This window comes from Python bivittatus, unplaced genomic scaffold (assembly GCF_059951505.1).
Source record: "Python bivittatus isolate LINGU-HERP-01145 unplaced genomic scaffold, Pbiv_v1 ctg000980_np1212, whole genome shotgun sequence".
In the NCBI taxonomy this organism is placed as follows: domain Eukaryota; kingdom Metazoa; phylum Chordata; class Lepidosauria; order Squamata; family Pythonidae; genus Python; species Python bivittatus.
In genome coordinates this window covers 39,112,429-39,256,607 of record NW_028277125.1, presented here as the reverse complement: position 1 = coordinate 39,256,607, position 144,179 = coordinate 39,112,429, and the positions used below count along the sequence as shown (strand labels likewise).

The window sequence follows — 144,179 nt, the reverse complement described above, 5'->3', positions numbered from 1 at the left end:
GGTGGCAATCCAGGGGCTGCACTTTGCCAGCAAATCACACTGCAGAAGCTGTTCCTAGTCATTCTCAGAAGCCTGGGATGGATGGGTCAAAATGAGTTTCCTTTGCCTGGATTCACAGAGAAAGCAGACTATCTTTGGTTCTTTGACTGAACATTACAAAAAAGTGGCTAAATTCAAATGGCTTTAAGTTGTTCAAAAGTAGCTTCTTTCAGAATGATTATAATAAAATTAAGTTATGTCCTAAATATTTAAGAAGATGCCCAGGACCAGACTGGCATATAAGATGTTCTGATATAGCATACTTTATTCTATATTTAGATTGCATTCTCAAAGCTTCCTCCCTTTTCAACTAATATTAAACTGGTATTTGACAAAATGCATTTCCCCAAAAATACACTAATAATCCTCCATGGGATGAATAACTGTGTTTAGCTCTGTATAAAAAGGACAGAACAGTTTGGAAAACAAGCAAGGAATGGCTCAGGGTAGAAAGCAGAGAGAGAGAGAGATGCTGCTCCCTTAAGACTAACATCTTAGCATTCTCAGCACAGTTGGCCCCCCAGTGCGTCCACCAGAGTTGACAATAGTTTGTAATATTTGTCAGGTTCTTTGATTTTGTGATCTTAACATTTTTTTACCTATCCATAAATAACTCTGCCCTAAATAAGTGAAAAGAAAAGAATACATAATGTAAAACCCCCCACTATTTACAGTATTTAATTACAATAATTATTCCTGTCCTTTTTAATTTTTTAAAACATTATTTTTAATCATTTTTTTAAAAGGGGGGAGAGGAGAAGAGCGAATAAGTTCTTTTAGGAACCAGAAGTTGACATTATAACATTATGCCAAGAAACATCTAATTGAATAACTAAAGCAGCATACACATTTTTAATACTGTAATTTTTGAACAAACCAGTGATCAATCAGTGACAAAATAGAATAAGGACCAGAATGAGAAATGTTATTGCATTATTATTCTCTTTTCTTGACACAATCTTTTATTGTGTTATTCATGGTACTGTACTAATTTAGCAATCGACATCTTGTGCAAAGTGTGGAACGTGCAATTTCATGAAATACACTTGTTCTTGTGGGAAAAAAATGGAAATATAAATCATGAAAATATATAGAAACATTCAGAGGAGCCACTGCTATGTATTGGGAAAGATGGCTAGTATTACCCATAAATACTAAATACATTAAACAGAGGCAAATATGCATACATCCTACACATACATAGTATTTACTAGGCCATGCCAGCTGTCATTTTCTCCACTTAGTAAAGTTTATAATTCCTCTGATAACTGAATGTTGTGAATTTCCCAACTTTCAGAATATTCACTGAAACCTTCTCTTTATGAACTCCAGTTTTGCTGCATTAGATGGGCTAGGTGAAACTGGTTCTAGGTTCTGTGTATGGTTTGCTGATCAAAATATGATGGATTAGTTCTTCTACCTGCAAACATCACAAATAGACAAGCATTTTGAGTCTAGTACTGAGGGCCACATGGTAGAATGTTGTTAGAGTGCATATTTACTACAGCACACTGTAAAATGATTGTGGTTGAGTTTCAAGGAGATGTGGTTTGTGCAGCAGACATCTGACAGCAGGTAGAAAAGTCGTACCTTGAAAAGGGGAAGAGGAATGATTTTGAGGTATTCAGAAACCATCGAGTGACCCAGTTATGAGACCACCTATGATCCCAGTGTAACCAAAAGCTAATTAGCATAGTACAATGCACACCTCTAAGGTGGAAATCTTAGAAAACATAGAACATGCTAAGCTTATTATGGGATGTTAGTATGTAACATGGAATCAAGTGCGTCTGCACAATAATGTAACCAATCATGTTTTTTTACATGCCTACTTCCCTATTTCTGAAAAGTATAAAGATGTAAAACTTTGCTCAAGGTTCCTCTCCTTAGAGAGGCAGGACTCTTTCCGCTGAAGCACTTCAGTAAAAAGAATAAAAGGATTCCCCGACTTGGTGTGTTGATTGGACCTTGTGTGCCGGGTAGACGAACCTGCCACTCCTTTGTGGCCAACAGAACTCCCCTGTATCTCCTATCCATGTACTGTCTCACAAAGGTGAGTGTATTAAGGTCAGGATATAATCTGACAGTCCACTGTACAGTTTAATCATCTGGAACCAGTTGAAGACTTTAGGCTAAAGATTGCACACCAATACTGAATATTATCCACTGGTAACAACCAACCTTTAATTTAAACTTAAAACTTAGAATGAGCACATAATCCACAGAATGAAGTATGAACTAAAAAGCTGCAAACAGGACTGAGTCCAACCTGTCACTTTCCACTGTTCCCACAAGCACTACTTGGCCAAACAAGAATCTGGTGCATTGACTATCCTTTGAAAGAACAGAAGGAGAGCTTTTCATCCCTTTATGGTGATAGAAGGCAAATTAACTTGCATTCTCAGCAAGGCTGCAAGGGTACTTGGTAGAAAATTCAGGATGGTTCTTATGCATCTTTTGCGTACTGCTTTCAAATTGTCCAATTTTCTGTTCCTTATATTTTGACCTCATAGAGCAATTGAGGAACAACTTTCCAATTAAAAATCCTTCTTTGCTGGGTGCACAAGGCAGTCCACCTTTGAAAAACAGGATTGTTAAGGCTGCCTCTGTCCCCAACTGCAAAGCCCCTGCCTAAGCTATTCATGCTCTGCTGCCTGCCTCTCTCCCCCCCCACACCCTGTTTCCCCCCCCCCGCCCAGATCTTTCACCTTCTCTATTTTTCTCTCTTGACCTCCCTGACAGCAGCAACTGTAACCAACACTCAGAGGGGTCCATGCTTGGCCTGGGAGTGGCAGTGATGGAGTACTCTTGGGGCTGGTGTTCTCTAGCAAGTGTGGAAGTAAGGGGAGAAAGGAGCAGGGAAGGCAGTGGGAGAAGAGAGGCAGGCAGCAGACAAAGGATCCCCTTCCCTAACTGCCATCCCATATCAAGGCACCAACCTCATCAATCCTGTTCCTGAAGTACAGTAAGAGGATAACTGTGGCAGTAGTAGCTGTCACGTGGACAAACTTTCCTTCCATCTTGAGGATGGAAGGAAAGAACACTGACATGTGCAGAGATTTCCCGTATGAGACATTAAGAAACTCAGCTAGCAATGATAAAATTTTTTAATGCTGCAATTGTTTTAATGCTGCAATTGTTTTGTTCATTTTTTGTTTTACTAATTTAAGAACTTGTGTAATTCACCTTGTAGCTTAATTAGCACCAGTGCAGCCAATTGCAAGGTTAATGAATAAACCCCCTCAATCTCTGAATCTTTAGAGGGATTTATGTGTTTATTTGTATAGTCACACCAGTATTGTGTACTGTAACAGTTAAAGTGTTGGACTTGGTGGAAAAACCAAGATTCAAGCTTGCTGTCAGCCACGGCAAGTTACTGGGTCAGTCACACTCTCAACTCATCCTATTTCAAAGGTTTCTGTGGTGCTGATAAAAAATGGAAATTCCTATGTATGCTGTTTAGACTGATGGAGGAAAGTGGGATATACATTAGAGACATATATTAGACGTTGCCCCCACCCCCGGAAGTCCTGCTGTGCAGCCTCATCATGGCAAGGTGTATGTGTGTTCCTGCAAGGGATAAGCAAAGAGTGTTGGGAGTGTATGCCAAGAGTATATACTCCCAGCAGAATCACCCAAGGCATGAAGGTCATCCCAGTTGCCCAGCTAAGGCAAGCAGGCACCTATACTGGATAGCAGCGATATAGGAAGATGTTGGAGGTAGATTATCATTTTAGTTACAGTGGCAAAGGCGTCAATTCATACTATGTGGGAGAAGGCAATGGTAAACCACTCCTGTATTTTTACCAAGAAAACCACATAGATAGAAAATATAAAATGATTGACAATGTGGTGCCGGATGATGGGCCCCTCAGGTTGGATGGCACTAAACATGTTATTGAGGAAGAGCTGAGGATCTTTTGGAGTACTAAGGGTGCTTATGACATGGCTAGATTAAAGCCTTTGGGACGTATACTTGCTGATGTTGCCATACAGGAAAAGAAAATCCAAAGCTACAAAGAGAATTACTTGGAACGTGGAATGTAGGAATGTGGAACATAAGAAACATGAACCCAGGAAGGCTCAACAATGAAAGATGAAATGACTACAAATTGACAACTTAGGCATCAGCAAATTGAGATGGACTGGGATTGGACACTTTCAGTCAGAAGATCACACCTTTTATTACTTAGGACATGAAAAACAAAGAAGAAATGGTGTTGCTTTTGTAGTTAGGAAGGGTATAGCAAGAACAGTACTTGGCTACAATGCAATCAGTGACCAAATAATATTGATTAGACTTTGCGGACAACCCTTTAATATGATGATCATTCAAGTTTATGCTCCAACCACTGATGCAGAAGAAGAGGAGGTTGATGACTTCTATGATCAACTACAATTCAAATTCGACAGAACATGCAAGCAAGATGCGCTGCTTGTGATTGGTGACCGGAATGCCAAACCTGGAGACATGAAAGAGGAAAATGTAGTTGGACTGTATGTCTTAGGAAACCAAAATGGAGCATGAGACTGACTTATCAATTTGTGCCACTCCAAAGATTTCTTCATAGCTAACACTGTCTTCAAACAACCAAAGCAATGCCTCTGTACATGGACATCATCAGATGGAGTATATAGAAATCAAGCTGACTATCTTATTGCTAAAAGGAGGTGGATGAGCTCAATTATAGCAGCAAAGACATGGCCAGGTGCTGACTGTGGAACAGATCACAAACTGTTCATGTGCAAGCTCCAAGTTAAGGTAAAGAAGAAGAAGAAAGCCAGTCAGTTTCCACAATATGATCTTGAACATATACCCACCATTTTCAAGAACATCAGGAATCGCTTCGAAGTCATGAATCTCATTGATAGAGAACCAGAGGAACTGTGGAATGGACTTAAAGAAGTTGTTAAGGATGAATGTGAAAAAAGACTGCCAAAAATGAAGGAAGAGAAGAAAGCAAACTGGATGTCAGAACAAACTCTGGGAATTGCCGAGAAGAGAAGAGAAGCTAAAGCCAAGAAAGACAAAAATCTCAGAAACGAATTTAACAAAGTTTCAGAAAGCTATTAGAAGAGACAAGAAGCAGTATTACAACATCTGTAACGACACTGAGGATGGAAACAAACATGGAAAAACAAGGAAAGTCTATCAAAAGATCTCTGAACTCAGAAGGAGGTTCCAACCTCAAACTGGTATTCTAAAGGATGCCAATGGACAGATAGTAACCAATTCAAAGGAGATGAAAGGTGGAATGAGTATAGTGAAACACTATATGGTAGAGATGTCAACATCCACAATATCTTGGAAGATATTCCTTACTTATAAGCACCTCTAGTACTAGAAGAGGAAGTTGGATCAGTGCTTCAGTCATTACCAAGTCAGAAAGCTACAGGAACTGATGGAATACCCACTGAAATATGGCAAGCAACAGAAGAAAAATCAGTCAAGTTTCTAACTAAGCTATGCCAGCAAATCTGGAGGATGACACAGAGGCCAACCAATTGGAAGAGGTCAATCTACATTCCAATACCACAAAAAAAAAGTGTGCAAACTATCATACAATATCTTTAATTTCACATGCTAGCAAAATAATGCTTAGGATTATCCAATGCAAATTAGAGCCGTACATAAAAAAAGAGATGCCAGATGTTCAGGCTGGCTTTAGAAAAGGCCAAGGAACACCAGACATTATTGCCAATGCATGTTGGATAATTGAAAAAGCCAAAGAATACCCAAAAGAAGTCAATATGTGTTTCATTGATTAAAGAAAAGCCTTTGTGTTGATCATGTCAAGCTACAGAATGTGCTAAAAAAAATGGGAATCTTGGAACATCTCATTGTCCTCATGAGAAACTTATATGCAGATCAGGAAGCCACAGCCTGGACAGAACATGGTGAAACAGACTGGCTCCCAGTTGGCAAAGGGCTGCAACAAGGCTACATACTCTCCCCTTATTTATTCACCTATATGTGGAATGTATATTAAGGGAAGCTGGACTGAAAAAGATGAGTGTGGTTTTAACATTGGAGGAAGAAATATCAATAACCTGCACTAGGCTGACACTACCCTGATAGCTGAACATGGAAAGGATCTGCAAGCCCTAGTACTAAAAGTCAAAGAGCATGTTGAAAAAGTGGGGCTAAAATTAAATATAAAGAAGACCAAATTAATGACAACTGGTAGAACAACCAACCTTAGAACTGACAATGAAGATATCAAAGTGGTGGATAGCTTCTGCCTTTTAGGATCAACCATCAATGGTAAAGGAACAAGCAGTCAAGAAATATGCTGTAGACTAGCACTTGGTAGAGCAGCCATGAAGGTCTTGGAAAAGATACTCAAATGCCATGATATGTTTACATCTACAAAGATCAGAATCATGCAAGCCATGGTATTCCCTGGGACACTCTATGGAAGTGAAAGTTGGACTCTGAAGAGCAGGATAGGAAGAGTATTGACACTTTTGAACTCTGGTGTTAGAGAAGACTCTTACAAAACACTGTGTTGAAAAGTACTCCTACAGAATTCTCCTCCTAAGAATACTATGGACAGCCAACGGATTATCAGATAAATCAACCCAGAGTTCTCACTCGAAGCACAAATGACCAGGCTCAAATTATCCTACTTTGGACACATTATGCAAAGACCCAGATCTCTGGAAAAGGCTCTAATGCTGGGAAAGGTGGAAGGAAAGAGAAGAAGAGGACGACCAGCAGCAAGGTGGATGGAGTCAATTACAGAGGCAAGGGGTGCACTATTGGGAGACATGAAAAAACAGGTTAGGGATAGATCGTCTTGGAGAAAATCTATGTGGTCATTAGGAGTCAAAAACGACGTGATGGCACATCATCCATCCATCACTTAGATGTTGGGCAGTTTACCCATGTCGTTCCTCAAAGACATCTACTTACCTTATTTATGCATGAAGCTTAACATTTTTTGTTAATTATGCTTCTACCAATCCATAGTAACTGCTGCATGCAGACTGTCACTATTTGCTTGCCCCAGGCTACGACACAGGCGTGTTAAGAAGATAAAGCACCAAGGGGTGAAACCAGGTATGCTAATTTTTAATACAGGGAGAAAAGGTTGAGCAGAAATACGGGAAAAAAGCAAGCATTCAAGTAATGAAAACCTGAGATCTATCCACAAACGTCGATCAGCCCTCTCCGAAGGACAGGAGACAAACATAGTTAACGAACAGGGGTACAATGATTGTGAGAAACAAGCAATCTTCTGCCCAGGTAAGATGGGAAGCTGTGACGTGTAACACTTCAGTGGAAGGGCACTCCGTGAAGCAGCGAGCAACGCCGCGACTGCGACAGAAAGCAAACTCCCCCGCCTGCCCGCTTCCGCCCCCGGGCCCGCTACAACTGACTTCGCCCCTGCAGTCGTTGCTGAGGCTTGTGCGCCGTCGTTAAGAGGCGTGGCGACGGCGAGGGGGCGGGAGAAGACAGTTAGGTTCCGCCTCTCTTTGCCAGCTTGTGAGCTCCGCTGGGAATGGGATGGAGGTGATGGCGCCTGCGCCTGGAGCCGTCCTGGGAAACGCGTCGGAAGTTCCCACGCCAGCTTTTGCTAAGAGGCCCGAGAAGCCCGATGGTCGTGCCGAGACCATGAAATTGACCCGTAAAGCGGTTTTGTCTCGAGCGAAGGCTACGAGCCTCGGAGGGGTCCGGAAGCTGAATTGCTGGTGAGGAGGGCAACCGGTGGCCTTTTATATTAACTGCAGTTCCCGGCATTCCTCGCGATTGGCCGTGGCGGCTGGGGTGCTGATCGCTGTAGTTCAGTGAAGGTTTGGAGAGCTGCTGCTCCTCGCTTTCCTTTGCTCCGTTTTCTTCGTAATGAGGACCAACGGGTTGAGATTTTCCACCAAGAGGCCTAGTGGTGGAAAAAGCGTGCCTTGCAGAATTATTATAAAGGATTTGGCTAGCAAAATGTGAATTTCTGAAAGTTCATCTTGATAGTAGCATTAGTTACAGACCGTCTTCTGATTTCTAAATCCAGAGTTGCTGAAAAGCGAAAGAATGTATTCAGTCCCAGTCACGTTGAAAGCCACTATATAAATATTGATTACTAGTAACTGAAATGGTTGTTACATTCCAATTCAATATCTTTATTTTCTGTTTTGCAGAATTAAAAATGACATTTCATTATCTGGTCAGTCAGTAATTTTTTCATCCTCTTTTATACATTTAAGTACATGGCCTATTTTCCTCCTCCACTTCCCTTTCCATTCATCAGTTGACCAAGCATGCAGTATAAAAGGGATGGTAAAACTTGACTTTTGTCTGAATATCCAGGATGAAGCTATGGCCAAAAAAATGACTTTGGGCTCCTAAATCCCTTTCAAAACAAGCAGAGTCACAACATTATCCTGAAGTCATCTGGACTTGTCTAACATGTTGTACATGGAACTGTCTTAAATCTATTCAGAACTTAACCAAATACAGCCTGATTAACGTATGCTATTGTGTGCCTAGACCATCGCTCAGCTGTTCCTTTTGAGTTCCATGATTGCAGATTTGATGCTCAAACAAAAAGCTTTTAGTGTTGTGGATTGAAGCTACTTGAAGCATTACTTTCTTCCTAATTACCTTCCTGATTCCTGCAGTCTGTTTATAAGAATTTTCTGGCTCCTCGTTGATCTGGTTTTTTACATTTTTTTTCATACTTTTCTTTTTTGGTAATAGATGGCATATTCTTATAGTCTTATTACTATATCTTTCTGTATTTTTCTTCTTTCCCTCTTTTTTCTTACAATAGCAGTCCCTTCCCTTCCTTCCAAAAATATTGTTCTAAAGTTATCTAGAAATATCCTACACTCATCCCTCCCTCCCACCCTTCTGTTTTGTTTTCTTCTATCTGAAATACCTTACATTCCAAATTGTGCTGTATTGGCTTGTTACTGAAAACCCTTGGCATCCCCTTTTCTGTACCACATTTAAAATGCAGGACTTTTACTGTATCTTTCTGTATACGGAGAAAGTCCTGGGAACTGTTTTTTTAATAGCCTTCCACCTTATAATATGAATACTATCAATGGTATCAGTGGTTACTACTGCTCACCATTAGTTTGCTTAATCAAAGCTCTGTGGTCTATAGATCCTATTACTATTTAACCCCAGAAATTTGGGCTTCCCCTTGAAATATTGGGGCTGGGGAAATAGCTCTCTCCTATTATCATGCCCAGATTTGTTGGCCTAGCTACAGTGTGGTTACACATAGTTTGACTTGCACATAAATAGGAAGTCTTTCACAGAGTTGGGAATTTCAGAGGCTTTCCAATTGCATGGAGTAGCATCTGTGCACATACAAGCATAGGTATATTGCGGAGATGTTGACAAAATGTATAAAGCAGGTCATGAGTAGGCCACGCTGCCTTTCACACTAAAGCATAAACGGCATTTGTAGAGGGCTTCAATTGCTCTGTCATTTATAGCTCTCCTTTTCTTAGTGTGAATATTGCTTTAGTTAATATACTATTTTATATATGCCTGTTAAATATGTTTTTCTTTCTTTAGGGGAAGCCGTATCGCGGATGTAAGTACCATTCCTAATTTTCTAATATGTAAGAAATGGAAATAATTACTACAGTATTGGTTCTTTCTCATAGACTCTTCCCAGCAGGGGATCATGAGTGGTTCTTAGCTGTTCCCTGACTTGAGTGAAACCAAAAGATACTAAATCCAGGGAAGAAGCAAAAACTCATCAGTTGGTACTTTGCTTCTTTCTCACTGGAAAAGTAGATATTAGAGGGCTGAGGAGCTGGCAGTAGTGTAATTCTGAGCCTCCTTTAGTTACAAGTACCTCATGCTGAAGCTGCCAATGAGAAGAGATCAAAGGATTGACTCATCAATTGGAGGTTTTATGTCATTGTGATTTGCCTTGCCTGATTTTGACAGAGTTGCAATGGACTCAGTTGCACTGTATATCTGCACTGCCATTGAGGAAGGGACAAGTGGTAATACATATGCTTTGTTTGCAGGAAGTTCAAGCCCTAGCATTTCAAGGTAAAAGGATGTCTGCTATTATATTCTAGGGAATACTGTTGCCTGAAATTCTGAAAAACAGCATCCAGTAATAGTGTAGGTAACTTTGAAATAGAAAAACCTGTTGATTCAGCTGACTTCTGTAGTTCTGTCAATCTGCCAAATAGTTGGATTCAGTACATTTTGGCTTCAATCTACATAAAAGAATGTTGTAATACAGTACTTCTGTTATGGATGCTTAAATACAGTATTTATCAATAGGCTTATTAGCTCAATCGATTAATTACATAACTTGTTCCTTCTCCCTGCAAGACTGAAGTTTTGCTAATATTTTGTCTGTTTTTTCTTTTTAATCACCTAGATAACAATCTGCCGTGAGCTTCCCAATGTTGAGGTGATCACATTCAGGTGTGTGTTAGAGCAATGGCTGCCTAATAAAAACCCAAGGGAAACCAGTGGTCTTTCTTTCAGCATGGAACCTGAACATAAATCCTTACCAGCTCTTGAGCATTCAGGCAATGTGCCTCTCAAATCACTGTGTTCTTATGTTTCATTTTTAAGCTCTAGTTTTTAGTACATTTATAACTTCTTTACCAGTATCAATACATGGCTGTTCAGTAAGAACTGGTGCAGCAATATTATTTCATTATTGGATCATACATAGACAGTCTCTCTTTTTCTAATTATTTATTTTTTTAAATAGTAACAGAAAAAGAAAACAATGCAAAGTTAATTACAATGCAAATACATATATTCTCAAAGAAAAAAAACTGCATAAAAAGTGCTTTAAAAAGAAAGTTAAAAAAACACAACAGGAAAAAAGGAAACAAAGTATAATATATCGTTATAACAGTTAAGTATATATAGAATTGTAATTGTTATCTAATGTAAATATTATTCAAGTACATATATATTTATTTCTAATACACTTATATAATATCATTCTTTTTTAACCTACTGTATTTTGTATAAATGAGTTCCATTTTTCATTATACTTGTTCATACAAAGTTTGTGCCTATAGGCAATCCACTCATAGGTGCAGCCAGGTCTTCCATCCATTGAGTGAATGGGGCCATACATTTATCTTTCCAATGCTGCAATATCAGTCTTTTGGCCATAGTAAGGGCACAGAGAATCTATTTATGTTGCCCAGTTGTCAAATTCCATGTAATAGGTATGTAATTCAAGAGATTATCCTCTTAAAATTTTAGCTTTTGTCACACAGTCACATTTATATAATCTACTACGTTGTCCCAAAACTTAGTAAGTATAGGACATTGTAAAAACACGTGTTTTAAAGAAGCATGAACTCCAACAGAATGCTGTTTTAGATAGTCCTTTTCTATACAGATGTAATGGAGTCCAATAAATTCTAAACATCATTTTTTGTTATATAGGTCATAGTTTAAGGTCCATTGACACTCTTGCTATGGAAGTTAAGACACTCTCCCATTGTTTAGGCAATATAGGAACCTCTAATTCTTTATTCCATTCATTTCTTATCATCTGCATATCAAATTGATTTATTGATAACAAATTTCTATAAAAACTGATAGGTTTTTTAGTTTTAAAGGATTTAAAAAGTTGTTCTAGTATCTCAGGTGTCTCAGAAGCTGAAAATACTGCTAGTCCAAACAATGTTGTTAACAAATGTTATAGCTGTAAATATTGTCATTGGGTTACATCTGATAGATGATATTTATCTCTTAACACAGAGTATGTTAAACATTCATCTTCATTGTTTATCAGTTGGTCCAAAGTTAATATCCCTGCTTCCATCCAATTTTTCCATATCACCATCTTTTTCCCAGTTTTTAAAGTTGGGTTTCCCCATGAAGTCAATTTAGCATGTGAAAAAGGGTCAAATCTTCTGTTGGGCATTACATTCCATAACTTTCTAATTGATATCTCATTAAAGGCATTTAATCTCATGTTCAATCTCAACTGGAAGGTCCTTTCACAAAGAAAGGAGCTTTCTGAAAAAATCCTCCATAAATTCAGCCAGGTTTGAATTGACTTGGAGGGTTCTCAGTGCCAATCACACGTAAATTTTTCTTGCACAGTTACAACTCTAAGTATGTAATTTGTTTATCCAAAATATTATTACTAGCTTGAGTAATAGTGCTGTGAGCACCTAGCCAGTCTTCAGAGGAAGCCATTTTCTCTTGCAACTGCCTTAAATCATTTTTAAGCTCTGCCAGATCTTAAAAATGTACCTGAGCCTGATCTCTTTTAACAAGTTAGTGGGAGAATCCTCCTTCACCATCTTCCCTGGTTTGGCAGATAGTGGTACAGCTGAAATTAAGCTAGCTGTTGATTGTTTGGGTCTAGTTGCCATATCAATAGCTCATTAAAAGCAAAATAATATGTAATAAAAAGTTTTATTTATGGGATGATCAAAGTTTTTGTCCACACAGTCAGAAGTTTGAAAACACTTTAATCAGGAGAGAGGTGAGAGACATGCACTCATAGCACCATTCCAAACTGGAAGTATGCAGTCTCATATTTCTGCATTATGTGCCTAACCTACCCCTTCAGGTATACCCTCTTTTCTATGCTTTAAATTATTATTTTTATTTAATAACACCAGATCAGAAGGAAGGAAATTGCAGATCTTCATTCCTTATTTCATTAACCGTATAAATTAGCAATCCATTACTCAAATCATTCTTGAAGACCCTATCCATTTATCTATTCACCTATTTGTTGTCTGTTTGTGTATGTATCATTTCAGGGATTTATTTTTGTTCCTCTTGATCTCTCTCTACCTCACGTCATAAATGCACATTATCATAGCTTTGTGCTCTGCATCCCAGCCTTATCTTCTTTTACCTTCTCTTTATTCAGTGCATCTTTGTTTCTGGTCCTAGCTCTACTTCTAAGTTCAGCAGCAACAGCACACAAGGCTTATACTCTTTTAGAAACTAAGTAATTTTGAATATCGGTGGGCAGTCTGATGATGTAATCTGATTTCAAAATCTTGAAAACATAATGAACAATGTAAATGTAATGATCTGATTATTTCTCTTTCTCCTCTTATTTTTCATGGGTTCTTTCAGATTTCAAATGTTCTACAGAACGATAAGAAAGGCCTACAAATATTTGTGTATCCAGGTGGCTTAGGATTTTTATGTTGCACAGAGAGTTGTAGTTGTTAATGCTGCCTTTGGTTTCCACCTTATTTGTTTTCTTCTCTAGTGCAAATAACATCTCCAGTCTGGAACCTATTAACCAGTGCCAGAAGCTAACTGAGCTTTATCTCAGGAGAAACTGTATTTCAAGCCTCCATGAGCTGTTCCACTTGAAAAAACTGCCCTACCTGAGAATCCTCTGGATGTCTGAGAATCCCTGCTGTGGCTCTGACCTCCATCACTACAGAATGACAGTGCTGCGTAATCTTCCTAGTCTCCACAAGCTTGACAATAAAAGTGTGTATAGCAGCAAATTCCTTGGTGGGGTGTGTGAGAAGCTTAGGAAGAATTGTGTAGCAGAATGAGAGAGCATTTTGAATTAATACTTATTTGAACTGATGAGGGGGAGGGTATTAATTTATTGTTTCATATGAAAACAACTCCTTGCCAGGAACAAGCGCACAAAAGCTCAGCATTGTTGGCTTTTACATATTATGTAGTTATCCCTTTAGTATACTGGTGGGCAACCTATGAGCAGTCTGCAGCCCTCATCAGCATTCCATTTGTGGCCCTCAGAGAAGACGAGGCTGAATTTTTTCAGTCTTTTCTTTGGGGGGTTTTGGAGGACAAAATGAGCTCCATGGGGCTCACATTATTTAGAGCTCAAAAGAGAGTTAATTACATATGTTGGGTTACAGTTAGCTTCAGTTAGCTTATAGTTAAGGCAATGCTATTCCTGCCTTGTGTTAAGAAATTAATATCTGTTGTCAAAAATGCACATTTAAACTTCAGAAAGTTCAGAAAAGGTGGCAGCAAATTCTAGCGGCTGATCCTTCCCCTCTTCTCTAGTATTTTATAAGATTAAGGACCTGCTTATGAACAGAAAACGTATTTTTTACTAAGTATATTCTTAGTTTAATATATTAGTTTCAAATATGAGAAAAGCAGTTATTAAATTCCTGTGATCTTATTAATTCACAGAATTAGCTGTATTGGAAGAATGGTACATAGCCACATCTTTTAAAATCAAAGGAGCCTTTCATATTATATTAATACATATATCAAATATAATATATAGGACTATACCAAAAGTACTGTAGGCTTGGATTTTAATATGGTGAATCTGCTTAGCACATTTTATTTTTACTTTTTAAAAAATGTTATTGCTGTAAAGCTGCTCAGAATCTTCTGGGAAGGAATGGGTTATAAGCATCGTAAGAATAAATAAGTAATACTGCTCCCTCTTTGGCTTTTGTTTGACGTGTATAGTGGTGACAGAGGAAGAACTGTCACATGCACTATTAGAAGGAGAAGAGATAACAACACCCCCAGTTAAAACAGATGTAGACAGCTGCTGCCAATACTCTAACACTGAGTCCAGCACGACAGAATCTACAACAGAAAATGAACTTGTGAACTTCAGCCTTGAGGAGACAAAGTGAGGCGAGCTCTGTTGTTTGTTGTTAGCATTTATTTTTTGGATTTAATTTATGTGGAATGTTTGGTGCAACCCGGTTCAGTCTTACCTGGAGAAAAATTGATTCCTCACTTGTGTAAATCAATAAATCACCATATGAGAAGGGATTCCTTGATTTTTAAGTATGCAGAAACATTACATTTTAGCTTTTTATGCAGCATCTAGGTGTCCCTCTTCAAATATAGTACTTTGCAAGGTGCTATGTTTATAGAACTCTGCATTAATTCATCCTTTTGCTTACGTTCCTCTTCTTGTGCAGTAAAATCCGTGAGCAGCTTGGTATGAAGCCTGTTGTTCCGAGAGAGAAATTTTCACCCCCAGAAGTAGGTGGTAACCGGAAAAAATGGGTGAGCATAAGAGTCTTCCCCACCCCAAAAATCCATAGTTCTGTATATTTTTGGATCATATGATGTGTTGCCTTGCACTGAACAGTGGTACAAAACCCAGGTAATAATCAGCTCAGCTCTGCTGGGTTGGAATAGTGAAAGACCCTTACAGAAGCTGTTTTTATAGGCAGCCCAAGTTGGAGAGACAAAAAGCATTTATTAGCCTTTGTATTCCATCCATATAGGTGGGGGTTGGGGGGGCAACTCTTTGCTGTTGTGAGGAAGTTATTGGCTGGCTGGGATTTCCAAGTTCATTGTGAATGCTGTGTAGCTAGTTGGTCCTAGTAATTTTAGAAAAAAGGGAGCAGAGCAGATCAAAATTCAACAGTTCTCAAAAGTAAGTGATGTTTACTAATTCTTTCACTTTAATCCTATTTTATAATCATCACCACCACCACCATGAAACCACAACATCTGCCTATCCCAGGTCCTTGGGAAGGACTTGATGGGATAAAAATGCCAAATCCAGTCTAAACATCTGGCTGACTGTGCAACTAACCATAATAAATATATGTACAAATGCTTTATCTTACAGTGATGCCCTGTGGTTCAGGTTGATTGTATGCTGTAATTTTGAAATGTTAACATTACACTGGATTGACAAATCAGGTGCTGCTTCATAATAATCTATGATGTCTGGCATGTTTACTTTACCTTTTTATTATCAGTTATGTGAGCTGCAGTGAACAGATCGTCCTGAAAAATAGCCTATGAATCTGTCAATGTTCTTATTAAAAGCAAAGTTACCAATGAATATAGCTTTCATTGTGCCAAGTATTTTTCTTTTGGACAGAATGAATCCAGCAAAAAGCTTCAAAAATAGTAGGTGCAAAGAATAGATGTCTTCTAAATAGGTCTTTAGAAAACTCTTGTGCCTAGGACCTCCCCACCCCCACCCCCCACCCCCCCACCCCAAATACCTGGGACATACAAGGACAGTGCAGTGCAGTGCTGGATTAGACTGAACATCTGCCCCTAATATAACTCTTCCTTCCACCATACCAGGCAGATAGTACAAAAGCAGACTTCATAGAGATAATGTTGTAATTCTCCTCCAAACTGTTAATTAGAAACCCTTTGTCTCTAAACGAGATGATGATGATGATGATGATGATGATGATGATATTTAATATAAACGCCCACTCCAGTGGACTTTGAACCTAGTTTTTCTAACATTGTACAATTGATAAATCTGTCTTCTATGTAATTCAGTTCTGTTCATAGAATAATCTGCTTAAATATGTGAGAACAGATTGGAGGAAAACATTGAGGTAGTAATGATAAGAGCACTAGGCTGTTTATGCAGAGTGAATAATTCTATGATTTGCTCTGATTTTGATTTTTGTCTCCTGGATCAACAGAACAATATCCTCAGTGCCATCATGCTGCTCCTAGAAGAGCTGGATTCAGAGGGTTTAGAAGTCCTCCATCAAACGGTTGGAAACAAACTCCAAGCCTTGCAGAAGAAGGAACTCCATGAGGACCGATAGCACATCCTAGGCAACTATTTGTGGATCAGCAGAATTCATTTCACTAGCCTTCTAGCATCCTTTGTGTGCTGTTGGGCTTCCCATGAGAATGTATGATTGTGTCCAGAAAAAACAAGCACATCCTGTGTTTCATGTGCTAGAAGCATGTTCTACAATAATTTTTCATCTACAATTTGTGTGCCTACATTTATGCAACTAGTACCCCACCTTCCACAAAGGCTGGCAGCAGAGATGGCAAACAAGCATGTATAGAGCTACAGACAGTACTTGTCATTTGGAAAAGGATGTATTTCACCTCTTGTTACTGCCTTCCAGCTAGAAGAATCATGCCTATACTCATGGCTTTGTCAGACTAAGCTTGTGATACATCTGACTTGGTGAGCATGGTGGCCTTCCCTAATATCCCAATACTGGAGCAAGACTAAGCTTCATGTCTCCATCTTCTCTTTCTACATTTAATAGTGTTTGATAATCCTGTCCTCAAAGCCAGAATTTCATAAAACATTAAAACTAAAAAAGAAAAATCACTGAATGTTTAAATTAAAAGCTTGAGGAAGTCATAATTCTTCCTCTACTAAGTAACTTGAACTTGATGAAAAAATTGTCACTTGCAGTAAATTTTGAATTACAATTCCATATTATAACTCTGAATGTTTCCCTCTGTCCATGCAGCCTTCTAGAAAAATAAATGTTATTCGAGGGGAGGGTATAACATCAGTGTGATTCTGTAAGGAACCAGCATTAGTCTCTGCTGTACTGAACAAAATCCACTTCAGTATAATCTGAGATAGTGGGTCCTCCAGCCTCTCTAGTCTGTCAAGCTGCGTCTAGTGCAGGAGCTTCACTATGCTGTGAAATAGGTAGAATTTTCCTTCCATAAGATGAAGATCCTTTGACTAATGGCTGTGGTTGCAAATTGTGTGCTTTTTTGTTGATTCTTTATAGAACACTGACCCAGATCTGTGTTTATCTCTGTATGGATAGGACTATCTGGCCCTTACTAACTTGGTTAGCAGCAAGTTCCACTTGTAACTTGGGATTTTTTGCTTCTGTTGATCAACATTTCTGGGGTGATGTTACCATACAAATGAAAATAAAATAAACCCCCGTTTTCAATCCTCTAAAAATGTCTTTCTATGAGCTAGGGTGGTGGAAAAATTGGGGCCTACACTGTTATATTGTCCAGCTCCACCTATTTGATTAATAATGTCGACAAAATCATATGTAAGCTAAATGACTCAGTGATGTATAGAAAAATACAATGTTCTTGTAACACTTAAATCTTGATTTTTCAGGAATGCTTCTGGTGTTTCAATCCTTGGTACTTAATTGGCCATCAGTATTTTATGTATGCAAAAAGTGGTTAAGTCAAGTCCTCTGGTTTTGCCATGATTCCAAATGGTATGTGTCCTTTCTAGCAGATGTTTTAAAAACAGTACTTCCTTCCCGTGATTAGGGCTTCAGGGTAAATACTTGCATGACATGAATTCTTATCCCCAACCATTACAGCTGTGCATCACTTTGTTCTGGAAGCATTATCTTCATCCAAGTTTACATAGGAATCAAGATTTTTGCTCGAACTATGGTAAACAACTATGGTTTATCAAAAGAATAGTAGCAATTCAGAGGATGTTGAAAGGATAGTATTTGTAAAGTTTTAAATAAAAAGGCACCAGCTATATTTGAATAGTTTCCTTATAGATAGCAAGGAATCGCTTAGGGGGAAAAACTGGGCAGATACCAACCAGTTACATTTTTCTCAGAAAAGCTGAATTACTTTCTTTTGAGAACTGGGCTATAAGGGGAATCCAGCATATATTCTTGTAAAAATGGGTTACATTGCATTATCTACTATAGAATATTCTACTGTCACAGTTATGAAGGAAGTGTGAACACCAAAGGTGTTATCTTACTATATTTTTGCTGGTGAAACTTAAATATCTTCACAAAAGTATTATACTACAGTGAAAAAAGCCTAATAAAGTCAAACACAAAAGATTGAAAGAAGGAAAAAAAAGTGAAATATGCCACATATCAATAAAACAAATAGCTTAATCACAAAGTATCAAAATATGTGCAGTATTTTAAATAAACTGAGTAGGAGTGAGGAACCAGATCTTGTAAGCATAATTTTTCTTGTGATTGAAATCCACCAGTCAGGAAGCGGATAATGGTGTCTTTATAATGTTGACTATCTTGTTAGATTTTTTTTCTCTCCTCTGGTCTGGTTGTCTTAATCTTAATATTCATAAATGCTTGTGTACTACCTTAGAATTTTTTTGCCTTGACACAGTTGAATTTGATTATTTTTAATTATTCCTTCTCGTGAATATCTAATTGGCTCTCCTAAAGTTTTATATTCTGGAAAAATTCACTTAAGGTTTAAAAAATCAGCAAAAGCTTCAACCTATCCTGTACTGGAATACCATCAACTCACAGAAGTTTTTGCAAGTGACACTTAAGAACATATTTTTAATATTGAGAAATATTACTTGTGAATAGCCTCAATGTTTCATTTTTATAGAAGAGGGTGAGTTCAGAATCCTAACTCAGATTTCTGAAGGTTTTTCATTTGAGAGAGATTCTGTATGAATTAAAGCACCGGCTTAAAGAAAATTGGATTATTTCTTTGCAGCCCTATGAACTTTATGTGAACTGTAGGGGGAAGGATCATTGCTATTAAAAAGCACAGGTGCTGTTAAGAATCTGATCTTTCTCCTGGACACTTTTCTTAACCTAACAAAACATGGCATTTACAGATAAAGGGTGCCAACCCTCCCTTCATTTTCTTCAAATGTATATTCCAGAATTAGAGCTTAATTTTCAAGCCTTCTGAACTGGATTGTGGATGGCAGAACCACACTTATATTTTTGTTCAACCTACTGACAGCATGATGCTAAAGTTTCGTGCTATTAGTATGTTATTCTAAGGTTAATGAGTATATGCTACTATTATACTTCCCCCTCCCCCTATTCCTTTTTACCCAGGAATGAATGAAATCCAGATCTGAAGCAACCATGACATTAATTTCAAATTTCCACATATCAAAATCGGTGCTGAGTTTGGACTACAGGATAAGCCTATGTTCCCTCTTGAGCTGATTAAAGAAACACACACGAGGGGAGTGAGGGTAAGGTGATATCACATATACACCTCTTAATTCTCAACAGTGACTTGTGTACATGCAGCTGGTCTGTTAGAACAGCTGTTGGAGCAGGGGCAGCAGTAGTAAAAGTTTTTGAGTACAGAATGACTCGTGTCTAAACAGATATATGTCATTTCCAAAAAGACATTGTCTTGATACACACCTACTAGAGGATAATCATTAAATAGGTGCTAGTGTGACATACAGTGGGGCAAAAAAGTATTTAGTCAGCCACCAATTGTGCAAGTTCTCCCACTTAAAAAGATGAGAGAGGCCTGTAATTTTCATCATAGGTATACCTCAACTATGAGAGACAAAATGGGGGAAAAAATCCAGAAAATCACATTGTCTGATTTTTAAAGAATTTATTTGCAAATCATGATGGAAAATAAGTATTTGGTCAATATCAAAAGTTCATCTCAATACTTTGTTATATATCCTTTGTTGGCAATGACAGAGGTCAAACGTTTTCTGTAAGTCTTCACAAGGTTTTCACACACTGTTGTTGGTATTTTGGCCCATTCCTCCATGCAGATCTCTAGAGCAGTGATGTTTTGGGGCTGTTGCTGGACAACACGGACTTTCAACTCCCTCCAAAGGTTTTCCATGGGGTTGAGATCTGGAGACTGGCTAGGCCACTCCAGGACCTTGAAATGCTTCTTACGAAGCCACTCCTTCGTTGCCCGGGTGTGTTTGGGATCATTGTCATGCTGAAAGACCCAGCCACGTTTCATCTTCAATGCCCTTGCTGATGGAAGGAGGTGTTCACTCAAAATCTCACGATACATGGCCCCATTCATTCTTTCCTTTACACGGATCAGTCCTGGTCCCTTTGCAGAAAAACAGCCCCAAAGCATGATGTTTCCACCCCCATGCTTCACAGTAGGTATGGTGTTCTTTGGATGCAACTCAGCATTCTCTCTCCTCCAAACACGACGAGTTGAGTTTAGACCAAAACGTTCTACTTTGGTTTCATCTGACCATATGACATTCTCCCAATCCTCTTCTGGATCATCCAAATGCTCTCTAGCAAACTTCAGACGGGCCCGGACATGTACTGGCTTAAGCAGGGGGACACATCTGGCACTGCAGGATTTGAGTCCCTGGCAGCGTAGTGTGTTACTGATGGTAGCCTTTGTTACTTTGGTCCCAGCTCTCTGCAGGTCACTCACTAGGTCCCCCGTGTGGTTCTGGGATTTTTGCTCACCGTTCTTGTGATCATTTTGACCCCACGGGGTGAGATCTTGCATGGAGCCCCAGATCAAGGGAGATTATCAGTGGTCTTATATGTCTTCCATTTTCTAATTATTGCTCCCACAGTTGATTTCTTCACACCAAGCTGCTTGCCTATTGCAGATTCAGTCTTCCCAGCCTGGTGCAGGTCTACAATTTTGTTTCTGGTGTCCTTCAACAGCTCTTTGGTCTTGGCCATAGTGGAGTTTGGAGTGTGACTGTTTGAGGTTGTGGACAGGTGTCTTTTATACTGATAACAAGGTCAAACAGGTGCCATTACTACAGGTAACGAGTGGAGGACAGAGGAGCCTCTTAAAGAAGTAGTTACAGGTCTGTGAGAGCCAGACATCTTGCTTGTTTGTAGGTGACCAAATACTTATTTTCCACCATGATTTGCAAATAAATTCTTTAAAAATCAGACAATGTGATTTTCTGGATTTTTTTTCTCATTTTGTCTCTCATAGTTGAGGTATACCTATGATGAAAATTACAGGCCTCTCTCATCTTTTTAAGTGGGAGAACTTGCACAATTGGTGGCTGACTAAATACTTTTTTGCCCCACTGTATTTAGATTGAAATATAAGATGGGAAAGACCAGGGTCTACACTGCTACTCAGACAGGTACTCCAGTGGGTGAACATAGCCCAGGTGTTATCTTTTGGGCTAAAACTTAGCTTGACATACTTTGTAGAAGTGTTGTGAAGATAAATATGAGAAAAGGCTATGTTGGGGAAATAGCATGATGAAATGTAATAGGAGCAGGGGATGAGACAGAAATAGTGATAGTTTTAGATAACATTGAAAGTCAGGTGGTTCAAGATCATGAGAGGTCTGTATACCTGACGTCGTAAAGCTTTAACAGAGCTGTTATATCTTGCAAACTGCTTTCTTGTAAAGCTAAGGGCATTACCTGCCAATGTGCTTAATCTAATATAGAAAGAATTCTGGTAAATTTATGGGGTGTTTTGCTGTGTTTATCGCAGCACATTCTTTCCCTGAACTACTTATTCTTACACAAGCTCAGCAAAGAAATCTACCCTAAATCATATGGCTATCTGCCTAGCACAGAAATCTCTTGAATTGTGCAATGATTTCTTTTTCTAATTAAATAGAAATTATGGTATACAAGTTCCTAAACTGCCTTCATGAATGCATGCCTGGATGAACAGATAATTTTTTCACAATCAAGCAGGGATGGTACTTGTGGAGACAACCAATGAAAACCCTCAAAGTAGCTTCCACAGAATGCAACTGTCTCAGTGCTTCAAGGAGGGGTCCTTCACTAACACCAACGTGCTTTGTCAAGGTTCCTTTTGAATTCTTTTCATGCGCTATTAGATATAAATCTCGTCTGCTGCCCAAGACAGAGAAATTGTGTAGTTTGATAACTTTCGACATCATAAACTCCACTCTCAACATAGTGAGAAAACTGCTTCAACACCAACTTGCCCAATAACTTTGCTGTAATCTTTATAGAACTTCTCATTCTGCTCTATTCTTTATATCCAGGTCCTGAGATGTGCATTATAGTCTAAAGTGTATTCTTTCTCTCTTTCTCTACACACACACACACACACACACACACACATCTACCACCATTTAATTCTAAATCTCTTATAATTTCTTAATTCTCCATGAAACAGAAAGTATTCCAGTTAACTATCAGGAATGTCATGGGGATTAGCACCTCTCTTATTGGGTTAAGGGTGATTTGAGATGCAGGAGGTGATGCGTTAGAATCCCTTACATGCCATTTTCATAATAGCACAGGTCACAGCATGTGCATCTCTTGCATTTTCAGCCTGAAGGCTTAGATTGCAGGTAATGGAAAAGACCAATTCTTAAGATAATGGAAAACTGCAGACAATTTCCAATTAAAAAAAAAATCAAATAATTGAATTTTGCACAGAGGCAGCATCTTAAGTTCTAATATCTCTTGCCTCAGATTTCTTAGTATGAAAACTTATAATTAAACACTATCCTGCCTTCTGTCTTTTATGCAACACTACTTAGCAAGGATATTCTCAGTGGACAATCTGGAATGCATGGGGCTGGAACTCGTTAACATATCACTTCTTGCAGATCAGAGGCAAGAATCAAATCAAAAACACAATTTTAGCATATACAGGGTTGGTTCAGTGGATTTTTTAATCTCTCTACAGGACAGAAAGCAATGCCACAGACAAACAGGCAATATAGGGCACTGAATTCACAGAAATGCATCAGAAGAGTATAGATGCAACAGTCAAGAGCTGTGCCACCATCACAGCACCAGCCAGGGATATTGAATTAAACACACCGGCCAGATAGAATGAAGGGGATTCCAAGGAAAGTGACGACATACCAGCAACTCCCATTGAGTACTCAGACACACTGCCCTTTCCTTGTTGGCATGAACTACCTCAAGTGAAGGAGGGATTGGCAGAGAGAAGATCTTTCCTACTGTTGGCTGCTACATTACAAGTAAGATACTTCTGCCAAGTGGGACCTTTGCTGCGTGTCAATAGTGATGGCAACAGGAATTCTTGGCTGTTTTAGAGAATTTTCTGCAGTTTTAGAGCATTTTCCCAATGTGACATTTTGGGAAACTGTTTCTCCAAATTATAGGAAGCCCCTTTCTGAAAACTTGCATTCTTCATGGCACCAGGCCAATAAGAATCTAAAACTAGCACATTGTCCATGGGGCAGTCAGTACACAATTCTTCTACATAGTGTAGGATTTTTTTAAAAAACCCTGTGAAATAGGAATACATTCTGTCTGGCATTAGCCTGCACTCGCCCTCTACTTCATGGGGCAGCAAAGAGGCTTGAGAAGGAATTGGTGAACCCTGTTGACGCTCTTCAATGGGCAGGGAAGAATGTAAGATCCTGTTGGGGGCATGGAGTAATTCTGCAACAACAGGCAGGCTGTCCTCTGGCCACACTCTTGCAGACTCACAGTGGCATCAGTTTTGCACTCAAAAGACATGATCAGGCCAGAGAGGGAGAGAACTATAGAGAATTGATCAGAGACAAAGCTAAGAGAAGACTGTAGCTAGAATCCCTTCTCGATGCTGAGTGTGCGCCGGGTGACATGCTCCATCTTCCCAGACACATATTCAGTCAGACTGATCTGGTAGTGGGCCAGCATCTTCAGCATAAGACGTAGGTTCAGCCACCACTGCTCCTTAGGAAGCCTGTGCCTACAGAAAAAAACCCAAACTCTGGATGAATGCCAGTCTGGCATATGTGATGTAACAACAAAGCAGCTCTGAATATATGCATGCCATGTCTCTCTTACAGACATTCCCAGGATATTTAAATCTTGGGGCACCGCTTCCAGGGAGATCTGTGCACTCCCTACCTCTCAAGAGAAAAGTAGATATGTAATAGTCAAGAAGCACCACAGCTCACTTTTGGATTCAATATATGTAGTAAGCTTATGAGAGGGTCTCCAAAAGGGATGATTAAATGTAATGTCTACATCAGCAGACAGAAAGGAAATCCAGATGATTGACCAATGCATGAACAGAGTGTCTGACATCATTCTGTATGCCATAATTTCCAGCATATCAGTGTTGCATGCCTTCCTTAGAACTTGGGTGATACTCTACCACCAAGACACTTACTCAAAATCGGTGACTTTTTTGAGCTCTGTCACTGGACTAAAGGATACAGTCTTCCTCCGTAGGCCAATGACACAAGCAGATTCTGCAGAATTGGCAAATACACGGCCTACAGAAACAGAGTGTCTTTACTTGTAATGCCAGAAAATTATCTCATCACACAAATGCTTTGGTATTACATGAGGCTATCTGGATATGTTATTCTGGATATTGCAACAACTACAAATGACCGAATGCTTCCTAAACCATTGTACTGAGAAATTCCAAGGAAAATGATTATATAATTTACCCACTGAATATAGACAAATGCTGAAAAACTAGCTTCCTGATAATCATTCTGATAGGAATAATTAATCAATAGCCTTGTTTGAAAGCAAGTCCTTCCACAAAATAATTTTCAAGGAGATTAGCACTATACAATATAGAAGTGATGGACAGAGATAGGCAGCATGGACAAAGCAGGGAACTGTAAATTCTGAAGTAACTGCAGGGAATTTGCCTGCAAATTGCCTGTTGGGATAGGGCATACTCTCTGATGTAGCAGAAGGGACTAATAGAGCAGCAAGGAGTTAAAAAATGAAAAACAATACTTGCTACTATGCACAGTTTATATGGCAAAGATTTGGATGTAGTTCAAGACCACTTCATTAAAGAAAATGGTAAGTAGTAGAGATCAAGATTTGATTACGTTCCTCTTTCCCTTAAGTGGAAGAAAGTGGGCAGGCTGCTGCCGAAAGTCTCTCTTAGCAAGTGGAAGACTGAGAGACAGAGCAGTCTCAGAGTAGTTGCCTCATAATATAATAGCAACATATCCCCTACAACTAACCATTCGATCGTTCTCCTTTAGTACCCTGTTACTCCTCTAATTAGAAACAAAAACTGAGAAGCAGGCAGTTGGGAGCATTGCTTAATACAGTGGTTTCACCTCCTTCTGCCAACATCTACTGAGCATCTTCTCGTTACAGGATGCAGCAGTGTCAACAACTTTCTATCATAGAAATAATAATTATGACATACCCTTGCGGTAAACTTCCTTCAACTTCTCTGACATCCACAGAACAGCTTTCACACCCAGCTTGGTGCCATAGTTGCGGTCAAAGGGGGTTGGAGCACCTCCCTAGAGATATAAAATTGAAAGTAGAGCCAAAAGACTAGCCATGCCAATCCTGTTGTAAGAGAAGCTGGCTGATGTATAGTTGGCTGGGACCATTCAACTCAGAAGTCATTTTGCAGGTATGTTCTGCAAAAGTGAGAAATGGTTAAAAGCAGCAAGGTGTAGACAGGTGTAAGATGGAAAATTATTGAGCCCTCAATTAAGGAAGCTGCTACCAAATAGGCATTTTCTTGATGACAACAGACACTAATTGTTGATAAATTCTGGTGGGACTGGGATGAGGGGAGTATGACTCTCCTGGTCCTGCTCAATCTCACAGCAGCTTTCGGTACCATTAATCATGGTGTCCTTTTGGACTGCCTATGAAGGCCTGGGATGGGGGTTACTGTTTTTCAGTGGTTCTCTTCCTTCTTGAGTGGATGGTTCCACTTGATGGTGGTGGATGGAGTGAGAGGTGTTTGATAATTATGGTTTATATTGTATTTTAAACCTCATCACATAATTAGCAGGGTATTCCTCTCAGATTCATTTTTCACTGGAACGGCACATAAGCAAAACTTTTTATCATGTCATTATTCCCTCCACTACAAGTTTTAATCAGCTAGCCTATGCCTCCTCAAAGTGCTGATGCAGTCTTGTGGCCTTCATCTTTACATACCTGTTGGAGATGGCCTAAAACATTGATCCTGCAATCAAATATTCCTTTTCCCTCTGAGGAGTATAGGTTATACAGGAACTCAGTGGTGTAATGTTCATGGCACTTCTCATTGCTAAAAAAAAAAAAGAAAAAACCAGAAAGAAAAAAGTATTGCGTAATATTTTATTACACAAATATCTGTAAGCAAGCATGACTATATCTTCTGAAGAAAAGGCAACACAGAAAAAAATTGTCTGGAAAATAATTAAAGATGTTACTACTGAATACTAAAGTTCTCTGTGGCTGAGTTTAGGGTATGTTTGGCTCTCTCCACATGAATCTTTCTGCCTTTTTAATTCATAAGAAAGATCCCTTGCACAGGGTTCCCCCTTCCCAAAACAAAAAGAAAATGCAGGGCTTTTTGACTGGTTTGGTAATAGTGCTGAATCCATGGAACATGAAACAGCATTAGTCATTCTTAACTTTCTGAAGACAAGAAACTTATTTCATTGCTTGTTTTGTATTTTTTATTAATTGCTGTATGCTGCATTTTTACTGTTTTTTCAGGATACACATTTAACATGTATTATATTGCAATGTTTTTAATGCTCGGATATGTGCGAATGTGAGGGAAGACAAGGCAAAGGCTTTGGAAAGAACCATTTACAAACCAAAAATATGAAAATTGATCATTACTAAATTTTTACCCCATCATGCATGTACAGGGAACTGAGGAGGAACTGATTAATGGCCTCCTCCAATTTGATGTTCTTTAGCTATACTGGTCTGTAAATAGAACCACCTCTACCATGCATATGATAGGAATTTTAATCCAACACATTTTCAGGGTATCAGGATAGGAGTGATTACAGGTAGTCCTCATTCAGCAATCACAATTGGGACCAGCACTCTGTTGTTAAGTGAAGCAGTCGCTAAGTGGAAAATCACATGACCGCCACTGTGCTTACGATTTTACTTCAGCTTTCCTTTTTCGCCACTCCCCTGCCCTTTGGAATGCTCACCCTGGTGCTAGAATAATTAGCAAGAAAGGAATTAATGTTCGCATTTACATTTATTGGAGAGGAAGGGATGCAAGAGAGTAAGCAGGCACACAATGGGAAATACACTGGCTGTTTGCCGAGCACGCTTGTGGCTCTGCACCACCACATTCCTTTTTATGTGTATTCCCCATTGTATGCCTGCTTACTCTCTTGTCATCCCTTCCTTTCCAATCTCTCTGCTCTATAAAGGGGGGGGGAGAAAAAACAGGTCAGGCATAGGACGTCTACTGACTGTAATGGCAATCACGTGACTGAGAGACGCTGCAAAGGTCATAAATGCAGGCATTGGTCACAAAGTTATTTTTTCAGCACCGTTGTAACTTTGAACAGTCACTGAATGAGGCAATTGGTAAGCAAGGTCTACCTGTAACGTACATCGTACAGTATAATTTAAGTGATAGTAAAACAAACACTGAACATTGATTATGAAGTAAGCAAACTACCTGGCTTTGCACTTTATTTATTTATTAAATTTATATGCTGCCCATCTCCCCCAGAGGGTGACTCTGGGTGGCTCACAATTAAAATAAAACCCAAAAACAGTTGAAAATATAAATACCCACATTAATTTAGTTAAAAAGTTGAACTACATAAAAAGACCATATACACTTGAGAAATCTTCAACTCTCTTTTTCTCTACAGCCCATTAGACACCCACAGATCAAAGTCAATCTCACAGATTTGAAAATTATTAATTTCCCTTCAATATTTCAGAGGTTGCAATGACTTCTTTTCTGTTGAATCACCATTCAGCTACACTGCACTCAGTTCCTTCAAAGAACTCCTGACTTACAACACGTTAAAAAAGGTTCAAAGTTCACACTCTTTCAGTGTCATGTTGCAATAGGGATATGCATGTTCTTTTACAATTATAACATGTCCTTGTTAAAATATTTCTATGACTTACCGGAGTACCAGACCTCTCTGAATGTCTGTTTTCATTTTGTCAGTCAAATGTTCAACATTCGCCTGGCAAGATAAAAAATACAATATTTTTATTGGACCAATTTTTGCTGATAATAGTAAAAGCAGTTATTTAGACAAAAGAAGGAGGAAATGACATTTCTGAGCTACACAGAACCAGATTAGATTAAAAAAATAATAAATGCTTTGTCCACATTGGATACAATGAATAGTTATCAGTGCAAAAACTATCTGACAAGTCCAGATCAGCCAGAAAGGTTAAAGTGAGAAATTTAAGAAACTCAGATCCTGTTTGTACCTTTGTTCTGAGAACCCAGGAGCATCACCTCTCATGTATCACTAAGAACATCAGCTACTATGACAACTATGGAATTCCTAAATAAATACATTTAGATCCAGTGTTTTCAGTCCCAGGCTTACATGGCGCAAGTTCAGAACAAATGATGAAATAATCAAAGTGGGAAAAGCACTGACCATTGGATCATATCTTGTTTTTCTATACACTTATTATCTCTAATCACACATTTATCACAAAAACAATATGGTTACACCCCTATATAACTGTCATCTGGAATATAAGATACCTCATAGACTTAAATAATATAAATTCCATGATTTTTAATAATAAATTTTAATGGGGGTGAGTGCAAGCTTTTTCATTTGCTATGTTGGCACTAGATTAATATGTTCATGTATGTGTCAACTAGGGGTAGACACAACCGTTTAACTTTGATGGTCAGTTCAGGGAGGAGTATTAATGAACTAGAAAAGGAATTTAAGAAATCTGTTTTTTTTCCTTCTCACAGAATGCAATCAGCAGTGTACAGATGGCATCCATGTCATGAAAGGAGACTGGTGCTATGATCTGGATTCAGTGTACATATATCTAAATACATACAATTCATACAGTATAGTTGGTAATATTTTGCAGTTGGGGGCTGCACTGTATTATTAATTACAGAATTATTTTTCCCCCCAACTTTTCAATCTCCAAGATCCACTGAAGGCATGGTGGTGACACAGGGATATCACCAGATTGGGGAGAGTTGAGATTTTTTTTACCCCTTTTTCCTTTTTTTTTTTTTTTAGCAGTGAGAGTGGTTTAAATAGGTGCAAAACAGGTACATTAAGTCTTGCACAATATCTGTATCACCAGTTTTCCTATATTGGGAAAATACACTATACTGCCAAACATGTACAGCTGAGGGTCAAGAATTGTATAGTGGGAGTCACAAAATGGGGAGGGAGGGAGGCAGGGAAGGAGGGGGGGAGGGAGGGGCATATATAGTTCATGGGCAGCCCAGCCTGCCATATGATATTCTATATTAGCACATAATGTTATCTACACAATATACAGAAACAACATTTCCATGCATTTTCAGCTAAGCACAGTTTCTTTACCAGCACACCTTTAAGTCATGAATGGTGAAAGGGTCTTCATAGATGTAAGCAGCATCTGCTCCCACTGCAATTCCAGTTACTGTTGACAAGTAGCCACAATAACCCCCCATAGTCTCCACAATGAAGACACGCCGTTTGGTGCCTGAGGCAGACTGTTTGATGCGGTCACAGCTCTAAAATGGCAAGAAATGAAGGGGAAAAATTACATGTCCAGATATTGGAAGGCATTAAACAGTGGCTGTGATTATAAGCTGCCAAGTCATGCAACTGCACTGATACACAATTGCTTAAGGAGAGCAATCCTGGCTTGGATCACAGCACAAAAACTCAGCAGAAACTGAGATAGATGACGTTGGTTATCATCACTACCCCCAGCAAACGTGGGAGGAAATCACATTTTGACATCACCAGTTATGCTTCCAATTCTTAAAGATCACCACATTTAGTGTAAGTAGAAAATGGGCAAAAATCATAGAAAGTATCTCCTTTGAAGACCATTTAGATATGAAGTACACCGGAAAATTTTGCAGAAACCAACTTATTTGGAATGGTGAATACATTAAATGTAGTGAAGTGCTCCGAGATAATCTCTTCAAAGAGGCAGAATGAGTAACCAAATGGGAGTTGAAATAATTGTAGAGTGATATACAGTCAGGTCCAGAAATATTGGGACATCGACACAATTCTAACATCTTTGGCTCTATACACCACCACAATGGATTTGGAATGAAACAAACACAATGTGCCTTAACTGCAGACTGTCAGCTTTAATTTGAGGGTATGTACATCCAACTCAGGTGAACGGTGTAGGAATTACAACAGTTTGCATACGTGCCTCCCACTTGGTAAGGGACCAAAAGTAATGGGACAATTGGCTTCTCAGCTGTTCCATGGCCAGGTGTATGATATCCCCTCAGTACCCCAATTACAATGTGCAGATAAAAGGCCCAGAGTTCATTTCAAGTGTGCTATTTGCATGTGGAATCGGTTGCTGTCAACTCTCAAGATGAGATCCAAAGAGCTGTCACTATCAGTGAAGCAAGCCATCATTAGGCTGAAGAAACAAAACAAACCCATCAGAGAGATAGCAAGAACATTAGGCGTGGCCAAAACAACTGTTTGGAACATTCTCAAAAAGAAGGAACGCACCGGTGAGCTCAGCAACACCAAAAGACCCGGGAGACAACGGAAAACAACTGTGGTGGATGACCGAAGAATTCGTTCCCTGGTGAAGAAAACACCCTTCACAACAGTTGGCCAGATCAAGAACACTCTCCAGGAGGTAGGTGTATGTGTGTCCAAGTCAACAATCAAAAGAAGACTTCACCAGAGTGAATACAGAGGGTTCACCACAAGATGTAAACCATTGGTGAGCCTCAAAAACAGGAAGGCCAGATTAGAGTTTGCAAAACGACATCTAAAAAAGCCTTCACAGTTCTGGAACAACATCCTATGGACAGATGAGACCAAGATCAACTTGTACCAGAGTGATGGGAAGAGAAGAGTATGGAGAAGGAAAGGAACTGCTCATGATCCTAAGCATACCACCTCATCAGTGAAGCATGGTGATGGTAGTGTTATGGCGTGGGCATGTATGGCTGCCAATGGAACTGGTTCTCTTGTATTTATTGATGATGTGACTGCTGACAAAAGCAGCAGGATGAATTCTGCAGTGTTTCGGGCAATATTATCTGCTCACATTCAGCCAAATGCTGCAGCTCTCATTGGACGGCGCTTCACAGTACAAATGGACAATGACCCAAAGCATACTGCAAAAGCAACCAAAGAGTTTTTGAAGGGACAGAAGTGGAATGTTATGCAATGGCCAAGTCAGTCACCTGACCTGAATCCCATTGAGCATGCATTTCACTTGCTGAAGACAAAACTGAAGAGAAAATGCCCCAAGAACAAGCAGGAACTGAAGACAGTTGCAGTAGAGGCCTGGCAGAGCATCACCAGGGATGAAACCCAGCGTCTGGTGATGTCTATGCGTTCCAGACTTCAGGCTGTGATTGACTGCAATGGATTTGCAACCAAGTATTAAAAAGGGAAAGTTTGATGTATGATTATTATTCTGTCCCATTACTTTTGGTCCCTTACCAAGTGGGAGGCACATATGCAAACTGTTGTAATTCCTACACCGTTCACCTGAGTTGGATGTACATAGCCTCAAATTAAAGCTGACAGTCTGCAGTTAAGGCACATTGTGTTTGTTTCATTCCAAATCCATTGTGGTGGTGTATAGAGCCAAAGATGTTAGAATTGTGTCGATGTCCCAATATTTCTGGACCTGACTGTATATAGAGGCAAAAATTATTGACTTCACATGTGTTTAAATCTGTTAAACAATTAGATAAATCTATGTTAAACAATTAGATGAATCTATGGTAGATAAAGAAATCTTGGGTTATGGTGTATAATTCAATGAAAACTTAGAGTCTGAAGTCAATGACAGCAAAAAGGCTTCTTGTTAGAAATTATTTAATAAAAATAGCTACTACCAGAGTGCTTCTATATAAACATTTGAAAATATATATACTGTTTTGGTCATTTCATTACAAAATGAAGTTAGCATACATACATATAACAGCAATCAAAATTATAAATGCCAACTATGGGTACCCAGGAAGTGTGCCTTCTCTACAGTAGTGCCTGCCCTCTGGAATGAGGTTCCCCCTGAGATCCAGATGGCCCCACCCTGCTGGTGTTTCAGAGGGGCAGGGGTGGCTATCATCAACATGCATGCCAGACTATCAAACACCTCCTTGAGAGCAACCTACCCTCATACCTCCTCTACCTAAGTTCCAGGGTATCTGGGTATGGCTATTTCCAGAGATGAAAGAATCCTAGCTGGGCAGGTAGTTTTAATTCCACTACTTGTTCTTGAATGGAGAGGTGCCTCATACCTCTGGAATTTGGAGGAGGCAGAAAAGGAAATTCCTCTTTATCAGGAATAAGATTTTAAATGAATAGCACGAGTTTTCTCCTGTTTACCAAGTTATCAGACCCAAGTAGTTTTGTGGTGTGCAGTACTAGAATATAAACTCAACACTAGGATAATCAAGAAAAGAAAGGTTGCTATTTTAATAAAAGCAACAAAGCAAGGATTTGAAAGAATAGGTTAACTGCCATAAATTACATGAGGCAGAGCTTTGAAGATCAAAGCCTAGCACCCAGTATTCTGCAAAGAGTTTGAGCAGAGAAAAAGACAGAGAAAATCAGAGCAGATATAACGTTATAAAAAACTGAGTGAGCAGCACTGAAGAATCCATTGTATAACTAAAGAAATCTTTCTTGCCAGCTTATCTTACTAGTTTCAGTTCTCCCAGGCCTTTTGGACATTGGGCCTGAATTCTTTGGCCCAGTGTGTGCAATTTGTTTTCTTAAGGTACCTGGTTCTCTCACAGGCACCCAGCCAATACTTATTAGGAGAAAGAAACACTTAACTTCCTCTGCTCTTGAATCCACTGTTTCCTCCCCCCATCACTGGAAGAGACAGTGGCTGTGAGTCAAGGACACTTAAAAGTCTCCCAGATAGCCATTAGGCCACTCATAATTAAGAATCCAGTTTCTTGATCATTGCTGTTCAAAATTTTTAAAAAATGATAAAGTGGTTGGAAAAAAAGAATTTCATTAGTTTAATCTTTTTCCTTTTCTCATAATACAGTTGGGATTACTGAATGAAATTAATTGCAGAAAGACATATAACAGAAGTACTTTCCTTTCATAATAAATAACTAACCTACATTATTCACTGTCATAAAATAGGACAATAGTCCTTAATTTAATTGGCTTTAAATAGGAATTACAGAAACATGCCAGTCAGGCATTTTATAACACTTTTACTACTTCAAGTTTTTTTTTTAAGTTCCTGTTATTTGCACTGGCTGTTTTGTTTATTGCTGTTTTGCCTTTTTTCTGGAGATCAACTAGAAATTATTAATAAATGCTAGCTATTACAATTAGTAAACAGTTGATTATCCAAAGACAGGGAGATGAAACATCTGTGAGTGGGAATACCCCAAATAATTATACCTTGAATTGTGCAGGAGGCTGGCAGAGAACTGGGTTTCCTGAGAATAGTATAACTAGCTCATACACTTTTAGGAAAATGCCTGAAAATATGCAGTATCTGTGGAAAACTCATAATCAAATGATGCCTGGATAGGATATCTACAGCTCAGATTTATGATACTTTATGTTCTCAGTATTACTCCATGTTCCTCCTTTTTTTCTCCAAATTCCCAACTTATGGAAAAGGAATGCACTGATGTAAGGAAGTTTGCACAACTCCTCTGCCAATCTACCCTAATTCCCTGGAACCTAAAGTTGCAATATCTCCAGCTCACCTCCATGGCAGCATTGACAGCTGTATCAGATCCTAGGCTGAAATCAGTGCCAGGAACATTGTTACTGATGGTAGCTGGTATCACACACATGATGATACAAAGTTCATCATACTGCCCACGGGCCTCCACCAACTGTAACACTCCTTCATATGCCTGCAAAAGGGAGAACAAATTGTAAGTATAAGCCACAACAGTGAACCTAAGCACTGGAGTGCAAGGACTGTAGGGGAAAGACAACTGACTTTGAATGAACCTGTTTTGAACTCTGGGCTTGTACTATGCAGAGGTAAATTTGATACTCTGCTAGGATTACAGTTGTAGTTGTACAAGTAGGATTACAGTATTACAACAAAAAGCATGATACAAAAAAAAAAAAAGAGAGAGAGATGCAGACTAGTATGAAGACTGTATAAAACATAAGAAGTTGCCTTATACCATCAAGACCACAGAATTATTTATCTCAATACTGCCTATATTGTGTACTGAGTGTACTGTCTTCTACTGTCTTCATCTAGTTATCAGGAAATCCACTGCTTGTTTTCTGTTGCCATTAATCACTCTGTTGGCAGGTATCTGGTGGTAGAACCCCATTGCCATTAGCAATCCACAAAAGGTCACTGGGAGGTAAAAGGAAGGCCCATTCCTTACCCTTTCTTCTAAGTAATCCTGCCCAGTATCTGCTGGAAGAAAAAGGGAGGAAAAAGTATGACTGATGTGTGTATAAGTGCATATGAGAAGTGGTGCATATGAAGTGTGAATGGGTATATTGGCAGCTGACTCAGCAATCTACATCTATCTACTGTCTATACCAGTGTTTCTCAACCTTGGCAACTTGAAGATCCACACATCTTCAAGCTGCCCAGGCTGAGAAACACTAGTCTATATTGACTGGCAGAATTCTAGCCTTTCCTGGAAACCAATGAGTGTAGCTCAGCTGCTGTGCATGAAAAAGTACATACTCTACCATACAGCTGTAGACAAAAGAGGGATTGTAGAATAATGTTCTCATCAATGTTCATTTAATTCCAGGCTTGCGTTTATCAATACACTGTACTAACACTGCAAACATGTCTGTTCAGAAAAGCCTTTCAGAAAAGTGGATGGGGTGGGGTGGAAAGAGACAGTCTTCATTTAATACTGAAATGGCTCAACTAGTTTCTCCACACCTCAAAGCCTCCAATGACCAGTAGGGCCTGGATGTTAAATTTCCGAACATTTTCAGCAATCTTTTCCATGCATGTCTTTGGAAGAGTTCTGGCAAAACAAGAACAAACACAAGTTTTAAACAAAGTTCTCTCCCAGTAGCTGTCTCTTTTATTTATAACCTTGTTTGATAGACGTATGACTGTTTCCACACCATGAGGAAAAAAGAGGTGTTTAATCTATGAGGGAAACAGAGCTTCTACTGGTTTACAAGCAGTCTCTAGATAATAGTACAGATCAAATATATCATATGCACCAATGGCTAGCCTTTGAAACATCATGTTCTCTGCTAAGGGAGTAGTGGTAGACTTTCACAAGATTGCATGTGCAAGCCACTTTGTCACAATGTACTCTGTATATTGTTTCCTATGGAATGAATGGCTGCATGACCCACAGTGGATACTGTAAGAGAAAATATGTTTAGGAAACCCACTTGCTCCTACTTCAGCTCAGATAGCAAGTGTAATGGATACTCCAGGTATAGTTACAAAGTTTGAAAGAAACTCAAATGTTCAAATAAACAAGAGCTTAAGGAAAGAGAAATGTAGCCAGCTAGTTCATACAAGAGAGTGACTAACTCTCATCCCTCTGTGCAGGATCATCAATCCACCCAGTGAGGACGGTTACTCCAGACATTTCTTATTACTGTTGCTTAAGATGGCATTGTACAAATTAAGCAAAGTCTGTATAGAAAGGGAGAAAAATATAACATGCACACTTCTTGTTGTATTTCTGCAATACAGGTAGTCCCCGAGTTAAGAACGCCTGGTTTACGGACGACCCATAGTTAAGAATGGAGCCTACTGTAGCAAAATTTGAGTTAAATACACAATGATTTGAGTTAAATACACAATGGTTTGAGTTAATTACACAATACTACTTATACAGTATTATACAATAAAACTGTTCTGGCTTACATACAGATTTGACTTAAGGACAGACCTTGGGGACAGAACTTGTTCTTAAACTGGGGACTACCTGTATACATTGTTAATTCAGCAATATACATTTCTGCAAATACTGTAGATAAAGCAACAGCATAAAGTGGATGATCTGCTAAGGCAGGAGTGCAGAAAGTCTGCCCAATGAGCCACAAATAGTCTTCTAGGATCCCTTTTCTGCACCCCCCATTCCCCACAGTGATCAGGGTCAAAAAATCCAACTAGCTTTGGGGGTGAATAAGGGGATTAATTGGTGTATTAAACCTTGCAGAAGTTTAAAACATCCTTTTATCCCTTAAAAACACTACCCTACATAAGGTCCCTTTGGGGTCCTGTCCTGCATACTTTTGGAATGTAGCCCTTGACACATTATGCAGAGCATAGGACAGTCCTTGGGTCACTTTTGTGATAACGCAAGATCAGTAGCATAGTTCTGACTGTGAACTGCCCGCTAGGTACAGGTGAGGGATGACTGGATTCCACAGGGATTCTTAATGGGTGAAACAGCCCAAACTTGAGCCTACAGCAGGTGTTTGTGTTTTACACTTATCAGTCAAAACAAACTCCTTCTGCAGACAATATGATTGGTATATTATGCCTATCAGAACTGGTGGATTACAGTTCAAACCTGAAGCTTTTGTTCTAGATCCAAGTCTTGCTGGGTAAGAGAATCCATCATTTCTAGAATTTCAGTTAACTCTTCTGGAAGATTTGGCAGCTTTAACATTTGACATTTCATAACTAGAATATCAATATTTATGGGTTAAATTTGTTCTGAAAGGGACAAGAAACAGACAATGACTAAAGAACACAAGAAGTTGGAGATTCCTTCTAAGTGTAACAAGGAAGACTTGTTAGTGGATAAAGAGAATCCACTGTAGTTGTTTGTTATATATAAATAGCAGGGAGACAGAGAGACATGAATAAGAAAGGACCCTACATATAACACAGCATATAAAGGTTGTCTAAAAATATTTTCACATACTCCAAGGCCATCTATTTCAGACAGTTGAAAAATAAGACAAAACAAAACTTAAAACTGCTGTTGCAAGGTAGTGATCATTACAACTGAAGAACAAAACAGTAAGAATATGCAAATGGAAAAGCTATGTTTTGAGATGCTTCCCAGCTGCTAAGCACAGATTTATGGAAGTAATTGATGGACTGGGATTTTTCTCCACAAGACAGCGCATGAAAAACAAACTACTGAAATAATTAAATTCTGCAGCAGAAAGGCAGATGCAAGATAAGTTTCTTAATTACAAGAATAGTTCAAAAATAAAATAAATAGCAATAGATTATTTATGGCTTTCATGGAGGTAGGAAAAGGTCATATATCTTGTTATAGGTCAAGGGTGGACTAGATCATCTACATATTCTCTACCTTTATGAAGAGTTTCAACTAGACCCCAAATTCTTTTTGTGCTCAATCTATAGTTTCTTCTAAGTTCTTATTGGCTTTGAAACCACTAACCGTTTGGTCCCCAACATGGATCCTCCACGGCCCAACCAGCCTGCAACATCATGCCAACCCAGCTCTCTGATCTGCAAGAGGAAATAATTAGGCCTGTTGTGATTTGTTCCATCAACCTCAAATAAATCAACTAACACACCAGTTTTTCTGCCATTCAAACCAGTGGCACATCAATATTTTATTGCATGAGAATTATTAGTACCAATACTTGAATCCCCTTCAATCTGAAATTTTAAAACTCTAAATGACGCATAAAAAATTCATAAAGTTCCAAAGGAATATTGATGTTTAGTTGTTCTAATGTAACATAAAGAAGAGATCCAGGAGAAGGGGCAGCCTTTCATCTAATCAGAACAAGACTTACCTGCCCTTTGCTCAAGCCTTCAAAGCCATCATTCACCACATACATTGTGTGACCCTGGCAAATCCCAACACGAACAGCTGATCGGACTGCTGCATTCATGCCTGCTGCTGGGGCTCCTACATTCAGAATGGCAATACTGAAATTGCTCTGGTGGAAAGGAAAAGACAATTAGCAAGCCATGCAGAATTTGAAGACGTTAAAGCTGTGGATGAACTTTTAAGAGGGATTACATTAAGGGGAAAGTGGGTGCGTGAGGAGTCTTAAATAAAAACTGGTTATCTTTCTCAACACCCCTCCGAGTCTTTTCAGGATTGAAGCAGGATTTAGAACAAGCAAGGTTGTCTCAGGTATACCTTCTTCTCCCCTTTTCCTACAAAATCCTTTAAAAATGATAAAAAGGTCATTATAGTTGCAGTTGTCAGTTCTCTGCCTAAATATTAACTAGAGGAGAGTACTACCAAGGCTGTTCCAATCAGTGCCTTTAATTCACAAAGCAGTTATTTTAACCTTTTTCCACACAAATTAAACATTTTCTGAAATAAATAAAAACAATGCAAAGCTTCAGTCACCATCAATTTTGGGTCTATACACAGAACATAAATGTTGCATTTCTATCTACATTTAGGCATACCTAAGTGTCAGTAACACATATACCATTTATACATGATTGTGGAGCATTACCACCATTCCTCTTATCTCCAAACACAAGCACTCAGATAATTCACTGTCTCTTCTTTCCTCACCTTTTTCTGAGCTGGTTTCTGGTGCGCAAGTAGCTTATAAATGTTCCAGTTGTTTTCAAAGCTTCTGTAATATAATTTTACAATTGTACTTGTTACCATTTAGGTCTTGTATCTTTTTTTTTCTTTTTAAATTACTAATTTATTTGTTAAAATATGTAAAGAACAGAATCAATAGCTACATAAAAAGAAAGAGACACAGTGGATAGAGAATAAAACATCAATAAATAAATAGGGTTTACAACTATACAATTTAAGATTCATTATTTCATTAATGAATTAATTAAATTTATAGAACTAGGTCCACTGTATCATCTTCAAAAATAACTAAATATCACTATAAAGCCCTAAACATATTAATATTGATATCACTACTATCTGTCATTGTTCCAAAAACAGATGCATAATCATGTAAAGGGAAAGAAAAGGAAAAAAATTGAAAAATAAAAATAAAATTAAAAAAAGAGAAAAATCAGTGAAAACATCAAGAAACTACATAGTTCTAAATTGTCTCCCACTGTACCTGACTGATTATTGCATCAAAATATTTATAAATACAGTGGTACCTCGGTTCATGAACTTAATTCGTTCCGCGACTCTAGTCGCGACCCGAATTGGTCGCAACCCGAATCAAATTTTCCCATAAGGTTCAATGTAAATGCGGTTAATCCGTTCTGACCCCTACGAATTTGGTCGCCAACCGATTTTGGTTGCGACCCGAATCAAATTTTCCCATAAGGTTCAATGTCATTACGGTTAATCTGTTCTGAACCATATGTATTTTTTTTTTAAAACCACAAAAATATGACACAAAGTACAGTACGAAGAGAGAGAACGCTAACCTTGCTTGACACGACTTCTGGCGTGGAGGACAGGAAGGCGTGTGGGGAGGTGGTTATTGCTTGGAGGGAAGCCATGAACATGTGTCACAGCAGGGAAAATGGCCACGGATCCTGTTCGTCACCCGATCCGGCGTTCGCGAACGGAAGCAAAACTTTGCGAACGGTGCTGTTCGTGACCCGAACTGGTCGTGAACAGAAGCGTTCGTGACCCGAGGTACCACTGTACTGAAATTGTTCTAATTACTGTCCTTTTATCAATTCTTTCCCCTTTAAAACTGTACTCATGGTGTCTGAGTTTGCCCTATTGTGTGATACATGATATATAGGGGGCCATTCTTGCTTAAATTTAATCAAACTTCTGTTCTGGATATACACTTTTAACTTTGCCATTGCTGTGTATTCCCCAAGTTTGGTTTCCAATCAGATACTGCTGGCAAAGTGCCTCTTTCAGTTGTTGTATCTCATAATCTACCCTTTACCAACCCATGGCTATTTGGTCACACTAGCTGGAAATTCTGAAATACATGATCCGAAGACATCTAAAAGGTACCAGGTTTCAGAAGACCACCAAGCAGCTGTCCAAATCCAAACAGTGAGAAAGTATCTCTTTTTATCCCCTTACATTCAGACTCAGGAATGCTTTTAAATTATGGTAGATGATAACATCTGATGAACAGCAGTGGTATGTATGTGGTGTGCAAAGGAGTCCATATAAAAATCATGAAATATTTATCATGATGTCATGATGTAAGCTGCACCCTATTTGTGTTATGTGGGATATGTGTGTGTGTATACTGTATGTGTACGTGGACAGGATCCTGGGGACTGTGAAGGCCACCACTTGCCATCTTGACCCATGCCCCTCTTGGCTGGTGAAAGCAGCTCGCGAGGTGACATGTGGTTGGATCCAGGCAATGGTTACTACATCCTTGCAGGAGGGAGTGTTTCCAGCTGCTTTTAAGGAGGTATTGGTGCACCCCCTCCTCAAGAAACCCTCCCTGGATCCTACTGTGCTGGACAATTTTCATCCAGTCTCCCACCTCCCCTTTTTGGGGAAGGTGGTTGAGAAAGGTGGCATCACAGCTCCAAAGGGTCCTGGAGGAAACAGATTATCTGGATCCCTTCCAGTCAGGTTTCAGGCCCGGATATGGAATGGAAATGGCATTGGTCACACTTATGGATGACCTCCGGTGGGAACAGGATGGTGGAAGTGCGACCATCCTTGCTCTCCTCGATCTCTCAGCGGCTTTCGATACTGTCGACCACGGTATCTTGTTGGGACGGCTCAGGGAACTGGGGGTGGGTGGCACGGTCTTGTGCTGGTTCACCTCCTTTCTCCAGGGCCGATCCCAATTGGTGGTGATAGGGAGCGAGAGGTCCCATCCTCGGCCCCTCCTTTGTGGGGTGCCGCAGGGTTCGGTTCTCTCTCCGCTCCTTTTCAACATCTACACGAAACCACTGGGCGAGATCATCTGTCATCATGGGGTGATGTATCATCAGTATGCTGATGATACGCAGCTATACATCTCCATCCCTGGTGAAGTAAGTGATGCTGTGGCCACCCTTTCGCGGTGTCTGGAGGCTGTAAGGGTCTGGATGGGGAGCAACAGGCTTCGACTGAACCCTGGTAAGACGGAGTGGCTGTGGGTTAATGGCTCCTCTGTATCTGGGATTTTGTCATCTTTGGTGCTGGATGGGGTGGCACTGCCCCAGACAGACCCAGTACGTAATCTGGGGGTCCTCCTAGACTCACGGCTCCTGCTTGAAGAGCAGGCATCAGCCGTGGCAAGGAGGGCCTTTGCACAACTTTGGGTTGTGCATCAGTTATGCCCTTTCCTGGATCGGGATGCCCTTCGAACAGTCACTCACGCCCTTGTTGTCTCCCAGATAGACTACTGCAATGTGCTCTACGTGGGGCTACCCTTGAAGAGTATCCGGAAGCTATAGCTGGTCCAGAATGCAGCCGTGCGGGCTACTGTTGGTGCCCCAAGGAGGGCCCATATAACACCTCTGCTCCGCGAGCTGCATTGGGTGCCAGTTTGCTTCCAGGTCCAATTCAAGGTGTTGGTTATCACCTTTAAAGCCCTACATGGCATGGGACCAGGTTATCTAAGGGACCGCCTCTCCCCTATGAATTCAACCTGTCCCACCTGATCACACAGAGAGGGCATGCTTCAGACCCCCTCAGTGAAAGAACTTCGACTGGTGGGGTCCAGAAGGCGGGCCTTCTCTGCGGTAGCCCCTGTTCTTTGGAACATCCTGCCCCCGGAGGTGCGTTTATCCCCCACACTCCTGGCCTTCCGTAAGGCTTTGAAGACTTGGTTCTGCCATCTGGCCTGGGGTAGGGTAAGAATTCCTCAACCATGGGGATGGCTAGCCCCATAGAGGCCTCGTCCTTCAGCCTCAGGTTTTCATCCCCTTGGTCTCTCCTTCTTCTTTTTAGTTATGTTAATTTAATTTAAGGTTTTATGTGTTTATATATTTTATGTTCTAATGTTTATTGTGAATCGCCCAGAGTTCCCCCATTGGGGGGAGATGGGCGGTTGAAAAATTTAATAAATAAATAAATAAATAAAATAATTTCTATGCATTTCAGCTTTTCCTTAGAAATCAAAAGTGCAGGCTAATGGAAACTTTTCACATTTTTCGTGATTGAATTCTCCACCACATTGCTGAAGAAAATCCTTAATCTTTTAAGACTATATTTACACACAGAAACATTATCCATATTCTCAGGAAAAAGGCTCTAATTATTTCTCCTCAGACTCCCTGGCTAGCAAGATCATTTTAAGAATACGGAAACAATTACTAATTTGTTTTATTCAGTTTGCAATGTGTCATTTCCTTAATAAGCTATATCATGTTTTAAAATAGTCTAGCTGATAATCATCTCAATTTTCAGTCTGTTTTAATTGCTTTAAAGATTTCTTATTGGAGACAGGAAATAGCATCAGCTTGAAGTTCTTTTCTTAGACGTCAAAGATTTACTTGAAAGACTGACGATACTATGTCAAATCATTCAATTTCCAGTGTTTAGTGTCTGACACTCCTTAAATAGCTAAAATAATTCTACCCTCACACAAGAAAACTATGTCATTAAACTCTGGAAATGCCCACTATTTTCAGAAATATAAAAACTATTTAGGGAAAAAAACAGTAGAGGGGAAAGGTTCCACCAAATAGTCAGTTGGAACTGAGCATGTTCAAGGCTATGGAGTGTGGGCTGGGTATGCCTATCCAGGAGGAGAAAGAGAAGAGCAATATAGAATATATTCTGGCCATAACACTGAACAAGAGGATTCTATAGTGCAACTACGTGAGTAACTTCTTTCCAGTTTCAGTGTGGCATCCATGAATACCAATGTGCCAACACACCACTTCCTTTGATGTACACTCTGCTCTAGACCTCAGCTTATTTCTTTTTTAAAAGATTTTTATCTTGAAAAATAGAAACAAAAGCAAAGTGGCAGGTCAAGTGTAATCCATATTTCCAAGAATATTTAACGTTTCTGTGTTAAAAATAAATAAAAAAGACAAGGGGTTGCAACCCAGTGCTTTTGTTTGTCTGGGGGTACAGAGAGGCGGGAGGCAGACACAGATATATGCCGGGATGGTAGACAATATTCTGGAATGCTAGAAAGCCGGTTAGGGTTAGGATTGGCAAATGGATGTTTTGTGACTGGCCAGACCATATAGGTTTTTGTGAAAGCGCCCATAATATGTTCTAAAAACTCCTGTTCTGCCTAAAATGTTTAGGGATCCCTTCTATAACATTATATGCCTATTGAGAAATCCAGTGACTGAGCACTTTTCTCCCATAGCCAAAGCAAAACAGGTTTGAAGTAGAAAGGAAACTGAATTTTCTGGTATAACTGTGAAATTTCTTCTAGCCAATTAAAAAAAAAAGAAGAATATTGGTCAATAGATTAAATGTCTAATATTTCAATATGTTTAGCAATATCACTATTTAATTGGTAATATCACTATTTAAATATCACTATTTATTATCAAGTCAGGTTCAGCTAGAAAAGAGAATACAGAAATAATAACATCAGTCCAGGACAGATCCATGCACAGAGATTTCCTCCAGCTGTAGATAATGTGGGGAGTGTAAGGGAGATGCTGAATATTTATATGACTGGGGGGCGATTTTGAGTCAGTCTTGGCTCTTGGTGACTGCATGGACTTGTTTTCTTGGTAACATCTTTGGAAGTGATTTGCTGTTACCTTCTTCCTAGCCCTGAGAGAAAGTGACTGGTCCAAAGCCACTCAGCTGGCTTTTGTGCCTAATGCAGAGTTTGGGTTTCTCTGTTCCTAGTCCAGCACTTTAACCATTAGGTGTTAGAGTGCTTTAATGAACAGAGAAGACCAGGGAGCTTCTACAGTGTGAAGATCTGCAGCATCTTGAAGATGTTTTGCCTTCTCTTTTTTCATTCACATTGAAGAACCTCTACAAGTAGATAAAAGAAATTCAATCTCCTCTCAGATTCAGAGATAGCTCTCACCTGCCTCTGAGCTGGATAGATTCATCAAACCTTTTCTCATCCATAGCCTTCTGGACATCTTTGGTCTACAGAGATAAAGAATCACAGGGAGGTTCTTACAGACATAAGTCACAAAAGAAATTGGGTAATACAGTGGGGCAAAAAAGTATTTAGTCAGCCACCAATTGTGCAAGTTCTCCCACTTAAAAAGATGAGAGAGGCCTGTAATTTTCATCATAGGTATACCTCAACTATGAGAGACAAAATGGGGGAAAAAATCCAGAAAATCACATTGTCTGATTTTTAAAGAATTTATTTGCAAATCATGGTGGAAAATAAGTATTTGGTCACCTACAAACAAGCAAGATGTCTGGCTCTCACAGACCTGTAACTACTTCTTTAAGAGGCTCCTCTGTCCTCCACTTGTTACCTGTAGTAATGGCACCTGTTTGACCTTGTTATCAGTATAAAAGACACCTGTCCACAACCTCAAACAGTTACACTTCAAACTCCATTATGGCCAAGACCAAAGAGCTGTTGAAGGACACCAGAAACAAAATTGTAGATCTGCACCAGGCTGGGAAGACTGAATCTGCAATAGGCAAGCAGCTTGGTGTGAAGAAATCAACTGTGGGAGCAATAATTAGAAAATGGAAGACATACAAGACCACTGATAATCTCCCTTGATCTGGGGCTCCATGTAAGATCTCACCCTGTGGGGTCAAAATGATCACAAGAATGGTGAGCAAAAATCCCAGAACCACACAGGGGGACCTAGTGAATGACCTGCAGAGAGCTGGGACCAAAGTAACAAAGGCTACCATCAGTAACACACTATGCCACCAGGGACTCAAATCCTGCAGTGCCAGATGTGTCCCCCTGCTTAAGCCAGTACATGTCTGGGCCCGTCTGAAGTTTGCTAGAGAGCATTTGGATGATCCAGAAGAGGATTGGAAGAATGTCATATGGTCAGATGAAACCAAAGTAGAACGTTTTGGTCTAAACTCAACTTGTCGTGTTTGGAGGAGAGAGAATGCTGAGTTGCATCCAAAGAACACCATACCTACTGTGAAGCATGGGGGTGGAAACATCATGCTTTGGGGCTGTTTTTCTGCAAAGGGACCAGGACAACTGATCCGTGTAAAGGAAAGAATGAATGGGGCCATGTATCGTGAGATTTTGAGTGAACACCTCCTTCCATCAGCAAGGGCATTGAAGATGAAACATGGCTGGGTCTTTCAGCATGACAATGATCCCAAACACACCGCCCGGGCAACAAAGGAGTGGCTTCGTAAGAAGCATTTCAAGGTCCTGGAGTGGCCTAGCCAGTCTCCAGATCTCAACCCCATGGAAAACCTTTGGAAGGAGTTGAAAGTCCGTGTTGCCCAGCGACAGCCCCAAAACATCACTGCTCTAGAGGAGATCTGCATGGAGGAATGGGCCAAAATACCAGCAACAGTGTGTGAAAACCTTGTGAAGACTTACAGAAAACGTTTGACCTCTGTCATTGCCAACAAAGGATATATAACAAAGTATTGAGATGAACTTTTGATATTGACCAAATACTTATTTTCCACCATGATTTGCAAATAAATTCTTTAAAAATCAGACAATGTGATTTTCTGGATTTTTTCCCCCATTTTGTCTCTCATAGTTGAGGTATACCTATGATGAAAATTGCAGGCCTCTCTCATCTTTTTAAGTGGGAGAACTTGCACAATTGGTGGCTGACTAAATACTTTTTTGCCCCACTGTATCAAGTATACAGTGAGATTGATTATCTGTTTGTTCCAATTCAAGAACCACCAAGTTAAGCCCACTCAGAATACATTACCATTTCAGAAAAACATACAAAGAACAAGAAAAATAGTTTGTGGATTGGCAGGAACACATGGAAAAAATTATTTCCTTTAAAATGAGGGATGGGGAAACTTTAGACCAGTGTTTTTCAACCTTGGCAAGTTTACGATATGTGCACTTCAACTTTCAGAATTCCTGGCTGAAGAATTCTGGGAGTTGAAATCCACACATCTTAAATTTGCCAAGGTTGAAAAACACTGCTTTAGACCCTCCAGATTTGGCTGAATTACAACTCTCAAATTCTCCCCCACTGGACATGCTGGGATAAGCTGCTGGGAATTCAGGGTCACAAATTCTTCATCCCTACTTTAAAGGAAGCCCAAACTGGGCCAAAAAGAGAGGCACCCTCCTTCCTGGAACAAAATCAGGAATGATTCATAAGATATGACTCTGTACTCAAATCTCTAAAACACTACACCCAAATACCACAATTTGAATGACTGTGACAAGTTATGCAAATAAGGCAGGCCTGCAAGATATTTTCATACATACTTTAAGAAACATTGTTTTGTTATTTCTTTAAATTAATTTGATTTTGCAGAAACCAAAACAAAAATTACTGGAGTTCACAAAAAATCTCTTTATACTAATTATTTGATCTTATAAAGAGATAAAGATAGGACAGGAATCAGTAACCTTGACCTAGACTTCAGTGCTATCGTCAGATCATACTCCAAGGCCTGTCTTTCCCCATTCGCTCCCACCTTGTGGATGCTGTATTACTGATCCACAGGCTAGGGCTTGGGAGAAGCAGTTATCTGTGATATCAGTTCTTTATCTCCTAGTCCCTTTTTTCTATGTTTCCAATAAAAGCAATCAATTTGTTTTCAATTTTCTTTTTGTAACTTTTTCTCAAGTGAAAGCTGAGCTTTTGGGTATTGCATCTTAGATACATATTCCAACTACATCTGCAGAATTGCCACATATATGTCCGAAGTAGCTAAGACTGCCTTCTCTAACCTGGAGATTTTCAAATATACAGAGATTTGATTTCCCAGAATTCCAATCAGCACTGCTAGGAATTTTGTGAGTTCTGTATACAGGTAGTCCTTGATTTACGACCGTTTAGCGACTGTTCAAAGTTATGATGGTACCAGTCCTCACACTTATGTCTGTGGCAGCATCCCTGCAGTCAGGTGGTCAAAATTCAGGCCCTTGGCAACTGGCATGTATTTATGATGATTGCAGCATCCCGGGGTCAAGTGATCACCATTTGTGACCTTCCCAGCCAGCTTCCAACAAGCAAAGTCAATGGGGAACCACGTGATTCACTTAATGACTGTGTGATTTGCTTAATGACCACAGCAAAAAAGTTTGTAAAACTGGGGGCAGACATGTGATACTTCTCTTAATGACCATATTGCTTAACGATTAATCTTCCAGTCCTTATTGTGGTCATAAGTCAAGGACTACCTGTAGATTTGGAGAGCATTAGGATGTCAGCATCACCAGTGTCAATTGTCAACTTCCCTATCTCCTCCATTTATTTTTCTGTCTCTCTCGCCCCCCCCCCCAAATAAAAACAAAGCCACAGCATTCTATCCTGAACATATTTGGCTTCTGTATTTCTGTGAAATACTCACCACTTGCACGCATTCCATTAGGGGTAGGCGCACTGACTGGTTCCCAGAGAGACTCACCACACAGGCTGGAGTATCTGGTGTTGCTTCCAGTAATGCCATTACTGCTTCCATGCCCATTTTGCTGCTCTAGGAGACACAAGTACATTTTCTGTAAGCAAGTTGGCTCACTATTGATTACTGAAGTTAAGCTGTGAGCCAGAGTTTCTCAGTACAGAAATGTTGGTTATGTCAACATACAACAACCACTCAGTTTCAAGGCTGAGAAATGTAGGGGGGAAAAATTCTATTAAAACATGGGGGTGGAGGTGGGAGAAAGAAGTGCTGCAATTAAATTATGATGGGCATAAAAAGGAATTGCACTGTCATGTTGACAGATGGCAATCAACTGTTTTATGGCTTCTTTCTAATATGTAGCAAAGGTTCTACTCTAGCCATGCTATGATACATGTCTCAAGGCTAGAATCATCCTCAGTGGTCTGTGATGGTTTCTAGATTTTGAGGTGAAGAGCTTGTACCACCAGAAAAACCTGTTCACTATAGAAAAGCCTGGTTCATGATCAGGTGGCAAAACACATGGAAAAGCAATGGAGGAAACTTCATATTGTTGCCCCTGATATATCCAATTGAGTCCTGCATAACAGGGAGTGGGCAACAGCCCCAAGATCAAAGGCAGCTGCTAGATTGTGGGGTTGTGAAGCATGCAAGGACAGAAGCTCCATTTCTAATGGAGGAAAAGGCGGTAGTCTTTGGGTGGGAGGCTGTGGAGAATTTGAGTTTGGTATGAAAGCTTCATTGAAGGGCATTCTGAGTTGTGATGGGTAGGCAAGTGATATCTTAAGAACTTGTCTGTTACAGATTTGCTCCTGAGAAAGACAACCATAGTTAGACAAATAGTCATGGTACTTCAATAAAAGCCAAGAAGAAAATGAGGCTGAAGCATGGAACATATTGTTTTTGGCATCACAATACTGGAGGCTGCACTGGACAACATGTAGGGAGTAGACTGGGACTTCAGAAAGCTTGTTGACATGCCCAGTTCTGAAAGAGCAAAGGCTAATGAAAGGACATAGAAGCTAGGCAAATTGGGGGAAGGAAAATAGTCACGTGAGACTGGAGAGGGGAGCCAGATCACAGCAGATAATTTGCACAAATTTCTCCCTCTGAAATCAAGTCTTAAGCCTAAGGAAGACCCAAAGGAGACTAAAGGGTCCAAACTGGTGATTCCAGCAATGATGGTATTGTTGGAATTGAAAATGAAGGAAAGTGGTAGAATTAAATACCCACAAATATAGAGGCTTGAATGGGAGCGGGGGGACAGTGTCATCAGAGGCCCTTTATCCCTTTCCCCTTTCTGTCCTAATTGGGCCTGGGTAGAACAGGTCTTTTAGCAGATACAGGCTGTTCTTGTATGATTTTCCTGATGCCAGTGTTAAAACTACAAAGTCCTGGGGATTCTCAGCAAGCGAAAGGGATCTTACTTGAATGTCTTCAAGACAGGGTGTGATAGGTGCCAGCAACTAGTGAAACATGGTAGGATTAAGACAGAAGCTATGACAGCTTCAGAATTTGATGTCCTAAGAACTTGTTTCCCCAAAATGGCTCACTGCCTAGAAGAGCAATTAAACTTAGACTGTTCTGTAAAAATACCCAGCTGTGCTTAGAAGCATCTACTGCATGGCCTTGCCCAAGTCCCAAAAGGCAAAGATTATGTCCATTTGCTACCAAAATGCTGGCACTTGTAGAATGGGGCCTTCAAAAGCCTTATGTCCAAGGCCAGAAGGTATATGAATGGGATTGATATGCATCCTACATAGGCAAATGAACAAAAGGTAAATTAAAGTTAAATACAAATTAAAGAGAAAAAAAGTGACAAAGTACACATACTAGAAGTAACAATGAGGTCTGTGCATGAACATGCTATTTCTGTGGTAGTCGGAAGCAAGCCAGAGGTTGTGCAGCAGCTGCATCTAACTGTGCATGCTATGCACAGGGCAGGGCTCCTGCTAATAAATTTGATAAATTATAGAACATCCTGAAAGAGCTCTGTGCAGGCATATAGCTCATGAATCACCAAAGTCACCATAAAGAACAGACTCATAATAGGGCCTTGTGGGAAAAAAACCAGCCTTCAAAGTCTCCTCTGCAGTCAAACACAAATTCTTCCAACTGTCACACATTATGAGGCAGGTAATGTCTATGGTACACAGTAATTATCTCCTGCTCGGTTAGGTTCTGCAGTAATATCTGGTGCCTGTTTCACAACAGTTGTTCTCTAAACTATTTTCACCCTCACCGACACGCTGCTTCACAGCCACGGAACAAGCCCTTCCCAGAGAAAAGAGAGATATGAGACGGTTAGACAGCTAGCCTGGAATGTGACATCCAACTGAAGAAGAGAAATTAGCTTTACCCTGAATATCTGAACTTGATAGTATCAGGGTAGAACTGTCTTTACTTCAGGACAATGCTTTTTCTTGGCATAAGATCAATAGGCAAGGATGCCTAGGAGGGCACTGCCAAATTATTTCAGAAACTGGGTAAGAACTCCTCCCATCCTGTAGCACTAAACAAACCTGCAGGCTGCAAAATAAGATCTGGAAACACCAAACTATTCAACTGCTCTTTTTAAAATAGGAATTGTATTATTCCAAAAGGAGGAAACCATGGAGGAACAACACAAAAGGTTAACCTCAGGAGTCAAACTTCCTGACCTAGAGGTTCTCAAGCTGTGATACATGACCCCTTGGGAGGCTGTGAACAGATGTGAGGGGGGTTGCAAATTTGGGGGGACTTGAATAGGCAAATACAGTGTGAGGCCATTATTTAGTCATATTGTGAAAAGGTCACACTTACCAAGACACGATCAAACGCAGATGGGGTTCCACCACGCTGCACATGACCAAGCACAGTCACACGAGTGTCAAAGCCAAGACGTTTCACAACCAGCTGATTAAAAAGAGGGAAGGAAAGGATGATACATTTTATATCCTTGCATCCCTACCAACACAATGCCCTTCCCCCTAAGAAAGTCAGAGACTGCTGCAGATCAAAAGTTTCTACAAAAGAATCTATATTAAAGCTGCCCAAGTTTCTCAGGATAGATCCAAAGGCTGAAAAAAATCCAAGAAACACAGTAATCTATGCAAATATTTCTAGAATTAGAAGAACCTACAACAATGCTTTTCCCCCTAAATTTTATTTTCAATATCTGGTTCTAACTTATTTATTTGTATCTTACCTCCTTCACATAGTTAGAAGTGATGGATTTCCCATTCCTGTCTATGGCACCTTCAGCAATTATGATTATATTCAGTCGGGATCCTCTGCTTCGGGCCTGTCCAGATAAAAACATAAAAAAGCCTAACAATTGATGGACTGGGCCCGGGCAAGAGACTCCAAGGCAAGAGATGTTCACAATCCTAATATTAACACTCTGGGTTTTTAATCACACAGAAATGTAGTCCCTGCATATAGAGAAAAATGGAGACAAAGCTGACCACAGTTGAGTGGTCCTGAATTTCTTATACCATAAACCTCAAATCTCTCTTGTCCTCCTTTCAACAATTTTATTTCTCTGTTGGTCAGCTTTTGTTACCAGTAGTGGGGTGCGCAGTATTCAAATCCAAGCCAGTAAGTATGCCTCTACCCAGGCAAATTCCCAATCTGTCAGCTGCTCCTTAAAGAAGTTACACTTTTTTTTAAGGGTGCACTGTAAGCCATATTAACCTAGGAAATACATATTTGAGTTAAGGAAGCATTAAAAACACCTAACATTCTGGAGAAATCTGGAATTCTGGGGAACACTGGAAGGTTCTGTTCCTCCTTCAAATCATGCCATACTTTTTCTGGACCATGCCATTGCAGGGACAGTTCAGCAGCTTCCAGATATAATTTGGAGAATATTTATTTTCTGACCTCTTCTATTAGAAGCAATTCCTATAAGGACATTCCTAACATTTTCAGTAGTACATTTCATTTCTCTGCAACATACTCTGGATTTGCTGAAGATGCTTTATTAAAGCTTAAAATCACCTATAAAGCTAGAAACAAATATCATACTATTCAATTAAACTTACTTGCTGATAACTATGTATAGGATTGAGAATCATTCTGGCCATAATAAATGAAACCATGAAGTATAGTGTATAATTTCTAGAAGGTAGCACAGCAGTAGGGAGAATCAGACAAAATAGACACACTTTTTGAAAATGACTACAACTTTATTGATTACAGCTACAAAAGGCAGGCATAGGCATAAGCCTAGATATGTACTTCAGCTAAACTTCTTGCTAGACAACAACCTACCAGTCCACTAGAACCAGACAGTTGTGTGCTCCAACCCAATATAAGTGGATCACACACATGCTTTACCCTTCCACTTGAGGATAGGACTAGCCCACAAACCCTAAGCTAGGCTGGAGCTTTGAGATCCCACATCCAAGTCTAGTGTAGATGACACAGGGAATGGCCTTGAAGGACAAGTTCACATGTTCAAGAGGTGTTCTGGCTCCAGAACAGGCTTGTTACTTCTGGAAAATATTGGATCAGCCCTAGAATGGCATGATATCAGAGGGGGAACAGAATGTTCCAGAGCACTTCAGAACATTCCATTCTCAAATCTATGAGTTTTGCACATTCCTATAAATATCCATTTTTTAAAAAGTAAACTAGGGTGGATATTTCCTACTGTTTCTCAGCATACCTTTGCCTTTTTTGAAAATATGCCCAATTTTTTACAACTGTGTCTTGTTTTTATTTCTTAAAGAATCTCTCTGGGTCTCATGGGGGTGGGGTGGGGGTGGGGGTGGGGGTGTCTACAGGTACTTTTAGACATAATGCTAAACACTGATACTTTGTAATATGACAGCACCCAATTTTTATATAAAAACAATAATTCATCTTTTTTTAAAGCCAGGTTAGATAGGTTGCATAATGGACACTTATGATGGTATCTGTAGGCAGACTCAATTCCTCAAGCTCCATCTATCGTGATCTAGGTTTATGTAGTTGAACATCAGACATTACTAGTTCTTACCTCACCAAGCCGTTCACACATAAAATCCTCCCAGCCATCCTCAGGGGGTGACTCAGGAATGAAAAGCCAGTCAGCCCCAGAAGCCAGTGCTGAAACTAATGCTAGGTATCTGGAAAAGGAGAAGAGTGTCATCTTGTGAATGGCAGCTCTGATGTCTATCAAAGTGAAAGAATTGGTCCTGAAGATCGAATGAATGGAGGTGGGGGGAATTCATAAAGCACATAGCTTTTTTTTTAGATTAGCTCTCCCCAGCTAGGAAATTGTTGATTCTTTTCTCAGTTCAACAAACAAAAGCACAACTCTTACCCACAGTGCCTGCCCATCACTTCCAGCACAAATGTTCTCTGGTGACTGCAAAACAAAATTAGAGAGCAAGAGCTATCACCCAGTGCTATCTTGGATGAAGATATGAGTGCCTTACACTGATGAGTCGCTTTCATAATACAAAGAGAAGGGAAAAGGAAGAGAGGACATTAAACAAAATAAAGCCCTCAAATTACAGAGAATAGGTAAGCAGCTTCATTAAATCTAGTCACGCCTAGGTAAAAGGCTGCTGTTGTAGGACATGAAGTTAACTGTAGATTGTCTCAAGCAAGCCTTATATATAGTGCATGTGAAGAAAAGATGTAAGAAATCTTGTGTTCACCTCTGGGCAGTTGTAGTGATGGCATCAATCACCTCCATGATGCGGTGCAAGGCAGAGTCAGTGCCAATGGTCATATCAGTGCCACAGAAGTCATTGTCAATGGAGCCCACGAGGCCCACAATATTTAAATGACGGTATGTCTGAGATACTTCTTCAGTGATCTTTCCTGGAGGGAAAATGAATGAGAGGTTGGGAGTCTTAAGAATATCTCAAATGAACTATTTCCAAACACATTTAGACAGAGTTTATCCTACAGCAAACTACAGGTGAGTTATTTTAACTAGAATCAGGTAATTGTTAATTGTGTGTGTGTGTGTGTGTGTGTGTGTGTTCATTCTAAAACCAGGATTTTCTTCTATTGTATCTTAAACAGTATTCTGGTAAATTGTACACTATGTTTCTTGCCTTCTATAGCTTAGCTGCAGAATTATTTTTAAATGCATAAAATAATTAGAAAAGAAACAGGACAGATATGCCGTATGTATCATGAAAGCACTGATTTCACTAAGCATGTGTTTCATTGGAACTGAAGGCCGATTTTCTTTCTTTTAATTTCATTTCTATGATGTGTATCATGGTACAAAAGTACAAAGAGGGGTGCAATTATCTATAAAAAAAGATTCAGATAAAGATGCAAGGCTCTTAAAAGTGAGGAACTTTTACAAAAGTAATCATAAAATCATAGGACTGGAAGGGATATTGGAGATCACCTGGCCAGTGTTGGAATCCAAAACTACAACATTCCTGACAGATTGTAAAGGAATTTAGAGCTGACTTTGGGAAAAGCCTGAACAAGGGGCTAAGGAGGATAGGAAGGAACAAGCTATTAAGGAGGGACTTGAAGAAATGATTATGCAGTTTAGAGATTGGAGCAAGAGTGGGACAGAAACTCAGAATAATCCTGCCTTGATGCTGTTTAGTACAGAAGGGCTTTCTGAGTGGCTTTCACGATTCTATTATTTTACCCTACAACAATAGCATTTCTAGAATGTTTCTTGACTTGGCCTACCTTGAAGGGCTAACATAGCTGGTCTTCTAGCCTGCTTAAATATCCCCAGGGAAGGAGAATCCACCATTTCCTGACACAGTCTGTTCTATTGTTCAACAGCTACTACCATAGAAATGTTTTCCCTATGTCCAACTGAAATCTTATTTCTTATAATTGAAGCCTACAGTTTCTTTCCCTGTTATAGAACAATTCTGAAAAATTCTGCCAGTCTTCTTCATGACAGCCCTCCAGATAATACAATGTCTCCCCACACACTTTTCCAAATTAAGCATATTTAACGTGTCCCACCATTCATCATTTCTTTTTCCTTCTAGGTCCCTTGTCATCTTGGTTATTCTTCTCTGAGGATGTCCACTTAAAATTTAAAATATTGTGCCCAGGACTCAGAGCACTCTGACCAAAGCAGAACAGAGAAGAACAATGACTTTTCTTGATCTTGAGTCTAGAAATATGTTGATGCAGCTTAGGCTTGCCTATGTGTTTTTTGTACTTGTTGGCTCTCATTCAGCTTATGATCCAAGGCATCCAGATCCTTTTTTTTTTTTTTTTTTTGCATGTGCTGCTGTCCAGTATGATCTTCCCCAAGCCTGCAATCCTAAACTCATGCCTCTGATTTTTCCCACTCAAATAGAAGACTTTGCATTGTCCCCGTTGAAGGTAAACTAAGAATAGGAAGAGGAGACTGTGGAAATTAAATATTAAATACATAAAACTCTTCCAAAATTTTTTTTTATTGGTACAGTTCTCAAAACACATATTGTACCAAGACAATAAAAACAAGTGCTGCTGTTGTTATTGATATGTGATGTGGCTGCATGTATGACAGATAGGTAATAGATTTCCTAGCAACATTATTAATGATCCTCTTCAAGTTACTGAACTTTTCCTTCTTTTGCTTACTATAAATTCTTCCAACCAATTTTTATTCAGATTATATTCTATCTTGAATAGTTGTCTTTTCCTAGCAAATGTTTTCAGCAGCTACTGAATACGCTCAATCCTCATGGTGGGGAAGATTATGTGCATGCATGCGTATATGTATGGGGGTGGAGGGGTTGATGCAAACTTTCATGCTCTCTGGCTTGAAAGAAGCAATATAAGTTGAATAAATAAATATGTTGATACCACCTTCCATCCAGGCATTGTTTGGTTCCAGTCTGTTGGTTCTCAACATCCAAATTCACTTTTAGAGAGAATAACATGAAACATAGGTAACAGTCTGGCACTGATATCAGGATGTGAGAGCAAGTTTGCACCTACCTGCTTTGACTAGCTCCTCCAAAAGACCACCCCACTCTGTGCGGAAGATATTTGCACCAGTCAGGCTGCCATCCCCTCCAATGACACACAGGTTGGTGATGCCATGCTGTACCAGGTTGTAGGCAGCCCGGAGGCGGCCCTCCCGTGTGGTGAAAGCTTTGCAGCGGGCACTGCCAATGACGGTGCCACCCTATAAACAGAAAGGAAAGCCTAATTATAAATAAAAAAATTGGATGATTCCAGAAATTAATAGGAAAAAAATGTTCTTTGAAAGTGTATGAGTTCCAATGGGAAACCAAAATAGGCAGTTTCTAAAAGGGGACACAGGAGAAATAAAAAAGCTTTGTAGGTCTAGATTTAAACAGACCTAGGCTGGTATATGCTCTTGCTTCAGAAGGCACAAACCATGAAGTTATAAGAAGAATACATACATTTTCTCATTTTTATATTTTCTAGATTGTGAAGCATCAATTGTCAGGAGTGGTAAAAATGTGCAATCACTCACAAGGTACTATTTTGACAAGCTAACAATACATTGAGAGCTGACTGGAAAATATGCTAAATTCTCAAGGAAGTTATTTGTTTCTCTGTTAGATCTCAAGCAGATGGCTTTCAGAATGTTAACAGGAAATTCTAAAGATTACTCCAGTAATATGTACCACTGAGCAATGTCAGCCTTGGTAGTCTTGAACAATGAAACTAGAAACTGAGAGTTTATGTTAACATTTGACCTTTTCTGTTCTGCCCATCAGAGGCATTTCTTAATTAACCCAATTTTTTGTTATTCTGCAAAAGAACTTCTTAGCAGGTTCTGCTGCTGCCTGGTATTGTGAACATGACTGTAGAAAAACCATCTTCTGAACATCTGTCCCTTCAGCACAGGAAAAGGACAACTGCTTTGAGGGTTAGCATAATAAATCTACACCCACTGATTTAAAGTTTTGGACTAGTAACACAAATAAGGGCCAAAATCACAAAAATTATGGATTTAAGTTGTTACAATACTGGTAATCTGAAGAGAAATATGCTGAGAAGGTCGGGAGTGGAGGAGCATGCTGCTAGAAAGGTTATTGTTTTTTAAATTGGACTGCTGTCAAAACCAGTTAAAGGGGTGCAAAGCAATCCAGGAAACTGGCACAACTGTTATATGGGCTCCTTTAGATAACATTTTGGAATAATCTATATTGCACATAAAAGAAAACACGGCATAGATATGCCAGCCTTGCTCAAGCCTGTATTTATTAGTAGCAGAAGCTGCATCAACAGCAGACAAAAAAGAAACCATCCTACAGAGACATGCAACAGCAGAATGTTACCTGACAGAAAGGAAACACACCAGTCAAACTGGGAAAGGCTCTAAGAATAAGGGAAAAAACAACACTTTTGTAAGTGAGCTGACTGGGTCTACTTCAGAGATGTTCTGACAGTCAGGTCCATCTAAGAAACAATTCCAGCATAATGCAACCCTTACCTCCTATGGTAGTAGTTAATACTTTTTTTTAATAAAAAGAGCAATCCCACGATGTTCATCAAAGACAAACCTTTCCATTTTTCAATGATGGAACACAAATTTAGGACTAAGTCACCAGGACAGCAATTTCTAAACTGATCTTCTTTAAAAGTATTGAGACTGCAATTCCAAGAATTCCCAGTGATCCTGGCTGAATGCCAGTGTAACTGGAAGCTGCTGTCCCAAGATATCTGGAGGGTTCGAGATGGATTCGGGAAAGTTGAACTAGGACAAAGACACTGATTTGGTTACCAGGGTGAGGATGGGGACATGGGTCATTAACCTGTACTGTTTAAACACCTATGTTGTGTGTGGCGGGGGGGGGGGGGCGGTCTAATAAAAAAAACTATAAGACCTATTATAAAACTTCCTTGGCTGAATTTGAAAAAAAAGTGAAAAGCCAATGCAGCAGTAGCTCACAAAATTGAGGAATTGCATCATACAACAATTTACAGTACATAAGCAATCATTTCTTATCATTTAGGGTTGTTTGAAAGGATAGATGAAGAATATTATTATCCTCTCTACCTAATATTATTGCTCTTGCTATGCAACAAGCCAAATCCTTCACAAAAGTGGGGCAAAAGAGAAATCATAAAGAGGAAAATAAAAAAATAAACATGCAAGAGAGTCAGAAGGATCACACAGACTGCTCTGAAAGCTGGACGAGGAGGAGCTATGTATCACATCTGCTCAGGAGATCTGGATTGGTGGGATATATCAGGTAGGAAAGACCTGAAACCAACTAACTAGGACATTTATCTGACTGGATTCCTTCCTTCCATCTCAAAGGAAGACACTGCTAATCTCCTTAGGAAAATTTTCTACATAAACTGCAGCAAAGTTTACATGAAGAATTTCATTCAGGAAGGAGCCCTGCTAGACTCAGTTCATTACCAGGATCTTCCCAGATAGCAAGGCTGGAAAAGCTCTCTACCTGAGTTCTTGAAGAACTTCTATTAGCTTGGACAGACATTACTAGTCTAGAATGATTTTATTCAATAGCCATGGTCACATATAACAATAACTTAAGGATCCTAACTTAATAAGGTATAATAAGAACAGGTGGCATATCAGTGTCTGAAGTCCCTTTACTCCTTAGTCTTTTTGTCTGAAAGAATAAACAGATGACAAAGTGAGATAGTTTTCTGTTATATCTGAATTATGGATCTTGGGGAGGGAGATTGTCTATACAAATCAGGATTGTAAACGAGCTTTAAGACAGTGTTTGTTGTTGGCTTACAATTTCTGTCTTTTTGGGTTGAATAATCCATTAATTCCCTGCTTTACTTGGTCATGTGAATGGACGATTGAAAGGGCTGTGTATGCCAGTATCCTACTTAGTCACACCATGTTATTCAAGCCATGATTCCTGCTTCACAATTATGGGCATTGCTAGCTAATAAAAGTTTGCCATCCAGAAGCCCAAGAGTCACAATATTCCAATGCTTAGCAGCATACAAGGTTTTACTACTCTGCGATTTAATTGGCTGAACTATATCTGTTTATCTTGTACTGAATTCATGTAAAGTACTGTAAATTCTTCCTTGAATAGATTCTTATTTCTTCCTAATAACATGGAAACTTTAAGAAGAAAAGTGACTCATGTCTTATTCAGTAAAATTTGAAGGTACCATTGCTATTAATAGAAGACAAAGGAAGGCATGAGAGTTGAGGCAGCTCATAGTGATCCGATTAATAAGCACTGAGTACCAGCACAGCAGATAGGAAGACAGAGTCCACTGACTGTGTTCTAGTACAGTATGCAATTTCAGTTCTTCCTGAAAATGGGAATCAATCATCACTCAAATTCAGAAACTTATATTTAAACCAAATTACTCAGAGTTAAGTCAGAGTTCTATACCATAGAAGGCTCATATAGCCACAACAGAAATGAATATGAGACCAATCTAGTTACAGAGTAAGAAGTCAGGAAAGATTAGCCTTACCAACTGAATAATATTGGATACACTGAGCCAGTTTGCTTGTTTGATATTTTCTCCTCCTTCCACTAGTCCCTCATAACCCTGAGAAGAAAAAAGAACGTGATGCAAAAACACGACTCCTGTACTACCAAGAAATCTTGCAACTTTATTAAAGTTAACTTGTAGCATATTAAAGTTAATTTGCAGCATCTTGAAGTATATCCCAATGTCCCTGGTCTTACCCTCTTGTTCAGATTTACCGCAGATGGCTACCAGAAGCAAAATGTAAAGCAGGACACATCACCAAACTTGCTTCACATGCATTCCATTTAACTGCTCTTCATAAAATCACAATCATGCAAAAGACTGACACATGGAAAAGGTCTTAAATTAAAAACATAAAATAATATAATAACATATATTATCAAGAAAAAATATCCAATGTGATACAGCAAAGTTAGCCCAATGTGGCAATACAACATCTTGATTGTTAGAAGCAAATGTTTTTACAATACAACAACAGAATTTCTTGTGCGGCTAGCTTAAAGTCATGGAAAAAAATAGTCTGGAAGTAAAAGCAGCTCAGAAAACAAGTACCCTGTTATCTGAAACAGGGAATCTGTGCCCCAGTGGACATGTTGTTTGGATCTGATGGGAATTTAAATTGAAATCCTACAGCATTTGCAGGGCCGTAAGTTCCTTACCCATTTAGCTGAACTTAGTTTGAGTTCTGCCTTTGCCAAAACTGCCTCAATAATTTACACTAAAAGCAGAATTTATTCTGCATTTACAGTTAGCTGTTATCAAAAGGCTGAAAACATTCTTTTCTATTTACTTCATCAATGATCTTCCTCAATTTTTTCTTAACTCTCTTAATTTTTTTTAAAGTTTCCTAAGATTATATTGAAAGGTATGTTAGAATTATTCAACTTCTGCACCACTGTAAAGATATTTGTATAAGCACTTCTGTTTTTATACCCTTACAGTTTCCCAGATGCCTACAGCAATCTAAAAGGACTATAAACACACATACAACATAGGGGAAAAAACATTTTGATGATGGATAAAAAATGTGAACCTCATAGATCAGGAACACTTTAGCTCCAATATATATTCCCATGCGAGTTACAGCTCGAACAGCAGCATTCATACCTAGAAAGATGGAACACAAGGTAAGTTATGGCTCAGGTCTCAGACAAACTGGTGCAGTATTCTGCACCATAGCTAGTTTTGCCAAAAAAACAAAAAACAAAACAAAACAAAAAAACAGCCATCCCAAAACTAGTATTCCCCAAATGTGAGGCAGTTAGAATTCCCAGAAATAAACTCAAGGCACTATTGAGTTTATTGAAGATGATAAGTTGGGGAAGGTTAGCACATAACAGTGCTATAAAAACAGTTCTACTTATTTTTTTACTAGATACTGCACAGGGAATTTGTAGTTCACTGTAGCTGAACAGAGGCAGTATATAAACCTCAACATAGCAAGGAATAAACCTCACTGAATACCCTCACACTTCTGAATAAGAAGTGAAAGAATTGCCTTCTTATGCATGTACAAGGTAGCACTTCTACTGTCTTATGTTAGTAATGAGTTAAAATTCCTTGGGAAGAAAACTTTATGCACAGAAAAATGAAGTCAAAAATATAGTTGGGAAAGGTATAATTCCACAGAAATTGCACAGCATGGGACCTTTATGAGTAAAATACTTGTTTGACATTAATCATATAGGTATGGTTTTATTTATGTTTAGCTGCTAAAAGAAAATGCCAAAAATCTGTTGCCTACTTCTTCCATTTGGGAGAATTTGAGGGAAAAGAGAAAATAAACCCTAAAAGAAACTCACCCCCCCCCCCCAAATTAAAAGTTCAGAGAAAGAGATCCAACTTTCATTTAAAAAAAAAATCAGTCATTGCTAAGAGAAAGTTTTTCCTTCTACCCATGCCATCTGCAGAGATTTGTTAACTGGAATGAAAACAATATTCAGAATAGGTGGCAGAGATACAATGATGAAAAAGATACCATTTGCAACTCAGATACCATTAATATTGGACCTAGCCATGATGTAAGTGAAATCGAGATGCATAATATCAAAGAACATCACATTCTATTTCTTAATTCATCTGCATAACAGTGAAACTTGCTGTCTAAATATTATCTTTCATTAGGACTATCAGATTTGAGCTGCAAAAATCCAGACAACCACTTATGGTAACAAAGACTTCAGGGCTTTCTGTATCTCTTTGCTGCCATCTCAAGGTCATCTGGATATTTTAATCCAGATCTGGTAGCCCTACTTTCATAAGAGCTCCAAGTCCATCAAATTTATTATTAGAAAAAGCCTAGCTTTTCAAGGAAGGCTCTTACTACCTCTAATAATGAAATTAGAAATGTTGGGTAGGGCTAATGTAAGGAGGAACGGCTTAAAGTTATCTGATGAATAAGTGGCTGTGATTTGTTGTGGATTATCAGTTTATTACCTTATGTAATTATAAACATTTATTTGGTATTGTCTCAATTTCTGACCCTGACTAATATCACACAATTCAGTTCCACTGATTACAGGTAGTCCCCAGTTTAAGAACGAGTTCTGTTCCCAAGGTCTGTCCTTAAGTCAAATTTGCATGTAAGCCAGAACAGTATTATTGTATAATATGTATAAGTGGTATTATGTAATAAACTTGAACCAGTGTGTATTTAACTCGAATTTTGCTACAGTAGACTCCGTTCTTAACTATGGGTCATCTGTAACCTGGACAGATTCTTAACCCAGGGATTACCTGTATGTTTTTTCCTGGATAGAGAAATTTGAACTCTTGCCTTTTCCCTTCCATAATGTGCTGCATACAACTCACAGGATGTGGTGGCTTGAACCCCTGCAGATTCCCAGGAAGCGTCTCCAAGCCCTCCTCCCCTCCCTGTAACTCTTTCAGAGTCTGAACTTCCTGAAATGGAATTTCCCCACATTCACTACGCTCTCATTTATCTGAGAATGAAAGGCTTATTAGAAAGCAGGAAGTTTAAGTGGACAAGCCCTCTAAAAGGACTGTTTTCCTTAACAAAATAATGAACCACATGTCTGCAGGATGTGGATGGTTCCTTTTACATACATTTCGCTACTGATCCTTACTTGACCTTGATCAAAAGAATCTCAGACTCTTTCTCTCATCTAGAGATATAGTGAAAGATACAGTTATATGAACTAGGATAAGTGGAAGGGGAGTAGAACAGGAATAGGATAGTAGTAGGATAGTGTGCATTATACTGCACAGATTCCACCTCAGAAACATTAATCTCAATATTCTCCGTTGCTCATCTCCTTCTCCACATTTTAAAAAATATTTTCTTTTTTAGTTTCCAACTCCCTCTGCTTTCTATAATTCATATTGTTTCATATCCTGCTTCTTTTTTTCTTTCATCTCCATTTCGTTCTTTACCATTTGGGACAGATTTCCTCAATTTGGGGTCTTCCAGAAGAGATTATCTGCAAATTATAGTTAAATGCATTTGAAGGACACCAGATTGGAGAAAGCTACAGCAACATAAGTTAGCAAAGGAATCTAGATGACAGCAGAGGTGTATATATATATATATATAAAATGACAAGTACAAGGTTTATTTTGGCATTCCTCAGGGTGAGATGTGATTCCCCTAATACATACTTCTGCTCTTCAAAAAGACACAAGCTACAGTACTTAAAATGGACTGTCACTCTTCTCCATGCTGTTTGACTGGACTGTTTGTTACTTGTGTTTTTACTTGTATTTTAAACACTCTTCCAAGAAGCTGTAAAAGCATAGTTTAAAAATATTTTCAGTTTAAATGCAAAGCCTTTGAGAATGCAAAGTCTTCTCAAAGTGGTTCACAAGAAAAATGCAATTCAATAAATATCAATATCTTACTGTTGGCAGAGCAGCAAAGCTTGTACACAAATGAATCAGTTACTGTTGTTACAGTGTTCGAGTCAGTCTTGACTCTGGTGACTACATAGCTAGGTCCATGTAGTTTTCTTAGCAATATTCTTGGAAGTGGTTTGCCACTACCTTCTTCTAGAATAGTTTTCAATTTCCCAGTCTAGGGCTAAGAGAGAGTGACTGGCCCAAAGTCACCCCATAGGTTTTTGTGCTGAAGGGAAGACCAGAATTCAGGTCCCCCACTGGTAATCCAACACTTTTAACTACTATATTATAGGCTAGATGGGATTTTTACTATAAGGGATTTTTCTATATGCAGAAGAAACAATTTATCTCTTTTTCATGAAATCAAACCCATCAGATTCTAATTGTATGTGGAAAACCATCTGATTATTCTATATAGCTGGGTAGTAAGTCTACTGCTTTCTAACCCAATCCTGTCTGACACCACAGTAACTTTAGCAGAGATGGGAAATTCTATTTGGGATACATGTACAAATTGCTTTCCCTGTGCCAGTGCCCTTAGGTTAAACATTCTTATGTTCTCCATGTAAAGCACGTAACAAATAGCATTTCTTGGCTGGTGGACCATGCTAAGACTGGGGCTTATGAATGGAACAAATCCTAGATATCTAACTAACTTGTCACACTGAATCATATCTTGTTACGTTGTTAAGTGTGATCTCAAAATAGTAAGCATATATAAAGGAGTATTACTAAAAAGCATGCTGCTTATGCAGCTGTCATAAGGACTGCCTTAGACTCTTCAACATATTACATTTAAATGTACAGATTATACCATGAGCTTTTTTTCTATTCTAAGTTTTCTTCTACAATGAGAATTTAACTACTTAGAAGGTCTTAGTTTTTACACAAAACTATAACCAAATTAATTTAGTTTTAGAGAAAATAATGGCTGAGTACAAGTACAGTGGTACCTCGGGATACGAACTTAATGCGTTCCGTGACCCTGGGCGTATCCCGAGTTGGTCGTAACCCGATGCAAATTTCCCCATAGGGTTCAATGTAAATCCGGTTAATCCGTTCCGCCCTCCAAATTTGGTTGCACCCCGAAGCAAATTTTCCCATAAGGTTCAATGTAATTACCGTTAATCCGTTCTGGCGTCCGTGGACCACGTGTCAGGGGTGGAAGAATGGCCAGGCGCTGCGCGGCGTGGCGGGAGAACGGCCGGGCGCGGCAGGAGAACGGCCGGGCGCAGCGCGGCGCAGCGGGGCGCGGTGGGAGAACGGCCGGGTGCGGCATGGCGCGGCAGGAGAACGGCCAGGCGCGGCATGGCGCGGCAGGAGAACGGCCAGGCGCGGCGCGGCGGGAAAATGGCCGGGCGCCGCGCGAGAACGGCCGGGCGCCGCGCGGCACGGTGGGAGAACGGCTGTGGACCACGTGTCAGGGGCAGAAAAATGGCCATGGACCACGTGTCAGGGCGGAAAAATGACCGTACCCTGAGGCGGAGTTCACACATCGAGGTAAATTTTTGCGGCCGGAGCTGGTCGTAACCCGAAAAGTTCGTTAGGAGAGGTGTTCGTATCCCGAGGTACCACTGTATTATATAGGCAAAGGTTTAACAATGGTATGTGGAAAAACAGTACTTTTGTTTCAATAGTTTTAACCTGCTACTGTAGTTCATTTTTTTGAATTTTACTGTAAGCCTTTCTGAGATCTTTAATCAAGTGCAGAAGGAAAGAATGAATATAGAGACAGACACCTATTACTATCTACAAAGCATTTGATCCATCACATTTAAAAAACACCAGGAGAAGGTTCCTCTAAAAGATTTACCAAAGTTTTGGAATAGGCGTCAAAATCTCTTTTGTTTCTTTTGACAAAAAGAACCTAAAGAAGCCAACTGAAGCCAAAGAGAAAGAAAAAAACAACTTCCTGGCTAGAAGTAGGTCAGATGCCAGCTTCAACTATAGTAGATTAGGCCAAACCATTTGCAGCATTTCTCATGGACCCAAAATAACAATTAAAGCTAAATTAAAGAACTTCCTAACTCTCCAAATCATAAAATAAATGAATCCAATGTAGTCTTAATTTTATATAAGAGTTAATTTAATATCTACTTTATCTCATTCAAAACTCCTCCAAAGAGTAGTGTGATCAGACATTTACTGGAGCTAAAACTGGCAAAGACATGGCTAGCTATTTTTCAGAGATGTTGTAGTTGTCTCCTAAACTAAGCAATGGAGTTGGGTTATATTTTCAATTCTATAAACTGCTGCTTCAAAATGCCACCATTCTCATTTTGCTTAAACACATTAAATAATGTTCAGTTTACATGTCAAAATTCTGGATTAAGATGTAAATGCTTTGTCCAACAATATGCAAAATCCTAGGACTGGTCATTCTAATAGCACATACTACAGTTTGGGTCACTAAGCGTAATCCAGGTTATCATTTCTAATTATCACAAATTCATCCCCTTACTGAGCTATCCTGTTCAACATTTTCCAAGTTTAAACTGTATATACCTACTGTAGGACAGAATTAGGATTCTGTTGGCTCACGGTCCACCCTGCTACCAGTTTCCCTGACTTGAGCTGGCAAGGTGGCCTTGAAAGTGGTCTTATATTATTCCAAAATGAGTATGCTGGGGATATTCAACAGTGGTCCAGAGGCAACCCTTTTAGCAGGAGAAGCTCTTGGATTTCATGGCCTCCATGGCTCTGCCTCAATTGACATCTAAACACACAGATAAGCTTACTCTCAATTTACTTTTTGATGGAAGCATTCTGTCATGGAACAACAGAATTAGATTTACTGTGAATTTAAATTTCTATCAAAAATGAAGGAATCTATTCAGATAGTCCTTCCACAACACTTAGATGGTACCAGTATCAGTGGTAGAGTCCTTCAAGTTCTTGGGTTCTATACTTTCCAAGACCTGAAATGGACGCTTAACATTACAGCCATCATTAAAAAGGCACAACAAAGGATGTTCTTCCTGCGGCAACTTAGGAAGTTTAAATTATCCCAGGAGCTCTTGGGACAGTTTTACAGGGGAATCATTGAGTCTGTTATCTGTTCCTCTATAACTGTCTGGTTTGATTCTGCAACCAAACAGGACAGACTCAGACTCCAACGGATAGTTAAGTCTGCAGAAAGGATAATTGCAACCCGCCTGCCTTCTACAGAAGAACTGTATACTGTGAGGGTCAAAAGGAGGGCAGAGAGGATATCTGCAGACTCTTCCCATCCTGGATATAAATTGTTCCAACTTCTTCCTTCAGGACGGCGCTACAGAGCACCATATGTTAAAACATCTAGACATCGGAATAGTTTTTTCCCTTGTGCCATTGCTCTGTTAAATACTACACGACTTCATATGTGCTGGACAGTGGCTTCTCCCTTTGAAAAAGTTATTTTACTGTGTAGTGTTATTGTTTATTATTTTTCTATTGCTATCCAAATACACTGTTGATCTTGCTGTTTGTCACCGAAGACAAATTCCTTGTATATATTTTATACTTGGTCATTAAAGTATTTTGTACTGTATTTGTAAGTACTCTGGGAGATTTTCTAGTTACTTATACCTGGTGATTCTGTGAAATCCTTGGTTGGGCTGTGGAACTGAAATGATCTGGACTGTAAAAAAAATTATCCTGGAGCACTCTTTTCTACTGTGTATAGCTGAAGTTCTTTGATTTCCTAAAAATCTTCATTAGACAGCTGGAGCACTCATGAAGGAAAACTTGGACAAATCTAGCAGAACACAGCCAAGAGGCTTATTCACTGATGGTTATCTCAGTGAAGTACATTTTCTTCACTTCCACCATTACATAGGTAGTGTTTTCAGTAGAGTTATACTGAGCTGGAAAGGAGCCATGACATTTGGGATCATGGAAGAGGAAGAGTTTTCAACACTACTCACTGTTACCGCTGTACTAAATATTTTGCTAATATAAATTGCTCGGTTCTGTTATGACTTCACACTCAGGTGAGAACAGGCTCAAGAAGAGGGTAGCTATTTGTCCAGTTCTCAGTATTTTACCTTCTTCATTCTAAACATGGAAGGCCAACCATTTATTTAGTGAAATTTTGCCCATCTCATTTAGCAAACAGAGTAGCCAGCTGAATGAGAGAAACAGAAAACTCTTCCTTGAGGAAAAGCTATCTTTCAGTTCCTCTGAAATATTATAAGACTACTGGATTCTACCACCCTCCATAACTATTAAACACCCCAGTATTTCTCTTCCATGCAAGGCCCTCATCCTTTCAATATAGTTTTAGGCCAGTGCCTGGGGCAGAAAGAGCTTCAGTGGATGAGCTATATTCCGTACCACTGAATGTGGCACACTTTTAGGGTATTAAGAGAGGGGTACAAAATATTTTAACCTCAAAACAACTATGTAGAGTGGTCTCTGAAAACAAAATTAACAGAGTTTTGTTTCAAGCGCAGAATAAAGCACACTGGGTTTCAATCTCAAAACAAAATTGTAGTTGTTTGAACAGTATTATTTCAAATGTTCCTGCTCTTCTGAACACTATAACTGGATTTTTGTTTTAGGGTTTATGATTGGGTTGCTTTTCCCCCCCAGCCAATCTAGCCAGTAAGGCAGCAGGAACTACAATGTCCTTACTACTACCGGCTTAAATTGGATTAAATCATGTGGGGGTAGATGGCTAGAGGAAAGTTAGGTGTTAATAAGCACACAGAATGGGTTTGAAAAGTAACTATGACCTCTGCTCTGCTTCTTCTACCTATAATAGACTCTTACAGCTGCCTACCTGCTGCTTCTGTTTTTTAGTTCCTTGTTACAATGAAGTTAAAGCTCATGTGGATAGGTTGCATGCGAGTTTCATGTTCTGCTTTCTTCGCATTTTTGCACTGGTTCTGAAATTATTCGGCTATATGGCACCAGATAGTGGAGCTGGTGGCCATTAGAACAGAGGTCTTCATGTTATCCTCTACTTGGTCATAAGGCATTTGGGAGTTAAATCAGGTCTCACAACTACACTGACTATACCCAGCTCTCTTTATCTTTCTCTGCCAAGGAGACCACAGAAGTCCTGAACAATTTTCAAGACACAGTGAAGGTTTAGATGTGAATGAACAATTTGTAACTCAGCTCAGGCAAGATGGAATCATTGCAGGCAAGACTGAGTGAATAGCCTGTTCTACATGGAGTTACACACTTGGATCTAGGATTAAAACCTAACAGCTTTCTGAAACCAGCAATGCTCCAGGAGCTTCAGTCAGATTCTGTGACTAGGAGTACATTTATGTAATTTTGATTGCTGTACCACTTGCATTTCGTCTTAGAGAAGATAGATCTTACTTCAATCCCTTTCTAGCTAGAACACTGAACACTGATGGTATTTTATTTCAACATTTGAAGGGCTATATTTTGGCTACCCAGAGGGTGTCTGGGGTCAAGATAACTGAAATGTTACTTCCTTTCACTCAATCTTGAATTGAAGATAAGGCACACAGTCTTTCACAAGGCAAAGATCATATTTGATCTTCGACTACCATGTCACGAAAAGAAGTGAGCGGGACAAGGCAAAGAAGTGGAAGAAACGATGATGAAAAGATTAAATTAAAATTAAAGTCATTTTATTCAAATCACAGTTAATGATTACTCCCAAAGACTTAATAATTTCCCCTTTTGTTACATTGCAAATTACAAACCAATAGCAACTTCTGGAGAGGCTCTTAAGTTGTATCCTAGGTTTTGAGGAGCCGCATTTGCCCTAGGACCTTAATTTATGCAAACCTATTCATTCAGAAACCCCTGTGTATGTTCCACACTGAATATCAGGTCTGTTGGTGGGTAGGCAGGACAAATATTTCCCTACAGTGGTCAAACAGTTGTGGAGCCCCCTCCAAGAGAATTAGGCAAGTCCCTTATTTGTTTCATTTTAAATAGGCTGTTGTTGTTGTTTTTCTACTTAGCTTTGTGTTTGATTTAAACTATAACTTACCCAGAGCCTATTTCTGGGCTGAAACTTCAAAAATGAATAAATAAAACAACCAAACAATAAAAGAATAGTATAGAATGGGAGTAGAAGATGATTTGGAAGAGACTTGTTACATTCTTATCTCCTGCCACAATCTGTCACAAACTCCAATGGAATAGACAGAATTGCAAACATAATTCATAGTCAAAACACATGTTGTTTGAAAGGGCAACATATAATATTAAAATAGTGCAACTTATGGTATACAATTATATCCTTGACTGGTTTAAGTTAGATTTCCTCTGAAGTAGATTGCTGTTTCCAGCTCAATAGTTGGTTGTTCTTAACACTAGAACATTTCCATGTAATATGGAAAAAATGTCAACAACAGAAATCAGGAAGCATGTCATACAAAGGGAAAGGGAGAAAATAAGGGGAATAAGGGAATATCACCCAGCAATAATTCTGATTGTGCCAACTTCTTGAAACATTACATTTATTCCACTGGTAAAAGAGGGAAATTGTTTCAAAGGTTTTCCCTATCCCCAGGCCTGTTTCCACCTATCATTCTGTGGGAAGTAGCCTTGAGGAGAGAGGAACCAAGGGAGGCAACAGTTACTAAAGAAGACTGCTCAACCAGATTCTCTTCAATTTCTTTCCATCTCCATTACTGACTGACCTCTGGGAAGAATCCTAGTTTTTTCACTGATTTTAAAATAATATTTACTGTGTCTTATTTCCAATTGCAGTAAAACTTCAATTTTACTTAGCTAAGTGACCTTTGGATGGAATGGACAAAGTTGTAGCTTGGACTTCATCCCAAATAATTGGACAAAGTATTGTTTCTAAAGCAGCCAGCTAATTGACATGAATTATATCAGTTGCAAAATTGCATACATGTTGAAAATATAAATAGAATTTATCAATTTATCAAAAAATCTGTTCAATTGTGTCCGATTCTCGAAGACTGCCTGGACAAGTCCCTGCAGTTTTTTTAGCCAGGTTTTTCAGAAGTAGTTTGCCATTGCCTCCTTCCTAGGGCTGAGAGAAAGTGACTGGCCCAAGGTCACCCAGCTGTCTTTGTGCCAAGCAAGACTAGAGCTTATGGTCTCCTGGTTTCTTGCCTGATACCAGAATGTTTCTTTCAACTTTCTATATTCCACTGTTGATTATCTATATATCTATATATATATAGGGAGAGAGAGAGAGTGAGAGGGAAAGAGAAAGAGAGAGAGAGAGAGAGAAATGTAATATATACATTTATGCAAATATCATAAATTACAGATATTTGGCTTCAAAGAACACCTCTTCCCCAGTTAGTCCACAAAATTGAGATTTTACATTGTTTATATAGCCTGTATGCCACTTCAGCTTGTTATCCTGAAATAATAAGTAACAAAAAAGATTAAGTTGCTATAATTCATAGCACAGTACTTTGCAGGCAACATCTGTTACAATAATTTTCATTCTAAATTGGACAGATTGTTTCATTAAAAATGAGAAGAGAGATTACATAGTAGAAAAAAGGGCAAAGTGAAGGTTGTGTAAGAGTAACAGCTGTGCTAGAATAAAACACACACACACAGTATGTATATCCATCAAATTCCATTTTCTAGGACTCATTTGAGAAAAAGACAAGATTCAGGAATGAAAGTTTGTTACAATTATCCTGATTCTGCCTTTTTTAAAAAAATCTGTTCAATTGTGTCCGATTCTCGAAGACTGCCTGGACAAGTCCCTGCAGTTTTTTTAGCCAGGTTTTTCAGAAGTAGTTTGCCATTGCCTCCTTCCTAGGGCTGAGAGAAAGTGACTGGCCCAAGGTCACCCAGCTGTCTTTGTGCCAAGCAAGACTAGAGCTTATGGTCTCCTGGTTTCTTGCCTGATACTAGAATGTTTCTTTCAACTTTCTATATTCCACTGTTGATTTAAACTATCATACTGCTCAAAAAGATAAAGTTGGAAATTTAGAAGGGGGTTAGGTTCATTTTTAAAATACAGCCAGGACCAGAAATATTGGAACAAGGATAACTGTTTTGGCATTTGGCCTTTGCACACCACATTGAAGTTGAAAGGAAACATACCCAGATGGGAGCGAAATCAGGACTTTCAGCTGTAGTTTCAAGTTTTGTACTTGACAAAAGTGGAGCACTAACCATTCAGGAAATACAGCCAGTGGCATACACACACCCCCATTATTGATGGCTCTTAAGTAATGGAACGAATGGCTGACAAGCAGCTGTATGGCCAGGTGTGGCCTGTTTCCTGGGTACCCCATTACCAATCAAGCAGATAAAAGGCCTGGAGGTGGTTCTGAGTGTTTTATTTGCATTTGGTAGCTGTTCACTGGAACTCTCAAGATGAGGTCCAAAGAGGTGTCCATGCAAGTGAAGGAGGCCATCATTAGGCTTAGAAAACAAAATAAACCCATCAGAGGGATAGCAAAAACATTGGGAGTAGCCAATACAACAGTTTGGAACATCCTGAAAAAGAAGAAATTAACTGGCAAGCTCAGCAACAGCAAAAGACCTAGAAGACCGTGGAAGATGACTAAAGTGGATGACTGCAGAATTCTGCTCATGGTGAAGAGGAACCATTTCACAACATCTAGCCAGGTCAAGAACGCTCTTGAGGAGGTATGCATGTCATTGTCAACATCTACAGTCAAGACAGGCTTTATGAATGTAAATACAGAGGCTTCACAACAAGGTGCAAACCACTGGTAACGCTCAAGAACAGAAAGGCCAGATTAGACTTTGCCAGCAAACACCTAAAAAGCCTGCCCAGTTCTGGAATAAGATTCTTTGGACTGATGAAACCAAGATTAACTTGCACCAGAATGATGGGAAGAGAGAAGTATGGAGAAGGAAAGGAACAGCTCGTGATCCAAAGCATACCACATCATCTGTCAAACATGGTGGAGGCAGTGTTATGGCATGGACATGTATGGCTGCCAATGGAACCGGGTCACTGGTGTTTATTGATGACCTGACTGCTGATAAAAGTAGCAGGATGAATTCTGAAGTGTATAGGACTATACTTTCTGCTCAGATTCAGCCAAATGGTGCCAAACCGATAGAACGCTGCTTCATATTGCAGATGGATAATGATCCAAAACATACAGCAAAGGCTACCCAAGAGTTTCTCAAGGCAAAGAAGTGGGATGTTCTTCAATGGCCAAGTCAGTCACCTGATCTCAACCGAATAAAGCATGCTTTTCACTTACTGAAGACAAGACTGAAGGCAGAAAGAGCCACAAACAGCCAGCAGTTGAAGGCAGCTGCAGTAAAGGCCTGGCAAAGCATCTCGAGAGAGGAAACTCAGCATTTGGTCATTTCCATGGGTTCCAGATTTCAGGCAGTCATTGACTGCAAAGGATTTTCATCCAGGTATTAAAGGCAATCCTTATGTTTGTAATGATGTTGGTTTCTTCCATTACTTATGAGCCACCAATGATGGGTGTGTGTGTATGCCACTGGCTGTACTTCCTGAATGGTTAGTGCCCCACTTTTGTCAAACCCCTTGAATTACAGCTGGAAGTCCTGACTTCGCTCCCATCTGGGTATGTTTCCTTTCAACTTCAATGTGGTGGTGTGCAGAGGCCAAATGCCAAAACAGTTATCCTTGTTCCAATATTTCTGGTCCTGACTGTACAGTAAAAGTTTTGTATTAAAAGTTCTATAACAAAACATATATCATCAAGCAAAATTGTATTATTCAGCTAATAGCCAGCAATCCAGCTGAGTATGCAGTCTTATTTTCAATTTTCCTTGACCTGTGTGAGTTTGTAAGTCATAACAAGTACAGTATTTAAATTAACCATTTGACAGTCTATTACAAGCAAAAGAACAGTAATATTTTTTGAATTTATCTCTTTTTTTTGCCATAGATAGTTAAATAATATCTTCCTTTCTGCTTTTTAAAATGGAAGAATTTCTTGCTATCAAGAAGAAATTTATTACAGGCATGCGACTATGTTACACAGATTCACTATATATTCAATGTAGATTCAAAGGCAATCTGTCAATACTAAGAGCATTGATCTGGAAGTAATAGCTATTTGTCTATTTCTAATCAATTTCCATAACAATCATGGCAGGACTACTAAATATAGAATCAGTCATGACCGTGATAAATTTATAAGGAGAAAAAAATCATTAGTCAATGTAGCCACTGAACACAAATGCAGCTTTAAATTGTGTATAACCAGCTTTAACAATTAATCAACAGGCTAACTTATTCAAGATATTCAGGCAGGGATAGATCTAATCCAAGCCCTCCAAATCATGTTATAGGTCAAATGGGAAATGAAATGACTTGCACTGACATATCCCAGTTGTCTCATGACTAGGCCTGCTTCAAGAAAAGCTCCTTGTATCAATTAAGAGTTTGCAATATATTTCAGAAATTAGCATGCAAAACATATATACATCTCTGTACCATAAGCCATTTTCCAATTCTGGACCTAAAAGAAGCAGGCGGCCCTACTGCTGATCCTCCTCTCAAACCCTATGTCTAATATAGAAGTGAATGATGCAACTTTGTATTTAATGTTCAAAGTACTCTGCACGAACATTCGTTGTAGCTATATTATGTTAGGGCTGCATTATTGAGCAGACATGGTGGGGATGAACAAGTACAAACATGTAATGGGTTCATGTTCTGGTTGAAGTGCAATGCAGGGATACGAGATCTAGGGTTGCAAAAATCCGGATAACCACTAAGGGCAGAAGAGCCTCATCTGCATCTCTTTGCTATCACCTAGCCCTCGTCTGGATTTTTGCAGCCCAGTTCTGGAAGCCCTAAAAATCTAAACGGGGGATAGGAAAATGTCATTGGCTCATCATGGAGGAAATGCCCTTCTCTTCTGCGAATGTGCAGAAGCTGCTTGCGTCAAATCAGACTCGAGGATACCGTTGTCACAGTCTGTTCCAAAGGGAAATGTCTAAGTCCGTCAGGTCTGAATAATGCACCGCTAACCTCCGCCCCACGCACGATGAGGGCAGACGCGACAGAGAGCGGCGCCCTCCGCCAACCCCCGAGGCGCCCTTTTGCGGCACCTCATAAAACCAGACTTTGGAAGGGAGGCGGAGCAGGAGCTCCCCGACGAAGGCCGGTTTCTGGAACGGGCCCTCGAGGGCGGGCTTGCTTAGGGTTTTCGATCGGGGTCTCTGATATCGATTACAAAGATGCTTCACCTCCGTAGCGCAGGGGTTCCACTGCTCAAGCCTAGCGGGCAGTCGCGCTCCCGCTCAGTTCTTAGCCGTGCTCATTTGCACATTCCAGCTGGCAGCGCGTGACATCGCACACCCCCACCCGGCGTCTCTGAGCCCGCTCGACTGAAGGGAAGCAGGGGGCTGGTCCTCTTTTTCACTGACCTTGCGCGTCGCCGCCGCTGGTGAGCACAGCCAACGCCAGACCGGCGCCCGCCATGCGTAGCTTCTCTAGGTCCAGCCCCGTCGAGCTTAGATCGGTTCCCGCCATTTCCCCAGCCGTATCCGGGGTGCAAAAATCTAAAGAAAATTACGTGCAACAGCAGCGCTACCGGGACCCCGGCTTCTGGAAGCCCCGCCTCTCGGCTGCTCTTGGCCGACGGCTCAGTCCTGGGGGAGGGGCTACCTGGCCAGCGCAGGCGCTGTGAAAGCAACGTCACCCTTTTTGTCGATTTCTTGGCAGCAGGTGTTGCTTCACCCTGAGCTCCAACTGGTGGAATTGGTTAATTGTAGTGATCTGCACTTTTCTACTGGGATATGCTCCCTAACTGACATAATTTAGGTGCGATGGACAGACTTGGAATCTCTGCTTCTTCCAAGGAGGGCCCTATAATGCCTGCTGTTGTCCACCCACCTTAACCGTTGCTTTCCACTTCTTTCTTTAACCTTGCCGTATACATTTTTTCCTAGCCCATCATCCACTCACATCACATGCACGGAGTCTGTGAATTCACTGCTTGCTGTTCATTGCCCCAGTATCTGATCAAGGGTTGACTGGTTCTTCAATACTAGACTTGCTCTTGGGTAGTATCCAGGATTTGATGAGAGAAATACATGCAGTTGAACTGATTAGGAATAGTGACCATAATGCACGAAAATTCAACTTCTAAAGAAGAGATAACCTACATAGCAAGTCCATCACAGTTATATTTGATTACAAGAAAGGGGACTTCTCAAAATTGAAAAGACTAGTGAAAAGGAAACTCAAAAGAGCAAACTCACTCCAGAAAGTTTGGCTGTTGTTTAAAACCACAATAATAGAGGCTCAGTCCCAATATATTCCTAAAATTAGGAAAGTGGCCCCAAAGTGGCCAAGAAAGAATATTTAGAAAGTGAAAGATCTGTCTTAATGAAAACAAAAAGCAGCATAAACTCTGGCAAAAGAAATGCAAAGAGATAGGGAGACAAAAAGAAAATCTGAGAAGCATATTGCCAAAATGGTGAAGACAGATAAAAGATTCTTCAAATATATTAGAAGCAGGAAGCCAGCCAGGGAAGCCATTGGCCTCTTGGATGAAGGCATCAAAGGTGGTCTAAGAGAAGAAAAAAACTGCAGAGAAGCGGAACAAATTCTTTGTCTCCATCTTCACAGGAGAAAAATTTGGGTAGATATCTGAGCCTGAGCTCCTGTTCTCAGGAAGGGAATCAGATGAACTGAGCCAAATAGTGGTGATAAGAGAAGAAATGGTAGGCCTGACTGATAAATTGTAAATCAACAAATCAGGCCCTAATGGCATACACCCAAAGGTTATTAAGGAGGTTAAAGCTGAGGTTGTGGACCTCCTAACTACAGTACACAACCTGTGTCTACACTCAGCCTCTGTAGCTGAGAACTGGAAGGTGGCCAACATAACTCCAATTTTTAAAAAGGGTTTGCAGGGAGATCCAGGTAATTATAGGCCTGTTGGGGGGAAAATAGTGGAAACTGCTATTAAAGATAAAATTACCAAACATTTGGAAGATACTCAACATGGCTTCCCTAAGGGAAGGTCTGTCTAACTAATCTACTGGAGTTTTTGAAGGGTGTTAATAAACATGTGAATAAGGACAAGCCATAATCTACTTAAGTGTTCAAGAAGCCCTCATCAAAGTCCCTCATCAAAAACTTCTCAGTAAGCTTAAAAGCCATGAAATAAAAGGGCAGGTTCTCTTATGGATAAGCAATTGGCTAAAGAATAGAAAACAAAGAGTTGGAGTAAACTGACATTTCTCACAATGGAGGGCTGTAACTAGTGGGGTCCTCTGGGTTCTGTACTGGGACTGGTGCTTTTTAACATATTTATAAATGATCTGGAATCAGGTATGGCTAGTGGAATAGCCACGTTTGCTAAATTGTTACAATTGAGTGGTAAAAATGATAAGGGTCTGCAAAGAGCTCCAAAGGTCAAAGATCTCTGCCCATAAGGGAAGTGGGCATCAAAAATGGTCATTCAGTGTGAGCAACTATAAAATGATGAACATTGGTGCCAAATATCTTAACTGCTCATACAAACTACTGGACTCAGAGCTAGCAGTAAGTAAAGATACATTGTATATATGTAGTACAGTGAACAAAATCAAACTATCAGAAGCTGATTTTACTTATGCTGATTTCAGACTTCTAGCAATCCCTGACAATATAAAGTTCATTCCTCAAATTCTCCTTATCATAGCCCCTTGTTTTTTTTCTTATTATCTTCCCTGAATTATGGCCCCCTTTTGTCACATCTTGCCCAGAACATCCTTTCACATCCTTCCTAACTGTATTCCTGACCTTCTCAACTTACTTTTCTCACAAGCAACTCACATCTGCTAACTACCAGGATCAAGCATAGTAACGTCATGGCAGCTGTCTTACTTCTTAAGTCCATATGTCCCTTAGGCAGCGGCCACATACCTCACCACCCTCCCACCCTAGCCTGCCACACCACATAGTAATCCATCCAACAGAGTTGGGAGAGATTAATTCCCCCTCTATACTTAGCCAGGTCTCTGTAATAAATGCCAAGTCAGTGTTTTGTCCAGGATTAAATCCTGGATAGATGCTTTGCCGGGAACTGACTTGGCATTAAAGAAGCTGGACCTTTAGATTGGAGGGTCTGCCATCACTGTCACATAGCCTTCCTTAATAAGACTGTAGTTTAAAAGAAAGGGAGATCAGCCACTGGTCTTCCCTCCACTCCTTGTAATAGCTAGAATGCAGTTTCTCATCACACATCTCCCTGCCAATTATTACCTCAAAACCCATGACCCACTCCCCCTCTCTTCCTGACCTGTCTTGTCCATAATTAAATAAGATCAGTAATATGTGGCAGTTCCTTCCCTGTTAGAGTCTTATCTCTTCCAAATATTTGCACATGAAGACAACCTGGTAGCAAAAGCAACTTAGGACAATAAACATAGATAAGTTAATGACTGCAGCAGGATTATTTAACCTCCTTCTCTTTGTATATGCAAGTGACATCAATGCATGGACATTGATCCATTATCTTGCCTGTTTTGACAACTTCCCTCTTCAGATGCTGCTGCTGCTGCTGCTGTTACTGGGTGGCCAATCTCAAGGACAGTGATCCTTATATACCCAGGGAGCAGATGATTCAGTCTTTATACCAAAGGCTTCATCTGGCTTCATACCAAATCTTCAATTATCATGATCCTACTAAGAAAGCCGGTAGGGCAGTCGGTATCTTTGCGGCACTTTTTCTAAGGCTTGCTGGTAGAAGTGTTTTTCATACATAATAATTGTATAAAAGAGCATAGGGAAGGAATGGAGGAAAGTGATGCTGTTGTAAAAAGGACTGAAAAAATATTCATATAAATAGATCAGTAGCAGCTAACAGTAATGGATAATGACTGTATTCAACTGGCATATAAATCACTCCCCACCTATGGGTGAAGGCTCAAGAAGATTGTTGATTTTGTTACTATCACTCACATTTGATTCTGCTGGCCTTTTGTTTCTTCGGTTCTTGCCATTTACATGAACCTTGACTCATAATTACTTGGCTGGCCCCAGTTGTTCAGCTTTCTCCATTCACCCATATCTAATTCAAAGCAATAGCAAGCAACTTCGTTAAGAATAAAAAAATGGATTAAACAAGTTTTTTAAAAGAGTATAAAATGTTGTACGCTCAGCTAATTCTTTATATAATCTTTCTTTGACAGCTTAGCTATAGTGAACAGAGATCATGATGACTGCATCAGCTCTTTGTCATTTCATTATCCTCTGGGACTCCCCTATTTGACCTATACTTACTCAATAATCTCAGTTACCAAAAACATAATATTATAGTTTTGGGAGCGGTCAAGATGATTCCACTAAATCCAATCAAATCTGTAACTTTGACTCTTGAACTATCAATATGGGTGATGTAAGGTAACAGTGTTTACAGGCTATACTCAGAGGAACGTGCATGGTTAACTTAACTATTATTGATGTAAGTGAGATTTCTAGGTTTATGAGACTGGATTCACAGTTGATTCATACAACATGTTAGGCTAAAATAATGCGAACACAGGCACTGAGAAAAGACATCTGAAAGGTAATATTCTGGACATGTGCATTTCATAGGATGAATCCCCCACCCTGAATATAATGATAGGTGAGATAATCCATCTTTCTATCTCATGAATAGTCAAGTACACGTGTATACAAGTAAGCAAGAAATCAGTCAGGGCTAGGGATATGCAAAACAGTTTGTACTTGAACAGCAAGTTTTGGGTGGCTCATGTCCAACCTAAATATGTGTTTGGATACAGAACCCAATTGGTCTTTTTTTTTTTTTTTCATCCAGATACAGACTGAAATGTGGTTGTTCTGGGAAGAAGTGTTTTGGTGGGGATAAGTATGGGGAAAAGCTAGGAACATTATAATCATCATCAGGTGAGGAGAGGAAGGGAAAGGAAAGCAAGAGAAGGGACTGGAAGATTGGAGCTGGGGGGCCTGGTGGGATATGCTGTGCTGGGATGTTGGCAACAGCCTGACTGAGGGTTGCAGAGGAGAGAAAGAGGACAAATGCTAAGAAGGTCAGCAGGATGGGTGGGCTGGCTGAACGGCTGCATTGGAAGCTGCAGAGGAAAGAAGGGAAGAATCCAGAGACACGCACCAGCCTTGTCCTTTTCCATGTAAAATGGATCTCTGAGGGTTTTGTTTTGGCTGAAATCAGGCACAACAAAAACATTCTGGATTTTATTTCTGCCAAACCATGACCCATCCAGAATAGTTCAGCAGAACTTCTGGAATGCAATGTGTTTGTCTCATGTTTGAAACAAAACACAGTTTTATACAGTCCCTGACTCTGGACTAAATTTGGGCTTGAAGAGGAGGCTCAGAGTTGATACTGCTCTTTGCAGGGAATTCTGTGGCACCATGGATTCTCCTAGAAACTTGGATGGGAACAGGATTATGTTCTGAGTTCTCAGCTTCTCTCTCCCTCCCAGAAATATGCTGTTTCTTTCCTTTTTCCCTTGAAACTGAACATTGGATAAATGCAGGAATGAAGTCCTGAAACTTCTTGCCAATCAGAAGTAGGCTACATAGGCATGATATGAATATGAGATTGTTTGCAGTTTCATCTACGCAACTTAAAATTCAAAGCACGTCTAACTTTTGTGAAATGTAACATGATCTGTTTTTCTTCTGCCCATAATTACAGTGTCGTGGTTTTGAGATTTGATGCAATGTACATTCCAATTTCCAACAGTGCATTCCTACCAGCAGGCCTTTTGAGGCCACAGTTCAGTTTTCTGCAAAGAAGTGAGAGAAAGGGAAAAATGGAGCATTCCTGCTGCTTGCAAATAGTCCCATGAGTGAGCTATAGCATTCAAGTGCATTTAGTAACTCTTGGCATTGTAGTAATAATTCTGTTTCACACTTAAGTATATATAGCCAGTGGCAACATTATATTGCCTGAGGCTGCTCTTCTATTAATATTATATAAAGAGAATCAGGATAAGATAATGCTTAGGATATTAGATTAGAACTGGGGACTCCCATGTTTTAGACCACAGTTAGCCATGGAAGCTTATTGGGTGACTTTGGGTCAGTTGCAATCTTAACCAAACCCACTCACAAAACCAAGCCATACAGCGTCCTTTTGGCTGAATTCACATTTCATGATAACCTGTACTGTGGTTTGTTTGTCATGTACTTTATAGCTTAGTGGATCTTAAACATGGGTCTCCTTCACTCCAATCCAGGACCTTAACCACTGTTTCATACTGGATGTCTTTATAGAATATGCGTACAATAGCAGCCTCAGCCTACCTGGTTAGGCAAACTATGTTTTGACACAATATGTATAAAGGCAGAAATGAACAGATGTAGGAATTGTCTTTGTTACAGTATTGGATTTGTTGCCTGTGGTGCATCTTGTCTCCAATTATATATTGGACACAAGACGTCCTATATGTCTCTCCAATGTTCTTGCACATAAAGGAAACAAAACCAATATTGCAATCTTGGAATATCTCTTTTTGGCTAGTGTGCAATGAAATATATATCTTAACCTCAAAACTCAACATTTCGAATGGCACTATGATCCAGGTTATACCGTCTGCAGAAGCACTCTCTCTGTCCTTTACAAATATTATTTTTGCTGGTATTTTGTTTCAATAGAGATGAATATGTGTAGCTCGGGGTTGAACTGTGGAGTCCTTGGGGTCTCTGAGCTTGGTTCTTTTCTTGCAAACGTTTCATTGCCCGGCTAGGTAACATCTTCAGTGCTGGAATGGGATGGGGTTTGCTCTATTTAATAAACTGTGGCCTGCCTTGCCAGTGGGGGTGGGGGTTTTGTTTTGCTCCTCTGGTAGTTTCTTGACTAGCATATATTTACTGCTAATCAAGCAGTAAACTATGCTAATCAAGGAACCACCAGAGGAGCAAACAAACCCCCACCCCCACCAGCATTGGCAGGGCAGGCCACAGTATATAAATAGAGAGCAAACCCCATCCCATTCCAGCGCTGAAGATGTTACCTAGCCGGGCAATGAAACATTTGCAAAAAAAGAACCAAGCTCAGAGAACCCCAAGGACTCCACGGTATTTTGTTTGGATCTTTTTCTCATGTTTTGCTTTCTTTGTCTCTCAGTTCCCTATTTCAAATAATGTAGTTGGCAAAAACAGAGTCATGCTTGGCATTTTAAAACCATTTTCCAGCTACAGCCTGCACAGCTGTGGGAGAAGCGGGGGGGGGGGGGGGGCTGAGATCAGGCAAGGAAAAAGTCAGTTCCTTTGCTGCAGATGAGGAAATAGGAAGATGAAAACATGCCCCACCCGCCTATTCCCAGCCAACCATGTCCTGGCTCTGCCAGCCCAGTCTGGGCAAATTAAAGTTCCTGATCCCTGATGATGTCTGTATTCTCCAGGGAATTCAGCACATTGCCTTGAGGTATAAAAGAGTTGGAGGTTTCCTTTCCACAGACCTTACTGCACTAACAGCGTCGAAGTGTTCCTGGCTTTGCAAATAAGTGGTTCCTGATTGGGAATGTTCCTCCTGCAAATTCTCCTCCAGTCTTGGGCTCTCTATCACTGGGCATATGGTGTAGGTAAGTTTGGAAAATCATGCTGGCTTGATTTAAAACTGGGAGTAGTGAATATTCCATGTAGTTTGATCAGGTTTTTTGAGTAGGAGCAGGAAGGGTGAATATAAAGCTGGCTAACCACTCTATAAATATGACCTATGAAAACTTAATGGAATAAATGTGTTAGTCTTTAACACTGTCATTTTTGCTGTAAAAGACTGACATGTTTATCCCATGGATCTTTCTCCTTCTTTGTCATCCTGCTTATTTTTATAGATTTAATTCATATACTGTTGGTGGATCATGTAAACATAGCACCAAGTTCCAGAACATCCTCCTTAAAATGATTTTCCTGGAGCCAATCCTACTATCATTTAGGTTGAAAACGAATATACTTTTACTTATTTTGAGTTTCTAAAAAATATTTTTACTAATTCAGTAATCCTAAATGTCATTCCTTGGGGAATATGTCTCACCGAAAACAGTGAAAGTGACTTCTAAGTACATTTGGGCAGAAACAGAATGATTGTTTCAAAACTTTATCTACCTGTGTATTTGTTTCATGCTGCACCCAAGTCAGTAAAACATATTTTAATGGAATTCTGAAATTTACAAAAAATCTGTTTTGAACTCCCAGCTATGATTTGGAAATAGCGTTAGACTGAAACAACCATATTACAATCATGTAAATGTCTATTCGGATATAAAATCCTATTACCTTCCAAGAATGGCAGTGTTAGATGCAGAACTGTTAAACTGGGAACATATCTAGTAATAATTTTCAACCTTATGCATAAGATAAATTTAGGACCATTCCTTTTGACCTAATCAGGACAAATTTGTGCAAATGATTTACCAAAAAGATACTCCAGAGGCGGGATATTGTGCAATAGTCATCACGTTCTGTAGAGTAAGTGTTTTAAAATAAGGGAAGATTCCATGAGATAAGGCTAGTATCCAGTTTTAATGGAGCCTGAAGAACTTCAGGGAGCTTATTTATACTTGCAATTTCTTCTCATGTATAGGCACATGCCTCATGTACATCCATGCATTCCAAACACACCCATATCCTGTAGTTTTGTGTGATGACTTAATATTGAATGTATCTCCTGTTTTATTAATAGCAATGTGCTTTGCAAAAGCAGTTTTTCTCCTCTCCAGGTATATGCTCAGCCAATTGCTTCCTCTTTCCCATCTTCACCCACAATTTCGCATTGTTTTGCGGCATAGAATAAATAAAAATGATAGTGTAAATAGACTTCACCTTGTTTTTTAAATCAAGAAACCAATCCCAAAATCAAGGAGAAAAACTGTCTTGACACAATTGCATCATTACATTGCTCACTATATTGTTCCCCCAAAATATTAAGCCTAGCTTCAGCCATGAAAAAGTAGCCCACCCATGGGTCATATAGTCATATATAAATAAATTAAAAATAAGGACAAGTAGGAAGCTTGACAGGAGAAAAGGGAAATGACTGTGGTCATAACTGACGCTAGTGGCAGTGGATCACTTCAGAAGTAACAGATTACTCTCCCTCTTAGCAACATTTCTTGCACCAGAACAAGAATGTTGAGGCCACCGGAAAGAGTGGTGCCAGATCATGTAGTGGCTGGGCAATCATCCAATCAGTGCCACAGTCAGTGCTATGAAAAGTATCCTCTCAAAGGGGAAATCAGGCAGGGAACCCCTCCTTCCTGAATGCGCAATGCTTCCTGAACCAACCTTTTGGCTTTTTTCAGCTAAGACTGCGCCTTTGAACAAAGGGGGAGAAAAAGAGTGAGATAAAAAGAACGGCCATGCTGCTTTCCTTTCCTTTTTATAGGGGATTAAAGGGGAGGATTGAGTAAACTCCTGGCATCCCTCACCTATTTAGCCAGAAGCAGTGGACTATTAGGCCTGGGGAGAAGGAACTTAAACTGTTGTCTCAGCTTGCTTGATCTCTCCTTATTTTTCTTTTTTCTAGAAACTCATGCCTTCATCACATCATTGATTGCCAACTTTTCAAAAGAAGACTCTGTAGAATTTGTAGGCAATGCCACCCTAGATAGGATACTGACCCATAGCTTGGAGGGCCGCAATAAACAATTCAATGCGAGCCAGCTGTTTCCATTGGAGCTACCACATCTCTGGAAACAGAGGGAAAGCAACCTGCAAGACTACCTGCAGAGCCTCCAGGCACTGGTGATGCTGTTCTCTAAGGAAAGGAACATACCCTGTGAGTAATGAAGGAGGGTTTCAGATGGCAATAACTGGAGTACTCGTTGGGGCAACAGACTTTTTGCCAAGCAAGATGGTATTGCTAGGCACCAACAGTTATGACTGTAGAAAAACGGCTGAGTTATTTTTTTGAGTTGAGTTTGAAATGTATGCAAACTGTAATGTAATTTCTAAAAACAGTTTCAAAAGCAAAAGCTTACTTCCCAGCATCAAAAATTAATGAAAGAATTAGAAAATTTCAGCCTCACAAGTGATGTTACCACATCAATTTTGTATCATCACTCAGTCCATTGTTCCCCTTATTTCTGCCAAAACTGGATTGCTGTGATGGAATGGAATTATGAAGGCCAGGCTCAGGGAGAAAAACATTTTCTTTCACCTCCAGAGGAGCGTGGGAAATATAAGAGGATGAGACTGGCACCTCCCTGAGGAATTCACAATGTTGTGGCTGGCATTACTTGGGAGCTGGGGTTTCAGTCTGGGAAGATTCTTGCTAAAGGTTGTAGCTAATAAACATTGCTGGACTGAATTTACATGGTCTCTTGGAGTTCCTTGGGCTAGGCCTGACATCAATCTTCCCAGACTGAAACCCCAGCTCCCAAGGAATGCCAGCCACAACATTGTGAATTCCTCAGGGAGGTGCCAGTTTCATCCTCTTATATTTCCCATGCTCCTCAGGAGATGAAAGAAAATGTTTTTCTCCCTGAGCCTGGCCTTCATAATTCCATTCCATCACAATTGCCTAGTTCAGGTGTTAATCTGAAAGGGATTGTCTCCTATTCAGAGTGGGAATAAATTGAATTATTCCATCAAAGATATGGAATTGATAAACATGTTTGTGAGCATTGGATAGGCATGCTATGTCTAACAGGAGCTGACATGGGTTTGTTGCAAACAAATTGTGACAGGCTAACGTTGTTTCCTTAGACAGAGTTAGAAGGTTAGATTAAGAGAATGCTGTAGCCATGCTGCACCTGGAACTCAGCAAAGACTTTGAGAGTTTCTCAAGGTGTTCTCCATAAAATGATAAAATAGGGCCTAGCTCACACTATAGTTAGGTGAACTTTGATGGAAGAGTACTAGTTATGGCTCCATAGCAGCTTGAGGGAAGTAGGGAGTGGAGTGTCAAAGGGCTATGTCCTAGGTACTATGCCGTTCAACTTTTTATCATTGTCTTGGGTGATGGAGTTGAGGTGACACTTATAAAATTTGCAGATAACAAAAAGGAGGAAGGGGTGGCTAATACTTTAAGGGGGACAGAAGATCCAGGCTTGAACAGTACATTGAAATAAACAGAATAGAATTAAACAGGAATGTAAAGTTCTGTATATGGGTAGGAAAAAGAAAAGGTACAAGTATAATATGGGGGATACTGCTTGGCAGTAGTCCATATGAAAAAGATCTGGGCCATAGTCCAGCTTTGAATACTGAATCTGGTTCTGGGCCCCAAAGTTCAAAAAGGACAGTGACAAATTGGAGCTAGTTTAGAGGATGGCTTCTAAAATGGTAAAGGGTCTGGAAGCCAAGCCCTATGAGGAATGGTTAAAGGATTTGGGTATGTTTAGCCTATAGAAGAACCAACTAAGGGGAGATGATAGTAATCTTTAAAAAATTGAAGGATTATCAGATAAAAGTGGATGTATTCTCTACTGTTCCAGAGGGCAGGATCAGACCCAGTGAGTTAGAACTACAAGGAAGTAAATTCAGGCTAGAAATCAGGAGGAACCTCCTGATTGTATGAACTGTCAGACAGATGAACAGGTTGCCACATGTGAGTTCTCCTTTGCTAGAGGCCTCCATATAAAAGTTGAATGATCATTTGTCAGAGATGCTCTAATGGGTGCTACAATGAGGAAGGTGATGGACTAGGTAACTTCTAAAGTTCCTTCCAACTCCATGATTCATAGCACTGGCAGGAAAAATAAGGAGTTACTCTATCTACTAGATGTCTACAAAATTTAAGACTATGCTTTTAAAAGTGAAGTAAAAATAGAAGATTGGAAGCTGCTTTGTAACTTTTTCTTTTCTTTTTTTTCTCTTTGCACTTTTTTCACTTATTACTTTTACTTTCTTGTTTCTTTTAAAATTTGTATTGTTTTTACTCCTTTAAAAATGTAATAAAAAATTATGTGTGTGTAAAAATATAACAAATAATTGAAAACATGCATATTGTACAAGAATACTTGCCAGTCTCAGTGTATTTGTTTAATGGCAGAACCAGATTTGTTCTATTATACTGCATGAAATGTCCAAACCATTACTTCGTGTGAAATGTTCAAATAAATAAAAATTTAGTGCATATTTTACTAACATACATTTTGATTGCAGATCCGCTATCCATATATTGCACAAATGGGTGCCAAGTCTCTGAAAATGGCACCAGAAGCTTCTTCAAGATTTTGCTCAATGGGACTGATTTCCTGAAATTTCACACAAATAGTAATAGCTGGGAAGATTTAGCTAACACTCCTTTGGCCAACTTTACCAGTAATAAGCTGAATCAATTCTCAGAGACAACCACCAATCTACAGTTCTTCCTACAAGAAACATGTGTCAACTTTGTAAGGACACATGCTACCAACAACAGAGCTATGACTGGTATGTGAAACAACTGATAGTTTGAGAAGCACTTGGCTAGTTAGATACTCTGATGAATTGTCCTGACTCAGTCAATTCTTCTTACCCACTAATTCTAAGATGAAAGGATATACAATAAAAGTAGTGCTGTCATCCCAATGACATTGGAGAGCAAAATTCTGCACTATTTTGATTTTTCTTAAAAAAAAAAACAACCTTAATAAAGGGAACATAAACTTAGAAATGCATAATGAAACAGGAAAATAAAATACCCAATAATTTCATAAGGGGATGTGAGGAGGGGCAGAATAGGGTCTGTGACGCAGCTCTTAGTGTGAGGTTTTGTGCAGAATAAATATTGCATGTGTGGTTGTCTGCTTGTCTTTCAGGATACAGTGATGTCTCGGAAAGAAAATGTATGTCTATAAATCATCACCAGGCATTTGCTTTTAGTATTTTCTTCCCTGCAAATGACATCCTATTGAGAAATTATTTGAAATGACATCAGCTGTATGGGCAGTCATTTCAACATGTTGTCCCTCCCCCCATCATCAACCACAAAACAACAAACAACCCGCCCCCCCCCGGTCTAAAAAACAGGCCTAACTCTTCACTTTTCTCTTACAGGGAAACATAAAGGACATCCGCACACTCCACTGGTGATAGGCATCAGTATCGGTGCCCTTGCTCTAATGGGATTAGCTGTTTGCCTGTTCTTGTGCACAGGTGGGAAGAGATAGCACAAGCACTGATAGAGAAATGAACCATCAGCTTTCTAGTGAGCTCAATGGAGCCCACTGGAAGAAAAAGATGCAGCTGACTCGTACATGTGTGGGGAATAGACCAGAGTTTATACAACCAGCTTGTACTATTCACCTCTGACCACCTGGAAGGCAAGTTCTAAGCAGATCAACGTTATGAGAAATACAGAAACACATACTGAACAAATGGTCATCTTCTCTCCTTTAAAGACAGCCCAGAAACTTCAGCTGGTGTAATAGGTGGTTTGGGACTAGGAGGCCCAGACTCAAGTTCCCACCTAACCACAGAGCTCATTCAGTCACTCTAAGCCAGTCACTTTCAACCCAACTCAATCCAATATGGCAGTTTTTATATAGCATTGCATTTTATCGTGCTGTGTCAGTATATATCTGTTTATTTTCATTATGTTTTATTTCATAATGTTCTATGGGCATTGTTTTAAATTGCACTGTAGTATACCCCCATTTTTTGGAGATATTTAACAATCAGATTTGCCTTTTCTTCTATTCCCTTATCAGTAGGGGAAATACAGTATAAAAAAACTAGAATGTCTGAATTTCTTGTTTCTTTCTACAATCTTTTTTGAAGTACCCTGATAGAATTACAGTTGTATGAAGAATTTTAGGCACCCCTAGTCAAATCAAGTTGTAGAGTTTTGGCAAAGGAAATATACTGATGGCAACATAATACACTTCAGTGAATTTTGGGTGGCTCTTCCTATACTTCCAATACATGCCTCCCCTTTCAATCCTGTAGTTCGACAGTCCACAATTTATGATGATAAATCCAGTTATGTGAGGAATCATATAAGCATGTGGAACTTTTAGCGCATTCAGAATTAGCAGATGTATATTTTAAATTAAATTGGGTCAAGCTAGAAATAATGTTTCTCTCAAGTTTTTACAGAATCACTTCAGAATTTTACTAGAAATTAGGATCCCACTATTTTCTGGACATTTAGGACAACAGTGCTTACCAAGAAAACATTAGATAATAATTCCATGCATTTTATCCTTGTAACACTGGGCAGAAGGCCAACAGTTGTGAAACAGCTCCCTGTTCATCATTTCTAAGTGCTCTAAAGATCCTCCAAAAAGTGCTCAATTATTTAAGGGTTCTACTCTTAATCACGTTCAGCAGAATGTAGACTTGGGGCTTTCAGTTATGAGATGGCAACAGTTGTAAAAAAAAAAAAAAAATTTTGAACCTCCTTTATTTCTCAAGTTTTCTTCCATTTGTAGAACCTAGAATATACTTCCTAAACAGAAGGAAGGATGACAGAACTGGCTGGATATTTTTAATAAAGTTATTCCAACTTATGCACAGTTTGTGGGTATTTATTTCAATGCTGGCCTTTCTCTACTTCTCTCTTCACATAGTGGCTTCTTCCATCAGCATTACTATACATTGCTGCTGGTAAATATCAATGAGCTGATATTTCAGATTGAAGAAAGCAATTTCATTTTCAACTGAGAACATAAACGTTATTTTACTCCTAGGTCATTCTTGAGAAAAAGAGGCTGATCTAGGGTCAGAAATTGCAGCCAACTTTTCACTAAACAAATATGATATTGCAAAACACACAAAATTCCATTTGAGATAGTTATGGGTATGCACATTAGCCAAGAGACTGGGAAAAATAGAAACTATGTGCCTTTCTAACCATACCTGGTGTATATGAAACAATGGTCCTATAGCCTTGTTGAGCAGTTGCAGGGTATTTGTAATCTGTACTGAAAATATGCCAATATTTTCAGAAATAAGTACCATACATTGTACAAAATGGGAAATTTGAAAATATCTGGGAAACCCCAAATACTCAGATTTCATACTTTGCACTTCTGCAAACACGTTACTTAAATCATGAATTGGCCCCAAGGTTCTCACAAAATTATAATCCAGTATCCTTATTTATCTAGTTACATAAAATGCTATAACTGAATTTTCTTGAATTGCAAATTAGGAGAAAATATCTATATACAGCTCTGTTCAAAAAACAGCAGCTACTACCTAAAAGTGAACAAAGGCAAGGTAGCACATTTTCTTCTTGCAAATCCCATTATCCCTAGTCAGCACAGCAAGGTGCTAATAGGGAGCATGGAAGCTGAAGAAGAAAGCACTAGACTGGTTTAGAATAATTGAGAAGTCTTCTCTTTGCCATCCCAAACATTCTCCTCTGTCCAAATGTTGAGGTTAATTGTTCCACCTAAGAGATTCCACGGTCTTTACTTGATGGATTGCCTGTTTATGAAATTACAAATATTCATTATAGTTATTACAACAGTGCTGTCAACCCTACAAGCTATCTAAAAGTACTGCTATCAATGTCAGAGATGCACAACAAGCTTACCAGTCTTTCATATTTGTGTCATATTTTAGTAGTGCTGAGAGAAGAAAAGTAAGACTCCCTCTGGATGGTAGCAAGACCTAACACACACACATTTCCATGGTGTAAATAACAGGAAACATCTGGTAGTTTAACAGAAGAGAGGTCAACAATTTGGAGAGGTAGCAGTTATATGCTCACGCCTCCAATCTGAGTAAGGATAGAGATAGGTGTAACTGCAAGATGACAAATCAAGATATTGGAGAAATATTTTTTAACCAATACCTTCAAATATGGGCCAAAGAACATCTCAAAACCAAGGTAATACAAGATAAAGGAACCATGAAAAAATTATGAAAACTCATTAAGAGGGGCAAGAAAAGTAACATCAAAATATATTTTAAAACGGAATTTCAGTGTGGTAATTTTGTTAAAAACTCCTTTCTCTCTCAGTTGCTGGAGCCTAACTGCTCCAAATAGAGCACCAGTTGTATCCAGAATAAGAAAATGTCATTTGTTGTCTTCTGATCCATCCCAGAATTACCCTTGCTATTGTAAAAAAAGAGGTTTCAGAGGTTACTCCAACACCCTCTGCTTTTGTTCTACAACGACCAGCAGAAAAGACCACAGTTTACAGTACTTATTTCATTCATCCACAAGTAAGTCCATTTGTCTCAGTTTCAATAACCCTGCAGTCCATTATACACCTTCTGAACCGATGCTTGTTTTAGCAATTGTTTGAGACCTGCAAAATAATAAAATAACTATCACAATACAAAACATTCAAGACTGCTAACATATTAAGGGAAAACAAGGATCATTATTCCAAATTCTCAACCAGCATAAAACTCCCATAATGATATATGTCTAATTATTTTTCAAAAGGGGACAATTAATCGTCTTGACAATTAGCTAAAATAGAATGTGAACAAGCCAGGTGCCCTCCTGATAAAGATTCCAACTACTTTTCAGTCAAGCTATTTTGTTCTATAATGAGCAGTATTTCAAATTTATGATAATGGATGCTTTCTTGGTTGCCATTTATATCTTCTAAAATGTATTCTATAAGAGATCCCAGCACAGCCCTTTTAATATGCTATAACAAACTGGTTTTAAAAGTATATGCTGCTATGGGGCTATATAATTCAATAAATCTACTTTATTTCAAAACATGGTTATTTTTGTGGTTCTTAGTCCTAGATCAAAACTTAGGGATGAGTTTGGAAATCACTTAGTACTTTTTCTTGGTGATCTCCTCCTCTCTCTACTTCTGTGTCAATTCTGGTTTTCAGATCTCCACTAAGCTTTTTGTGTAGCCACTTTATCTTCTACTGTTTTCCATTTTTTTCTTTGTTGAAATTGTTTGCAGAACGAGGTCCTTTTCTTATTAGCTTCTGACATGGAATACTATTTGTTGTTGCTGATTTATTAAAACCTGCTTTCTTGATATCCAGATTTGTATTTGATTACACTCAGCTTTTAAATGTTTCTTTATGCTAAGAACCACAAAAATAGCCACCATGTTAACTTCCCCACAATCTTCCTTCTGCTTCTACTTCATCAACTCAATCTTCTTAATTGGTTAGTATCAAAACATGGATATCAGATGTTCTCTTTGATGCTTTTCTCCATTCCTTAAATTAGAAAATTGTAAGGAATGTCAGAAATTTTTCCACAAATTTCTCTGCCAGAAGATGTCAAGGTAATTAAAGTTCCACATTGCTGCTAGCTATTTATTTATTTAATTACAATTATAAGACCACTTATAATTTATGCCTCCTTAAAAAAAATGGCAGTTTGCTTTAGGAAAGCATTATTCCCATCTTCTCTGCTTAGCAGGTAACAATCAAGACCGACAACAGTACTGTTGGTTGTTTTCTTGGCTCATTGGTTTGCTGAGCAGGCATGGATACAACTCCTCCTTCCCGCACTTTATATTATTTCTGTTCTTTTTGAACAGATTGTATCCTCTGATTCCTACATTCCCATCTTAGCAATCATCTCAGTGGGTCTCAGTTATACCTACTGTCATATACTTAAAAGTTCAAACTCATGTTTTTTCCCCATATTCTGAGCATTAGTATGTTGACAACCAAGGAAATGAACTTATTAAGTCAATGTTCTTCCTGAATTATCATTATGGTACTACTATACACACCTTCTCGCTGTTCCCCAGTCAATTGTTCTTTTGGAAAATCAATATCAAATGTAATTATTAGAGAGCCTTTGATGTTATTGTTATCGAAGTTTGGAAGACCTTCTCCCTTCTTCCACAGCTTGGCTCCAGGTTTTGTGATTTTATCCCGGGCAATATGGACCTAACAAATGAAATATGTTGGAGATTTCAATAGGATTAACATTTTTAAATAGGGAGCCTTTTACAAATCAGAATCACAATGTCAATAGTGTATTTTAGTGCCAAAACATGTATTATGGAAACAGTAAAAAGGATTCTTTGAAAATATTTTCAGACAAAAGTAATCTTCTACCTTACCTTATGTCCATCTAAATGAGCAATATCCATTTCAAATCCAACAAGAGCTTCCACAAGTGAGATAGTCACATTTGTATATAAATCATCTCCTCTTCTTTCAAAGACTGGATGCCTGTAGTCAATATATTAGAAGATTAATATTTTCTATTTCTTACTTTATCTGCCATGGCAAGTACATTCATTTTCCAGCACATATGTTAAATTAAAAAAAATTATAATTTAAAATTACTGACAAGTTGGGAATTATGTATTTTCTGAAGAAATCAATTTAAAACATTTTGAAATTTGTTGAGTGAATATAGTCATGCAAAGTAATTTTGCATCATGATTAGAATTAAATTTGCATTTGCCCTAACACTGTAGTGATATTAATTCTAGTTTTACATACTAGTATTTAGATATGTGTAAGATATCTCTAGGTCTGTTATAAAATGGCATAGAAGAAACTTTCTTTAGATCTTCATAGCAACTCTTTGTGAGTTTCCTCTGCAATTATCTTTAGATACTCAATACGGATATTTTTGCCAGAAACAACTCAACTCACTTAGGTCTTTGGTAATAGTTAAGAAAGGTTCAATCTGCTTCAGGAACCTACTCTTTCCCAGAAGCAAACACTTTTAATGCTCCAATCTGCCCACCAAAGCCTTTAATGGCACAGCACTTAGTGTGTTCACTGATGAGTTAACATAGGAAAACCATTGGTAAATTATTTGGTAAAGAAGAGAAACTTACTTAAGAACTTTTATTCGGAAGCGCAAGTCACCTGGTTCTCCATCAACATGGGGTTCACCTGATGAAGTTTGAACATGTGTTAGGTATGTTTAAATGGTTCAAAACTAGACTATCTCCTAATTCTGAAACCTTAATTCAATGTTCCTTTAAGCTTTCCAAAATGACATGATCTACCAGGATGGGGACCTTTTCCTCAAACTCTGTCCTTATGACTTAACGAAATTCAATATATATGGTTAGTTCAAAAAGCATTGGTACACATTATTCAGGCCACAAAGTCTGAAAAGATAAGGTTACAACTGGTTAGACTGAATGTGAAAACCTGGTAAACTGCCTCTTTTTGTCTGCATAAAAATCTAAGGTTAGCACAAATATTTTTTTTTGCCATAATCAATATGCCAATTCACACAGATTATGGAATATCTGGGAACAAGAACAAATATAGGTATTGTTGCAGGGAACATGGATAAAAAACATAAGGATGATAAGACTGAAATACAAATTTCTGTTTCCAGAGTCACAGGAATTCACAGCCAAATTCCCTTGATAATCATTATGTAAGGATTGTCAAAAGCTTATAAAATAAAAAACTAAAGGACAAATGTCATGACAAACAGAAGATTCATAATCTTCTGCAGAAACGAAAAAATTAAGTTCTGGTAGTGTTATAGGAAATATTTTTTTAAAGGCACAAAATGTTCCAAGTATATTTGAAAAAGTAGAGTAACAATTTGTAGCATAAACAAATCAGGGTCCAATATTCCAGCCCCAGTTTATTTCCATCAATTTGAAACAAATAAAACATTCAGTTTTTTTCACATTCCATCAATTACAACTTCCAATAAGATGTCAAAAGTTAAAAGAATAAAAATTAAAAGATGTACCTTCCCCTATAAAGGGATATTCCATCCCATCCCTAACACCAGGTTCTATCTCCACCTCTAACGTTCGTTCTTCATTTACAAGTCTGAGAAACAGGAAAATATCATCAAATATTTAAACAACACATGTACTTATATGAAAGCAGAGATATAATACAGCATTATCTAGAGCCTTTCTTCAATCAGACTATATTGTGCACTATTTATTTTACCAATGTTAAGTAAGTCTACTCTTATTTATAGTTGTGCTCATAGGTTTACATACCCCTTGCAGAATTTGTAAGATGTGGACCATTTTGTAAGTAAACATGAGTGATCAGACAAAACATGTTTTTTAAAATTTGTAATGTGATTTAAATTAAACTATTAAGCTTCACAGAATAATAGCACAATCATGAAATAAACCACAGCAATAAAGAAAATAATAAAATGATTCTCTTCAAAAGTTTGCATAACCTTGAATGTCTGGGCTGATAATATAGTATACACTTAAGTTGACACACACAGGTTGAGATAGCAATGAAGGGTAGTATCCATACCTCTGCCTTGTTTGATTGTAATTAGTGTCTCTGTATAAATAGTCAATGAGTTTCTTAGCTCTTGAGAAACCCTTGTGCATTTCATCCAGGGTTGCACTGACTTTGCTGGTTACTGAAGCATGGGGAAAGCAAAAGAATCATCAAAGGTTCTGCGAGCAAAAGTGGTTCAATTTTATAAATCAGAAAAAGGATATAAAAAGATACCCAAAGATTTGAAAATGCCAATCAATACTGTTCAAACTCTGATCAAGAAGTGGAAAATTAAGGGTTCCGTTAATACCAAACCATGGTCAGGTAGACCAAGAAAGATGTCAGACACAACTACCAGGAGAATTTGTCAGGATGCAAAGAAAACCCACAAGCAACTTCTCCTGAAATCCGTGCTTCTCTGAAACAAAATGATGTGGCTGTTTTAAGGAGATACTTGAACAAAAATGGGCTGCATGGTAAGAGTTGCCAGAAAAAAGCCACTGCTGCACCAATGCCATAAAACAGCCCACTTACCATATGCCAAACATCAATCACCTAGAGAAGCCTCAAAATCTCTGCACAAAATCATTTAGAGTGATGAGACCAAAACTGAACTTTAAACAACCATAAATGCTATGTTTGGAGAGGAGTCAACAAGGCCTATTCATAGGCCTATTCAAGCACATCATCTCTGCTGTGAAGCATGGAGGTGAATCTCTGTTGCGTGAGCTACAGCAGCTCAGGGAATTTAGTCAAAACTGATGGCAAGATGAATGCAGCATATTATCAGAAAATACTGGAGGAAAATTTGCATTCATCAGCCCGAAAGATGCACATGGGGTGCACTTGGACTTTCCAACGTGACAATGATTTGAAAAATAAGGCCAAGTTAACCCTTCAGTGGCTGTAGCAGAACAAAGTGAAAGTTCTGGAGTGGCCATCAGTCTCCTGACCTCAACATCATTGAGCCACTTTGGGGAGATCTCAAACATGCAGTTCATGCTAGACAACCAAAGAATATACGTGACCTGGAGGCTTTTTGCCAAGAAGAATGGGCAGCTTTACCACACGAGAAAATAGAGGGCCTAATTCACAACTATCACAAAAGACTACAAGCTGTCATTGATGCTAAAGGGGCAATACACAATATTAAGAACTAAAGTATGCAAACTTTTGAACAGGACCATTTTATTATTTCCTTTATTGCTATGGTTTGTTTAATGATTGTGCTATTCTGTAATGCCTAATAGTTTAATTTTAATCACATTACAAATTAAAAAAAAAGTTCACTTACAAGATGGGCCACATCTTACAAATTCTGCAAGGAGTATGTAAGCTTATGAGCACAATTGTATCTATGTAGCTATAGGGAACACCTCAAAACCTAGCTAAATACATATGCTGTATGACAGTGTTTCTCAACCTTGGCAACTTTAAGATGTGTGGACTTAAACTACCATGCTGGCTGGGGAATTCTGGGAGTTGAAATCCACACATCTTAATTGCCAAGGTTTAGAAACACTGTTATAGGAGGTAGGGCTGTACACGGCTAAGGATTTGAAGGGAAAATGTATGGACATTCACAAAGCACCTGTTGGAAACCCTTAGCACAACTATGTCTTCCTGGAATAACATAGCTGTCCTCTGCACTACAGTGCACCTCTAGGAAAAGATACATTTGGTTTAAAGAATTGTTAACAGATGCTACCATGCATCCTCTGAAGCCCTTTTTTCTATTTGAATTTGAAGCACTGCATTGCAATTGAAACACTCCTATTTGGCAGAACAAATTCTACCAGGGATGTAATAATGATAGAGTAATTATACAAGCCCCTTTCAGTCACCCAGAAGATTTTCAGGCATAGAAATTTCTCCGTCCTCTTTCAACCCATAAAAAAAACAATACTCTATGCCACCCTGTGGCTCCTATTGGTAATGTAATCATCCTCCCTCTGATATTTTTAACTATGTATGGTTACCAATTAATCAAGCACCAAATAGCCACAGGTCCTCAAACTCACTTGACATTGGGACACTCATCACAGACAACTTCTTGTGTCATCTGGAAACGTCCTGGGCCTAACTGGGTTGTCCTCATCTCCTGCCGGCAATTGCATTTCCGTTTCCCTGGTGCCTGTCTTGCAACTGGTTTGTTTCTAATAACCTGCAAAGAGGTAAAGAATAATTTTGTTGGATTCAAACTATACAATATGCAACACTTTAGCCCTCTCATATGACTAAAGCAGACAAAAATTCCATTTATAATCAATCTGCCATTTAGACTTTATAACATAATACTCTCCTGTACAAAGATAAGACAAAGGTAACAAGCATATTTTGACCTGCTGTCTTCAAAACGGAATAAATCTCTCTTTTTTTTTTTGTGAAGTTGTTTACCTATGCCCAGCAATATGAATAATACCCACAAATTATACCCTGGCTTTTCACTTAGCACTTAGTTTTGATTATTATTGATCTTTCCCTTATTATTTAAAATTATTAATACCTGTACCAATATGGAGGTTTATAATCAAAACTGAGCATGAAACTGAGCAAACTCAGGGAGGCAGTGAAGGACCGGAAGGCCTGGCGCAATATGGTTCATGGGGTCACGAAGAGTCGGACACGACTTAACGACTAAACAACAACAACAAAATAATCAAAACACACAATAGAATTAAGAATCCTCTGACCATGCTGGAGGACTGATCCAGCTTCCTCTTCAGAAGTAGTTAAAGAGAGCTAGTGTTATCTCCCCAGAAGCCTCAAAAAGGGAAAATATTAGCTACATTCCTAGACAGTAATTATAGTGACTATATTTAATTTTAAATATAATTAAATATATATATGTAATAGAAATAAAATTCAGCTTTTATCTTGATTACACTCATTGCTTTTTGGAGTATTTCTATCACCAAAGGCAAAGTGTGGCTCCTTATATGAAAAAAAGTTACACGCTCCTGTTATATATAAATAAGGTGACTGATTAATTTGAGTTGCCCTCCTATTGTTCTCTTCCACAAGCTCTCAGTACAGAGAGAACACTGAAAGCAGTTAACCAACATTTCACTATGCACTGCAATTCCACAGGAAATACACAGAACATCAGAGGGATAGTTTTGGTATTCTCTCATATTCATTCATTGAGAGAACTATTTCTAATAAAGAAACCTGAAAAACAGATTGTTGTATAAGCAAAGGAGATTCATTAAGCAGATTGCTTAACTTACTTCCACAAAATTTCCTGAATACACTTCCTCCAATGTAACTTCTAGGTCCACAATAATGTCACTTCCCCTTGGAATGTTCCTGTCTTGCTGACGAGGATTGCCTCCAAACATGAAACCAAAATCTCCAAAGAAACTGAAAAGACATGGATAATTATTCATTTAGCTTCCTTTCTATTCAATTTATAGGAGAGCAGGTAAGAAATGGTTAACTGATGCAACTATAGAGAGTAAGGAAGTTGACAGAGATTCACTTTACAAGATTCACAAGGAGCAGGAGGAGGTACAACACAATCAGACTTGCAAGAGTCTGTTATAGCCAATCTCAATAAAAGTAGTTTTAGCCTTCCTGTGGAGTTGATCTCTTGGTTTGGTCTACCTAATGGAGCTGACATTTAAGAGAAGCCAAAGACCTCACCTTTATTACTGGAGATTGGCTATAATTCAGTTCAGTGACTTAGGGAAGTGTCTGTCTGAGCTGCTTCCAAATGTTATCTGGACATTCTGGACTTAAAATGTTTTACCTCTTGTTGCCTTGGCAACAGAGCTTGCATATCTCTGTCAAGGTCATGTTCCTTACTCTCTACAGCAATTCAGGGAATTTTAGCTAAGATGAAACTCTATTTTGACAACCTTCTGTACTTGATATGGCTAAGTAGGGCTCTAGGGGAACTTCCATGGTATTACTAGCTAGCCATGGAGAAGTAAGAAGTACTGGAAAATCAGTACAGAATACATTTATCCTTGATTGCAAAAATGGAACTGATAGATTGGATAAAGCATCTGTCAGCTTCCTATAAAAACTGATCTTTTCTTTTTAGAAGAAAAATTTTGCCTGATAACAAAAGTGCCACACACTTCCTAATCGATCCACTAACTGTAAGCTCCAATATTCTATGTTGCCAGGCCTGTTGCTTGTATGAAATAAACTGATTAGTATGCCTTCACATAAATCCACTGGTTATGCAACTCAAGTACGTGCCATTGGTGAGTGGGCTTTCCAAATGTGAAAGAGTTCAGCATTCACATTCAGAATTTAAGTCAGGGTTAATCCCCACTAAACAAATAGCATGGGATGTGATTATGCTATTCTTTCTGTTGCAAGACAGCAGGTGCTATTGGTGGTTCATCCATGGCTTAGTGTTAGCTGAACAGGCAGACCTAGCATGTATTAATGAAACCTACATTCTCAGAAATGTGCCCTCCCAAGCTCTGGGTCCTGCAGTAGTTACAGTACCAAGGTGGGGGGCTGAGATGCCAATAATCTTTAGAGACAGCATAGCTCTGACCAGCAGCCCTGTTTTGGATCTTGCAAAGTGTGAATGCCTGTATGTCAGGCTAGGGCTCTTACTTATGACACAGCTTCTACATCCACAGAGTAATCGGCCCTGAGAATATAATGTGTGTAATTCAGAATAGAGGAATAAAGATAATTTCTCCTATGATGGTCTTGATCTTTGGAGAGTCCTGGACAAAACTTGAATGATGAGAAATGATTATATTTTTCATTTCAAACACATAAAACTTTTCCAGAGGTTTGCACAGGGCCATCATTCTAAGTGCACAATTAATTGTTATGAACAACTTTTTAACTCATTAATTAATATTGGTATTATTGTTCTGCTGGTATTTACTAATAGCAATTCTTATTGCTGTCTTGCATGTTGTTTAATATTTAATATTAATTAAATTAATTGAAATAATTTAATTAATATTAATAATACATTAATATTAATTAAATTAATATTTAATATTGGTTTTAGATGTTTCATTGTTCTTGCTGAACAAAACATGATAGTAATATGGCTGAAATTAATTAACACAGAAGTCCTCGTGCTTTACTATAAGATAACACTTTCTTATCATGCAAAAAAGTGTGAAGGAGCAAAGCAGACTTACTGTGAAAAAATATCTCCATGAGAACTTTGATGTCCTTCTTTCAACCCTTCTTCTCCATAGGCATCATACTGCTTTCGTTTTTCCTCATCTGACAATACCTACAGGAGAAATTAGTTTTATGCATGCATTAAACATAGGTTTAAAGTGCTTCTAAACAGGAATATGAACATAACTATCATTTTGCCTCCATGCTATAGTGATCTGACTCTTTTTCTGTTGGTCTGATATTTGTCCAGAAATAAATACTTTAAACTGAAAGCAGTTTATTGTGTCCAGACATAGGCCATCCTGCACCTAGAATATCATACCCAGAATTCCACAAATAGCTTCTGGTTCAGAAAACTATCTACTGGAAAATTGCCAGAACACACCTAAATGGCCAAATCATCATGTGGCCCATAGGCCTTTTTTGAAAAGTAACCAATACAATGCCACCAAATATTGCTGCCGCCAGGAAGGATCTGCCACCTTGATTTTCACAGCCACTTCTGCCCTGAAAGGCATACTGCCATGTGCCTTTGTGTGTCAGCTCCATCCTGCCACTATGCTGCTAACCACTGAACACCTGATTAGTGTGCCAGCTATTCCTTTGTGGCCCACAATTATTTTTAAGGTATCAATCTGGCCATTTTCCCTCTATGAGTAGTGCAGACCTGGTCTAGAGAAAAAGAACATTCCAGAGTTCTCTAGAACATTCCATTTGCACATACTAAATCTATTCCCAATTAATTAAGTGGATATGAATTAATCTTGAATTCATATTGACTTCTAAATACTATAAAATCAAATAGGAACATGTTCCATTGATTTCTGTCAGAAAAATATCCTCAGCAAAGGTGTTGTGTGTGCTGAAAAACAAATCTCAGGTTAGCAGAAACAAAACATTAACGCTGATAGAAGATTCTAAATAGAATAATTTTTGAGATCACATGACTATAATTCATAGGAATTACTGGGAGACAACCTCAACTGTTTTTCCTCCAAATGACACAGAATTGGCAATTCCAGGAACAGTGTAATGATTTCTGGAATTTAATTTTCCAAATGAAGTAATTTGTGGTGTTCTGGACCTGGTTTTCCCCTCATCCAGAACTTATGCATTACCAACTGCAGTCTAATTCTGTGTATTCAAAAGTAAGCCTAATTTAATTTAGCAATACTTAGTTTCATACAAGTTGGGCACAGAACTGCATTTTTCATAATACTGCACAATCTTTTATCTCTATATAACCAATGGTCAACTAGGTAAAATTAGCTTGCAAACTCCAGAAATGGTTAATTTTGGAGAGTTCTTTCTTACCAAATTATGTCACATCATTGCTTACACTATGCTGCAGCTTGTTCAGATTTGTTGTTCCATTTTGTCATAAGATATTTTACAGGACTGATTATACAAGTGCAACTAATAACTACTTAATTATCAAAAGGACATTTCAATCCTGTTTCAGAGGAAAGAGATTTAGAAGAAACTGACAGAAATAGGAGGAAGAAAAATAAAGGGTAATAGCTTAATCTGTTTATTTTCTTCTCTGTAACATGCTAGCTATACACTTTTCCATCCTGATGTGTATATGAGGAAGCTACATACAGGCATAGCAAAACTAATATTAAAGCATATCCTCATACATAAGCTTGGACTAGCATCTCCAAAAACAGTGCAAGAATCTGCCACACCTCTTAAGCTAAAGGCAAAAGGAGAGCTCCCTGAGCTTCCAAATTTGACAATTAAATTAAGCAGAAACCTCTGCTTGCCCCCCATAGTACAGAGCTATCTGCATATGAAAGGATTTTTACCTTACCATTAATCAACTTCATGAAAGTATTCTTACTTTAGCAGCTGAATTACAGGGCATAGTAAATGGTAGTACAACATTCTAACAAATAGTTTTGCAGTTTTAGACATCACTATATATTCTTTAATAGGGCAGCATGAATATTCATGTTTTGACATATTTGATCTCCTGCACTGGCATATTTAAAAGCAGGACAGAAATAAAAATCTTGTATTGCCTATTCATCAAAGGTAACACTATCCAGAAATCATTTTCAAGCACTCAATTAAATCAGCATTAAGAAAATAGAGATAACTTTTCAAGAACAAAAGTCTCATTAATGACTCCCTGTCACAAACACGTTACTATTTTCCAGTTAATGTCCAGCCTACCAAGATTTCATTGAAGAGAACAATCTAGGAAGCAAAGGATGCATATGTTGGCCACAGACTTCTCCTAAATACACTTACCTCATAGGCAGCCCCAAGATCCTGAAATTTTTCCTGTGCACGTGGATCATCAGGGTTTCGGTCTGGATGAAGTTGAAGGGCTAGTTTTCGGTAGGCCTTTTTAATATCTTTGACAGATGCACTACGAGGTACCCCCAAAATCTTATAGAAATCTCTCCTGAAAAGCAATGAAGATTGTTGCCTCTTATGATCCTCAAGTTAAAACATAGGGGAGAAAGACATGTTATGCTCTTCTTTGCCATAAGCTGATAATCACAAGAATTGCAATGTATAGTGAAAGTTCTACAAGCTTTGCATTCTAAGGATGGCAGCCATACGGTTCTTGCAAAGCACCACAACTCCCAAAGCGGGATGTCAGGTATACTTTGAAAGCATAACTTTAGTGACCCTGATATATAACCTGTGATTTTAAGGCTGTATTCTTAAATATATTTACTAGCCAGTTATCATGTTTAGGATTACATAGCAAATACTATGGAATTATGTAGATGGCAATCAAAAGTAAAAATGCCCTCAAGTCAAATTTCTTGTGACTTCATGGAAACATTCATGCATTTTAGCTTCTGGCCCTGGAATTTCCTGGTGGTTGCCCACTGAGGTATTACCCAGATCCAACTTTGTTTGGTTCCAAATCCAGACTACATTAGTCAAGTTATGAGGACCTGATGATCCTGGAAATTATTGTCATGTCTCCATTTTCTTTTTAAGGTGGTCAAACAGCAGTTGCAGAGCACTGTGGAGGAAGCTGATTATCAGTTGGGTTTCAGGCCAAGATTTAGTATGGAGATGGCACTGGCTGGACTTGTTGATGACCTGTGGTGGAGCTGGGATAGGCATGGCATCTATTCTTATACTCTCTGATCTGTCACCAGCTTTCAATATCATCAACCACTTATGGACCAGTTGTGGGCTTTGGGTATGAGAAGCACTGTTTTAGAGTGATTCTCCTCCTTTATCTGTGGTCAATATCAATCGTGTTTGATGAGGGGGGAAAGATCATGCCCTCAGCCCCTGATTTGTGGGGTGGCTCAGGGCTTGATGCTCTCTCCTTCCCCATTTAACATCCACACGCAAATACTGGTGGTGGTCATCTCTCAGTTTAGGGTCTTCTTTTTAGTAATGTTTTAAATTAAGATTTTATGTATTTATATATTTTATGTTTTTAATGTTTGTTGTGAATCGCCCAGAGTTCCCCCATTGGGGGGAGATGGGTGGTTGAAAAATTTAATTAATTAATTAATTAAATAAATATGCAGATGTTACTCAGTTGTACACCTTGACTCCAAGCCAGCCAAGTAATGTTGTCAATGTCTTGTGCCAGTACCTGGAGCTGTATCTGGCAGTATCTGGATGGATGGAACAGACTCAGGCTCAATCCTGCCAAGACCAAGTGGCTGTGGATCTTTATTCCACTCCCACCCCACCAGATCTGGAGACTTTCCATCTTTAATCTTGGATGGGACTGCACTCCCCCATTCATGACTGGAGTATAGTCTGGGGATGTTTACGACTAGCAGCTCCTGCTTAAAGAGCAGGTTGCAGCTATGGCCAAGAGGGTCTTTGCACAGCTTCATCTGATGTGTCAGTTGTGCTCATTCCTGGATCTAAAGACCCTTCAGACAATCACTTATGCCCCAGTCACCTCACAATTGGATTACTGCAATGTGCTCTACCCGGGGCTGCCTTTGAAGAGCAGTTAGAAGCTACAGCTGGTCCAGAATGCAACAGCACAGGCAGCATTCAATGTGCCTCGGTATGTCCATGACATCTGTGAGCTGCACTGGTTGCTGGCAAATGTCTGGTTCTATCTATAAAACCCTTCATGGCATAGGGCCAGGTTATTTGAGGACCACCTATTTCCAATGATTTCTGCCTGTCAGGTAAGATTGGGCAAAGTTAGTGTGCTCCAGGTCCCTTCAATCAAACAATGCCATCTATCAAAACTTAGGAAATATGTCCTCTCTGCTGCAGCGCCTGTCCTCTGGACTGATATCCCCCAGAGATCTGTGCAGCTCCCACCCTAATAACGTCCTGGAAGTCTTTAAAAACACAACTGTTCTCCCACCCCATGGGATAGGGTGTTTGTGAATCGTGTTGGTGGAGGGTTTTCTGGGGGAGAGATAGGTATATGGGATATGGTTGTCCAGACATTTCAGATCCTTTCTCTATTGTTTTTCTGTTTTTAAACTGTAAGCCACCCAGAGCTGTTTTGGAATTGGATGCCCTCCAAATCTAATTGACAAAGAAACAAACTGTAATCCTAACACATCTAGTAAGCCCTAGCCTGGGTAGGCCTGGCATAAGAGAAAATTCCACCCTTTATTTTTTCTTATATAGATACAGCATTTAAGCTGCATATGCCCTTGAATTCATTGGCAGAAACAGGAATAAAACTTTAAGTATATATAATTGCACTCAACGTGCTGAGGGGAAGGAATATCCTGCCTTTCAATAAAATTTTCAGAGGCTTACAATTTTTTTAAAAATAAAATACTTAAAAAAAAACAAAATGTAGTAAAAATAATAAAATTAAAATTATTTAAAAGCAACTATAATCAGTTATTTAAGCACTTAAATCATACGTCTGTTGCTATAAAATTACATCAAAGTAGGTGACAGGCAAGCTTCCCTGAGGAAACCTTTCCTAATTGGAATACTACTGAGAAAGTCAATAGCCAAGGATGGTAGCAGATTCAAATAACTGATTTCAGTATACGGACAGGTAAAAGTGGAGACAAGGCACAGAGATTCCAGCCACTGAAAAGAAGCAACAGTCCTAAAGAGAGCTTCATGAGTGAGCGGGACCTGAACCCGGGTACCTATAATCCTAACACCTCATTTTCACTAGACTCACCTGTCCCCGCCCCCGCATTTTACAACGAAGGACACATCCTTCATCTACCTAACTACGAAGGCACAGGAAATCGAACCTTTTCCTGGCCGCCCACGAAAGGAGAGGAAAAAGGAAATGGCGATAACCACCAAGACTCTCTGGAGGAAGAAACTGCGAGGAAGCAGCGAAACAGGGAGCCGTCCGCACGCGTGGGAAGAGGAAGACAAGAAACTCCCATTGTGCGGAGACTGGACAGAGAAGGCAGAGCGCAACAGGTCCAGCGGGCCTTTCAGAACAGCGAGTGGGAAAAAAGGCGGGGGGGGGGCTCCACCCTACCGCGGGGCCACCCGTAAATCTTGGCGCGGAAATGGGCTTTCCTTTCGGCCGCTTTTACCTCCCTGCACTCACCCAGCGATGGTGTCCCCAAGCAGGCACAGCAGCAGTAGAAGGAGGCCACCGAGAGAGCGGGGGGACATGGCGGGGGTCTAGTCGAACAAGCTCCGAGCCCCTACCTTCCTCACGCGCCGGTAACCATAGGCACAAAAGAGAACCCCAGTGCAGCTAAGTGGCCAATCAGAGCCCAGCACAGCAGGTTCCTCGTCGTTCGCCGCTGGCCAATCACAATTGCACACTTCACCCGCGACCCGGTTAGATGTGGCCAATCAAACCTTGTAACGTCAACCAAATAGGACGCCGAAGAGAACGCGATGGGCTCGGTCGTGGCAAGAGGCACTTTGATGACGTCACGCGCAGGCACGTTTTAAAGAGGAGTTTGTTCCGCCCCTTTACTTCCGTAGAGGTTAAAGCAGTTTAAGTCTGAGTTTCGTCTTTGGTTCCTAATGCTGAGTTCGTAGCAAACAGTTTTTTTTTTTTGCCTGTCACTTATCAAAATCATAGAACTCAATTTTGTTTTTTAAAAAATAACGCAGTTTCATGAACGGTAATTCCGACGGTGCATAAAATCTGACAGGGTTCTCTGAAGATCAGAATTATTTGGCACCTTAAATAGTAGCACATTTTGCTACAAGCTGGCTGGGACTAGGGAATATAATTTAGGAAACATAAAATACTCTCCTCGGAAAATATACAAGAATAATATTTGCCTCAGCAGGTGGCAGCACCTCTCTGACTTTCTCTGGGGCTGGAAATTAACCTGGTTGATCTGGCTATTAGTGGAGAAATAACACGTCTGTAGACGTGGAGCTATCTGCCTCAGCTGCAAATTTCTGGATGACAACTAGATGGCAGCAGAAAGTTTTTTCGCTGAGATCGTAGCTGAGTCTGAATGTTTATACCCTGTGTAGACTAAAGTGGGAAGTCAAAAAATGTCCCGGAAGACGACACTGACAAATCACTTCGTATTTAGAAGGAGCGACTTTTAATAAAATGTATATATGAAAGAATAAAAAGTGAAGTCAAACTATTATGAAATACTTAAATACGATATGTGATCATTAAATGTAAAACTATAAAACAGGTAGCTGTTCACAACAGCACTAATAACTAATGATACAGCGCGCTCGATTAATTAGGAAATGCGGATGGAGTCAACCTTCCTGATCCGCCTTGTCTAGAGAGGTCGCTGTTGCGAACTCTTAGTCTCTTCAACTGTCATTCCTATTCTTGCCGAAACAGTAGAGATGTGGGGATGGCGATTGGTGGCTAGTCCAGTCGTTCTACAACAACAGCACGTCTTTTAAAGCCCTCTCTGAGGAGCGTATTTATTGGCGGCAGGTGACTGAGTCAGACGGTGTGCGCAGGCGCGGAAGGAGGAGGCCGTGGGCGTTGGGAAGCGACTTCGCGGCTGGCTGCGGAGGAGCGCTGGCGAGCGGAGGCGGGTGAGTGCTGCTTTCTCCGCCTGAAGGGGCGATGCCGATCTTCTTTTTCATCACCTCATCTCTCCCGCTTCGTAGCGGACGCTGTGTGCGCTTGCTTAATAACGTATCAGAAGTGCAGCTTCTCCGTCGCTTCTCTTCTTTTTCTTGCAAAAAGCCTCCCCACCGACGCTCTTTCATACTATCCTAACACTTCTTTTCACATGGCTTCTAAGCAGATGCGGAAATAAATGCTGCCGGCCATATATCTCGTGCCCTACTGTCCTTCGTTGCATATCGGATTAATTTTTGCTATTCGTATCCTAAAAGGGAATGAGAGAATAAATAAGTTACAAGCATGTCTCCCCATATAACGGAACCCACAGGAGGCCAAATATGGTTCTCAAGGACTTCAGGGTTAATTTACCTCCTTGCCTCCATCATGATTCTCATTCTAAAGACCCCGTATCCTTTGTGCACATCTACCGCTTTCTCCTGAACCAAGAAACAAAGAATGCATTAATTCTGCCTCCGTACACTTAATTTTAACAGCAGTTAGCTTACTGGCCATGTGAATATATAAATACGTGTGGGCTATGTACAGATAAAATAATACAAATGTAATCAAATTTTACCAAACACAAATTTTAATAAGTAGTTTAAAGATTCAGCATAGAATTGAAATGGAGGGAATAAATTTATTTTTGTGTGCCCATAAAAGAGAACAACAATAATACAAAGCAAATTTGAAGGTAGTTAAAAGGGAGCATACCTTCTGTCACCACCAGCCTTTACAGGAGCTATCAAATTGGGGACTGAGACCATTCACAATGCTATGGAAAGTGCAAGTAGAACAAACTTGTAACAGAAGGCAACCTGCAGCAAGTAGCAGAATCAGGCTGGAGGGACTAGGCTTTTGAGTAACAAAATGGTGCAGTACAAAGCCTCAATAAATGATTGCATCAATGGCTGATGCAATTGAGAATGTCTATAATGTCTAATAAAAAAGACATTTAATTTTCTTATTGTTAATTTGTAAGACCAAAAAAACAAACAAACAAAACTAGAACAAAAAAGTTAATAAAATTCAGAAGGAAAATAACCAACAACCCCAAGCAGTGTACAGTATTTGAAATACAGACACGCACGCACACACAAATCTTGAGAAAAAAACATTTCAAATACGTACATTTAATTTTTCTTTCCAAAATGACGTGTACAGAAAAATATTATATTGTTACTAGTATAACTAATGTTGACTAGATTAGACTGAATTCATTCTTCACTGTAGAGTTTTTAGAGCTGTTCGTTGAGCTGTTAGTATTTTTTTAAAGACAGTTTCCCACACTTTTAAATACCACTGATGTAGTTTACTTTCCAGGGTTTTACAGTCATGAATCTAGCACTTAACAATTAAATCTGAGTAAATTTCTTGGGCTAGACCAGTTTATATACATTAGGAAATATAGGCAGTAAATCTACTATAGGATTCATTACAAAATATTATTGGTGATTTTCCCAATTTCTTCAAAAACATTTGACCCAACTGCCTGGACTCTGATTATCTGGGCACTGACAGCAAAGATAATATGTATCCATTTCTTTATGCCCTAGACCAGCACTGTAGAAGAGCTGCAATGTCTATAGTATTACTCTGGCAGAATGTAATATGATGCCTTGATTCTTTAAAGAGGCTATTCTTGATTTACTGATAATGATTCAAAAAGAGTTCTATGCTATAGTGATTTCCAATGAAACTGATTATTTTCTCTTCTCAAATAACTTTTTCAAAGTTTTCAGAAGAACATTTTTTGTTTAACATCAATGTTTATATAACATGATGAAATCTCTTTACTAATATATGAAATATAAATTCACCATTCTTCCATTATTGTTGAAGTTCTTAACTGATACAATCTATATGTTTCATAAATGAGTGACTGAACTTGATTGATCTGACATCAGGTACTTGTGTCCATTCCTTTTGTAAAATAAATTCAGAAATCACAGGATTGCAATCTACAATTAAATATCTAATTATTTTATCCCATGCTTAACTTTTGAGTGATCAAGGAATAGGAGAAGAGAGACTGTTCAGGAGTCAAACATTATATACATTCTCTTCAGACTTCTGATGATTTTTGAATATGGATTTGAAACAGCTATTTCTTACTTTCAAAAGGAAATGGTATTTCTTTAACTAAAAAATGTATTGCTTACTCAGTTTGTATCCACTGAACATTCTTTGACTTTTTACTGGAAAATTATATTTCTAATAATACAAAGTAATTGTCTTAATGGGAAAATATCAAAGTAATGTTCAAAATTTGTTATGCATAGACACCTATCATTCTTCTTTACATAATATGTAGCTTTTCTGGTGCTTTTTGGAATTATGTGTAAATAAAAAAATAGCTATATATGAAACCCCATGATAGTTGAATTAAGCACATTTGAAGTAACAACAGGATATTTAATAAATAAGCTATTTTAATGGCTTTCAGCAGCTTCTATAAGAAATTGCGATGAAGCCACAATGATAAGACTCATGGATCATCATACAATGTCATCATTTCGTCCCTTTGACCCCCCTGCAGATGCCCATGACTGCTACTGTACTATTAAACCATGATAATGAACGTATTACCAAGTCTTACATTTTGTTTAGATTTTGCACATAAGATTTTAATTTTTAAAAATTTATGACATCCTATGCAGTGATGACTCCTAGGAATCTATATCCACCTGTATTAATATGAGCCACTAACTTTTTGTTGATACTAATTGAAATTTATTTAATTCAAACTGCAGTTGAGATATGTCTTTATTTAGCATCTTTAGAAATACTAAGATGATGTCTACAAACATTTTAATTACTTGATATTCTATTTTTACATTAAGATTTTGTATATTCTTGTTTTTGTTATTATTCTTGGCTTATCCTTCAAAGATGAGATCAAGCAAAGTGGGAGACAAAAGTCTTAAAAACTAAAGTATCAGTGATGCCCTTTTGAAGCTCTTAACAAGCAATAAAAGAATTATTTGTAAGGATAGACTAAAAATGAGTTACAATACAGTGTTACTTTACTTAGTGGCAGTTTACAAGAGATGCAACATATTCAAACTAACAATCAGAGTATTTAAAATGAGGCTTGAAACTTCAGAAAAAAATAAAAATGAGTAAGATTATGTTTCCCAAATTTCAGAAATCAGAATAAGGCCATGTTTATTACTGTAACAGTTTGTTTTTACCATTGAATGGAGTTGAAATGTGCTTTAGTTTTATTTTTTAAATGGAGATATTTATGAGAATGCAAACTCTTGGATGATTGATGGATTGATTCAGATTTGGCTCCCAAATGTTCTTTTCTACAGTCCCAGATTCAGACCGCTTGCTGCAACTTTCTAGAAATAATTCTTCAGGGTCATTACTGGAGAAATTGCTAGGATGAATATGATTCTAGCAAGGAAAGTAAAGAGATCACTGTATTTAATGAATAAATTATACAAGGGACACTTGAGGAGTGTTTTCTTCATTTGCTTCTTCCTCTGAATGAACTGCTGAGGTGAATAAGTAAAAAAGACTGTTCAAACTCTTTCATTGTTTTTATCAGAGAGAAAGAATTAATAAGCCAGAGCTGCTTGGCTCTAAGCTCTGGCTCAATTCAAAATACAGCTGCCGTTCAAAATTACTTATGAACAAGGGCCATCCAGGATCCACTATCTGGCAAGTCCCATTAAACATATGTAGAAGTCAGATGTCCAATTATTCATTTTCTTTCCACGTAGAATAGGACTGAGTAATTTGCAATCCATGGGCTGCCCATTGCCCTTATGCCCCCAGAATCTCATGATTGTGCTGCTAAAATTTGGCAACAAATTTGGCAACAGCTTTCCATAGTGATATTAAATAAAAAAGCATCACCTCCAATAGGTTTTACACATTTAATGCTTCCTCCAGTGCACACATCCAAAAGGGGAAATTGGGATGAACATTCTCATATTTTCCATCCTCCAGTGAATACTCATGTTAGCACCATGCTTCCTTCCCACCATTTTTTTTAAAAATGCAGTCCTGGATTGCAAACGTTTTGCTTGAAACTATATGTATATATTTTGGTAATAGATATTTAAATAGGATATAATCAGGAGAATATTTAAATTTGAGATATAAGATATAAATATTTAAGTATGAGGTAATCAGGAGAAATTAGTATGGGAAAATAGCCCACTCATTTTCATTTATGACTGAATTGGACACAGGCCTGGAAACAGCATTTTGTGGTATTTATGTTTTTTCAAATTCAGATGTATAAACTCTGCACCTTCCAAAATGGAGCAATCTTCAGTCAGTTTGTGGGTGAAGATGGAACCTTTCATAGTGGGAGCATTGCAAATCCCCCCTCCTTCCAAGTTTAGCATGCATTACCTTCGGAAAATGTCAACCTATGTCAGGATGCGCTCTGGTCAAGACTATTATCCATACCTTACCTGGTCTATGTGGCGACACATTGCTTGTGGAAAACTACAGTTAGAGAGAGACCTGGCTTGGCTATATTTTGAATTGTTTGACAGTCTTGTTGAACGGACTTCAGAGGAGCGACTTGAATGGGCAGAAGTGATATCTAGCTGCACAACTGAGGAAGAGACAGAGAAGCAAAGGAATCGGGTATGCAATAATCATTTTTTCAATTTATTTTTATGGAATATGAATTGTTACTGTTCATAATAGTAGTTTTGGCTCTGATGTCTTATGCAGTCATTGTCCAAAAATGGTTTATTTCTTTCTGGTGTACACTGCAGCATAGAAGACTGATATAGATGGACCAGACTTTGTTTTGTTTTTCGAATTCCTTAAGATATTTGAAATTTAAGCAATGGTCTATCTGTCTATTCCATATAAGTACAATAATTTTCTGAATGAAAAACGGTGTTACTAAATATTCTATTTGAATTTAAACTCTTTTTGGATCTTTCTTTAGTTATCTGTGGATACTCTTCAGTTCCTGCTGTTCCTTTATATTCAGCAATTAAACAAGGTTTCCTTGAGGACATCCCTTCTTGGAGACGAGTGGCCAAATCCTAGGTCTAAATCTTACAGTGGGACAAAAGAATCTGCCAATCAGATTAAGGTATTGTTTGAACTGCTGTCCTCCAAGAATTTCTCCTTGTGGAAGGAGTCTCTATGCTTTTGTTTGAAGATAATTTAGGAGTAACTTATAAAATTATAATGTGCTTCTGAAATTCTTTCATACATTGCATACTGAAATAATTAAACAAAATATTTGTTTTATAAAAAAGTGGCATTATATATAGTATGAACACTTATAAAATAATATTTGATATCCAGGTATACATTCAAGCAAATACTAACAAAATAATGATCCAATTAAATTGATTCAGCAAACTGTATCACTCTACAATACTGCTACCAAGTATGTGTTATTTAATTAATGCTGAGAGTTTTATCAAAGTCAATCTTTTCCTATGTAGTGCCCATAGTATATGTTGAATTTTCAACTCCCATTATCCCCAGTTAGTATGGACCATGCTATAATAATCAGTGCTAAATCTATAGATCTTTCCTCTTTTTCAGTGGTGAAAAAATGGAATATTTATTGTAAATTGATGGACTTTTATCAAAGCACCTTACCACACCTCTTAATACTTCTTAATATATTTTCCTTTGAATCTTTTACATGCATACAAAGCATGATTGGATCTTAAGAATTGCTAGCTTTTTGGTTTCTTTTTTAAATAAACAGTAGGAAGAAGCATGTACCACTCTGACCCTGGTCATAAGAATGTAAGGAAATTGAAGAGCTGCTCTCTGCTGCTTTTTATATTAGATGCCTATTGCAGTTCCTAGCAAATGAACAGGAAAAGAATGGGAAAAAAAATCTGCACATTATTTACTTCTACTTATATTATACTTTATATTTATTTATTACATTTATATCCTGCCTTTTCTTAAAACTTAAAGTGGCATACGTAATGCTCCATCTTTCCATTTTTCTCCCAACAACAACCCTGTGATGTGAGAGAGAATGAATGGCTCAGAGTCACCCAGTGAGCTTCTGTGGATGAGAACCTTGTCTCCTTGATGTCAGTCCAAAATCGTAATTGCTTATACCTAGAGAATAGGTGTGTGAATGTGGTTTTGTGGATTGATTCTTGTTTCTAATATTTTTTTTTTTGATGTTTGGTTATAAGAATTGGAATGACAGCTACCACCATGACTTCGTTGAAAATCATCTCCAGGATCTTCTGGAATTGTTACTGGACCCAGATCAGCTCAGTGCCTCCTCTCATTCTATGCACAATAGCCTGGTATCACCTGAGGCTGTTCGAGCTCTTAGTTTTCTTATTGAAGGAAGTGTGAATCAGAATAGGACTGTCCACCGTCTTCATGAACTTGCACTTTGGCAGCCATTGCATGCCAAGAGTGGCTTCTCAAAACTTTCCAAAGCCTTTTCCTTTACCAAGTTCGAATCGTGGCTGAGGGCTTGTCTGACTGGGAACCCATTTGGGACAACAGCCTGCCTCGCATCTGGAAGAAAGCTTGCATGGGCACAGCAAGGTACAATTATTTCTGATCATAGACTTCCTACTGTACTTGATAGGATGTCTCCAGCATGACTACCCAGATTTAATCATTACCAAGGGATATTTTAGTTAAAGTTTACAATCCAAAGTTATTCAAATATTTATTTAACATTAAACTTCAAGTGCTTAAAAATGTATGTTATGAAGAGGTATAGTTAAGATGCCAATTAAAATGTACATAGGAGTGTGTGGAGCATTTCCATCTAGGAATCACATAAACTCATTTTTGGTAAAGACTTTTGTAGATTCCACGGTGTTAAATCATATGAATCAAAGAGTGAGCACGAGTCTTCTACGTCCATATTTCACTCTTTGTTCATCATGGCTTCATTAATTCATATCAAATACTAAATGCTCCTATTTCTTTGAATTGTTAATCCTTTTTAGGCTGTATCATTAGATGACTATTCTGACAATACAATACCAGTTTTTTCAGTTGTCTTTTTTGGACGCTGTCCTAATTAGGATTCGTAACAGTTATTTTAACAGCAATGTGACATAATAAATGGGAAATGTTTTAAAATTCACAAAGTTAAACAGGGTCTGGAATAAACAATTATTAGTTTCTTATGCATATTTGTCTGAATTGAGAATGGATATTTATATGAAGTCCTAATCTCATGTAATGTGCACTTTGACTACCAGTCTGTATTTCCATCATGCCATTAAGAGGGAAGGTATAGTTTAAGGATGCATAGAAGATGGGTAAATGCTTCTTTGGACATCTTAGGGATATTTAGGGCCTTTGATCTGATAATAAATTGGTGAGTTTATGGCTTAACTTCATAATAAAAATCCTTACTGCTCGGGCTATGTTACCTACCAGAAAGAAATGTAATGTTTTTGTTTAATTTAAATATTTAGAAGCCATGCCTTTGTTGTAAAGAGGATTTCAGAGTACTGTACATAAATATCAACCATACAATATAAAATCTAACAATTTGTATAAGAAAATTGAGTGATGTTGAATGTTGAGTGTGTTCAAATTATTTCCATTAGCTTTACTAGAATATATGTTTGAATAGTTCTTCCTGAAAGTTTCTTTGTTTGTTGGGAAATAAGATACAGTTAGATGGTAGGTTTTGGCTTCAGTAGAACTGTTTCTTAAAAATAATATTTTAATGATTTTTCCAGTTGAAGGAACAACAAAACGAGCTAAAATAGCCTGTAATACTCATATAGTCCCTTCAGTACACCGTATGATTGTGATGAGCCAGGTTTATAAACAAACACTAGCAAAGAGCTCTGTTACCCTAGAAGATACTCATGTGAAGATTCATCGTTGCTGTGAATCATTTATCTATTTACTATCTCCATTGAGGTAAGTTATTTTTCAGAGGTCAACCTTTGCAATCTAATATAAAAGATAATATGGATGATTGTATTTTGTCATCTTCCATGTTCTATATTTTTATTGGCTGTTTTTCCTCTCTTTCAGGTCTGTAACAATAGAAAAGTGTAGGAATAGCACCTTTGTCCTAGGTCCAGTACAAACAGTAGTACATCTCCATAGTTGTGACAATGTCAGACTTGTTGCTGTTTGCCATCGCCTGTCTCTGTCATCTACGACCGGCTGCACTTTGCATGTTCTCACTCCAACTAGACCTCTCATATTATTGGGTAACCAAGCAATAACCTTTGCTCCCTTCCATACCCATTATCCAATGCTCGAGGATCACATGGGCAGAACTGGCCTAGCTACTGTGCCTAACAATTGGGATAATCCAATGTTAGTATGTAAAGAAAACTGTGATAAAGGTGTATTCAGACTTCTCCCACCCTCAGAATTTTATCCCTTTGTTGTTCCATTTGAAATGGAGGGAGACACAACAGAAATACCAGGTGGTCTGCCACCTGCATACCAAAAAGCACTGAGTCAACGAGAACAGAGGATACGAATCTGGCAGAAAACGGTGAAGGAAGCAGGGCTGACGAAGTAAGTAACAGTTAATTTTCCAGGAAGGAAGAACCAGGTGTTGTAATGGCTTTAGAACAAAATGAACAAATATTAATACAAATCAATAATTTAAACAATTTAGTGATAAAAACTAAAATTAGAAATTAGAAATTAACAAATAAAATATAAAACACACCATAAATGGGGATGGACAATCTTTGCAGTCAAGGCACTTTTTAATTTTTTAAAAAAATTCAGCTTCTGAATGCCTCGAGGTGCAGGCAGTCACATGGCGATATCTCCTGAACGGAGAGGAGCCACCACATATCAGACACACAGTGCATTTTTTTGTTCTTGTCCTTGCTATCTATATACTACTAAAACTCTCATTGTGTTTATCTGTTTGTCTGTTTGTATCCTCAAGTTAGCCCAAACGGTGCAGCATACTGCAAAAGTTTTTGAATCAAGCTACCTGTAATGATCTGCCAACTGCTACTCCCAAGTCCAGTAACTTCTCTTGCAACCAATATTAATTCAAAAGAAAGTTCATTTATTGAGAACAAGTGTACAGTTCCAAAGCATTGCTAAGACTAAGCCTGTGTGCGCCAAAAGTTGTTTTTCTACTTTTTCCCTCCTTCACCCCCCTTGCCTCCTTAGTTTCCTGATTCTCCTGCTGGTATGGCCTTGAGCATTCCAGCGCCTGTGATAAGGAGCCATCTGCCTCTAACTGTGTTTCATCCATTTTTCCCGCCATTCCCCCCCACCTTTTACAATGGCAGAACCGCAGCATGTAAAAAGCAAATACCAACTAGCCAACACTAAAATCTACTATTAAATCTTGCGAGGATTCTGACACTACCTAAAATCTGCTAACTTAAAGAATGCATAAAAAATCCAGGACCCATTAATCCTGTGGAATTGAAATTTCCCCGATGTTCACTTTTATTTGCAAAGTTGTGGCCGTTGCAGTGTCCCTGCGGTCATGTGATCGTGATTTCTGACTCCCTGCCAGCTTCCCACAAGCAATGGGGAAGCCAGCAGGAAGTCGGAAGTCATTCCTGCTCCCACTGCTTTTTTGCCTGCCTGTGGTCATTCTATTTATCTGTTTAATAAGTAAATACTGACTTATTATTGAAGTTTGTTTGCCACTACAATTATTTTTTGAATATGAGTTACCTATTTTGGCAGTCAACACTCAGGTAATATACCAATGGAAAAAATCTTGTAGTAATTTTCCCTTGAATATAATATTTGCAATTTAATCCGGTCTCGAGTGTTCCACCTTTTTCTTGTAGAATGTAATATTCATTTCTCTTACATTACAATAACCTTAAAAAAATATTTAATAATGTACCTATAACTAAACAGGAATACTTTGTTTCTTTAAAGTTTTTTTTTTGTTACTTAGCCTTACTTCATTTAGAACTTCTTCCTCAAAGGGTAGGGGTGCTGTTAAGGTGTATAAAAAGGGTAGAAACTTTTCTATTGTTTTTCCTGTTCTTAATGGAATGTCTTTTACTTATTTGCTAGATTTATATTCCATGGACTAGAACCTGAGTCTCCTGATTCATAGTCCAACTTTGTAACCATTACAGCACAATAGCTTGCTGAAGCATTTTATGAAACATTCTGTTGATTTTAAGTTTTTATATAGATTTAAATGATTTTGCCTTATTTTAATATTATAAAAATCTCAACCAGACCATACAATAAATTAAAACCTCTAATAATGATAAAAACTTTTGGACAGTGTGTATGTTTTGCTGAAGATTTAGCAGATACGAATATTTACAGAAATGTGTACACTACAGAGCTAATCTTTTACTGGGTTTCAGGAATCAGAGGAAGACGTTCCAGATGTTAGTGGAAAACAAATTCTATGAATGGCTAGTCCACACAGGCAGTCGTCAACAGCTTGATAGCTTGGTACTTCCTGCTGCAGGATCTAAACAGGCAGCAGGATAGGAGAACTCTTGAAGCAACCAAGTGGTTAGGTGAGTTCAAAGGTCACATTTATGCTGTAGATGTAAAAACACTCTATTGTAATTTAATACAGTATGAACATTATTGTTCTGTAAATACACACACACACACACACACACGCACACAAATAAATAAATAATGGTCGCTGGCCAGAATTGCAGACAAAAACACATTAAAAATAACAATAAAGTAAAAACAAAACTAAATAAAATATTACAATTGGTGGTGGGTTTGTCAGTGGATAGTCAAAGTCTGCCTAATTTTACAGGCACTATAATGAAATTTAGCTACATTCAAGGAGACTGAATCATACTGATCTGATAACAGCTGTACAAAAAAGATCAGAATTTCCTGGGTGTTTTACCAGGTAAGCAGTTATAAGTCCTTATAGAGGGTACAGCATAGCAGGGCATGAGCTAGTTTTGTCAAATTGTACTCTAAGGTCTAAAGCTAATCTGATCTCAGGCTATGGTGATATAGGTTAGGAATGTGCTTCTAGAAGTATAGTTATATTTGACATTGTAGGATATGTGTAATCAATGTAATCTCTAATTGGTAGAATTAAAAAAAAAACTACCAATTAAAGATTGAATTGATTATAAATATCTTAGTTATCTCTTCTTAGGATTTTTTTTAAAATCCTGACTTCCTTTTTCTTATCATAAATAAAATGTGTGATATTATTTTCATCACATTAAATATAACAGGCATTCTCTATTTTTTCTTAAATATGGATATCTCAGAAGAAAAACAAATTATGGTCTTCGCGTCCATAATCCCCCCAATTTTTTCATAAATGTTCTAGTTACAGTAATAAAGTTACAGGCATCGTGTTCTTATAGTTGTTTTATTAATTAATTTTACCGGTTCCTATTTATGCTATATAACTATGCCTCAAACAACTTTAACTTTTTTCTGTCAAACCGTTTCCTTTTCAAAACTGTTATCACTTAGCAAAGTCTTACTTAAGCAATTTCTGTACCTCATCTGCTATACTTTCTGCTTCTGGTTTATTGACTATCCTAGTATCATTCTTTTATCATTATGTATAATCCATTGTAACCATGATGACCAAGGGCTTTGTCTCTTCGGTATTCTGTACAGTGCTAACATTCAGTTACTGCTTAATATATGTAAGATTACTGTTTAGAAATGAATGGCAAACTAAGCTGGGCACTTTACTCAGTAATTATATTATTATTATGTGTTATGTGTTTATGATTGAAACTATCAAATGAACTGCTACTACTGTGTGATTGCAATGTGATGAGACTGTTGATTCAACAACTAAATCTCTGTTTTGTTACAGTTCTGGAGATGCACTGTGCCAAGTGAAAAGTGTGTTCCTCACAATAAACTGGGGCCAAGCTGATTAAAAGCTCTTACAACTTTCCTAATGAATTTAGAAACATGGATTTGCTTAGTGGCGTTATCAAGAAGGAAATGGACTTTACTGCATATTTCACAGTGTGTGGTATCATCACTTGCTCTGGATCTTTATAGGAAACGAGTCAGGATCTTGCTATTAACACTTTAGAGCAAAATTTAGGCTCCTAGCATGCTTAAATGTGCAGGAAAAGGAGTTGCTTTCTTGATGTAAAGATAGTGGTGTTCTGGCTGCTGGGTGAATTATTTCTCTGTTATTAATTAAACATTGTTTATATTAATGTTTCTAGTTATGTTTTTATATCAGTTGTTTAGCACTTCATCTATGAAATTTAATTAAATTGACACAATGATATTTTGTGTCTTGTTTCCTTTTTTCAGATTTGATGACATAATAACACTTATTACCATCCATATACTTTGGGAAAAGGTTCTTGGAGACCATGGATTGAATTCAGACTTAAAGGAGACCCATTGAACTGTACAGATTTAAGTTAGTCATTACAAACCAGTCAGAACTAAGTTGATTTCAGTAGTCAACTCTTAATATGACTAAGTTGTTTCTTCCTCTTTGAAAGAAATAGGCAGATCTAGGGATAATTTTTTCTTCATTTTTTGCAACCCTAGAATCTCAGATCAGCCACTGAAGCTGGCAGATGGGAGTTTCAAGGCAGAAAAAAAGGAGTACTTCTATGGGGGAGGGTCTGATTTTTGAAAAAAATTGTGTATAAATTGTTCTGAGAGACAACTAGATGCCTCTTCAGTGTTCACAAGCAGAAAAAGGAAACATACCCTTCTCCCCCTGTTGTTCTCCTGAAACTCCCCCCTGCAGCATTATGGTCTCAACCCACAGGTAATACTGAATCTTCAAGACTTCTATACCTTGATAGACTTATGTGCAATGCATTTATCTAACCTCTTTTTAAAGTCATTGTCCATCTCTATGACTTATGGCAATGAATTCCGAAAGTTAATTATGCATCACATAGGAAATGTTTTCTTTTGCTTGTTCTAAATCTCCTTCCAATCACCTGTATTGGATGGCTTGTACTCCTAGTGTATTAGAGTGGGAAGAATCTGCTTTCTTCATATGCTATGCATGATTTAATATTTACATGATTTTATATGTTTCCCCTTAGTTGTCTTCTTTCCAAGAGTGCTAAACATTCCAGCCTTTTCTTGTAAGAAAATAAACAAGGTTGCCCTTTACTGGACTTTTCCAGTTTTGTTACATCCTTTTTCAAATGTAAGACCAGAACAGTATATTGCAGAAGTTGATGTACAGTAAATACACATGATAGCATTTTTATTTTCTGTCCCTTTTGTAATGATCTTAGTATGGAATTTTCTTTCTTACAATTACGTATGCTGGCAATACACAGTATGCAACTCAGAGGTGATGGAATGTGGGCACCAGTATGTTGATTTGCAAGTTAATCTCTAGGTTAAGGACCCTAGCTTGCATTGAATGGTGTGAACACGCTCAGGTAAAACTTGGTTTTTGTTGTTTTATGGCTTACTCCTACCTTTGCCTAGTGAGTAGAGAGAAAGAAAGATGAGCCATATCCACTGTCCCCATGCCTTCTTGGACTATCCTGGATCTTGTTGAACATTTCTAGAACATGGCCCACCTATTGTCCTTGGTCAGACCCCATAAGCAGTATCCTTAGACACTCATACTGAAATCCTTGCTTATACAATCTTAAATTAAAAAATGGCAGGCTTGGAAAGATCCTGTGATCAATCCCAAAACCTATATAACATCAGTTTTAGATATACAGGTAGTCCTCCTTTAGCAACTGTTCGCAGTTACAATGGTGATGAAAAAGTAACTTTGTGACCGCTCTTTGCATTTATGACCTTTGCAGGTCTGTAAAACAAAGGAAAGCTGAAGTAAGCACAATGGCGGTTTCACTTAGTGCCCACTTAATTTAACACTGAGTCAATGGTCCTAATTGTGGTCGCTAAATGAGTACTACCTGTATTTTCTCAAAATGGAATGCATAAATCAAGTCTTTATGGAGATTACCGGCTACAAACAGTATTTTCCTGAGCTATTCAAGAAGTATTTTGGTTAGCCAATTCTACAACAAAAGACCAAACAGAGTACTTGTGGGCCATTTGTAGCTTTTTCCTTGAAAGTTTGCAAACACATAAAACGCAAAAGCTAGGGAGATATTTTAGTCAATGGCAGGTGGTATTACTGCAGTTAAAACTATTGCTCCATAAAGTAATAGGCTCACCAGGTTACTTTATTCATCCATGCATGGTTCCCATGTTTTTTGGCATTATGCTCCACTGAAGCTTCCTGTAGTTGAATTCATTATTATATGTAATCAAAACAGGGGTGGGAACTGTGTCACCATCACTCAACAGGAGCTGCAAGCACTTTTTATTTTGAGTATTTTTGACAGGAGTGTGGAGTTCTGACTCAGCAATGCATTCACAAGCTAATGCATTAGAATGAAGAAAAAGAAAGGGAGAAATGAAGCAGTGAAGCCTGCTTTTATTTTATAATCCTCTTCGTTTTTCTAGAACTTCTGAATAGCCCCAGAATCACTGAGTCAATTTTGGGATCCCATTTTCATGACAAAGCAAACATTTATCCTGAAAAATGCACTCATTATAAAATGAGGCTTCCTGGTTTGAGCTCTTGCAGTTACTTCTAGGCTCTTTAGGAATATTGCACCCAACGTTGATCATGTATAAAACTGGAAGCAGGGTAAGTTATGGTTTTAGGATATCTTTCTTCTGTCCTTTAGCTTGTAAGAAGATAACATCTCAAGATGCAACCTGCTGGAGAGCTTGGCAGAACTGAAATAAAAAGCAGAGTAGAAGAGGAGGATGCGTCCCATCTTTTAGAAAGCAAATTGTTAGGGAATAAATGAATGCCTGAAACTCAGTGGATTTTCCTAGCTTTCGTCGAAACAGCTACTATTTTGTCAAATTAAGGTCTATCCGTATTTGAAGATGGCATCGTTAAGAGTATCAGATACACCCTACATTTTGATGTTTGTTTGCTTCTTCATTCTGTAGAAGATAAGATACAGAGATTCTGAGAGTTACTGAGGTGATCTTGACATGCAGATTTATTCTTGCATTAGGATCAATAATATTGCACAGAAGATGTGCCTCATCTTGACAAAGCATGTTCCACATACCATGTGGAGAATAAGTATTTCCAGCTGTTCCATTCATATATTCTTTTTATAAGTTATAGAAGGTAAATATAACCAGACGATCACTTGAATCTGTAGTGCCATCCAGGTACAGATAATATTTCCTTCACATTACTCAACAGGTAGAACTGTTTACTGAGCAAGTTCAGGATTAGAATCTCAGCAGGGAAGTTCATAATTATCCAGGGTTTACTATGAGTGAGAATAAATGAACAAAGAAGGAAGGTTTCCTTGGTGCTTTGGATTTTGGGGTTGATTTACAAAAACTGTACCTCTGAACAGCTCCTTGGGAATGGATCACCTTAAACTTATAAAAACGATGTGTTCTGAGCAATTAATTGAAGCTGTTTTTTGAAACTCTATCACCCAATTTGAAGTAGAGAAGTACCTAGCTGAATGCTTTCCCATGTTTTGCTTTAAATAAAATGCCATGAAGAGGCTCAAGTTTCACTATCATTCTGACATGCAAGTTGAAAGCTTTTCAAAATATGTGCAGGGGGTTGCTGGTGACTTGAGGATACTTTCTGTCTGTTAACTTTATTTTTGTAAGTTTTTTACTGTTTTTATGATTTTTATTTGTGAGCCACCTAGAGTCACCTGTATAATGAGATGGGTGGTGTATAACTTTGATTTATAGATAAAACAACTAACTAAATAAAAATAATATCAATAATAACAAGAACAAACAACAATAATAGATCACATCTATATCTTGCATTTCTTCTGGAAGATCAAGTGTTGTACATGGATATTTTCCTCATTTTATCCCCTTAACAACAACCCTAAGAGAGAGATGGGTTGAGAGATGATGACTGCTCCAAAGTCACCCAGTGAACTCATTGAAGCTCATAGAAGCTGTCTGGTCCCAATCCTTAACCTAAGCCACCATATTACACTGCTTTCTTACTTCTGTTCTTACCCAAATGGAAAACAACAAATGGAGAGCCCTTCTTCATTCGCTATTAATAGCATTACCTGGAATAACCTTGCAAACCCAATTTTACCCTCTGTCCCCATGACACTGGTCTTATTTTGTTCCCAAGCCATAATTCAAGCATTGTATCTTACTGTTCTTCATACTGCAAAATGCCAGGCAGGCCCAAACACACAGAGTAGCAAAATGTCAGGACAAGGCATCATTATGCCAGCAAAGTGAGGTGGCTCCATTCTTTTAACATCCCTTCGCCTATTGTTTTCTGTTTTAGTTTGGTTTTTTATATTTTTTATGCTTTTTAATGTATTTATTGACTGTTCTTTAACCCTGTTGTACGCAGGCCAGAGTAGCTTGAAAAAGTGAGACGGGCAGCTAATAAATTATGCAAATAAATAAATAAATAAAGTGGAGATCCATAAAACTGCATCCTGTGGAAAGACTCAAAGGAGAGAAAGAGAGAATCCCTGCACCATGCCTTTTATTGGTAGTGCTACGAGCTGTTCATCCAGAAGCCCTGTCAATCATTTCACCAAAACTGGATGAAGCTCTAGCTGGATGATGCCATTATGAATCTCTTGATTACTGTAATTGAGGATAACCAGCACTTCCCATGGCAGTTGGTCATATCTTTTAATAAAAAGAATAGGGGAATCTTCTGTCAGTTTGGGCATTGTCTTGGCATATAAATATCAGTGGTTAGGTGGGGTTTTCCCCCCTATTTTAAAAAGCAACATAAATTTAACATATATTCCCCTATACTGGAGGTTTAATGCCTGGGGTCAAAAGATAATTGGGTATCATCAGCAACTTTGGCATATAGTTATCCAAAGCAGGCTACAATTGCTCCTGTGCAACTCCCATTAACGTTTAGAGGCAAGAATTGCTCTGGGTGGTGCTGGTCTGCTACAGAGTTCAGACAAACTCTCTAGGATTCTACAGAAATATATTTCTCTCTCCTTTATCTGTGTTTCAGATCACTTTCTATGAAGGCAAGAACTTCCAAGGATGCCGCTATGAGTCTGATAGGGATTGTTTGGATTTCCACACTGACTTGAGCCGCTGCAATTCCATCCGTGTAGAAAACGGTGCCTGGGTTGTTTACGAGCAGCCAAACTTTGCAGGAAACATGTATGTTTTGACTCATGGAGAATATCCTGAGTATCATTCCTGGATGGGCCTGAATGACAGAGTCAGCTCCTGCAAATCCATTCAGTTGGTGAGTAGAATAGTTTTTTACTTCAGGTCAACAATCTTTCCATTTCAGAAATATAGCTCTTCTTACTATGTTATTTCACTTCCCGTAAACTGCCCATGAAAGAATGTAGACCTGGCCTTGGGAAGAGGAAGGGGGGCAGTGAACTCACAAGCGAGGAGAAAAGATCACTAGTCCTGAGAAAAAGGAAAGCCTTAGAAACTCGGAATAATTCAATACAAAAGTGTTGTGTGTGTGTATACAAATATAGAAACATACAAACATACAAACACACACACTTATGTACACACACACTCACATATGTACATACATGCACACACACACATGCATACACATACACACATTTTGGCATAGAAAATTTGTAATTATACATAATATACCACATATCATTGATATACAATAGTTTATGTTCAGCACTAACTGCTTTTATACCCAGAATGTCGTTCCATTGTCTGACAGGTCAATAGTTCCAAGTAAAGGACATCCTTGAGAAGTTACACAAGACATCTTGCTAGATAAAGAAAGAATTCTATTTGTAATAATCCTAGCTGAGAGATGAAAATCACATTGTAGTTTGGCTAATAGAAAAGGAAGTTATATTTGATGAATGAATGAAACAGAAAAAAAAATGAATACATTGAATAAGAAAATTAAAAATGGTAAAAGACTTTAAAAAAGCAAAATAAAAATGTCAGAAAATACCAAAAGAGGAACCAAATAACTAATTTTACCAGATTTCCAGAAGATATATCCTGAAAATAAAGTATAGAATTCCCCCAAAGTCCAGGAGTACCATCTCCTTCTTGATTTAGCGAACTAATGGCAGGGAAGGGATTTCCATTAAATCCAAATGTTTGCCAAATGGTGAGTGGGATTTTTGAGGCCCAAAACACACACTTGTACTGTACATGAGAAAATCTACTTTAATGATAGACATCTGGAAAAGTTCTAGATTTTGGTTGGACAACTGATTGGTTTGAAGAAAGTGACCCAATTTTAATTGAATCTAGGAAACGTGTTGCTTCTGTATGCTTATCTCCCTAAAATTACAAAGTGTATAGTTTGCAGTTGATGCATGTTTTTCAACATTGTTGGACAACACAACTTGCCCGCACTGACTGGCATTCATCTGTGCAATCCACTGGTGTTTGCAGAAAGTGATGCTGAGATTCTCCCTTTTCTGATTTTTCACCCTGCTGCTGTTGATATTCATATTTAAAGGTCTGAGTGTCCTTGGGAACCAAATGCCAAGACTTATTGGCATTGTAAATTTGTGACATCAATTTGTTTATATAAACTTTTCTTGAATGGTTCTGTTTCTTCTGTTGGTGTACTTAAAGCTTCACTTGTTAACAGTTCCATGACATTTACAAAACTGCAAAGCTATTCATCACTGGCTTTGAAACTTATTCTCATGTGGTCTGCTATTATGCTAGCTGCTGATCTTAGTCTCACTGCCTCGTGAATGTTGCTTCACTAAGTGCTGTTTTCTGTGCCATTTTCATTTGTTTTCTTGCTCTGTTTTACTAATAGCATTTATATCTTAAGCTTATCTTTTGGTTTATGAGCATCTGACAGCTTATTTTTACACCACACTAATCATAAACATGTGCAATTGACCCTCCTGATTCTAATTTTTCAGTCAACTCTTAGGTTTTAGTTTACAAATATTTGCTCTTTTTCTTTGATGCTCCCTCACCCCCAGCCATGTTTGATGAAATGCTTGAAATTTTACCTACAAACACTATTTCAAACACTAACATTGGCAGTTAATTCATCTGGAACTCAAACTGAAGCATATGAGAAACCATGCCAATTTTTAAAGGGAAATATGGAACATTGTTCAGACTGCTTCAAGAACAATGGACTTTGTTTGTTGTTTGGGGCAAAGTCCACTATTGCCTAAAAACTATTTCCATTACATCTGAAGTCTGCTGAACTGAAAACTATAACACCGAGGGTCTAATGTATGTGTGGGTACACATACATACACCTACTTCTTCCTTATTTTCAGGCAGTAGAAGATATATGTAGATGTAGATCTACTTAGATCAATACATTTTTCTGTAGCCCCTGAATCATCATCATCATCATCATCATCATCATCATCATCATCATCATCATCATCATCATCTCACTTCACACTGGAATCACTCCAGAGCAGAAATTTAAATGGAAAAAGACAAAAGGGGTTGTGTCCTTACCAATTAAACAATCAAAAGGCAAGGAGGTACCCTCGTGTACTGTCAGAGGACCAAGGTTATAAATCAGTATATCAACTTTACCAAACCAAAATTTGGGCAAATTTTGAACTCCTCAGAATTTTTCAGTCAAGATATTACCTGATATGAGAGCTTTGGATTCTAGTAAATTAATAATACAGAGATATTATAATATGGGCCTGAGAATTTGATACATCTTAGAGCAGCTTTCCCCAGTAAGATACCCTCTAGTTTTGTTGTGGGGAAGATTATCCTATAGGTTCTACTGTGGCAGAAGAAATAGAGGCCACATGCAATTAACTGCAATGTAGTTTTACAACACTTGCCACTGGTGATAGACTTTTCTTACTCATCACTATGATGTACTATGTAACAGAGATGCTCCTGAAATTAGAATATTTGTAAAAGCTAATGAATATATGTATTCATCAAGTGGTGTAATGTATGTATCTTCAACCACAAGAGGTTATTTGTGATAATGGCTATTCTCCATTTTATATCACATTTTAAGAGAAGGCAGAGAGGTCTGTGCTCAGTTTCTTAGTAATCTTTATGTTCTCCCTCTTCTTCATTGCAGACCAGTGGAGACAAATACCAGATTCAACTCTTTGAGAAGGGTGACTTTAGTGGTCAAATGCATGAATCCAAAGAGGATTGCCCTTCTGTGATGGAGAAGTTTCACTTGCCAGAAATCCATTCTTGCAAAGTTGTGGATGGGGCATGGGTTTTCTATGAACATGCCAACTTCCATGGCAAACAGTATTTCCTGGAGAGAGGCGAATACAGTAAACCCATGGAGTGGGGGGCTGCAACCCCACTGGTCCAGTCCTTCCGCCATATTGGAGAATAATAAGTTGCATGGAGTCTGAAGCTGATGTGATAGAGACTTGATGCCATATTTGTGGGCTTCATGCTGCCTGTCATTATTTGTGGTATATGTGTCCCTTTGAGTGATCCTTTAAAGGAGATGACTAATCTCTGCACTGCTATTTTGGAAAGATAATTAAATTTATTTAGCATCAGAATTGGAGTGAGCCTGTTCCTTTTACCTTTCGTTGTATGTCCTCAGTTATGGTTTAGAGAAAAGATAATAATATGGTTAAAAATGAGATGTGTGTGTGCGTGTGTCTGGGATTTGTAGATTTCATTAAGGACTTCCTTTCCTGTATAACTCAAGCACTGGTTTAGTAGATACAAGAGTAAACAGAATCACTCTGAGGAAGCTTTTTGAGATGCTCCAATTTTCTGAGCACAAAGATCCATGAAGAAGTTGCTTTCCTTGGCTATGCCTTTCATATTGGCAGCTCCAAAGTTTCCATTTTCTTTACGCTTAACAGATGGATATCTAGATGTACTACACAATCCCCTTTTTCCTATACACTTTCAGCAAATATTAGGGAGGACAGAAGAAGCCATTTGAAAAAAAAAAACATAGGGCAGCTTTCCCCCTGATGGTGTCCTCCAGATGTATCTGGAAATCTGAGGCTTGAAAGATCACCTAATATGGAAATTCACAGGTTGGGGCTTAGCCAAACAGTAATTTTATGTACACTAGTTAAATGCAGAGAAAGTCTAAATAAAAGATAAACCCTTACTTTTAGGATATTTCTTTAGTCTCTGCTATTGGAACCCAACATCTAGACCAGTGTTTTTCAACCTTGGCAACTTTCAGATGGGTGGATTTCAACTCCCAGAATTTCCCAGCCAGGCTGGGGAATTATGTAACTCTGTTACATACACTGATCTAGACAGTAGTTTGGGATGTCATTATTAGAAAAACATTTTTTTTCCCCCTATCTATACTAGCTTTTTGAAAAAACAAAAAAACCCTCCAGTTCCTTTTGCCAATAAATACTTCTTGTCCACATACTGGGGTGGGACAAAAACTTTAATTTGCCATTTGTCTCCTTTATTCTGTAACATAATTTGGAAAATAATTTCATTTATTTCTTTAGGGAACATTGTAAGCCCACATAATTCACGTAATCTGCAGCTATGTTATCTATGGTTAAGCTATGGATGATAATATCTTCACTGCAATCAATACAATTACAGCTGCTTTGTCCAATCAAGGCTGGCCATTTTTTATCCCCCACCCCCACCCCCAGTCTATAGTTTCATTATTTTTCTGTCCCACATAGATGTGCTTTGTTTCTTTGCCACCAGATGTCATCAATTTTCTTCTTTCCTTAACTGGAATAATTTATGAAATGTTTGGGTAAACTCATTCTGTTTTCTCCTTCCCCCATATATTATGCCTCGAGTTCTAGAAAATAACAAATGTCAATTTTGTTGGTCCATTTTCTGTGCTGGGTACTCCAGGGAGCCTATGCATTTTTGCATATCAAGCAAGAGAAAGGGGACTTTTGATAATGATATTCTGCATATGAACTGTGCACTTCTATTCCATGGGCCTTGCAGACTCCTCTGATTTGATGTATGAGGTTATTAGGGAACTATGTGATGCTTGTCAGGAGCTACAACAACACAGCTCCTGTGAAAACACTACTGATCAGGGACAGGCCAAGCAAGGAACAATCCATGCAAGAGAGAAAGACTGGCAGGGGAGGAGAGATCGGAACTAAGCTTCAGTCTTGCTGAAGGGTAGGAATCAGTGGAAGTACTGTTATTGTGTTAATCTTTAAATTGCTACAACCACAAGTCTCTCCGGGCATTCTCTACTTGCATCAACCATGATACAGTTATATTCCAGAAACCTCCTTTTTTGGCAGTGTCTGTGTGAAGTGGCCTTCATCTTGACCCCAACCCATTCCTAGGCAGCTTAAAGTTGTACTTAGCTATTCTTGTGTTTAACCTCTTAGACAGGCAAAAAGCCAGGGTAACTTTTTGGGTACACCATGGGTACAATCTGACCATTTTATTGGGGTTGTAGCCAGGTGATCCTATGGCATGAGATCAACCTGACATCTATTGGCCACTCAGGCTAGTACGGACATGTTCCTTCCCTCCAATCCATGGGCAGAAATTCTGCTTTGATCAATGGGAGAGACTAGACTTTTCAAACTGTTCTCCAGTGAAGTGGGAGTGAAAAGGACAGACCTTTACTACTTCACAGTGCAACCCACCCCACACCAGTCAGCTATTGTTCAGGTTGCTTTGAAATATGCATTTAATGCACTTATGGAAGAGTACTAAGCCTGTGTTCAGCTCCTTCTGGACAATAAATAAGGACAACACCATTTGACAGCATTGTGCTTATGGCAGGATAAGGATTGGCAGTAGGAACAACAAATGTTCTGCCAGCTCAAGGACTAGTAATTGCATTTTAAATCTGCTGTGATGAAAGCCCCTTTGTTTCTGCTGCAATAGACTAACATGGTTGACTACCCTCTGAAGTTACAATAATTCAGTGGATCCTAGCCTCCAGTGATGAGGTGAAATGAAGTAGGCCATGAGAAAGGGTTTGCTGGCAATTAAAGTGAGGACCAAAATGCCTGATCAGATGGGTGATAGGGAACAATTAACCCAGGGATGAATAACTTGTGCCAACTCCGTAGCCTCACATGAAGTCCTCAAAGCCCTTCCGAAATGTGACACTAACTTAATTTTAATGTGACAGAAGTGGGGTAATCATATTAATGGTATTTACTTAATTTAATTAACAATAAGTTTTGCCCCAGCCATCTCAGGTTTTAGAATGGTCTCTGACATGTCAGTTAAAGGACAAGTGGAATACTCAGACAGAAAAAGGTTGCCTACCAGTGTTTTATACCATGATGTTCAGTTGATTTGAAACTGGTCTAGCAACTCAAGATAGATCATGTAATATGTATAAAGTGTCTGGGCTGGATTAGAAATATCAACTTTACTCTCAGCCACAGATGAGTGATGAAAACCTTCTGAATTTTTCTACTCTATCAGCAGTCAGCAAAAATGACAGCACCATTTTGCCAAATATATTTCATGTGGGAAGAGAACATCTCCAACAGCAGTAGCACAACTGTCTTCTTTCTGACTCTGTCGGGAGCCTACCCTCCATTTTGGATCCTCTTCCATACCACAGATATAATATGGGGCGGGGATGGCGGATGCAACTATCTCAAGAATAGAAAAGGACTCAAAGTATTCAGCTTATATTTTACAAAAGATTCCCCATTTCAAGGACAGGATGAAAAAGTAGGAAATTGCATCACCTCTTTGCACCTATGAGCCCTTTTGATCACTAAAGCAAATGGTGAGAGATAAGGGGAAGGATCTTCATTGGTGTTCCTATATCTCTTTGTCTTCTGGCCTATTTTTAGTTAAATGTATCTCTTAAACAGAGACAGAAGTGAACTTGTTATCTTTCTCTCTCTTGTGCTTCTCTTTCTTCAAGATACATTTTTAAAATCTTCATATGTTTCTTAATAAATCTAATTTTTTACCTGAGATATAATGAATTCACTGATAGCTGACTAAGTTCATACTCTTCATGTAAGACAACCATATTATGAGTATTTATAAAGGGATATATATATTTTTCATCCTAGCATTTTTCCCGCAGGTGCAGGGTCCACTTTTTTTCAGATCAACCGAATGTTGATCCATTGGTTGTGACAGGAATTGACCAACTGGCTTGTTGCCCAAGCTGACGTTGTGGGCCGAGAGACAGTGACCGGCCCAAAGTCACCCAGCTGGCTTTCATGCCTAAGGCGGGACTAGAACTCACAGTCTCCTGGTTTCTAGCCTAAGGCCTGGCGCAATATGGTTCATGGGGTCACGAAGAGTCGGACACGACTTAACGACTAAACAACAACAACCTTAACCACTAGACCAAACTGGCTCTCATTTATAATGGGATATTCTGCTACTTAATTACTCACTCTTCTTTCAGCAATCTGCTTATGTTTATGAAGATTCTCAGTCATCCAGGTGGAATTGTCTGGAGGTTGAGTCATGCTTATGTTCAGAAGCATATCCTGTAATAAAGCTCTGCTGAATTCAAATCTCCAACAAATGGAAAGTTTTGAAAAATGTGACTCATATGAACTACTTCACACTTTCGAAGGATCAAGTTGAGAAAATGTTGGCTTGCTATATCTGCATGAGTAATTGACTATGTATGGCCTTAACTAGATAGTAACTAGATAGTCCAATACACCTTGCCTTTACTGTACCTTGATGAAAAGGACATTATTCTATGGGAATAATAATAACTCCATTAAGTTGATGAATTTACATATCATACTTTATAAAAGTAAATAGCCAGTCAGTCAGCCTGAACATGGTAGACAAGTAAGAGTGGCAACTAAACCAAAACTGAATTTGGCAAGATACAATTCTATAATTTCCAGTTGGAAACACAGGAAAAGTGCTGTGAAAGGGTTTGTTGTCTAGATTTACCTTTTTTTTTTGTCTAAAGAATCTAGAGTTTAGTTTTGTGACATCCCTTTTTTAAAACTTTCATAAAATTGCAATTGGGAACCAGGGGAAGTCCATTATTTAGTTTGCCAAGTTTGAGTTAAAGCTGGTAACCAGAGTAAGATCTCAGCTAGAAAAATGCTGTTTTCTATTTTGTACTGTTGCTGTTATGATTACTATAACTGCTCAACATTCTTCTAGAAGCCCATGATAGCATACAGGTCTTCCCCTTGCTATCTTTTATCGTTCCACCAATAATCCTAAATATTAGGTTGGCCTAATCTCACAGTTGAGTGTGGATGGGAATCCAGGCTTCTGAGGCCTAGGCCAAATTCTCTAACTCATTCAACCAATTCAAAATTGAAAATGAAACTGTTACGTCAAATGGACTTCTGTTTGAGATTTGGGCATTCTTAGCAATTTGTGTGGAATTGATTGATTGATTGATTGATTGATTGATTGATTGATTACAGATGAAGCTGTTTTGTTCATCTGGTTTCCAGGGAAGCAGCTCAGCCTTCCAATGTTAAATGTGAAACTGCTTCGAATAAAGAAGATTACAAATAAATCATGATTACCTAAAGACCTGCTACACCAACTGCAGTCTCTGCTGACCAACCTGATAGCTCAATGGATCTCGTTCTAGCACTACTGCTAAAACAACAGGCTTGTGTGAGCTCCTATGCATTATACCACATGTATGTCTGGACAGCAGAGCGAGGCTCATCTATGTAAATGGAAGCCACACAAGACCGAAGTGTGGAAGCCATTTTGTTTGCCTGTTCTATTTGTCCTACATTTGCATTTCCTTTGAGTGCCCTTTTATTGGATTGCTTGATCTGCCTAGCACCAAAATGCAATTATCAGAGTTCCTTTCTCTCCCCTCCAAACAGCTTTTGCCCTCTGGTGAATTTCACATTGTGCCCCGATGTTGGCAAGTAATACGAATAACAATAAAGTATAGTCAGTATTTTAGCGGAGGGGGAAAATTTAGATTACTTTTTCCAGTGGGGGCTCCCTCATTGGAGCGGTGCAGAGTACATATGGATATGAGCCACAGACAGAGAGCAAGCAATAGGAACTGCTCAGCTGATACCTTGCCTTGACAGCTAATTTCCATTTTTCAGTATCAGGGGGTCTGTTCCAGTAATTGGCATGCAGATTGTGTCTGATGGGCCTGTTAGACAGAAGAAAAGAATCTGCTAGTTAGAATAAGCCAACCCCAGGCTGATGGATGGGGCATAAGGAGGTCATTCCAGAAGAGAATATATATGCAGGTATACGTACACACACACTACAGAGGAGGTGTATGAAAATTCACACTCCATGCTCTCTCTTTTGCCCTGTCTCCATTTATCCTGCAAAGTCTAATTTATCATGTTCCATTGAGACAAACCCAGCTGCCTTCCTCTTTCCTTTTTTCCTCCTTTAAGGGATATTTGATAGAACCTATTCCTGGTTTCAGTAACAAGACAGTGGGGCAAGGAAGAAATTAAAATGGTGCCATGGTTCATTACCAGTCCAAGATTTTCCAGAATTGGCCCACTTGTTAATTACATGGGCAGAATTAATTCCTTTTCTCCATCAGTCTTAATCCAATGGGCAAGCAGGAAGATCTTAGGTCTGACAGAAATCTTGGCATTTGTATTTGTTTTCTATACTTTCCTATACTTTATAATGGTTTTGAAAACTTGAGATCTTCTCCAATACTGGAGTACAGCAATTTCTGTGTGTGCTTAGTACCGTGGAACAGTTGTCACCAATATAATTTTTTCCCAATTTATCAGGGCCTGTGGTCAAAATGGCCTTCTAAGTTTCTTTAACACTGTGATCTATACACCGGAAAGAAGCAATCAGCAAGACTGCACTTCATGGAATTTATGTTTCTTGGGAATGTCCCATGTATTGCCTGCTTCTGCAGTACTAGTCAGCTTTGCTCAGGATAATCAACACCTCCAAACCAAGGATTGGCTCAGAGATCTGATGAATATATGAAGACAGCCCTGTCTGAAAGAGCTGGATTGGGCCACTGCCTAAGGCAGAATGGCCCTGGAATACAATCCTCAGGTCTAGAGGGGAGGAGGTAAACCAGCTTCTCAATATAATGGACAATTGGTGCTGGGCTGATCCCATTTCAGGGAAGCTGCCTATAATCCTTTATTTAACAGATGCAGAAACGGAGTGGGAGAGCTTTTGAACAGCCAAAACCTGAAAATGCTGTCCCTGCCTACCCTTATACAGTGTGGCTGAATGGGTCAGCCCAAGACAGAGTGCCTGCCTACCTCGTGCATTCTTGGTCCCTTTCACAAATGTCAAAACTAGAAATGAAGGAAAGAAAAGTAGAAAGGATTCAGACTTACTGTTCCAGAGAACTGATACTCTGAGGTCCACCAGGAAATGACAAACAACAGCCAAGCTTTGCTTCCCTCTAAACCTGGGATATTGGGTATGTAAGTAAAATCCTGGTTTCCTTCTTCCACTGTTTCTCTGTGACACAATGTTAGATATCCTCACAATTCCTCCTCTATATCTGTGACCAAAAAATAGGGGCATTTCTGATTGTGAATGTAATGCTCTTCTGAAAAGCGCCAAAACCCATGTGAAAAGTGGCCTAGCCAAAAGTTCTCAGGTGTGGAAGAGGGATTGTCTGGAGCAGGAGCATTGTCAGAGATCCTTCCTTCCTTCCTTCCTTCCTTCCTTCCTTCCTTCCTTCCTTCCTTCCTTCCTTCCTTCCTTCCTTCCTTCCTTCCTTCCTTCCTTCCTTTCCTGTTTGTAACTTTTGAATTTGAGTGTAATTTTCTTTCAGAAGACTGCTAAACCTCTGATCAAAAATACTCTGACTTACTGATCACAAGCATGGAGTATTTCTGTATCAGTTACCTGCCAGTTATGCATCCTGACAGATGGGTAAATCTGCTCTTCTAAGCACCCATCTACACTCATCCCACCCCACATCACCCCATTTTATGGACAGCGGTTGATGGCTGTTTTCTTGCCAATAGACAATGCTCGATATAGTTGTGTGCTGTATCATCTGGCTATGTCCTAAGTTCCACTGAAATAATTCAAAGAATTGCAGCTCATAGTTGAAATAAAATTTGAACATGAAATTTTCTAATTCAGTTCTATATTATACCTAGAAGATTGTGAGACCTGAATTCTGTTCTTTATGCTTTGTATCCATTACAAAAAGGAAGACACCTTCCAGTTGTGGGATTGCTAATGTTCCCATTTTAAGAGTTATCCTGGCAGTACGCCATATTTTGATGGGTTTCCATTCTTCCTCTATTTCTGCTAATATTATTACACAAATGTGCTTTCAACTCTGTCAGGGCTATTGCACCAAGAATATAAATTATTTCAAACTCTATCACTATTTATTTTATATAAGGATACTATTTGCTCCAAGCTGTTGCTTTTTTATTTCTCTGTCGTGGTCTGCATCATGATATCTCTATTAGACTAGTGTTAAATTTGAGTTGCCATTGAGTTGAAGTGAGTTTCTCCTTATTATAAAACAACATATATTAGCAGCAATTTGTAATATATTAGCAAGCTTTCATGGGACTGAGTCAGGCTCAGTAGGAGAGAAATGGAAAAAGAAAAAAAAAACACCTCTTGTACAGTACAATAGAGTACGTCTTTTGAAATATGTTGTCCAAGCTGGCAAGTTGGATATTGGAATCCAAAGAAGCTGCCTGGTTGGCTTGAGGTTTAAAAATGGTTACCTGAATTTAGTACTGTATTTCTCAATCTTGGCAACTTGAAAATGTCTTGGCTGGAAAATTCTGAGAGCTGAAGTTCACACATGTTCAAGTTGCCAAGGTTGAGAAACAGTGCAAATCTTAGAATCTGAGAGCTGCAAAGAAAGTGCTCAGGGAACACAGGTTGCCCAACCTTGACCTAGGTTATCCTTAGTGATTGCAAGATACAGGCTGTTATTATAGCCATGTGGCTGCTCAATGGTATAAATAAGTGAGTGAGTAAGGAGAATGTTAAGAGAGTTGGTAGTTCTCTAAACTGCCAGAAGCTTAGTCTGAAAGTGTTTCACAATGCTTATAGGCCAGGAGGTGCAATATTTATAATTGATTGGAAGTTACATGTATTGTTGTTGCTGCTGTTTTGTTTTTAAGTTACTAAGAGTTACCCTGCCTTTTATTCCCTGTCATTTAATACTGTTGGATTGTTGGATAATCCTTGGTTCTAATGTCAACACATTCTAAAGATGAAAGTAAGATGACAAGGGAATCTTGGATCAAGAATTGAAGTTGTGTTTGGCCTCCAAGTGAACAGTCCAAATTTGACACAGAAAAGTCAGATGAGCTCTCCAAAAGTGGTAATGAAAAGCTAAAGAGAGAAAGATGGAATAGTTAAATAATATATTTTGATTGGTTGAGCTAGAAACACTTCAAATGAAAACCCCCAAACCCCAATTGTTGTAAACTACTTATGCAGATTGCCCACCCATTGTAATTTCCTTCCATATATAATTTTTAGGGGGACAAAGTAAAAGTCCTGAGACAATATATTTAGTTAACTAATTTCTAGCCTGAAGGCCTCTAAATTTTTGATGGTATATAACCCCACCTCCCAGTTAGAGAAACAACATGCAAATGATAATATAGAACAAAGAATACAGGAACCACATCACATATCACACAGGCAGGCAAGAAAAAAATTTCAAAGCAATGCATAGTGAGAATGGAAAATAAGAATCCTTTATTGCTTCCCTGAAACCTGCCACCACCCCACAAAGAAACCTAGCCAACCAGTTTTCTTAGAGTAGTATCTTGGGACAGCTATCAAGAAATCCCTGCTCCCAAAGAGGGTGGCATAGGAGACAATTTGCAAGATAGAAGAAGAGGAGAGGGATTTATAAACCAGAAAGAGTGGCTTTGAATGCACTGCAGCACTGGATCCAAAGAGGCATTTGGGTGAGAAGGCATGGCTGTTGGATTCCTGTATTGCTAATTCGGTTTCTATTGTTAATTCTGTTTCCCCAGTCTCTACTTTTCTACCAAATACATGTCACCTCAGCCATTGTGCAGTATCACAGGCTATTTTAGAAACTCCTCCTGATCCCCAGAGATGGCTTTGCAGTTGGGGAGGGCTGCTCATTCCGCAAGCAAAGCCCTACTCACGGCTCTTGGTATGCAAGGGCATACCAAAATGTAATGCCTGTAAAACGCCTTCACCAGTGGAATATCTTCTTTTCTTGTACATATGGACTAGACAGGAACAGAATGGTTTGATTTTCCATTAATCCAAAGCAATCTGCTTGGCTACAGTATATCTCTCTCCCACCATTGCCTTACTTACCGTTCTGTTTTCCACCTAGACTTCCATGCTAGCATATGTAGAGGATATTAATAAGAGAGGATGTGCTTTGTGCCAAGGGGTATAAATGATATGCTTGGGAATGAAGAATATTCCTCAGAATGTTGTCAATTTGTAACTTTTCAGAAATGCCTGGTGGCAGCTTCATAAGGGGCACAGTTATCTTTGAAAGTGGGGATCAGCATGCAGATGTTCTGCCTGGTCTTTCAGATAGCGTTGCATAATCCCAGTAGGATGTGCACAATGCTCTTATTTTTTTTAAAGAAAAATTAAACACCCATCAGAATATAGTTGCTTGTCTGTATCAGAAGGGCTGATACAGTACGACACCATTTAATAGCTCCCTTTATTGACCAACTGCAGGAATTTTTGTCCTTAAAAAACTCCTTCTGTTAATTACAGTACTGAACAACTGAATACAGGAATAAGTTTTGAGTGCAAGGGCCTTTCTCCAGTTGTATATAACCGTGATACAAATGTGTCCTGGCAATCCTGTTCCCATGCCATTTTCTTTATCTCATCCTCAGCCCATGAATGAGATAGACTTAAGCAATTCTTTTGCTGTTCTGGTTTTAAAGCTATCTTTTCCCTTTTAAGCTGGCAGCATCCCACAGCTGCTTCAAGGTGTGTAAAATCTGATGCTCTTTGCCAATTATTTGGTCATCAGTTGAGTCAGGTGACCAGTTGAGGTGTTAATAGTCCAGCTGCTGTGGGAAAGCCCCCTCCCCTCAGTCCCCAGGCACTCTACTCTGCCATCATTCTGTTTATTTTTTTCTCCAAGTGGAAAGTTCTGACAAAGCAGGTGGGACAGAGTGGCCACTTCTCAAAACTTACCATCTTCCATTCAGGAGCTTGGCAGTAATTCTTGGCTCTCCAGACATTTAATTCAGGAATAAGCTTACTTGGCAGAAAACCCTCAGGTACAACTCAGCTAGATTAGACTCATCATTGCAGACAAGTATGAATTATTTGCTCTCTGCAGTACAAAGATGTTAAAAACCTTTAATTCTATGTCCCAGAATTAAACTCTAGGCTTCCCCTCCCCCACCTTCTGAGCTAATGGCTCCCTGGAGTTTTGCTTACAGTTTTGTTTATTATCAACATAATTTTTCATTAGGTAAGATCTCAAATGACAAGGATGAGGCACTTCCTTCAAGGTTCCTTTTCCAATGACCACCTAATTCAGCCATTGTCTACTAACCGGTTGGCTTGGGTTTAGTGCTCTTCCAGAAAAGCAGTAGACCCATGTTCAGAAATAGCCTGGGTGACAGGTTACTGGTATGGTGGAGGTGTTGTGAGGAGCACTGGACTATCTCCTTTCCATTTTCCACTGTGCCCTTACTATGCCAATGGTTTGTCACTCAGGCTAAAAGTGAAAGCAGACAGAACTCAATTTTACCACAATGCCCATATATCCCAAACTTATAAGGACTCAAGGAATGGCAGTGCTGACAGTGAATGGCCATTATTTGCAGCATCCAGAAATACTCTCTCCCCCACCAAGTAATAACAATGATGGAAGCAGCAGAAGCAGTCCGAAGCAGCAGAAAGCCTATAATGAATTCCTTTGGGACAGAACCAGCAGCACACATCTCGCACAACCCAGCTCTCTTTTCCAGTTGAAACTCACCATGTGGGTTAGTGCTATCTCCAAAGAAATGTCTTTTTTGTTTTTTTTATAAGCATAGGGGATTTTCCAAGAGTTCTAAATCCATGCTCTACAAATAGGTACAGGGCTCTTTCAGAATTACATTAATCGAGTGTATATAGGGAGCCTGTTTAAGGCCTGAGTGCTGCTTTCTGAGATACCTCTCTCCTGCAGTCCAGCCCAATGGAGTGGCCATGGAGGGCAGTACCCACTGACTAGAAGGCACATCTGCAAGAGTCTCGGTGGCTGATAGGTGCTGGGCAGATCCCAGATCTTGACCTTATCATCCTTAGCAATGTTAATGAGATGTGGATCATTTGTACAGCAAGAATTGAGTCATAAAAAGAAGGAAAATGCTTCTTTAAAACTGGATATGCTAAAATGAATTAAAGCTGTCTCTGAGTGCACTGGGAATGAGCTGAAGGTAATGTCATGTAGACATGTCCTTTAATATTGGTTAGCACAGCATTTTTGTGCCATTGTGGGTGTGAGGATGAACTCTTCCTCTATTCCCTGCTCTTTTTTAAACAGTTCTTTAAAAGCCTATCACCTTTCTCTTCCTATAGCCATTTTTGATATGCACGGACAGTACCTACAGGAAGTTGCTATGGAAATGAAGGGAGAACATAGGGCAAACTTTCTTACTTCCAGATTTTCTCCTGGTATTTTAAATAGTTTTAATTTTCCTGTTCCATTTTAATTCTTTAGAGATTGTCATTTGTATTGTTCCATGAAAAAGCTATGGATGGATCTGGGAAACTGCAACTTTTATTTATTTATTTACAGTATTTATACTCTGCCACAAGCTACAAGAACTCTGGAGGACTGACAAAAATGTTAAAACTAAAATAATAATTATTCATAACACCCTCCCCAACCCCCCTCCCAAATACTCCACCAGCACAAGGAATTCATGTTATCTAGGCTTATAATGATGCAGTCAGAACAAAAATATAATGGATCAGAAGTGTGCTGAAGCAGCAATATAAGTGGAAGGAATTGTTTTATTTAAATATGGACTAGTTTGTCTGCTTTGAAATTTTATTATCCCAAAGTAAATTAGATAAGTGGTTTTTATTTTTAAATCACCAACAGATGGCACCAAAGGCATGGTTAAGCCCCCCGCCTCCTTCAAGTGACCAATTTCTACTGAGAGCAGTCTTTTCCCATCAGTTTTGAAAAGTGATCCAGACATTATTTTTAAAAGTTTGCTAAATAAACATTACCTTATCTGTCAATATTCATGTTATGAAGCTCTGGAGAAGGAGGAGGTGGTGGTGGTGGTGATGGTAGAAGTGATTATAATTTACTAATATCAAAATATGTAAAATTTCAAGGTTTACAGCTTTTAATTGGGAGAGTTGGATAACATGAGACTTTAAGTAATATAAAGTTGATCTGTAAATTGATAAGAAGTATGAATCCAGATCAGCTAACCTTAACAATTACATTTGACAGAGGCACAATTAAATGAAAGTTCAATGCTTTTATTTAAGTGCTTTTAATCTTGGTGTTTGCAATTCCTTTTTTTTTTTTTTTAAAGAACTGTGAATTGCTGTCCTTCAGTTTTATCCTGTAAGCCACAGGCCTGCTAGCCTCAGAGTAGATTCTAATATTTGAAGTGGCTCATTCTTAAAAGCAACTCTTTATATGAGGAGAGAATGTCTAAAATAAACTGTACCTCTTTCTCTGTGATCAGAAAACTTACAGGTCATGATTATGCAGTTCATAGACTAAAAAAAAGGGACTGCATAAATAGCTATTTGCAAGTGTCCATTCTTGGTGTAATGGGACTGTAAAGTTAACTTCTTGATGCTTCCTTCTTTGGGATGGCCTTTAGTGATGACATAATTCTTAAAGCAACTTTATTTATTTGTTTATTTATCAAATTTATATAGCTGCTATCTCATGAAAGTTTAGTTCAGCAGTATCATGTAATCATACAATTGCAACCTATTCCAAGACTACATCATTTCCTACAGTAAAAATTGTGGGATTAAATGCTCCTCCAAGGCAAAATATTCTTACTTGTTTCTTGTAAGAGGGAAAGTCACTCTCTTGTAAATATGTAAATATGTAACAGCTAAATATGTAACATGAAACTCAGGAAAGTACGCACTGTGTGGTAGTTTGAAATCTATTTGGGGTTGTTTTTAATTATGAAAAATTGTGAATAAACCTCTGTGTAGTGCAGCTCTTAGGATCACACTTGTTATGCATAGCAACCCATCAGTACTGCTGGCTGGGGAATTCTGGAGTTGAACTCCATGCATCTTAAAGTTGCCAAGTTTGAAAAATACAGTGTTAGTATATATGGCTTCCTTTTTAGACTGACCCTTGCATGCAACTCATTTCAGGCTTGGCAATTTTTTTCTAGCCTCAATAAGGTGAATTTTTTGTGATGATTTGGTTCAGATAAATGGTTGTCAAAATGAGAATGTCATTGCAAGAAGTCCCCTCCTGGTGATCATAGTACAGCTATTTGTCTGATGTTTCAATCAAATGACAGACAATTTGAGAAATTATATTGGAATTAATCACTATTGCTGTTATGGAATTACAGACCATTTACCTTCTGGTGATGTTTTCTGCATACTAAACTATACAGTAACTTTGTTCCATAAATTTACACATGGTGGTGCTGCTATCTTTATCTAACTTGTAGAGGAACAAAAAGGGGATACATGAACAGAAGAGCATTCAGAAGCAGGAGACCCTACCAGAGGCTGTGTTCCCTAATACCAGCATTTATATCAATATTTTTAAGGAACCGATCCTCCTGGAGAGGGCAATGGTGGTGGGGGAACAGTCTGTGGATGTTATGTGCTTATGGTTTGCAAGTGAAAACAGAGATTTGCAAGCAGAGAAAAAGGATTTCTCCCCAGCAGTCTCTGTGTTGGTAGAGATTTGAAAAGGGGAGAGTCATGGCAAAATGGGGTAGGGGAAAAAGGCTTGGGCTCTACTGGTTCCCACTAGAAATCCCAATAGGGGGAAAACAACACCAGTTATGGAGCTAGCATAATGTTTCAACTTACATTTAAATTAAAAATAAGATTGTCAGAACAAATGGAGGAAAAAGGTCAGAAGCCCCACCCACTTCATAGTTAGGCCACCCCAATTTCAGTAGGGCTTAGGATATATATATATATAGAGAGAGAGAGAGGCTGCCTAACTCCAGATCACTTTGGGTGGCTAACAATTAAACATAAACCTGAGAAAAAAGAACCATGCATGCCTGGGAGACATAACTCACCATCCACCCTAGCCCCAGGCCTGGGAGAATAGCCAGGTCTTCGGAGACTTTTGGAATGTCATCAGAGTGGTAGCCATATGGACCTCTGAGGGGATGGTGCTCCAGAGGGCAGGTGTTGTGACAGAGAAGGTGTGCTTCCTAGGTAGCATTGCTTAATTGAAAGGACTCAGAGTGCATGCATTGTACCTGCTCTCATTGGATGGGCAGAAACTCCAGGAGGTAGATGGTCCCTCAAATAGCCAGACCCTATGTCATAAAGGGCTTTATAGGTGATAACCAGTTCCCTGAATTGCATCTAGAAGCAAACTAGCAACCAGTGCAGCTTGCAAAGGAGCAGGGACAGAAGGGACTGCCTTGGTCTTAAGGAAGCAGTCATTACCACATGGACCAAACTACCGGTCACTTCCTGGACTGTCTTAACAATCCAGGAAGGATTGGGATCTAATGAACATGTGGCTGAATTCACCATTTGTAGGATCTTGTCTACATCACCAGGAGTCACAGGTTAAAATTCATTCTAGTTAACACAAGAAGGCCATGCTCCATACATCTTAATTGGACTTGCCCAGTTGAATCTGATTCCTATCAGATCCAAGCAACTTTATCTTCCGAGTAGCATCAAAATTCTTTATAGCGGCTCTGTGATATTCCTATGGCCCATCTCTACCCATCAGTTCACCCTAAACAAGGCTGCCAGATGGTTATTGGTGAACACAGTAAAGATGGGAAATAATGTTGTTTCCTTGCCCTTATTGCCATGATGTAGTACCAAATACCTTGTTCAATCTGACTCATTCTGTCTCCCCTCAATGTGTTCCAGGCCTCTCTTCTGGTGCTTCATCTCTCAGAGCTCCTTAGAGAATCAAGGTGAACCCTGAAATTGGTGCACAGACAAGGGCCACATAGGGGCAATATGGTCCAAAGCCTCCACCACTCATCCCACTCATCCATTCCAGTCTGCAACCAAGGCCTCAGCTGAATGGTTCCCAGATCTTCAGGAAAAACCCCAAGCTCCCTCTGGAATTCCACATAGTCTGTAAGTCACCTGGGGCAGGATGATCTAATAGGACTGGTGATACCAGCGACCTCAAAAGTGATCAGAGAGTGATCTGTCATGTCAATGGACTGATAATAATGTCCTTCAATGCCAAATTATGTTGCAACTGCCCTAAGACAAAAACCAGATCCAAAGTGTGGCCACTGATATGTGTCAAGACTTTGATGACTTGGGACAGATTCACGGTTGCTATGGAGGCCATTAACTCTTCAGGCATCTCAGACTCAATGACTCCTGGTGGCAGATTGATATCCCTGATGACTAAAAGCCTCTTAATCTCTAAAGCCATTCCAGCACTGGAATCCAGCAGTTCAGGCAAGGTGATGCCGTGTAGCAGGGATGGAGGTACAACAGCAATCCCAACTGTTTCCTAAGTCCCATCTTCAACCAGAGCATCTCATGTCCAGTTATCTGCAAAGTAGAGCCTCTGAGAGCCCTCAACACTTCATGGATGATAATAGACACTGCACCACCCCTTCCCCTGGGTTTTAGACTGGTGCAGTACCCAAAACCCAGGTAGGCATATTTTGTTAAGGGGGTACCCCCCATGGGGCCAAAGAGGACTCAGTAATACATGCCAGATTGGCATCTATCCATGATAACATTGTGAATAAGGGCAGATTTATTACACACTGACCTGGTATCCAAAAACAGCGGCTGAAGTCCAGGGCCACTGAGGATCCAATAACATAGTGTAATGGTATGTGGGAATGGCCTTGGGAACAGGGGGAAGAGCTGCAGACTAGACAACCATCATGCAAAAAGTATCTCAGCCCACAGAAGTAGAAGGGGTGTGTGAAGCATTTCAGAAGAGACCCTCTCTTGTCTTTCCAAGAGTAAAAGGAAAGGAGGGGATGAATGGTTTTAGACTTGCAAGATTCTGTTAATGTAACCTTACACTAAAGATAGAGCTAGTATTCATTGTTGTCTGGACAACCCTGAAGGGTTAACACATAGTATAGAAGAGGAATACTAAGTGCCAGACATTAGGACCCCTCCTAGACAGCATTCCTAATGTCCCCACAACAGCCCACTCCCAGATTCCCACCATATCTATTCCTACTTATCCCAAGCTCAAAATAGTCCTGTCTGCCCTCTCAATCCCCACCCCCAAATCCCTCACTCCCCTCCCCTAGGCCAAGAAATTCATACTCTCCCTCACTCACCTTCTAACCACAGATCCCTATCCCACACCTATAGTCACCTTAGCCCTCACAAGGCTCCAGAAACCCTGTCAGCTGCTCTTGCCCCTGGCACACAGCCACCTGTGGGGCATCAGGCCCCATGGTCAGTTCCTTCACGCAGATGTGCTATGTTGCTCTATGAGTATGGAGTATGGAAGGCCTACTGGAAAGGCAGACCACTGGTATTAGAATAGTGCTAAGATTGCGATAACTTTAAAAAGATTATTGAAATAAAAACGAAAAAGAAAATAACATTTAGGTGGTCAAGCTAGATGGACAATAAGTACCACCTGTATATATGCCTCCACAGATTTCTGTCTCTCAATAATTTCTCTTCCCTATTCCCACCTATAGTTTGTCTGTTTTGTTTCTTTATATTGTGATAGCAACTTTTCCAGAATTTGATTTCTCCTTACCTTAAAATGGGCTAACGCTTTGCAGATATTAATAAATACATAGGTATGATCAGAAAGAAAAGGGCTGAGTATTGACTGTGTCTTTCCAATGTTGTTATTTGCAAGTAACTATGAGTCATTTCCCTTGCTTACGGGTGCAGAGTTTCTGAGTTAGAAGTTTGAGTTATAATTTTAATATTTCTGTTGTAAATCAAAAGAATGTCTTTAATATTAATAGCCTGACTGTTTAAATTATTATTATTTGTTCTTAGATAGCTGGTAGGAGAAAATAGAGGTTATAATATTTTAATTTTTTAAAAAATGATGTTTCCAATATTGGAGTAGGATAAAGCTCTTCACATCAGTTTGCATTATCTTAGACATGAGTTATATCAGTTGATTACATAATAAAACTATTTCTAATGAGTTTTGCCTGGTCAAGGGATGGTGTTTTAGCTTCTGCAGCTTCAATCCAATAATGAATTATCTAGTTTGAAGGTGGACAGCAAAGATGAGGCTGGATGTAAAGCCAATGAATTTTTTTTTTTTTTTTACTAACCCTAACCCTAACCCTAACCATGTGTTGGCAGAAATAATTCGTGTATGAAGGATATACATAATGCTTGTTTGTTCATACAATTTATAAGCTGCCTGACTCTGGACAAGTTTACAGTTAGGAATAAAATCAGAAAACACAAAGGAATCACGAAGGGCCCCCAAAACAATATATATAATTGAAAAAGAAAGCCTTCCAACAGGGCTTACTCTTCATTGTGCTGCAGAGCCTAGGAGAATAGCTAGATCTTTAATAGATTCC

General features: G+C 38.9%; 6 protein-coding genes across 7 annotated transcripts; 4 read left to right on the top strand and 2 right to left on the bottom strand.

Annotated features, from left to right (window-relative positions):
* Positions 1-7,504: 7,504 nt before the first annotated feature.
* CFAP410 (cilia and flagella associated protein 410) lies at positions 7,505-17,645 on the top strand. The gene is made up of 7 exons (XM_007435438.4): positions 7,505-7,734; positions 9,566-9,584; positions 10,395-10,441; positions 13,233-13,462; positions 14,435-14,603; positions 14,902-14,989; positions 16,390-17,645. Exons 1-7 carry the CDS (start codon positions 7,550-7,552, stop codon positions 16,516-16,518), a joined length of 867 nt encoding a protein of 288 aa, XP_007435500.1. The 5' UTR covers positions 7,505-7,549; the 3' UTR covers positions 16,519-17,645.
* Positions 17,646-23,027: 5,382 nt separating this feature from the next.
* On the bottom strand, positions 23,028-74,292 carry PFKL (phosphofructokinase, liver type). Of its 2 annotated transcripts, XM_088131770.1 has the most exons (22): positions 74,075-74,292; positions 59,943-60,016; positions 58,889-58,966; positions 55,430-55,619; positions 53,161-53,326; positions 52,821-52,865; positions 52,515-52,623; positions 50,718-50,813; positions 50,333-50,425; positions 47,480-47,605; positions 44,058-44,122; positions 38,714-38,777; positions 37,971-38,117; positions 37,607-37,677; positions 35,155-35,242; positions 33,989-34,141; positions 29,648-29,812; positions 28,222-28,283; positions 26,275-26,386; positions 25,520-25,619; positions 24,506-24,611; positions 23,028-24,079 (listed from the first exon to the last, which is right to left on the bottom strand). In XM_088131770.1, exons 1-22 carry the CDS (start codon positions 74,178-74,180, stop codon positions 23,932-23,934), a joined length of 2,364 nt encoding a protein of 787 aa, XP_087987896.1. In that variant the 5' UTR covers positions 74,181-74,292; the 3' UTR covers positions 23,028-23,931. The 2 variants fall into 2 exon arrangements, with proteins under 2 accessions (XP_087987896.1, XP_087987897.1); XM_088131771.1 differs by lacking the exons at positions 58,889-58,966; positions 59,943-60,016; positions 74,075-74,292 and adding an exon at positions 56,746-56,780.
* Positions 74,293-80,905: 6,613 nt separating this feature from the next.
* On the top strand, positions 80,906-88,091 carry LOC103056253 (endothelial protein C receptor). The gene is made up of 4 exons (XM_088131884.1): positions 80,906-81,214; positions 83,158-83,409; positions 85,740-86,009; positions 86,616-88,091. Exons 1-4 carry the CDS (start codon positions 81,154-81,156, stop codon positions 86,726-86,728), a joined length of 696 nt encoding a protein of 231 aa, XP_087988010.1. The 5' UTR covers positions 80,906-81,153; the 3' UTR covers positions 86,729-88,091.
* A 1,292-nt stretch (positions 88,092-89,383) lies between these two features.
* On the bottom strand, positions 89,384-104,458 carry DNAJB11 (DnaJ heat shock protein family (Hsp40) member B11). The gene is made up of 10 exons (XM_007433525.4): positions 104,302-104,458; positions 101,061-101,217; positions 98,819-98,916; positions 96,923-97,055; positions 95,714-95,856; positions 93,187-93,269; positions 92,303-92,360; positions 91,571-91,682; positions 91,235-91,394; positions 89,384-89,821 (listed from the first exon to the last, which is right to left on the bottom strand). Exons 1-10 carry the CDS (start codon positions 104,367-104,369, stop codon positions 89,757-89,759), a joined length of 1,077 nt encoding a protein of 358 aa, XP_007433587.1. The 5' UTR covers positions 104,370-104,458; the 3' UTR covers positions 89,384-89,756.
* A 142-nt stretch (positions 104,459-104,600) lies between these two features.
* CRYGS (crystallin gamma S) lies at positions 104,601-126,115 on the top strand. Its single transcript, XM_088132240.1, has 4 exons — positions 104,601-104,646; positions 105,637-105,731; positions 122,666-122,908; positions 125,705-126,115. Exons 1-4 carry the CDS (start codon positions 104,601-104,603, stop codon positions 125,975-125,977), a joined length of 657 nt encoding a protein of 218 aa, XP_087988366.1. The 3' UTR covers positions 125,978-126,115.
* TBCCD1 (TBCC domain containing 1) lies at positions 105,598-117,929 on the top strand. The gene is made up of 8 exons (XM_007433526.3): positions 105,598-105,731; positions 110,016-110,376; positions 110,690-110,839; positions 111,921-112,287; positions 113,448-113,634; positions 113,752-114,249; positions 116,046-116,204; positions 117,503-117,929. Exons 2-7 carry the CDS (start codon positions 110,041-110,043, stop codon positions 116,173-116,175), a joined length of 1,668 nt encoding a protein of 555 aa, XP_007433588.1. The 5' UTR covers positions 105,598-105,731; positions 110,016-110,040; the 3' UTR covers positions 116,176-116,204; positions 117,503-117,929.
* Positions 126,116-144,179: the final 18,064 nt, after the last annotated feature.

What these genes read in the sequence shown, in the direction of transcription:
- TBCCD1 (XM_007433526.3), top strand. Translation starts at nt 110,041, where the DNA reads ATGGAGCAATCTTCAGTCAGTTTGTGGGTGAAGATGGAACCTTTCATA. An exon ending in AATCTGCCAATCAGATTAAG is followed by an intron (nt 110,840 to 111,920) that starts GTATTGTTTGAA and finishes TTTGGTTATAAG; the next exon opens with AATTGGAATGACAGCTACCA. An exon ending in AAGGAAGCAGGGCTGACGAA is followed by an intron (nt 114,250 to 116,045) that starts GTAAGTAACAGT and finishes ACTGGGTTTCAG; the next exon opens with GAATCAGAGGAAGACGTTCC.
- CFAP410 (XM_007435438.4), top strand. Translation starts at nt 7,550, where the DNA reads ATGGAGGTGATGGCGCCTGCGCCTGGAGCCGTCCTGGGAAACGCGTCG. An exon ending in GTTGAGGTGATCACATTCAG is followed by an intron (nt 10,442 to 13,232) that starts GTGTGTGTTAGA and finishes TTTCTTCTCTAG; the next exon opens with TGCAAATAACATCTCCAGTC. An exon ending in CCACAAGCTTGACAATAAAA is followed by an intron (nt 13,463 to 14,434) that starts GTGTGTATAGCA and finishes TGACGTGTATAG; the next exon opens with TGGTGACAGAGGAAGAACTG.
- DNAJB11 (XM_007433525.4), bottom strand. Translation starts at nt 104,369, where the DNA reads ATGTCCCCCCGCTCTCTCGGTGGCCTCCTTCTACTGCTGCTGTGCCTG. An exon ending in GATGAGTGTCCCAATGTCAA is followed by an intron (nt 93,270 to 95,713) that starts GTGAGTTTGAGG and finishes CCTGTTTCTCAG; the next exon opens with ACTTGTAAATGAAGAACGAA. An exon ending in TTCCGAATAAAAGTTCTTAA is followed by an intron (nt 91,683 to 92,302) that starts GTAAGTTTCTCT and finishes TATTGACTACAG; the next exon opens with GCATCCAGTCTTTGAAAGAA.
- LOC103056253 (XM_088131884.1), top strand. Translation starts at nt 81,154, where the DNA reads ATGTTCCTCCTGCAAATTCTCCTCCAGTCTTGGGCTCTCTATCACTGG. An exon ending in TAAGGAAAGGAACATACCCT is followed by an intron (nt 83,410 to 85,739) that starts GTGAGTAATGAA and finishes TTTTGATTGCAG; the next exon opens with ATCCGCTATCCATATATTGC. An exon ending in CAACAACAGAGCTATGACTG is followed by an intron (nt 86,010 to 86,615) that starts GTATGTGAAACA and finishes TTTCTCTTACAG; the next exon opens with GGAAACATAAAGGACATCCG.
- CRYGS (XM_088132240.1), top strand. Translation starts at nt 104,601, where the DNA reads ATGGGCTCGGTCGTGGCAAGAGGCACTTTGATGACGTCACGCGCAG. An exon ending in GCGCTGGCGAGCGGAGGCGG is followed by an intron (nt 105,732 to 122,665) that starts GTGAGTGCTGCT and finishes TCTGTGTTTCAG; the next exon opens with ATCACTTTCTATGAAGGCAA. An exon ending in CCTGCAAATCCATTCAGTTG is followed by an intron (nt 122,909 to 125,704) that starts GTGAGTAGAATA and finishes TCTTCATTGCAG; the next exon opens with ACCAGTGGAGACAAATACCA.
- PFKL (XM_088131770.1), bottom strand. Translation starts at nt 74,180, where the DNA reads ATGGCGGGAACCGATCTAAGCTCGACGGGGCTGGACCTAGAGAAGCTA. An exon ending in CTGCGTTTGATCGTGTCTTG is followed by an intron (nt 47,606 to 50,332) that starts GTAAGTGTGACC and finishes TGTGTCTCCTAG; the next exon opens with AGCAGCAAAATGGGCATGGA. An exon ending in AAGGCTTGAGCAAAGGGCAG is followed by an intron (nt 37,678 to 37,970) that starts GTAAGTCTTGTT and finishes TTCCTCTTGCAG; the next exon opens with ATCAGAGAGCTGGGTTGGCA.